Below are 144,179 nucleotides of genomic sequence, written 5' to 3'. Positions count from 1 at the left end.
CTCTTGCAAACTCAAACAACGCCCTGTAGTATTTCAATGGCAGATCGGCGATATGTCATTCATTTTTTCACCTGATGGTATATTCCCCTATTAAAAAATTAAAGGTGTATGTGAAAGATGTTTTAGAACAATAACTAGAAACACTCAAACAACGCCCTGTAGTATTTCAATGGCAGATCGGTGATATGTCATATTTTTCACACACCTCAAATACACACTAACAATTTTTTTTAAATTATAAAACTATCACTATTACTTGCAAACACCTTTAACGTGATGGTAAATTCCCCTATTAAAAATTGAAGGTGTATGTGAAAGATGTTTTTGAACACTAACTAGAAACACTCAAACAACGCCCTGCAGTATTTCAATGGCAGATCGGCGATATGTCATATTTTTCACACACCTCAAATACACCCTAACAATTTTTTTAAAATTATAAAACTATTACTATTACTTGCAAACACCTTTCACCTGATGGTATATTCCCCTCATAAAAATTGAAGGTGTATGTGAAAGATGTTTTAGAACAATAACTAGAAACACTCAAACAACGCCCTGTAGTATTTCAATGGCAGATCGGCGATATGTCATATTTTTCACACACCTCAAATACACACTAACAATTTTTTTTAAATTATAAAACTATCACTATTACTTGCAAACACCTTTAACGTGATGGTATATTCCCCTCATAAAAATTAAATGTGTATGTGAAAGATGTTTTTGAACACTAACTAGAAACACTCAAACAACGCCCTGTATTATTTCAATGGCAGATCGGCGATATGTCATATTTTTCACACACCTCAAATACACACTAACAATTTTTTTTAAATTATAAAACTATCACTATTACTTGCAAACACCTTTAACGTGATGGTATATTCCCCTCATAAAAATTAAATGTGTATGTGAAAGATGTTTTTGAACACTAACTAGAAACACTCAAACAACGCCCTGTATTATTTCAATGGCAGATCGGCGATATGTCATATTTTTCACACACCTCAAATACACACTAACAATTTTTTTTAAATTATAAAACTATCACTATTACTTGCAAACACCTTTAACGTGATGGTAAATTCCCCTATTAAAAATTGAAGGTGTATGTGAAAGATGTTTTTGAACACTAACTAGAAACACTCAAACAACGCGCCCTGCAGTATTTCAATGGCAGATCGGCGATATGTCATATTTTCACACACCTCAAATACACCCTAACAATTTTTTAAAATTATAAAACTATTACTATTACTTGCAAACACCTTTCACCTGATGGTATATTCCCTCATAAAAATTGAAGGTGTATGTGAAAGATGTTTTTGAACACTAACTAGAAACACTCAAACAACGCCCTGTAGTATTTCAATGGCAGATCGGCGATAAGTCATATTTTCACACACCTCAAATACACCCTAACAAATTTTTTAGTTATAAAACTATCACTATTACTTGCAAACACCTTTCAACTAAAGGTATATTCCCTTCTAAAAATTAAAGCGAATATGTGAAAGAAGTTTTTAGCGATATAATTTAGTCTTTCTTCGGTGTGTTCTGAGAATTGAAGCCAGTGAGCTACAACATGCCCACTTGAAACTTTACTACAAAGCTACTGTACTTATACTGACACTAATAACAATTATTTGACTTGAAATGAAGTGACAGAATAGGTAACTTATCTTCTACATGTAGGTTTTCAGTTGTCACAACACTCGCGTATGTAATCAGCTGTTGAAAATAAACCGGGCTCAATCTTAAAAACCACGCTGCCGCCATATTGGCTACACTGGTCACGTGACGAGCCGAGGCATAGCTTAGGAGCTTTCCGAGGAGTGACCACTCCCCCTTATAGAGTCTCCCTGGTTCTAACGAGTCCAAAATTGTACTCGAGATGTCAGACCTGACTCGGATCGTCTACCCGACAATTTGATAGCACGACATTGTGTGATACTTGTTTCTAATTGACTGAGAGCTCATCAAAACCGTACTTAAACGGAAGTTTAAGACCGCTAATTAAAGCAGGGATACTCTACAACAGGGATAGGTCACTCGCTTGCTTTCTTTACTAACTAACGGGTGCCTCGTCATGCTCCAACGCACACAGTGACTTGGTTCGTTCCCAGCGCAACTTCGGCTGCGTTTAAGTCTAAGTTTGGTCTTATATATGCCAGAAACTTTTGGATTTTAATCTGCTCACTTTGTAATTTAATTTTGTCAATTTCATCCACTCACATGTTGGTTTCACTGAAGTCAACATCTGAAACCTGGATCACATCAGGTGTTCCCCCCCCCCCCCCCCCCCCCCATATCATATGACACACCATGATGTAACTGAAATTCTGAGTCTTCAACCATTAAAGATCAAGAAGAAATACTAAAAGAAACCCAAAGCTTTTATAAAAAAACTATATAAAAATGAAAACTGCACACAAATTAATCTTGATTAATTGTTAAACAAATACAATATACCAAAACTAAATGAAGACAGTGCGGCAACTTTAGAGGGAGAACTAACATATGAGGAAACTCTAGAAGCATTGAAAAAAATGAAAAATGAAAAAAGTCCCAGACCAGACAGGTTTAACAGAATTTCTAAAATTCTTCTGGATAGACTTGAACAAAATTTTAATAAACTCGTTAAATTATGCATATCAAAACGAAAATCTATCAGTTACCCAGAAACAAGGATTAATTACATGCTTACCAAAAGAAAACAAACCAAAACTATTTTTTAAAAATTGGCGGCCAATTTCTCTTCTTAACACATCATATAAAAGCGGTTATAGCTAATAGAATGAAGAAAGTGTTACCACTAATAATAAATGATGATCAAAAAGGCTTTGTACCAGGAAGATATATTGGTGAGGTCACAAGGCTGATATACGATCTAATGGAGTACACAAAATCTTACCAAATACCAGGACTTTTAGTCTAATAGATTTTGAAAAGGCTTTTGATTCAGTTGACAGAAACTTTATACTAAATGTATTAAGATTCTTTAATTTTGGACCTAGTTTTCAGAAGTGGATCAGAACTTTTTTTAAAGATATGCAATCAAGTGTACTTGTAAATGGATTTGCTAGCACCTTTTTTCCTATAGCCAGAGGTTGTCGCCAAGGAGATCCGGTATCGCCATATATTTTTGTTTTATGCGCAGAAATTTTAGCTATACTTATCAGAAATAATAAAAATATAAAAGGTATTAAAAAGGGAAGTATTGAATATGTTCTTGCACAATTTGCTGACGATACCTCTTTATCTTTAGACAGCACTGAGAGTAGTCTATATGCCTTGTTGAACATTTTATCCTTTTTTGCAAGGTTTTCTGGCTTGAAAATTAATGCTGACAAGACAGACTGATCTGGATAGGTTCAAAGAAAAGATGTAGATACAAACTCTGTAAAGACTGGAACTTAGATTGGACTCAAAGTGACTTCAAGGTACTGGGTATTATGTTTGATGTAGACCTTGACAAAATGGTGAAACTGAACTACGATGATAAGTTCAAAAAGATAGAGAAGGAAATGAAATTATGGTTAATAAGAACACTTACTCCAATCGGTAGAAATGTTGTTTTGAAATCACTACTGCTTGCAAAATTAAACCATTTATTTTCCTCAATTCCATCACCCCCAGATGAAATAATAAATCAATTTCAACAAGCCTGCTTCAAATTTGTATGGAAAAACAAACCGGACAAAATTAAAAGAGACGTTTTAGCTATGCCACCTGATTACGGAGGAATTAGTGTCCCACTCATTAAGAATAATATTTATGCACATAAAATAGCATGGATAAAAAAATTATATTCCAGTAACTGCAAATGGAAAGCATTAGTGGATAACTGTATACCTAACTACGGAAGACTTTGGTTAGCTGATCCTGAATATTTGGAAAAACATATACATGTAAAACCATACATAAGAAATCCATTTTGGAGAGATGTAATTTCTGCATGGGGATCATATTTACAAAAGCATTATAAGATAATAAACCCAAATGACATGTTAAACCAATGTATTTGGTTTAATTATATGTTTAGCATAGGTAACGAAACAAATTTTATAAACAATTGGTACAATGCAGGAATACACTTTATATATGATCTAATGAACCCAACCACAGGGGAATTCTGTACTTATGAAGAACTACAAAAAATATATCAAGTTAAAACAAATATCTTAAGATACCACAGTATTAAATCTTCCATAATTGCTTGCTAAAAGAGAAGACAAATCACTCTACCTAAAACACTCCCATTCTCACCAATACTACCATTTAATATATCCAAGCTTAATCTAAAGGTCAAAGGCACCAAAACCTTCTACCTTTCTTTACTGGACTCCAATTACAATAAGTCTTATGCACATAAAAAGTGGGAAAGAGTCTTTGAAACACAGTATGATAACACATTGCTATGAAACATATATATGATGGCAAAACGATCCACAAAATGTAGCAATTTGAAATGGTTACAGATGAAGATATTGTATGATATTATACACACAAATATTTTCTTAAATAGGATCGGTCTAAAGGACACACCTTTGTGTACATTCTGTTCAAAGGAACTAGAAACAATTGTCCACCTACTCTGTAATTGTTGTCATGTTAAAAAGATTTGGGAGAGTTTGACCAGATGGTTAATGACTGTAACTGAAGGTAACATTGACTTTACACCAGAAAACATCTTACTTGGATTTAAAGGGAAAAACAATAATTCTTTAAATGCAATATGTCTTGTTGTGAAACAGGTAATATACACACAAAATATAAAAGAACAAGTTCCAAGTTTCAAACATGTAGTAAGCGAGGTATCAAAATACTATGAAATTACAAAATATAATGCGTACTCCACATGCAGCAACAGTGAGTTTTTTACCTTCTGGTCATCTTTCCACTATCTATTTACAGAAAATACTAGGTCAGAAAACATATAATAAATGTATTTAATTACTATTATTAGTATTGGAATCACTGAGATAAGATATTCAAAGACGTTTATTCATTGTATGAAGGGGATTTGTGAGGGTGTATCGAATATACTTGATATATTGTATATGAATATCTGTATGAATATACTTATGTGAATGCATTCTTCATGTACAATGTAAAATGTGGAAATAAAGATGTTAAAAAAAACAAAACAAAAAAAACAGCGATATTTCAAAAAAAGAATTATGTCTCACCTCAGTACTTGGTCAAGTTCCCCTTGGAGCGTATGAAGGCCATTATCCGTCGTGGAATTGATTCATATAAGTTTCTAACATAGTGTAGAGTGATATTTGTCCAGACATCGTAGATGGCATCATACAGTTCGTCAGTGGTCAGGATAGTTTGTGATCGTCGCTGTAGTGTTCTTTTGATGTGTAGCCATACATTTTCAATAATATTGATATCGGGAGACTGTGCAGGCCAAGTCATGCAATTTACAGCATTGTCACGCTTGTATCCCTGAATAATTGGGTGCCCGATGCACGGAGCATTGTCATCTTGAAACCCGATATGGTTTGTTGTTGAAGTGCCGAGCTATAACGGGCCAGAGGTTGTCTTCAAGTATTTCACGATACTTGACAGCATTAATATTACCATTAACACGACACAAGGTGCCAACACCGTACCAAGTTAAAGAACCCCAGATCATAACTGATAACCTTGCCTGTTTCGAGTGAATCATGCATTCGGGATGATAGGCTTCATGCGCACTTCTCCAAACGAAAACTCTACCATTCTGACCAATAACTACCTGCGATTCATCACTGAATATCACCTCTTTCCACTGATTTTGTACTGTCCAAATTCTCCTTTCCAAACACCAGTGAAGTCGTTTCCTTCTGTTCACTTCCTTCAAAACAAGGCGCTTTCTAATAACCCGACGAAAAACACCATTCGATGCAAAACTCTTTGAATTGTTCTACTGTTTACTTGTTGATGTTGACCAACATTATAATCATGGGTAATGTCTCTTAGAATGTTGAATCTATTCTTGCGCACACTCCTCAACAACAAAACATGTTCACTACGAATACTCACTTTTTTCGACCTACCAATTAAATCGGGCTGTTTTCAACATTACCACGATTCAAATATTTTTCCAAACATACCTAATTGTTGATTCAGGTACACCTAATAATTTCACAATGTCAGAAGTTTTCTTTCCATTCCGTTTCAAATCCACAATTAGTTCTTTCGTACTGATGTTGAGTTCCTTTGATTTTCAGCCCATTGTTTACAGCAGACGATTTCTGCATTCCAAGCAGACGACATATGACGTCATTGCACATGCGCACTAATCGTATATCAAGCTCACAAGCGACGTATCAAACATGAAAATCTGTTCAGTATTTGCGAAGCAAGAGACAAAATACGAGACGTTTCAATCAAAGCCAAACGGTTATATTTGCCAAATCGCGAATACTTTTGTCACGACGCTGTACATCCTTGATAATATTAACATTTTTACTCTGTAATATTGATATAAAATTAATAATTGATGGACATTTACTAAAATATTTTGATATGTACTTATTTCTGATATGAGAATATGCATCACAGATATAAAACACATGCCATTCATCTTCAACAACGAAGATACCATTTAATTTACAAAACAGGCAATGCCTTTCATTATATGCAACATCAGTGTATCTGCCCGTTTCAACTGCTAGTTTAAGATTACAGCACCGAAATCGGGCATATATAGTTTTTAAATATTGAGGGATATCATTATTTATCAAGTAGCTCTCAACATTTAACGAAGATTTGAATTGCTTATAGTAAAGACATTTACAGTTACTGTCCAAAGATGAATGCCAAGATTGAAATAAATTATCATGTAGTCTCTGTTTAAATGATTCCATAAATATTTTGTGATCACCAATTTCCTGACTTATCCAAAGAAATCCAAAACCAAATTGAAAAAGAATATTTTTAATTCTAGTTGCCCATGAATTTCGTCCTACCCTGTCTAAAGATAATAGCATAAAATAACATTGTTTTGGTAATCTATAGTCAGGCATGTTTAGAAGTCTGCACCAGTATTTCACTGCATTGGTTGTATAAGTAAACTGTAAAGGCACTCTTCCACATTCACCCAAGACCATATTGTTACAGGTGGATTTTCCAAGTTTCAAGACAATAAAAATCTGAGGGCTCAAAACACAGCCTTGGCAAGTACCGATTTTACAATAAAAACTATTTGATACACCCTTAGATGTCCTGACTGAAGCTGATAAAGAACTATACATAGAAGTTAACAGCATAAGAAATTTACCTCGTATACCAGCTTCATAAAGTGACTTTAGGAGAACATCATGCCTTAGAGTATCAAAAGCCTTGGCAAAATCTACAAAGAGACAATAAAATCTACTTCTTTTTTTGCTAATATATTTTTTAATTAACGACTGCAATGAAAAAATTTGGTCAATTGATGAATAATCAGCCCTGAAACCAGACTGTGATTCACTGATAATATCATGAACTTCACACCATCGGCTGCGTTTAAAGGTCACATGCAACCAAAAAATCAAACATAATTAAAACACAATTATCCAATTATCACTTATTCATGACATATAATATACATTGCTGGTTATGAAAAAACATATAAACAAAATTATAAGCGTACAATCGCAAATCAAAAGTGCAATATTGTGTACTAGCGGATTCTTAATATTTATGCATGTGACCTTTGACCGATTCCAAAACGAGGTCATACCCGCAAATATGGCAGCTGATCACTGCTCTGTACCTCAGTCTACATCTGATGCGAGATAAAACAATTCACTTTCGTTTCACACATTTCCGAAGGCTGAAGATGTGCGAAGGAGATGGATAATTGCCATTTGTCGGGACGAAGGACCCTTCTTTACAGTAGGTTACAATTAAAATTCAGGATTTTAGAAATTAAAATCTCGAGAATTTGAGTCGTCCAAACAGCAACGAATATATTATCGGAGCTGCAGTTGTCAAACAGATTATAAGACAAAAAAAATATTTTGTCTCAAACAACAAGATGATAGCATTTTGCATGTCAAATTTGTTTTCAACTATACTTTCGTGTTACTAAATTACCAGGACGATTGCATACATTAGCCTTACGTGGTCCTATTTGAAACAATGGCAGATGGACCGAGGAAGAATTATTATAGAATCACTTATACACACCTATTTATTGTAACAATTCGAAAAAAGAGATATTTTTTAAATCTTGGAGCTCAAAATCTATAATGACAGTAGACTTATTTTAATTTCACTTGTATTTAGATCACCAGGAAGAGTATTGTTTGCTCGAAGCATTTCCGGCCTGAGGACTACAAGTACACACCGGTAAGGAGGACCCTCAAGCAAGGATCTGTGCCATCCATATTCCTTGGAACTTGGAAAATATTAAGTCCAGAAAAGCACCAGCCATCCGTCATCCACTGATGCCAAAACAAGTAATTTCATGGGAAAGGTCAGTTTAAGAGTTAGAAACAAATTGGTAGATGTGTAAGTGTAATAGTCTCCATATAAAACAGATAGAGCGTGGTCCATACTTTTAATCCTTCAACTTCTTCACATTGACAATATGGCGATACCACTAAAGCGAGAGCGAAACATTCCCCAAATCATAATTCACAATAAAACGAAACATAACCACTGATAACTTTAAAACGAAATGGGATCATATTACATCCCCCTTCTTTTGAAGAAAAGGAATTTGTGAAAGTAAGCTTTACTTAATAACACATCTTGTACATTCTGGTGTTCAATTATCAAACTATAATGAGACTGAATGGTCTTGAATCAGTAAATATCCACTACAACAATATCACTTTCTAATTTCACCACTGTTTCACAATACTAGTTATTCTGACATAAAAATCACAATAAATAAAGCTTCTGGAATTAAACTGCAAATTCTTGCATTACTCACACACTAACTCTTTCACACTAGCAATACTCCACAACTGAGCTTAACCTTAAGCACAATGATTAACACTTCAGCTGAATATCCTGAACTGTTAAAAGATTGAAATCAGTTATCATATTTCAATATTGCTCAATGAATCTATCTGGTTTCTTGACCATTCTACCACCCCTAGTGCAATATTGTCCACTATCAATGTTCCTAGTGGTCAGTACACTGTCTCCAGTGCATCCATCAGCATGTTGATTGTCCTCATCAGACCTGACTGACTGAGAAGTCTCACTGGAGTGTTCATCTAGTGCATTATCACAGCACCAAGACCTTTCATCGATGCGTCCACTTGAACAACCGTTGACTTCTCTGGATCGAAGTACTTTAATGTACCATCAAGACAGACCATAGTCTTCAGGTTGTCAAATGTAGCTTGATGCGATTCTGTCGATTGCCATACATTGTCTTTGTGAGTCAACATCCTCAACGATTCTGTGAAGTCAGCCAAGTTGGGTATGAATGACGACATATACTGTATCATACCAAGAAACCGCTGTAGCTCAACAGTGTTTGCAGGTGGAGGTAAGTTGCGAATCTCCTGTACCTTCATTGGATCAGGATGTACACCCTGGGCATCATAGTAATTTCCGAAAAACTTGATTTTCTCTTTTCTGATCTCACATTTCTCAATGTTGAAAATCAGGCCATATTTTGCTGCAACTTTCATAAGCTGATGAAGATTTTGGTCATGTTCCTCAACAGTCTTTCCATACACTGCTGTATCATCACTGATGCCAATTGTTCCTGGACACTGTTCAAGAATCATATCCATCTTCTCTTGGAAGATGTCCTGAGAAATCCGTAACCCAAAAGGAAGTCGGCCGAAACCGGTACCTCCCAAACGGTGTATCGAAAGTTGTAAGTACACTAGAGTTGTCATCAAGAGTGACACTTCAATAGCCATGCCTAGCATCTAGCTTGCTAAACACAGTTGCTCCACAAAACTTGTGTGTTATTTCTTCCAGGGTCGGTGTCTTGTGATATGTTCTCTTAATAGGCGGTTTAAGTCACTAGGGTCAAGACACACTCTGAGTTTTCCATTGTCCTTCCTACTGAATGCAAGTGATGAAACCCAGTCTGTAGGCTCAGTTACCTTGGCAATCACACCCAAAGACTCCATTCTGTCCAACTCAGCCTTCAACTCATCTTTCAGTTGAATTGGATACTTTCTTGCTGGATGTATCTGGTTTAGCATCTTCTTTGAGGGTTATACGACACTTACCACGGAACTGACCAATGCCTTCCGAATCATCTATCAGGGTATAAATTCTGCAGGGTTTCCTTGTTAGGGATAGGTACTGATTTATCCACACTGTGCACTGAAGTGGTGGAGCAATTTGGTGTAATTATATTCAGAGCAAGGGTTGAAGGGAGACCAAGTAGAATAGGACCTGGCGCATCAGCAACAAAGAATTCAGTGTCCAACCAGTTACCGTTAAATCCACATGCTAAAGTGACACTACCATACTGCGGTATGTCAGTACCATTATACGCACTCAGTTTGACATGTTGAGCCTTTGTGGTACCATTTTTGATAAAACCTGATGCATCAAGGTACTCTGGAAACATCCTTCTGTATACACGAAGTGGGAGTAGATTTCCTTGTGCGCGCCTGTGTCTACTTTGACCTTCATGGTGTGATTACCTTGACAGTTATCCAGCTTCACATCCAAGTTTACTTTCAGCTCATTTACATCGTGCTTGGCGACCCCATCAATAAAAGTTACAGTTTCAAAATGGAAGTGTTCAAAATCCTCTCTCACACAGTCTATATCATGCTGTTTTTGTGTCTGTTGATGGGTCTGTTTCCTGTAGCTATATTGTGATATGTGTTCATCACCCCTTTGTGACTGTCGTCCACTACTCTTCGACCTCGACTGTTGTCTGCGCCTTGACTTACTACGTCTATGCTGCTGTCTGCCTCTAGCCTGTTGACACATTTCCTTCCAATGCCCACATTTACCACACATCTTGCATCTACTGTTACTTGCTGGACACTTGTTTCTAGATACAAAAGAGTGTTTTGTTCCACAATACCTGCAAATACGTTGAATCTCGTCTGTTTGCAAAATCTTGCCATCTAGATTCTTGTCTTGAACTGTGACATGTGATTAACGCTTGCCTCATGTCGCCTTCCAATATCAATGGCCTCTTGGAGGGTTAACTTTTCATCACGTCCTAATAGTGTTTTCTGCACCTCTGGGTATGGCACACCAGCAATGAGAACCTCAATCATTCTCTCCTCCATTGCATCATTGTCTTTAAACAGACACTTCATAGCTTTAGCCTTACACCTTGTGATAAAGTCATCAATAGTCTCACTTACATTTTGTTTGTAACGAAGAAATTCCAGTCTGTGAATTCTGAAATTTTCAGAAGGCTCGATTTGGGAAGAGAATTTATCCCACAAATTCTTAGGATTTTTTAAGTTTTCTTCAGAGAGATTCCAAGTGTTAAACATCCTAAGACCTTCCTTGCCAGACCATAAGATGATGTAGCTATGCTGATCTTCTGGCTTGGTACCTTTAATTTTGAACGAAAGTTCACTCCTTTGTTTAAATTCTTTAAATGCCTGACCCCTGTCTGGGTGTGACCAGTCCATGCAAGGTGATGGCACTGACTCCGCCATAGTGATTTTATGTGCGCTTCAATATTACACTGCACAAAGTACGTTGTCAGACCTCATGGCGCGTAGTCGAAACAGATAGAGCGTGGTCCATACTTTTAATCCTTCAGCTTCTTCACATTGACAATATGGCGATACCACTAGAGCGAGAGCGAAACATTCCCCAAATCATAATTCACAATAAAACGAAACATAACCACTGATAACTTTAAAACGAAATGGGATCATATTACAGTAAGCACTACTTCAGTTCAATAACTAATGATGTCTTTCTTTTTTGTGGTATCTATTAATTTAAAGTATTTCAATCTAATTAAATTTGAGATGAAGGATTCATAATCACTGATGACCCTCATACCTCATCTTAATATTTAGATATGAATAATGTTGAAGTATACAAACATTTGATTTCCACTGAAAGTAAATTGTTTATTTGTTCAGTCCTGAAAATGCAAACTCCATGTCAGATTGTGACCCTCATGCAGAAGGCGAGCACCAGTTGTCAGCTCAGACCAAGACAGATATCAGTCTGTTTGATTCACAGGTGCTTCTAAAAAGAATTCAAGAGCTTGAGGAGGAGAAAGATTTGTTAAGACAACAGCTCATCCTTGAGAGATTTGGACTGGAAAGATTTGCTGGAAATGATGATATGATCCAGTACTACGCATCTTTTCGTAGCTATAAATTGTTCAAACAGTTCTTTGACTTTGTAAAACCAAGTGCCTCCAATATGTGCAGTATGTATTATACATGCTCAAATGCCCGTTCTCTTGCAGGTAGACCAAGAAATAGGGCCCTTATTGATGAAATGTTCATGTTTTTTGTACGCCTTAGGCTTGGTTTACCAGAACAGGATCTTGCTGTTCGTTTTAACTGCCATATTTCGACTGTTAGTCGAAAAATTATCACCTGGGCAGATTTTCTCTATTTTGTTCTTGGATCAGTTCCTATCTGGCCTTCCAGAGTGACAGTAGACAGACACATGCCTCCTGAGTTTCAGATAACTTACTTATCTACAAGAGTCATTTTAGATTGTACTGAGCGCAGGATCTAAATTCCCTCAGCTTTGGTGTTAAATTCCATGTTTTACTCCCATTACAAGAGCTCTTGCACTCTGAAAGGTCCGATTGGCATTGCCCCAAATGGTGCTATTACCTTTGTATCTAATTTGTACACAGGTGTCATGTCAGATGTTGAAATTACTAAACTGTCTGGCATTCTAGATTTGCTGGAACCTGGGGACAGTGTTATGACTGACAAGTGTTTACTATTGCCAGTATACTGAGTGAGAAAGGTGTTGGTCTGAACATTCCTCCATTTCTGTATTCCTCTGGACAGTTCACGCCTAGTGAAGTATGGGAGACACAGTCCATTGCATCCCTTAGGATTCATGTAGAAAGATTGATCAGAAGGGTTAAAGAGAATCACCTGTTTGATTCTACAGTCTCTCTTGCTGAACTGGGCAGCATTAATCAGTTGTGGACTGTAGCATGCATTACATCAAGTTTTAAGGACCTTTGATAAAAAAGAAATGAAAGAAAACTGATTGAGGTTTAATGTTGATTAGCATGAAATTTGTATTGCATTTTTATGAGAACATAATATATACATCATATTGACACTAATGGTATAACAGAGTATTTATTTACAGTGTTTGTTAGTTTTCATCAGAGGTTATAATAGATTCAGGACCTAATATGAAACTATGATCATAGTAAAAACTCAAATCAAATCAATTTCTGAAAACTTCAAAATACAAATTTGTATTACATGTTCAGATCACCAGATAGCTTAGGCTATAATACCTGGGTAACCAAAGTTAGACACATCTTGTTTCAATATGGATTTGGTTATGCTTGGCTAAGCCAAGAAATTGGAAATGTGGAATATTCCGTGTATCTATTCAAGCTAAGGCTAGGTGATAACTTAAAACAGTCTTGGTTCTCATCAATTAGTGAATCGCCTAAATGTATATTTTACAAGGAGTTCAAAGGTCAGTATATTTTTTAAATACACAGATCTTTTACATTTTTATAGATATCAATGTTTTGAAATATACACAGGTAGTAAAAATGCTCAGAATTATGATATGCTGAAATTGTGAGTATCTCCCTTTAAACAATGTCAGAATTTCTAATAAGCAGTGAACTAGATCAATATTGCATGGTTTTGTTTCTGAATGATTAATAACAATACACAAAGTGTTATGAACACTGAGATTGTCCCTATGGAAGAGAGAGGTCTCTATGATGAGCTGCCACTCATCATCCCGACGGTACATCACCCAAAGAAGAAGCAGGCCTCAGCAACGGTGACTTCAGCACAGTTATCAACGCAGTCTGAGGTATCTTCACTGAGGGCAGATGAGAGATCCCTGGACCAGATCACCACCAACGCAGAGAGGGCAGCGCATCTATCACCGCAGACTTTCTACCCTTGGGCCTTTATGCAGCAATTTTCTCAACAGATAAAGGAGATGATGGAGAGACGCTTCGAGCAGGAAAGAGATCGACACCCACCCCTGGACGCCACCCACAGAGAGGACCGTGACCTGCTCAGAGGACCCTCTGCGACGACACATCTGAGAGGCCTTCTACTGACAACGCAGATGAACAGCCTTCGCGAAGGCACTCACGGAGGTCTTCAGAGGCAACCTCAAGGACGTCATCAACATCCTCATCGAGGCATTCACGGACCAAGGCACGCTCGCCTTCACGCAGGTCTCCACGGCAGTTGTCCTACAGACGCAGCTCACCTGGCTCATCTCCACGCAGGTCTCCACGAAGGTCTCCACGCAGGTCTCCGCGCAGGTCTCCGCACAGGTCTCCACCCCCGATCCCCAGTGGAGGATGATCAACAATCCCACATCAGCATCCCTGACACAGAGGAGGAAGGCGGTATCATTTTCTCAGATGCAGAGATAAGATATTGGATGGCCAACGGTCTGGAATTAGCGTCACCTTCCAAGGAAGTGAACTCAGCCCTCACGTATCTCATGAAGGACGAGGACGTCGACACGATCACTCTACCGCCAATTGATCCCATCTCGGAAGTTCCAGAGAACTTGGACACAGCCTTCAAGAAGGCAACGAGATCCCAGGCACCGAATCCACCACAATTCAACGCTAAGAAGTTCTCCCTACACAATATGGACCCCTTCATGAAGGCTCAAGAGATAGCCGGCAACCTTAGAGGACGACCGTGGCGAGGCAGGGCACCCAGAGGCGCCAAGGATCAGAAACGATGAAGGAGGGGTTCGGAACGACTGGAGTCTTCCACCCCCAGCCGTTCCTGTACAACCTTCACAAGTGGGTGAACATCTACAGCTCTACTGGGAAAACTGGGGAATCCTGCAAGATCCATTTCTATCCATCATCCTACGAGACGGATATCGCATACAACTTCAAGCCCCGCCACCGTTGATAGCCGAACTGCACAAGTTCAACTTCACGGCCCACTCCACAGAAAGGTTAAGAGAAGCGGTCACATCTCTACTAGAGAAGGAAGCCATAGAAGTGGTGGACCAGGACCAGCTCTCACCAGGATTCTACTCCCCAGTTTTCCTAGTACCCAAGAAAAACTCCAAGGAGAAGTTTCGTCTCATCTACAACATGAGGGCCTTCAACAGAGATTATCTACGCAGACCTCCAAAGTTCAGCATGATACATCTACCTCAACTCCTACATCTCGTTCGTCCGATGGACTACATGGCCAGCATAGATCTACAGGACGCCTATCTGCATATTCCTGTACATCCCGACTCAAGGAAGTACCTGAGGTTTATACTGGACGGACGACACTACCAATGGAAGGTCCTGCCATTTGGAATATCATCGGCCCCCTGGTTGTTTACAAGGGTAACGAAGCCCATAGTCACGTACCTACATCATCGAGGTTTACGCAGTGCTTTCTACCTAGACGACAGGATTCAAGTACATCAAGATCCCAAGCATCTCAGACTACAACTGGACTTCACCATCAGACTGCTTACACAACTGGGGTGGCTAGTGAATCTCCTCAAGTCAGACCTAGAACCTACACAGAACCTGCAGTACCTGAGGTTTATACTGGACGGACGACACTACCAATGGAAGGTCCTGCCATTTGGAATATCATCGGCCCCCTGGTTGTTTACAAGGGTAACGAAGCCCATAGTCACGTACCTACATCATCGAGGTTTACGCAGTGCTTTCTACCTAGACGACAGGATTCAAGTACATCAAGATCCCAAGCATCTCAGACTACAACTGGACTTCACCATCAGACTGCTTACACAACTGGGGTGGCTAGTGAATCTCCTCAAGTCGGACCTAGAACCTACACAGGACCTGCAGTTCCTAGGAATCCGGTTCATCACAACGCAGAACCTCATAATGGTACCGTAGGGACTGATGGCTCAAGATACAACAGACGATCTCGCAAGCTCTACTCTCTCCGTGGCCACTACGACAATGGCAGAGTCTGTTGGGTCTCCTCACGTCAGCACAAGGCATGACAGCCAGAGGGAGACTACAACTACGCCCACTACAGGTCTTCGTCAATGCTCATCTGGACGATCCGGAACCCTTCGGACTACCGGATGCCCTGCGCCCATATCTCCTATGGTGGACCCAGAGATCGAATGTTTGCGGAGGCACCTATTTAGCAGAGCCGGAGAGTACGACGCATCTCTACGTGGACGCATCACTCCAAGGTTGGGGAGCATACCTTGACGACGAAGTGTTCGCTGGGAGATGGACCAAGGAGGAGACGAATCTGCACATCAACATGCTGGAAATGAAAGCAGTACTCAACGCCATACTCCACTGGACAAACATTCTGGAGAATGCTCATCTGATGGTGCATACAGACAACTCCACGGTGGCGTTCTACATCAACAAGCAAGGATCGACGAGATCGACGAACCTCCTGGACCTCTGCTTTCAACTGTTCAGCGTAACAGACAACCTGATCATCCACTTAAGAGCCTGACACATTCCAGGGGCCAAGAACGTGATAGCAGATGCACTCTCTCATTCAAAGCAGCCATCCCCAACCGAATGGATGTTACATCCGGAGCTCTTCAAGCAGATCATACAAGAAATGGGAGCACCACTCATAGACCTCTTCGCCACAAGGTTCAACAATCAACTGATAACATTCGTCTCACCGATACCAGATCCACAAGCATGGGCAACGGACGCTCTCAGCATATCCTGGGAAGGCCTCAACGCTTACGTGTTTCCACCGCCAGCACTAATACCGAGGGTGTTGCAGAAAATCAGCCAGACGAAGGACCTACAACTGATTTTGGTCGCGCCTTACTGGCCAGCGAGAGTGTGGTTCCCCATTCTCATACAAGAATTAGGACAACCCCAACTGCAACTACCAGAGTGGACGAATCTACTAGTACATCCTCACACAAAGCAGGCGCACGGCAACCCAGAGGTGTTCCGGCTACACGTGTGGACTGTATCAAGGCGTGCTTGAACAAGAGAGGGTATTCCGCCGGGGCAGCGAAGGCAGTCACACTAGCCCTACGCAAGTCTACACGCACATTGTACGACGACAAGTGGCTCCGGTTTGAGGCCTATGCTGCGAGGAATGGCTTTACAGCCATTAAGGCGACACACCCTCAAGTGGCGGACTACCTTTGTCATCTACGACAGACGAGGCGGTTAAAAGGGTCTACGCTCTCAACATACCTGGCGGCATTGAGCTCAGTCATCACTATGAGGACGGGTGCAAAACTGACGAAAGTACCAGAGTTACTGGCCCTACTTCGTTCTTTTAAATTGGAGGACCAACAGCAGAGATTTAAAGCTCCGGCGTGGGACCTCAACGTAGTGCTCCGACATCTCACCAGTGACGTCTACAAACCATTGGACAGGACATCCTTCGAGTTCTTGACGCAGCACGGATGTCGGAAATACATGCTCTGGACTTCGAGAGAACACGATTTGATGAGAATCAAAACTCCGTGCATATGAGACTCAGATGGGACTTCATCGCAAAGAAACAACTGCCATCTCAACCGGACAGACTATTCCACGTCCCAGCTCTATCGACAGTCCTTGGACCACAGGATACGCAGGACCTCTCCTTGTGCCCAGTCAGAGCATTGAAAATCTACCTACAACGATCCAGGACCAGGAGACAGAAATTCAAGTGTCTTTTCGTCCCGATATCGACAGCGACGCAGACGGAGGTCTCGCGCACTACGATATCGATCTGGATCAGAACTGTCATCCTACGGGCCTACAAAGCAGCAGGACTGGAACCTCCAAGAGCATCCAACCCACACGAAGTTAGAGCTCTGGCGTCAACACTCGCTCTACATGGGAACTGCTCTATCAGGACGATAATGGAGGGCTGCTTTTGGAAATCGAACATGGTGTTTGCCAACCACTACCTGAGGGACATCGCCACTGAGGGCGGTGTTTCGCCTGGTATTCACCATTTTGGCCCGCAGGTTGTTGCACAACAGTTGACAGTCCCTCAAAGGCGCTGAGACGAAGTCTAGCCCTTTTATCACATGACTTGCAAAAGCCTACACTTGGAAGAGTTCAGCTTTCGAGTCTATATGCAGGTCTAAGGACAGACAAGCATAAGTGATATGACCCAGTACTTGTAAGGATACTTGTACAGAAAAGGGTCGCTTCTCCACTTGATGCTTGCATCAAGAGATGGAGTCGCAAAATCCACATAAAATGTAAACAGAAGACTGGACCAAACGTTAACAATTGTGGTCCCCCCGTCAGAGACAGCTGGAAGGGCAGGGTAGCAGCAGCAGCAGAGCCTAGCAGTACCTTTAGAAGTGCCAACAGAAGTTCCCATAGGGGGGTATACCAGACGTAATCACTACATGAATCCAGAAGTAGCTTGTCCCGCCTCCAATCCGACGGATTCTACAAGCAATAAGCATGAGTCAGGATAAGGAAAAATATGTAATTTTCTGAATAAAATTGATATTTTATACTTATCCTGACTCATGCTTATTGCTTGTCTCCTTCCTCTTGCGAACGTTAGTGGAACACTTGTATCTTCTATTGAAGCTCCCTTCAATAAAAACAGACGTAAAATCACTACTCACCACGAGTTATCTTCCAAGCCGTTTTGGCGGGAAAGCGGCGCCACTACTCCCCACATGCTTCACTCTCTTCGATTAATGAGCCCTACACTTGAATTTACTGGGAAATCCAAAGTGCTTAGTGGGGCGGTTGGGAGGGCTTACCTCATGAGTCAGGATAAGTATAAAATATCAATTTTATTCAGAAAATTACATTTTTTTGGTAATTGAAATAATCAGAGAAATGACTTCTAACATAGTAGTACAGAAACTATGAAAGAAGGTAATCAAAGAAGAATTTATCTCCCTTGTCTTTCACCCTTTGCCAGCTCTCAGGACAAAAGTCAATTCTCTCGAGATGGTGTTGCCTTTCAGACCAGACAAAGAAATCACACCATTTCAAACCGGTCATTGCCAGTTGCATCTGGATCTGATGATAGTAGTTACATGTTGCCTTAAGAGCAAGCTGGCCATTGTCCTTCAAGCTGAGGTACTGCAGATCACGGAGGTCCTTATTCCGCAGACACTTCACCTCCAGTAGACCAAAAGGAGGGTTGGAGCTGGGGTCTAGCACCTTCCGGTCTGGAGAAGCAGCCATCCATGCTGCTCCGGGACTTATTACAATCCCACAGGGATATATATTCACATTGCCATCCTTTAGCTGAAATATCAACATACAATTTTAAATATAGGCACATGTGTACACTTCTTTATATTTATTATCTATGTTGAGATTACTCTCCTTAATCCAAAATATTAACATTCAATTTTAATTACATATACACATGTACATTTATTCAGTTGATCCATTTACACATATGATTTAATCAATCTGAAATGTTTACCTTCCCATATGCCTCTACTGCAAAAGGCTCATTGGCAATGCCCACTCTCATTGCCTCTGAGGACGGTCCTAGAAGAAGATCTCAGTCTTTCTGCAAACTTCTCTGGTTCTGAAATTTTATTATATTTTTCGTTATCCTGACTCATGCTCTTTTGCTTGTCTTCTTCTTCTTGCGAACATAGTGGAACACTTGTATCTCCCTAATTGAAGCTCCCTTCAATGTAAAATCACTAATTAGTACTCACCACGAGTTGCCTCCCTCTTCCATTTACGCGGGAAAGGAGGCGCCTACCTCTGGCCTCATGCTTCACTCTCTCCTTCTTCGCTCAGTGAGCAGGATGTGAGAGCGCCTGTGTCTCCCTACACACTATATCCTTTGATTATTCTTAGTTAGTTACCTCTTATAGTCTTCTATAGAGGTGTAGCTAGTATCCACAATTATGTATTGATAATTAATCATATTTCTGCTGTTTATTCACGGGACGCCGTGATTGTTCAGCAAGTTTTTTACGTTGATCAAAATCTGTACTATTTGTAGATTACGTTTTTCTGCTGCTGATCCGCATTTAATATGCCCTAGCTGTACTACGCCATGTGCGTTTTCTTCACGTTGCAGTTACTGTATTAATTTGTCTAATTCTGCATTTAACAAATATTATCTTTGCGTCTTGAGACGTGCAGCAGATAGGTCATGCAAACAAGGTTTAGCCATGGCCGATACATCGGAACCCCTCGCCAGTCAACTGCTGTCGGACGACCCCCTCCCGTCTGGTGTTCCGCTAGAGTTACCCTCGGAGGAGAGGGGTGGGACGCAGTCCGCTGTCTCCAAGAAGCGTCCTGCATCCCCAGACATCCCGTCGTTGCAGCCAAAGACTAAGAGGGCTTCGGCATCATCTCAACGCAGACTCCGTACCCCCAGGGCAGCGTCTACCTCCAAGGGGAAATCGACGAAGTCTTCTAGAACCTTCTCAGCCGAGATTGTTCCCGCCGCAGAACTGGGCCTGTATGATGATCAGCCGATCATCATACCTGATCTACGCCACAAGAAACGACCAGTGTCGGCAACAGTGACGTCAGCGCAGATCTCCATGCAGCCTGATGTACCAACGCTGATGTCTGACGATCTTCCTGAGGGCCCCGTCGCTACCATCGCAGAGAGGGCACCGACTACATCTTCACAGACCGTCCCGGACGACCTGATGCGGCAGATCATGAAGATGATGGAGGACCGATACAGACTGGAGAGACAACCAGCCCAGAGCCTGAGCCTTTGCGAAGGCTCCAACGTAGACGACACCCCAGAGGGACCCCCCGTCAACGTAGCCGCCACTACAAAGCCACCTCCGCGAAGGAAGTCACAGACCACCTCAGCGAAGGACCCAGATGTACAGCCTGCGCGAAGGCCTTCTCGAAGGACTTCTAGATCGTCACCTACCTCGGACTCTGATGATCAACACTCACGAAGAGGCAGAGAAGGAAGATCATCTCATCCCCTGACTCTGACTCGGACCCCCAGCCTTTGCGAAAGCCTTCGCGAAGGTCAAGTCGTCGCTCCCCAGGACCGGACTCAGATGAAGCTTCGCGAAGGGCACCAGTTACAGGCTCCAAGTCATCTTCGTCTAGAAGGTCATCGAGGGATTCCCCAAGAGCCCGCGAAGCTATCAACGTTCACCACATAGATCTCCGCGAAGGTCACCATATAGACGCAGTTCGTCAGGCTGTTCACCAAGACGATCTCCTTGCCGTTCTCCACGCCCGATCACCTCGTCGTTCACCTCGCGATCTCCTCGCAGGTCACAACGTCGATCTCCTCACAGGTCACCACACCGTTCGCCGCACAAGTCTTCACGCGGAAGTCCCCAGTCAGGTCTCCGTTGACGTCACCCTGCACAGCGGTAGAAGCATACAGGTCACCATCGGAAGAGCATCAACCTCTTATCAGCGATCCCGTTATAGAAGATGATGGAGGCATCATTTTCTCCAACGCTGAAATACGCTATTGGATGGTTTACAACCTGGACCTATCTTCACCTTCCAAGAACGGTAATCCGGACCACACTTACCTTATGAGGGAGGACGATGCAGACACCATCACCCTACCTCCGATCGACCCGATTGCTACGGTCCCACAGAACCTGGACACAGCCTTCCATAAAGCCACTAAAGTCCAAGCGCCACACTTACCACAGTTCAACGCTAAAAAGTTCTCAACCCATAATATGGACCCCTTTTTCAAGGCACAAGAGATCGATGATAACTACAAAGTAATCAACGATGTCAAGAATAAGAACTATAAGATTGACGACCGCAAGCTGGTTCAGATCAAAACCATGACAAGGCGAATGTTCTTCGGCCTTAATAGATCTAGAACGATCAATAAGACTCTTATCACCAGATTTCGAGATTCAACATCTGAGGATGACAGAATGATCTACTCGGCCCTACTTATGCAGAAGAAGGACCAGCAGTTTCTAACAGATCATCTCACATCAGTCTCTGCAGCGCTAACTCTGGCTCGTCGTCAAGGCCTCCTCGCTTCCTGCAGTTGGGGTTAGCAGTTTACAGCTCCACTCTACACAGCCCCCGTGGTCTACGCCATCAATCTTTGACGGAGGAATAGATAAAGTCTCTAAGGAAGTCACCAAGGATTCTAGAGAAGTCCTTATGATAAACTCGATGGACACGCTAGCCAGCGTCATCAGGCAGACTTCACAGAGATATTCAGGGAAATCTAAATTCACTGGCTTACAGAAAGCACGGGATAGGAAGATGGCCAGCTCCAGAGGAAAAGATTCTTTTCGTCGCCCATATGGCAACTACAGAGAAGGATCAGGAAGAGGCAGGGCACCCAGAGGTTCCCGCAACTATAAACGATGAAAGACAGGTTCGGAATGACTGGAGTCTTCCACCCCCAGCCGTTCCAGTACAACCGTCACAAGTGGGTGGACGCCTTCAACTGCACTGGGAGAACTGGGGAATGCTACAAGACCCATATGTCTCCAACATTCTTCAACACGGATATCGAATCCAACTACAGGCCACGCCTCCGCTGACAGTCAACCCTTCAAGTTCGACTTCCAGGCACAACAACTACCAAAGTTAAGAGAGGCTGTTACATCTCTCCTAACCAAGCAGGCCATAGGAGTACTAGATCAAGTAAACATCGAACCAGGCTTCTACTCCCCAGTTTTCCTAGTGCCCAAGAAAAACTCCAAGGAGAAGTACAGACTTATTAACAACATGAGCACATTCAACAGAGATTATCTCGCGAAGCCATAGCGTTTGCATGATACATCTACCTCAACTCTGACACCTAATTAGTCCCATGGACTACATGGCCAGTATAGATCTGCAGGATGCTTATCTACACATCCCGATACATCCCGAATCCAGGAAATACCTACGGTTTACACTAGACGGGCTGCATTATCAATGGAAAGTACTCCCATTTGGAATATCATTGGCCCCTGGTTATTCACAAGAGTAACGAAACCTATCATCACCTACCTACATCGTCTAGGGCTACGCAGTGCGTTCTACCTCGACGACGGGATACAAGTAGATCAAGATCCACAGCGTCTCAAACTACAGTTAAACTTCATCATCAAGCTACTAACACAGCTAGGATGGTTAGTAAATCTACTCAAGTCGGGACCTAGAACCCTCGCCAAGATCTGCAATTTCTAGGCATTCGATTTATCCACGACACTGAACCGTATCGTCGTACCAGAAGACCGATGGCTCAAGATCCAACAGACCATCCCACAAGCCTTACTCTCTCCGCTACCACTACAACAATGGCAGAGTCTGTTGGGTCTCCTCACGTCAGCCCAAGACATGACAGTCAGAGGCAGACTACAGTTACTTCCGTTACAGGTCTTCATCAACGCTCATCTCGACGACCTACAGCTATTCAGTCTACCGAAACACATCAGACCTCATCTACTATGGTGGACCAGGAGGTCGAATGTCTGCGAAGGCATTTATTTAACAGAGCCGGAATTCCAAAACCCATCTCTATGTAGACGGCGTGCTCCAAGGTTGGGGAGCTCATCTCGCCAACCGGACGGCATCAGGGTTATGGAATCAGCACGAAAGCAAGCTCCACATAAACATGCTAGAGATGAAAGCAGTAATCAACGCCATACTACATTGGAGCACCATTCTACAGAAGGCGCATCTGATGATTCACACCGACAACTCAACAGTGGCGTTTTATGTAAACAAACAAGTTTTATGTAAACAACTGTTCGATCTTATCGACGATCTCAACTTACATGTCAGAGCATGTCACATTCCCGGAGCCAAGAATGTACTAGCAGACGCTCTCTCTCGGCCACACCTACTGTCACCGACAGAATGGATTCTCCATACAGAAATCTTTGCACAGATTATCAAGAAAATAGTAGCTCCGCTAGTAGATCTATTCGCCACTCGCTTCAACAATCAGCTAACAACATTCGTATCACCAGTCCCGGATCCAGAAGCGTGGGCAACGGACGCTCTAAGCATATCCTGCGAAGGCCTCAACGCGTACGCGTTTCCGCCGCCAGCGCTAATCCCACAAGTGTTACAGAAAATCAGACAAACAGAGCCTCCAACTGATTTTGGTCGCGCCCTACTGGCCAGCGAGAACGTGGTTTCCCATTCTAATTCAAGAAATCGGACAACCAACACTAGAGCTACCAAAGCGCTCGAATCTACTAATACATCCTCACACCAAACAAGCGCACGGAAACCCAGAAGCATTCCAACTTCACGTATGGACTGTATTAAAGTGTGTCTAAACAAGAGAGGTTATTCAGCCAGAGTGGCGAAAGCAGTCAGGCTTGCTTTACGCTGTTCTACACGCAACTTGTATGACGACAAGTGGCACAGTTTTGAAACTTACGCAGCAAAAAAGGAATTTACATCGAGAAATGCTACACATCCACAAGTGACTGACTATCTGTGTTACCTACGACAAAATAAACATTTAAAAGGCTCGACATTGTCAACATATCTTGCTGCGCTTAGTTCTGTGATAACTATGAGAACGGGTGTCAAGTTAACCAAGACGCCAGAGTTACTGGCCTTACTACGTGCATTCCGTTTGGAAGATCAGAAACAGAAATTCTGCGCTCCAGCATGGGATCTAAATATAGTGCTCCAACACCTCACAAGTGAGTCTTATGAACCACTGGAATCAACAACCTTTGAATTTCTCTCACAGAAAACATTGTTCCTGTTATCCCTAGCAACGGCAGCCAGGATGTCAGAAATTCACGCACTAAATTATGAGAGAATACGTTTTGACGACAATCAAAACATAGTGCACATGGGACTACGATGGGATTTCATCGCCAAGAATCAATTGCCAGGTCAACCAGACAGATTATTCCATGTTCCTGCACTTTCCTCAATTCTCGGATCTCAAGATACACTTGACCTATCTCTATGTCCAGTCAGAGCTCTCAAAATCTATCTACTACGATCCAAAACGAGGCGACAACTCAAGCGATTATTCATTCCTCTATCGACAGTGACTCAGACCGAAGTCTCTCGTACCACCATATCGATATGGATAAGAACTGTCATACTACGCGCCTACAAGGCTGCAGGACTCGACCCTCCAAGAGCATCTAATCCACATGAGATCAGAGCACTGGCTTCCACACTCGCTCTACACGGTAACTGCTCATTGAATACAATTATGGAGGGCTGCTTTTGGAAATCCGACATGGTATTTGCTAATCACTATCTGAGAGATATCACCACCGAGGACGTCTCAGGTATTCACCATTTCGGTCCCATGGTCCTCGCACAGCAGTTGACAGTCCCTCGTAGACGATGAGACATAGTCTCACGAGATTATAATGTATATATCATACCAGTATCATCTAGCTTATAACTCTACGGAGTTTTAGGGCTATTTATATACATAGCTTAAGTCTACTTAGTCTTAAGCCCAGTACGGATGTTTATGTACAGTTGGGTAGCTTCTCCATTTTGGAGTCGCTTTTATACCATTATGACTATTATCATAGTATATAAATTTTGTAGTACCCCATCTATGGCAGCTGGTAAACTTATGGTTTATAGTAGCAGGAATTATTCTAATTCAGTGCCATTATGAAGTTCCCGTAGGGGGTTATTACATATATATATATATAAATCACTAATTATTAAATCCAAAGTATTCTGTTTTTTTCCCACCTCCGTTTCCGTAGGATTCTACAAGCAAAAGAGCATGAGTCAGGATAAGGAAAAATATGTAATTTTCTGAATAAAATTGATATTTTATACTTATCCTGACTCATGAGGTAAGCCCTCCCATCCTCCCCACATAACACTTTGGATTTCCCTGTAAATTCAAGTGTTGGGCTTGCTAAATCAGGAGAGAGTGAAGCATGAGGCCAGAGGGTGGCGCCTCCTTTCCCGCACAAATGGAAGAGGGAGGCAACTCGTGGTGAGTACTAATTAGTGATTTTACATTGAAGGGAGCTTCAATTAGGGAGATACAAGTGTTCCACTATGTTCGCAAGAAGAAGAAGACAAGCAAAAGAGCATGAGTCGGGATAAGTATAAAATATAAATTTTATTCAGAAAATTACATTATTTTTTTTAATGTAATGGGTTTGGGTGCAACATTTTCTTTTAATGAAATTAATGACATAAAACTTAATGTTAATTAGGTTTATTTTCTGTTTACCTTTTTCACGCTTTGAAATTTCTCCGATTTTGGAAGCTGTGACCCTGTGACGTCTCAGACGAACCCACTTCTTGTCCTGCGCCTGGAGTCTGGTAGCCTTCTCTATCTCCACAGCCTCATCCTGACTGACACTGAGTGAGTCTAGCAGGGTTGTCTGACTCTCTGTCAGCACACTGCTGTAGTTGTTCTCTCCTGTCTGCTCAGCACTAATGGGTAAATCAGGATAAAATCCATCCACAATGTTTGTCAGATAATTTCCAGATAATTTCTGTTGATGGCTGATGGTACTACCCTTATAGTCCAAGAGATAAGGTCCATTTATTTACGCCGAGAGGTCCAAAAGGTTTGAACATTGGTTCCTATGGGAAAATGTCTGAATTTTCAGAATATGTAAGTCTTACGACTCAAAACTTGACCAATTTTTCGCTAGAGGGCTCTGAAGTCATGACTCAGCATTTTTTTCACCCACTACCACACTCCTGGAAATATTGATTTTTTTGCGTATGAAATGAAATGAGTGAAGTAAAACACACAACAATAATTTTATATACTAATGAATTGAATAAAACCAAAATAACGTCAATACTATGAATAAACTTTATCAAATACTGTAGTGATAAATGATAATAAATGTTTAAAAAAAACAACAATGCTTCGAACCATATAATTATACCATCAAGTAAGCTCCGGGCTGAGTGAATGAAAGGAAACGGGTTTCCAACAGGTCAGCGCTGGCAAGCCGTAGGTAGAACGTCCTCCCAACGTTATACAATCGTTGCATCTAGGTCTGAAATACACGTTGCCGGGACATCCTGGTTACGTAATGTGTAACGTTGTGACAACATATGCAAATGACATTCTCATAACCTTCAAACATTAAGCTCTATACTTATTTCAATTGAATGAAATAACAAAACAAACATGACAGATTTATTCAAAAGTCGTTCTAGATTCAATATATTTTTTTATAACTAATTAGATGGTCAACTGCAAATACAAACATCTTCAAATATGTCAAGGAAACAAAATATATAAAACGAACGTCCTCACAACGTTATGAGAACGACGGACCGTCGACTCACCTGGCATGAAATGCACGTGCTGCCTACAGGCACAAGGGGTCATCACAAAGATATTTTGTGCTTTTTCATGTGTGTTGACTATATCTCATCTACTGATTAACATCTTACGTGTCTTTCTTTCATAAAAGTTACGTTGAGATATGTAAGAGAGTATGATACCCGTAAACCATAGAAACGCATCATAGTATATAGGTGGCATGACCACCCGAAGATCAACAGGACTGGATATTGTTTGTAAATTGTTATGACGTGCCGCGTACCTTCCCAGTATAATTGCCCTAAAGGATTATCTTATCTTAGCTGATATCTCTATCCCCAAGCCCGATCCCAGGTTTTGCTTTTGAGGCGACCCCTCCTATCTGTTTGTTTTTATAGTGACAGTGAGACTGCATGGTAGCTACATCCTTAATAGTTTCGGCATAAAAGTTATTATTTTTTACGTCAGCTATCATTTATAATGAATCTACGTCTAATTTCAAATTGGGCATTTAAAAAGTGTCCTTTGTACTATAATATCGTCGCACACTAATTTGCATAAAGCCATGGTCTGTTCCAAATAAGTCTTTTTGGACTTAGAAAAAACCCGCATTGCTCATTTCTGCACTGCTCATTTCTGCACTAATTTCCCCTCAGTAAAGTCCTTTTTCTCCGTTTCATATCTCTCTACCACTGAGACTGTAGTTAGGCCGAACTTAGTTTAACAGATATTTCACACTTTCACATATCAACTACATCAATTGTAGAGATAAATAAGAAAATACAGTTTTTTTCTATTTCCGACAGTACTATAGTTACATCATTTCCTGTCGTGACCAAACCACGACATAAAAAGTAACGTTATGGGAACGTTGCATTTTAGCTGGGATCCATGTACTGTGTAGTGAACAAATATACTTTCATTGATAATCTGTATTTGAAATATGTTTTTGGCATTCATTGACTACAATTACTCTAACATTTAATTATCATCAGACACTTTCATCATATGTAATGAGTCGAAGGGAAAATAGTATCAGTAGAAATGCATTGGTAGCTTATACAGAGGTTCCATTTATTTTTTATGCCCCCGCCATATATGGCTGGGGGCATATAGGGTTACCCTCGGTGTCCGTCCATCCGTCCGTCCGTCCGTACGAAACAGGGAATGTATTCTATCCACTTCTCCACCATAACCTCTCTCACAGTGGAATTCAATGAACCCATACATGGGCTTTCTTGGGACTCTAATGGTGTGCATCTCATATCTTGTTTTTTTATTTATTGTTTTTTTTTTTGTATGTTTAGAGACATTTGAACTTAGGTACATTTTGCTGAATTTCTCTATGATGATAGTGTAATAGGGGATGAAGTCTATCCACTTCTCCACAAAAACTGCTCAACAGAATTGAATGATTTTCTACATGTCTTTTTGTAGGGACTCTAAAGGTGTGCATTTCATAATTTTGTATGCAATTTCTTAATTTTGTCACTTTTACAGATGTTTGAACTTAGTTAAATTTGGTTCTATTCAGCCTGTTCGTTCCATCCAACAGGTGGTGTACGTTATCCACTTAGGAGATAACCCTAGTGTGTTTGAAAATCAGAGACATGCTTTACTGAATTGATGGTGACTAAATTTCAATTGGAAACGAACGCGTAGAGGCGTTCGGTTCCAATTGAAATTTAGTCGCCATCAATTCAGTAAAGCATGTCTCTGATTTTCAAACACACTAGGGTTATCTCCTAATTCTACCATGAATCAAGAAAATACTAGATTCTGATTGGTTGTTCAGAAAAATCAGACGGCATCAATTGTGGATTGACGCTCATCTGATTGTAAGGCCGCTTCACCGCGCATTAACAAATCTTATTGTGAGAACTACTTTCCGTTTGACCACAATGATGGCGGATCATAACAACAACTCCATGGATTTTGACGCTGACTTTCAAATTTTCCATATAGGCAATTGGACATTTTTGGATTAAAAATGCGTTTGATTTCATTGCGCTTCACTCCACACATATAGAACACTGCCGCACTACTTCAGCTTGACCACCAACATGACTAACATCAACACAACAGACGTGATGGAAATGCTGATAAAACATTTATTCAAACTCGAAAAATACAGTTATATGATTCAGCCCCCCCACCCACACACACACACAATTATGAGGGAACCTCACTATCATATTACCTTCTATTATAAAAATATTCAAACTCAATGTTACAATACACAGCCCCAAACATAAACAAAACAATATCTAACATATAAATCAGAAAACCTTGTAAAAATAAATCCCTATCTATATAAAATATGCAGCAAAACATTAGTAAACATTTACCTGTCTGGTAAATGGTATATTTAATTCCGTTTAGAATGGGAAATTTGCAAGATAGATCTAACGGTCTGGCGAAACACCACATTTATGCCACTCATAGTCATACTCCATCATATCCCGTTGCATCGTTCACAAAATAATTCTGCTCTCTGCCAGCTTTCCCGCAAGGTTGTCACTGTTATGTTCATCTACTTTGAAAAACGCTTGGACACAGTCCAGTCTCAAACGATGAAAACAACGGTACGTTCCAAGGAATCACAAGTTAGTCGCATACATACACTAAGCAGCAACACTGTCACTCTTTTGTCACATGCCGGGGTGGAGGCAGTACGTGAAATCATGATCGGCCGGTCATAAAAACAACAGTCTTTGATGAGTTACAGGTCGTAGGTTGATCAGGAAAGGGTCTATTCTTCGATTCTGCAGGGTTCGGATTCGACAGTCAGTCAAGTATTGTCCACTGTCACTTCAAATTTCAACCTTTCGCAAAATGTAAACACTGGCTCGTCCGCCATTACGTAACTGTAACTGTTACGTAACTGTCTACTTCGAAGAAAATAAGTAGGTCAGGCGATTCCATTGTAGTGTGGCCAGGGGGGTACAGTTTCACGGCACACAAAACAATAGGCTGGTTTTAGTCGTGTGGAGTTGGGATGAGAAAAAAAACCAAGATCTCGGGTATTACATAATTGCATTGAATAAACAGTAGTTTGATTTCTTTGGACAGAATATTGTTATGTTGTAATGTTAAAAATACTGAACGGCACCTACCGCTCCCTTCACAGACGAGTTCAATTCGCCTCTCGTCCCATGCCGGATTACGCAGTGTCTTCCGCAGAGCGAGGAAGTTCGATTTTAAATGGGTCATGGTAGAATGGAGATAACCCTAGTGTGTTTGAAAATCAGAGACATGCTTTACTGAATTGATGGCGACTAAATTTCAATTGGAACCGAACGCGTAGCTAACCGAACGTGTATTCGTCACATCTTGCAATGTCCATTCAATATAATGTACAGATTTCTTTTACTCTTTTATTTTTGACGAGTCTACACATCTAACTAAACATCTTTAATAGAATGGTTTAGTTTCACTGAGAAAATATCCAAAAACATGTAACACTATTTCGATTTGCGTAGCGATCCTTTGTTTACATAGGTTGTACGTGCTGTCATCGAAGCTGATGGAGAGTAAACGATGCACCCAGTTTGATATCTAAATATGTACTGTCATAGACCTTACTGTCGCAGTAGTGGAAGAATATATATGTAACAATGTAAAACATTATGAAAAGTGCGCAGAAAAGCTTTCGTGAGTCCAGTCTCTTCTTATTATGAATATGCGCGTTTGATTACAAACAAGAGAAAAGTCCGTCCGGATATCACGCCTGTGGCATGATGTTATGTTAAGTCAGCCTGTGGCAGTGATGTTAATGTTAAGTCATCGCTGTGCAATCAGATGGCGTCAATCCACAACCAATCAGAATGTAGTATTTTCTTGATTCATGGTAGAATTCTCCTCAAAAACTTCTTTATGGAATTCATTTAGATTACACATGTACTTTATAGGGACTCTAAAGGCGTGCTTCTCATATTTTGATTTTGTATTTTATTTATTTTTCCAATTTTAATGCCGTTTGAACTTAGATAAATTTTGTTGAATTTTTTCTCTGAATATAGTGTTGTAGGGGTGAAGTCTATCCACTTCTCCACAAAAGCTGCTCAACAGAATTGATTGAGCTTCTACGTGCGTTTCATTGGAACTCTAAAGGTGTGCATCTCATACCTTGTTCATTCTTAATTTTGTCACTTCTACAGTTGTTTGAACTTAGTTGAATTTGGGTGTGCATCTCATATTTTGTTTTTGTATTTACAGTTTTGTGTATGTTTAGAGACATTTGAACTTAGATACATTTTGTTGAATTTCTCTTTGATGATAGTGAATAGGGGATTAAGTCTATCCGCTTCTCCACAAAAGCTGCTCAACAGAATTGATTGAGCTTCTACATGTTTCATTGGAACTCTAAAGGTGTGCATCTCATACCTTGTTCATCCAATTTCTTAATTTTGTCACTTCTACAGATGTTTGAACTTAGTTGAATTTGGTTCTATTCATCCTGTTCGTCCCATACAACAGGGGGTGTACTTTATCCACTTCTCCTCAAAAACCACTACACAAAACTCATTTAGCTTACATATGTCTTTTATAAAGACTCTAAAGGTGTGCATCTCATATTTTGTTTTTGTATTTTATAGTTTTGTGTATGTTTAGAGTCATTTGAACTTAGATAAATTTTGTTGAATTTCTCTCTGATGACAGTGAAATAAGGGATTAAGTCTATCCACTTCTCCACAAAAACTGCTCAACAGAGTTGATTAAGCTTATACATGTGTTTCATTGGGACTCGAAAAGTGTGCATCTCATAGTTGCATAGATGTTTATTGAACTTGTTCGTGAATTTTGTTCAATTATTGATCTTTATATGTCTTATGAATATCAGCGGGGGCATCCGTGACCCTGGACACAATTTTTTCTTGTTTAAAAGTTTTCAAGGTAAAATTTCACTTTAGATTTGATTGCATTTATCCCCTAGAACATCCTAAACATTTAATCCATCACCATACGACAAGAAAAAACAGTAGGAAAAGCATAATATTGAATAGACTTGGAGACTATAATTTCAATATCAATTCTATCTAACCTGTTAAGAATTTCATAGATCAAAAGTGACTATTTGAAGTTATTTCTCAATGCCTTATGTTTTTAACAATTGTCAAAACTTATTTCCTATGGAAAAAATTCTTAAAACTCACAGCATTTACCTTGTATGTCATATTTCACCGCTTTCAAACTTCTGTTGTCATAACAATGTCAGGACCGCCTCCGTGGTGTAGTGGTTAGAGCGTCCGCCCGGAGAGCGGAAGGTCGCGGGTTCGATCCCCGACCGCGTCAAACCAAACGATGTTAAAATATGGTACTTGTTGGTCCCTGCCTGGCGCTCGGCATTAATGGGTACAACAAGGACTGGTTGGCTCGGAGTCAGTATAATGTGTCTGAGTGGGGTATTCATTCTTCACTGCGGCATGGTATCTCAGTGGGCTAGCACTACAAAACCAGCTTAAGTCTGTGCTAGTACAAGCAGCCATACATACACATACACACGCATGCACGTCGTCATATGAGCGAAATATTCTCAAGCACGACGTAAAACCCAATTTTACCTCACCTCACCTCACATAACAATGTCAGCCATTTTGGCTGTTGATAAGAAGGGAGATAACTCAGATAATCTTAGTCATACAACTGATGTTATACTGTAATCATAGTTATTTTTGCGTGGGATTAATTTTCACGCTTTTGGCACAAAAAGATTGTGCGTCAGTAATCATATCAAGCGAAATATTCATGGTCAAGCCACCCGGGCACGTGTCGCTGTCACGAAGGGGTCAACGACTGAATGATGTACCTCATTGTTCCAATGTGTGTCTCTATGTGTAACATCCCAGTCCTCGGGGAAAAAGTTCACTGATGGGTAACATCGATCGGTCTGTTTTACCACCATAAATCAGTTGGGGTGGCAGGAATTCTCCCGACTTCGTGATGGCAAGAATCAGTCTCGTCTTTACAGCAGTTTGGAACAGGTAATCCAGGTGTCTGAGATTTAGGAGCCTTTGCTAACAACATTCGTTGTTGCAATCAATAAACACAATCAAACCTCTCAGTGACAAACCTGTTTTTATGTTCGATAGCAATTGATAGTAAAACAATTTTGAGAAGAGAAGACAGATTATCATTTGATCACAACAAAGTTCTATTTACACATAATCAAACTTCTCAGTAACGAACCTGTTTCAGGCTCACCCTGCTCTACTCACTAAACAGAGGACTGTTCCATTATACCCGTAGGTGTTACCCTAATTAACCTTCTACTTCAGTGTCTTTCAATTGGGTGTCTGTCAAATGGGAGATAACCTTGTAAAGATGTATCGACTTGGAACTTAAAGAATAAAATATGTAAAACAGCATTGATGTTTATTTGATACTTCTTATAGTGTAAACGTTTTGGTTTCAAACTAAAGACTAAGCATTTATTGAGTAACACACTGAATTTCTTCTTCCGATAACTCTGCTGAACGGAGATCACGTCAATGGTATTTATTGTGATTAAAACTTTAACTATTTCAGGATTTAGGTCTCCAAGTGTGAATGTTATTTTGAATGTGTATGTATGTGTTGATTGTTGAATATGCAACACTGAAATACGCTGCAAACGAACGACCGAATATCTATGTAGAAAACAAGTTGAACTACAAGAGTGAAGACTACGTAATTATATCAGATTGTTTGTTTTATGAAATTAAGGCAAGAACACAAAGTCAAGTTTTAAAGAACATAGCTTATTATCGAAACATGATAGATATCATACCACCATTTCTTTCATTTTTGCTTTTAGAAATTGCCATTAAAAGTGACATAACTTTATCATGAAACAACAAGTCAATAACACAACTTCTTGAAACAGCATGAATTGATACTTATACTGAAAATGAAACATTAACTTTAACGGTTTTGCCGACACTGTTGTTGTACATATGTACAGTCCATCAGTTTGTAATGTCGGGGGAGAGCGGATAACGTAGGCAAAGGAGTTTGGAGAGGGGTCTCTGTAGGAGCGGCAAGGGGGATCTCTGTTCTATTGAGACTAAAGGGGGTTCTTCTTCTTTTAATGCATCTCGTAGATTCTTGTTTAGGAATATGATTGCATCTGCAGTCTCCGGACTCAAAGCAGCCCGTTGTTTAGTAATGGTGAGTCCGGCAGCAGAGAACGCCCGTTCAGATGGAACACTGGTTCCAGGTATAGAGAGATACCTCTTGGCAAGTGGTGCTTTACGTGGGAACAGGTTCTCTTTCTCCTGCAACCAAGATGGCAATAGACACTTCAAAGTAGACCTTTCTCTCACTCGTGTTTGTGCATTCAGGAACTCAGGGTATTGTGTTCTGATGTCTAGTTTGTCTTCGATGTCATCGGATATTTCGATGATGTCACTGAGCAGGAACGATATCGCATCTTCTGATTCACAGAATTTGAATTTCTTCACACTTGGTTGAGCTGTCTCAAAAGGAGATCCTGGCTCTTCTTTCACACTTACAGCCGTAGGTAGGTCAACGTCGGTCCGCGGCTGGTCAACTGCTGCCAGAGTGATGAGGTCTATAACTGCATTCCGGACTTCAGTTCTCTGTTCAGGCTTAAGACACCTCAGGTTTTTTGTAGCATGGGTCAACTGCTGACGCTATCAGTGTAGGGGATTGTAGGAATCCATCCTGAAAGAGGCGTGAGGAAAGACCGGCGGAGATCCTCATCTTCATATCACCGATGATGTTGGAGTCAAGATCGTACACTACAAGGTGATTGTCAATAAGTGCAGTGGCTAAAGGGTAGATGCCAGATACCGTAAAAATTCCTCACTACACAGAACTTCTGTTGCTGAAACAACAGGTTTCAGTGCTATGACAAGTTGGTCCACCAACGGCCAGTGGTTGTCCTTTAGGTCTAGGTGTTTGTGTTTCTTGAGAAGGGGGATCACAAAGCACTGCAACAATGTCACCATGTTTTGGGATTTTTCCTATTGTTTTCTGATGACTTTCGAGAAAATGTGTTGCCATTGTCGACTTTGCAAAGAAGGCCACAAGTTTGCGTGCATGCATTAGCATGTTTTCAATGCCAGGTACCTTGAGCCCATCATTAACAGAAAGTTGGTGTGTGTGGGCAAAATAGCGGACATGGGGATAGCCAGCCATTTTTGCTGCAACTGACATAATTGAAGCATTTTCAGTTGTACTTCCAGACACTGTTTTGATACCAAATTCCTGAATTGATTGACCCGTGAAGGTCCGGGTTAGAATGTACCTTCAGTAACCCATGCTTGTCGTAAGAGGCGACTAACGGGAACGGGTGGTCAGGCTCGCTGGCTTGGTTGACACATGTCATCGGTTCCCAATTGTGCAGATTGATGCTCATGCTGTTGATCACTGGATTGTTTGGTCCAGACTCGATTATTAACAGACCGCCGCCATATAGCTGAAATATTGCTGAGTGCAGCGTAAAACTAAACTCACTCACTCGCTCACTCACTCCTGAATTGATTTCAGATTTGTGGCAATAACAACAAACAAACTCACCTAAATAGCATTATCCTCAGACTGGCGGATGTTTGCGACAGGGCACCACCATTTTTGAAAATCGTAAAATCACGGGCTAAAGTCTGTTAGAATTAATGAGATTGTGGTTGGTTTTCATCAAGTTAGAAAATCAAAACTACTTTCTACTCATAGTTAAATATGTATTTGAATTATGACCAAAAGGATTTTGCATGACACAACTTATAACATGACGATTTCTTCCACGGAAGCGAGGTGGGGGTCGAAGTGACAATACTGCGCGATAAATTTCTTGCTACATTCACGTGGTTAATGTCCACTCACCAGTATGTAGATACTAGTCAATGTACGTCTTTATATTTGGTCTTATATCATACTTGTATGCATTTTGAAACTAAATAAAAAGCAGACGATCTGCTGATACTTATAGTGAATTTATAACAGGACTGTAATATCTAGATATTTTATAGTTTGCCAATGTGAATCATAATTCGCACACACGCCCTAGTGTATGTTGTCTGTCTCATTACACTTCACGGGGAAAACAATGATTCTGTTGAATGCTACGACAAATGAATAAAAACAAAATGCAAATATTAAAATTAAAACAGATTAAAGTTATAGGAACAATGTCAGGCTATTACCTTGTTCGAGGAATGTATCCATCAATATCCACAAAAACGAGTGATATGCTATTCATCTGCAGCTGTTCCAAGTGATGTGTCTTTTACAGTCTACTATACGAAAAAGTGATATATTGTTTCAGGTATTTCACATTGGTGTATAGTCTCATTGGTCACCCAAGATAGTACACCTGGCAACTAATTGCATAATGTCCGCCATTCTTTAAAAACGGTAATTTACTTAGCCAATAATGAGCAATCAATCCATGTATTGGTGGTTAATCCTTTGATAGAAGGACGTTGTTTTTACGCAGACACAGACACGACAGAGTGTATTCAGTATAGATTAGTAAATCTACATACATAAACACTACCTTTTGACAAATCCGCTGTGTAAAATAAAAGTAATTAATCAATCAGCGTGTTATCGGTTGATCCTTTGATCGATGTTTATAATGTTGAGTATTTACTCCAGACACAAGAAATGCCAAATGGGAACCTTTGTCGGGTAATCTAAGTGGTGTTACCACTAATTGTATCTGTTATAAATTCATTAACTGACCATCAAGTGAATGATGACAAATAACATGTGTAGGATTATACCACCTAACACGGGTTACAACAAGGGAGTATTCATTGCTGCATTGCATACAATTTTAATTGTATGTGAAAACTTATGGGCCGACACTGTTTTGAGAATACGAACAGAACTTCATTGTTGCATAAGAAATACATATAAGCATTTGCTGTATGCTAAAACTGTATGTACCTATTTACCTAAGTAAATTTTCAGATTCTTCTAGCAATGGCAAAGTAGGGTTGTTTAGTTTACAGATTCAAATAAATCAATTGTCAATTTTTACGCAGTAGACGTCATTTTTACATGACATGATTAAATATCAAGTTTAAAAAAACCCACAGAAATGAGATAAATTTGGATCAGTCATTTTACCATCCAGGCATCAGAAAACCTGAAAAAGCCCACACTGCTTTGATGCTTTATTACAATCAGACAAGAACTACCAAGGATATTTTCAAATAACTGCATCTGATTGGCATCCACCCTTCTTAATGTCGCACTGTTTTGGTTGAAGAAATTAACGGTAACCGTGATGAGCGAGGCTGATCATTGTTTTCACTATCACTAGCGTCTGGCTCAAACAAATAAAGCCTAGCGACACCAAGCGATTTTGACAGAATCGTCTATGAAAACTAGTTGTAACTCGGAAACTAGGCAAAGCAGGAGACAAAATTAAATGACAGTAGATTGTGAGAACATATAGCTCTCATTTTTCACAACAGTTGTCACAATTTCAGGTTTATACAAACCTGTAAACAAGATAATTTACCCCCTGAAATGTACATGAATTCTGCATCGGCCCTCATATCTCTTCCTCATATGACGTCACAGAGACGCGCTGCTCTGATTGGTTGAAATGTCGTTCAAGGGTGAGAATTGTGCACTGTTGTCAAAAAGGTCGATTTAAGTTAATTAAAGATCGGAATGAGTAGTTTTAATGACTGGGTTTCATTTATAACGATGCCAATTAGTGATTGATGTATTTGTACCCCTGTAGAGTATATGTGATCTTTAACGCACATAAGCATTGCTTTCGCGTAATACCTTCATACCATTTCCTGTCAACAGGGTTGTGACTTTTGCTAACAGAATTACCAAACTGCCCCACCGTTGCTTGCTGAGCTGGTTTTCTGTCTACAGTGCTTCTTTGCGGGTGCTTCCAGGACAATGCGAGTCCTCAAGTCCATTCAATTGGACTCTAGTCCTGCTTTACCCGACTCGGACCCGAGTACTCATGCGAGCCCTAGCTAATTGACAAGAATGTGCCATTTCTTCCTGAAAATACTTTTAAAGTACTTTCGGAAATAGAAAAAATAATGTTTTTAGGCTGTTTCTTTGTATCCCTAAAATGTATATAATTGCAAATAGCATATGTCGAAATAACCCACATTGGCCTAACTGAGAGTTCAGTAGGATGCGTAATAGGGTATCCAGAAAAGCAAGTTTACTCGTAAAATCAGGCAAAACTTTCGAATAGCTGCTGAAAACAATAGATCAGACTATAAATGGCAATTAGGTCGCTCAGCCAGGTATGATGATGGACTGTCGACTCACCGGGCATGAAATGCATGTGCTGCATACAGGCACAAGGGGTCATCTCAAAGATATTTTATACTTTTTCATGTGCGTTGTATACGTCTCATCTATTGATTAACATCTTACGTGTCTTCCTTTCATAAAGTTTATGTTGAGATATGTAAAAGAGAACTATACCCATAGAAAAGCTAAAATTAGCCATTGTATTAAATGTCTCAAAATGTATAGGTGACATGACCACCCGAAGATCGACAAGACTGGATATTATTTGTAAATTGTTATGAATTGTTACTTCACCAGTTTCATTCCTCTAATATAAAGGATTATCTTATATAAGCTGATATCTGTATCCCCCAGCCCGACCCCAACCACTGTCTGCGACACCCGTCCTGGTTTTGCTTTTGAGATGACCCCTCCTACCTGTTTCTTTTTATGATGATAGTGAGACTGCGTCCTTAATAGTTTCAGTATTAAAGTTATTAGTTTTTACGTCAGCTATCATTTATTATGAAGCTAATTTTAATTTCAAAATGGACATTTAAAAAGTTTCCTTTATAATACAATATCATCGCACACTAATTTACATAAAGCCATGGTCTGTTCCAAATAAGTCGCTTTCGACTTAAAGAAAAACTGCATTGCTCATTTCTGCACTAATCTCTCCTCAGTAAAGTCCTTTTTCTACGTTTCCTATCTCCCTACCACTGAGACTGTAGTTAGGCCGAACTTAGTTTAAGAGATATTTCACACTTTCACATATTAACTACCTAAATTGTAGATATAAATCCGAATTTTTCTATTTCCAACAGTACTTTAACACCCCACATGATTGCTATGACTAACAACTAACCTACAGTTAAGTCGACCAGAAAGCATTTCAATTAGTTAGATTTCCTATTTTCACGGCATAACAGAAATCAATATCACCTTTTAGTTTTCATTGAAAGTTTCACAAAAATGAAATTTAATTGTAAGGTTAACTTGAAAAATACATTTCAGGGCAAATACTAGGTAACAAAATGAATGGCGATAAAGGTCACGAGTTTGCTTGCTCTAGGTATGTTGATGATTGAAAACCAGACACAACGGGGCGCAAAATGCCACTTCACTAGACTTATACACATACAACTTGCCCTTGATAGCCTCATTATCTTTTGTATCCAACATCAAATCAGATGGTACAAACTCTGTGAGGTTTCCTGCACAACAATATACCTAATGTCTTCTGATATAAACCTAAGCACACAGGGTTGTCTCCCAGTTGACAGACACTGAACTGGAAGGCTAATTACTAATTAGCGTAACACCTACGGGTATAATGGAACAGTCCACTGTCTACTGAGAAGTTTGATTGTTTGTAAATTGAACTTTGTTGTGATTAAATGATAATCTGTCTTATCTTCTCAAAATTGTTTTTACTATTAAATACTATCAAATATAAAAACAGGTTTGTCACTGAGAGAGTGTGTTTATTGATTGAAACATTTAATTCATTCAAGAAAAGGATTGGGCACAAGTTATCAAACTTAGGAAAGCTCTCTCCCAATAATTACACAATTCATCTTACAACAATGTACACAAGTGACAGACATAGGCTAGGATATGTACAACAGAAGTTAACTGAGAAAATTTTTCGTTTGAAAGATATAGATATGTACATATTTGAAAACATTCTGATTTTCAGTAATTGAGAGACCTGCATTGCCATGTAAGATAAGATTAATACCAATCAGTTTTCTATGTTTAACAATATTGTCTAAAGATTTTATAACAGTTAATGTTCTTGAATAGTGTACAATTGACATTCAAGAAAGAATGAAAAACATTTTCACATCCATGGCTACATTGACATGATGTGTCATTTTATACATTTATTCTAAATATATATCATAATTAAGTGTGTTCGTCATATATCTTAACCTTTTCTGCAAAACATTTAACTTCTTTATTCCATATGAATAATATTTAGGTACCCACTTTTCTTTCAAAGGGAGTATCATTCCACATTTTTTTAATTTTATTATATAATGTTAATTTGCATCTTCTCCTTCTCACAGTTAAGTAGATCCATCCTGTTTCATAATACAACGAACTGGAAGACCAGTAACTATGCGAGCTGCTTCAAGTTGGAGTTTTCCAATCTATTGGTTTGCTTGCAAGGGTACGCACCCCCATGTTGTCCTGAATTTTTATTAAATGACCATTGAAACTCTCGTGAAAATGAAGAGTGCGCGCGCGCGCACGCACGCACGCACCCCTCCCTTTCTCAAAAAGCTGTATCCGCCCCTGCATACCGCACGAGCGTACTCAAAATGTGGCCATATATATTTTTGCAGTATATATTTTTGCTAATGTTATTCTAATTAGTAGGACCTTTAATTTCTGAAATGCTCCTATCATTTTAGATTTTTTGACAATCTTTTCTATATGATGATGCCAACTCCCTGGCTTGTTCACTGATCCCCATTTTTTTGTAATTCGAAATAAAATATGTTTAAACTAACTCCCATTAGACGCGAAAGTTAAACCAAAATGTTTATGAAAATCAAAATTCAAAATAATGTCTTTTGGGGTATCTTTCAAAGTAAATGATATAGCTTCAGTTTTCTTTCTTGTGTTTTTATTTGGACTATTCCATTATAATATCTAGGTAAAAGATAGTACCTTATCTCTTCATTGAACGGTAACTGTTGTTTTTTTCCTTATCCTGACTCATGCTATATTCTTATTTCATGCTTTATTGCTTATCTCCCTTCTCCTTCGACGGTTAAGTGGAAGCTTGATTCCCTTCCAGTTCACTGAAGCGAATGTACAATCACTCACCCTGGAGTTACCTCCCTTGCCTTTCCCGCCAAAAGCGCACCCACGTGACCAAAGGCATGCTGTCCTCACTCTCTCCGTATATTCCCCCACACAGGCTTACTGAGAAGCCCGTAGTAGTGAGAGGGGACGGTTGGGAGGGCTACTTCTCATGAGTAACTAGCTAGGTGCCGGAAGATACAAGAATCTTTCTCGCATGGACAATTGTCCACCAATTTGTCGAGGAGGCGTTGGTATCGCAAGCACCACAAGAGGCAGTCATTGTCGTACAGTTTCTCTATGTTCGAGAAACAGCAGTGGATCGCGATTTCTTCCGGAACCTTGAGTGGGAGTCGCTCCTGGGGTGTGTATTCTATCACTTTCTTTTCCAGAGAACCCATTTCTTGCTGCCGACGCAGTGGTCGATGGCGCCACACTTGCATGTAGAGCTGTCTGGTTCGAAGAGAGTGGGAAGTTTCAATATAGCGATGAGGCAGTCGGTGCATCGGTTGTGTCTGCCCTTGGGTTCTGGGCAGTAGTCACTGGCGAGAACGATTCCGAGTTTGCCTGCTGTGGGTAGAAATCGGTTGGGTGGGTAGATGTAGACAAGATTTGCCGTCTTCTTCAAATTGGCGAAAGCACAGCAAATAGAGTTCGAGAAACTGGCGAGGGATCTGGTATCGCTTGTAGAAAGTGTGTCCCGATTGCTCCAGGATTTGTTTCTCTCGGTCGGAAAGCAAGAGATGGGGACACTTCTCCAGTAGGGTCTCAAACACTTCTGCCATATTGGTATCTAACAAAATAAAAAATATGTAAATACTGGTCGTTGTGTGTTCAAGGACCCGTGAAGATCCAGGTTAGAATTGATCTTATGTAACCCATGCTTGTCATAAGAATGGACTAACGGGATCGGGTGGTCAGACTCGCTGACTTGGTTTACACATGTCAACGGCTCCCAATTGCGCAGATCGATGCTCATGCTGTTGATCACTGGATTATCTGGTCCAGACTTGATTATTTACAGACCGCCGCCATAAAAATGGAATATTGCTGAGTGTGACATAAAGCTAAACTCACTCACTCACTCGTATGTTCAAAACTTGCACCAGTGACTATGTTCCTCAAATATTCACAGAGCTCCAGATAAGATTTAGCTCATGTGGGTACTGTACCATGTGCCCTTAAAAGCTCTGCCACAATTGACATTTTTAAGTCCAGACTTAAAACGCACCTTTTCTCAGTATATTATGTATAACTTCATCTGTAAACACTCCATGCAGTGTAAATATTCTGTAGCGCTTTGAGCATGCCTTAGGGTGTGGAAGGGGCGCATTATAAATATGCATTTATTATTATTTATTATTATTTTTTTGGAGTGAGTATTATGAATGTTGAGTGGGTATTTCTTTTTCCGTTACCCACTGCTTTCAAATATGTGCGTATTTCAGTCATTTTACTTACTTATGTCATTGAGTAAGTTTACTAAGCAGGTATGTTCTGCCTTATGTCATACCTAATCAAAACCAACTTAAATATAATGGAAATGATTTCATAAAAAATCACTCATCCTGTACTGACAGTGCAACACTAGTGCCATACTAACAGTACAACTTGATAGCAATCGATGTCTTTTACATTACGCAAGCGATTTTTATAAATATATTCCGTACGCATTTGTTTTCAACTTTTTGCGTATCTAACATTTTCAATGCGTAATTGGAAATTTTCTATGCGTATTTTACCCGGATACGCAGCTTATCTGGACCTCTGTATTCACATGTTATTTATGTGTTAAGGCTTATAGGATGTTTAGTTTTGTAATGTAACGTAATGTGAATTCTCCCTTGCAGTACCGCCAGAAAGGGATAACTGGGTCCCTCTTCAGTGGAGGCAGACAGGCTGTGTGATAGTCAGACACCAAACCACCCATCTCCTACAAGGATCATACCAGTGTCGCAGGCATGAAGAAGCATGTGTTCTTCTTCGCCAGTGTGTGTCTGGCTATTTTATTCCTTTTCGTCACTGTCCAGGAACAAGCCAATCCACTTTCCATGTTTTTGCCCAAACTAAGTAACGAGTGCAAAAATGTTTTGGAGGAAATGGTGCAAGGATTTTGGACACGGAAGACAGTATCATTTGAAGCAAGAGAGAAAGTTGAAAGATTCTTGATTGCATCAAGAGGAAAATATTTTGTACCAACGACCTTGGCACGCCCGGATGGTATTTGTGGAAATGCAACCTTTGAGTTTCTGAAGGGCCTCCAACATCAGGCTCTGTGGTTCCGACCCCTGTGTGATCCGTTTGGTCCAACACCATGTTGCTATAACAACAAGTGTGTGTACAAGACTGTGGAGGAATGTATGTGTGACAATTGTTTTGACATGCGCAGACCTATTAATGCAGAACTGGCAGAATGGAAACCATCCAGTCCACAATGTCAGATCTCAATGTTCGACAAAAACACTGCGTGTGAACTAATTAAAGGAGCTACAATCTACTACGTCGGGGACTCTTTCTTAAGGCAGATGTACACAGTCACTGTCAACCTCCTCGCTGACAACTACAAAGATTCCATGTTAAAAAATTCTACACCAAAAGGTTTGTTTCTCTATTTCTTTGTCTGTTACACCATACTCAGGCTGTTTGATGTCAGTCTGTGGAAAGTAGACTGGACCAGACTGAACCAGACTGAACCAGACAATGCAGAGCTTGACATCATGAGCATCAATCTATGCATTTGAGGTACAATGACATGCACCAAGAACATCAGCAAGTCTGACCACCTGATCCCGTCACTCACCTGCCCAAATGGTACGTGATACAGCTTTGGGGCACATATAATCCAGGTGTTTTACTTCTGCATCAAACAGAGCACTTCAGTTGAATGTACTTGTCGTGCTACATTCTATTCCTTTGATTGACATACAAAGTCGAGGAGATGAAGAATGAGGTCAAGGTTTTATAGATTTATGGATATACTTTACTCAGTATAGGCAGGGTTTCCACATAGATTCTAATGTCGTTGTCAAGCAAGTGATACTTGAGAAGTAATTTTGGGTGATATATACATGAGATGTTTGGACAATGGATCAGGGATGAGGCGAAAATGAGTTGTTTGTACAATAGAAGAGGTCGATAACACAGATGGTATACAAGAGTAAGTAGGTTGATTGGAAGCCAGTTCATGGTTGTAAACATAGGGGATTAAGGAGGCTGTATGAGATTATCCCTCTCTTGACTTTGATAGGGTGACATTCAATTTACCCTTTTTTTTGTTCTGTCTAAGAAGTAATACAAATGTGACCAATGCAGTCGCGTATCATCATTTACAAACCATTGGTTTCAGGGTCTACCTTTGGTTACATGTATTTGCTATACCCCCAATCTAAAAAGGTCTGGGTTTATAGTTATACCAAGGAATTCTGTCCATCCGTCTGTCCAAAGACATGTTTTTGATGTTTTATTCTTTTGTAGAATTACAGTAATTTAAACATTTGAACTTTGAATACTTTGTTGAATGAATAGCTTAAAAAGAAACTCCAAATGTTTTCAAAGTTGGAAAGTAGATTTTCTGTCTAGAGGAGAGCTGCATCACAGCGTTTGTTTCCGATTTTCTAATTTTTGAAGGAGTTGTATCAATTTATATATTGTTAACGTTAAAAAATCAAGGGAAGATTTGCTATGACATTGGTACATTCTGACGTGGATACACTATGACATTGGACATTGGTACATTCTCACATAGATACACTATGACATTGATACATTCTGACATGGATACACTATGACATTGGTACATACTCACATAGATACACTATGACATTGGTACATACTCACATAGATACACTATGACATTGGTACATTCTGACATGGATACACTATGACATTGGTACACTATGACATTGGTACACTCTGACATTGGTACACTATGACATTGGTACACTGTGGCAGGGATACACTATGACATTGGTACACTGTGACAGTGATACACTATGACATTGGTACATACTCACATAGATACACTATGACATTGGTACACTGTGACAGGGATACACTATGACATTGGTACGTACTCACATAGATACACTATGAGATTGGTACATTCTGACATGGATACACTGACATTGGTACATACTCACATAGATACACTATGACATTGGTACATTCTGACATGGATACACTATGACATTGGTACATACTCACATAGATACACTATGACATAGGTACATACTCAGATAGATACACTATGACATTGGTACGCTGTGACAGGGATACACTATGACATTGGTACACTGTGACAGGGATACACTAGGACATTGGTACACTATGACAGGGATACACTATGACATTGGTAAACTAAGACAGAGATACACTATGACATGGATACACTATGACAGAGATACACTATGACATGGATACACTATGACATTGGTAAACTAAGACAGAGATACACTATGACATGGATACACTATGACATTGGTAAACTAAGACAGAGATACACTATGACATTGGTACACTATGACATGGATACACTATGACAGAGATACACTATGACATGGATACACTATGACATGGATACACTATGACATGGATACACTATGACATGGATACACTATGACATGGATACACTATGACATGGATACACTATGACATGGATACACTATGACATTGGTACACTATGACATGGATACACTATGACATGGATACACTATGACATGGATACACTATGACATGGATACACTATGACATGGATACACTATGACATGGATACACTATGACATGGATACACTATGACATGACACTGACAGATACACTATGACATGGATACACTATGACATGGATACACTATGACATGGATACACTATGACATTGGTACACTATGACTTGGATACACTATGACATTGGTACACTATGACATGGATACACTATGACATTGGTACACTATTACAGGGATACACTATGACAGAGATACACTATGACATGGATACATTATGACATTGGTACACTAAGACAGAGATACACTATGACATGGATACACTATGACATGGATACACTATGACATGGATACACTATGACAGAGATACACTATGACATGGATACACTATGACATGGATACACTATGACATTGGTAGACTATGACATGGATACACTATGACATTGGTACACTCTGACAGGGATACACTATGACATTGGTACACTATGCCATTGGTACACTGTGACATGGATACACTATGACATTGGTACACTATGACATTGGTACATTATGACATTGGTACACTACGACAGGATACACTATGACATTGGTACACTCTGACAGGGATACACTATGACATTGGTACACTATGCCATTGGTACACTATGACATTGGTACACTGTGACAGGGATACACTATGACATGGATACACTATGACATGGATACACTATACTAAGATCGTATTACAATTGGGGCATTTATACACCAAGGTGTTTGGTATACTAGGATATTACTACACTGGGAGCATTGATACACCAAGGTGTTTGGTTTACTAGGATATTACTACTCTGGGGGCAATGATACACCAAGGTGTTTGGTACACTAGGATCGTACTACACTGGGGGCATTGATACACCAAGGTGTTTGGTACACTAGGATCGTACTACACTGGGGGCAATGATACACCAAGGTGTTTGGTACACTAGGATCGTACTACACTGGGGGCATTGATACACCAAGGTGTTTGGTACACTAGGATTGTACTACAATGTGGGCATTGATACACCAAGGTGTTTGGTACACTAGGATCATACTACACTGGGGTACACTAGGATCGTACTACGCTGGGGGCATTGATACACCAAGGTGTTTGGTACACTAGGATCGTACTACACTAGGGGCATTGATACACCAAGGTGTTTGGTACACTAGGATCGTACTACAATGTGGGCATTGATACACCAAGGTGTTTGGTACACTAGGATCGTACTACACTTGGGCATTGATACACCAAGGTGTTTGGTATACTAGTATCGTACTACACTGGGGGCATTTATACACCAAGGTGTTTGGTACACTAGGATCGTATTACAATGGGGGCATTGATACACCAAGGTGTTTGGTACACTAGGATCGTACTACACTGGGGGCAATGATACACCAAGGTGTTTGGTACACTAGGATATTACTACACTGGGGTCATTGATACACCAAGCTGTATGGTACACTAGGATCGTACTACACTGGGGGCATTGATACACCAAGGTGTTTGGTACACTAGGATCGTACTACACTGGGGGCATTGATACACCAAGGTGTTTGGTACACTAGGATCGTACTACACTGGGGCATTGATACACCAAGGTGTTTGGTACACTTGGATATTACTGCACTGGGGCATTGATACACCAAGGTGTTTGGTACACTAGGATATTACTACACTGGGGGCATTGATACTCCAAGGTGTTTGGTATACTAGGATATTACTACACTGAGGGCATTGATACACCACGGTGTTTGGTATCCTAGGATATTACTACACTGGGGGCAATGATACACCAACCAAGGTGTTTGGTACACTAGGATCGTACTACACTGGGGGCATTGATACACCAAGGTGTTTGGTACGCTAGAATCGTACTACACTGGGGGCATTTATACACCAAGGTGTTTGGTACACTAGGATCGTACTACACTGGGGTACACTAGGATCGTACTACACTGGGGGCATTTATACACCAAGGTGCTTTGTATACTAGGATATTACTACACTGGGGGCATTGATACACCTAGGTGTTTGGTACACTAGGATATCACTACACTTGGGGCATTGATACACCAAGGTGTTTGGTATACTAGGATATTACTACACTGGGGGCATTGATACACCAAGGTGTTTGGTACACAAGTACCGTACTACACTGGGGGCAATGATACACCAAGGTGTTTGGTACACTAGGATCGTACTACACTGGGGGCATTGATACACCAAGGTGTTTGGTACACTAGAATCGTACTACACTGGGGGCAAGATACACCACGGTGTTTGGTACACTAGGATCGTACTACACTGGGGCATTTATACACCAAGATGCTTTGTATACTAGGATCGTACTACACTGGGGGCATTGATACACCAAGGTGTTTGGTACACTAGGATACACTGGGACAATTGTACTCTGAGATACTGAAGACATGACCACTGCAACATTTACGCATTAGGGGACCAGGTCATGTGTAGAAAGATTTCACCGCTGTGGTATGTTTGCAGGTTGGAAGGAATACTGTTCTGGGTGGATGCAACTGCTGTGCTACAAATACCTGAACTTCAGAGCCCCCGTGTGTGACGGAAAGAACAACGTCATCCATGTAGAACTCCTCACACATAATCATGGTCCCAATCTTCTAAACTTACTCAAAAGTCAAAAGAACAAGAAGTCTATTTTCTTCGTGGGTATTGGTATCCACGGAACATATAATGAGCAACTGGTCTGGAAGAACTTTCTTTCCCCATCAATCAACTTTCTACATGAAAACGCAAAAGGTAAGATTCCATGGCCAAAAATGGTGTGGTTGTCTCCACATGCTCCTGGGATACTGAAGACTCCCCGTGTGCCAGGCCAGAGTTACAGTAGTGTGGTCAGATATAACGCCTTCATCAACAGTAATCTGAGAGCAGCTGGAGTACCTATATTGGACACCTTTAACATGACAGACGGCATCATGAGCTACGATGGGGCACACTACGGGTTTGGAATTAACATGATCAAGTCTCAAATTGCCTTCAACTACCTGAAGCATCTGCAGGCAAATGGCAAATGGTGACTCACCAGACGAGAGTGTAATTCTGATTCTGTATATCTTCATGGACAACAGACTGTGATACAATTAAAACTGGTACTCGTAAATACAAATAATGTGTACTTTAATATACATTGAAGCTCAAATCTGCTAGGTATAAGTGAAAGGTTTTTTTTACCAAAAGCTCAAATGGTAAAATGTGGTTATTAGTACAAAAAATAGAGAGTGTGTAGTAAACAAATTTAGGTCGGTAGAAATAGTTTTCAATAAATGGTATTTCTTTCAAATGTTTAAAACAGAAATCTTTAGAACTGTAAGTATATAATTGCACAAGGACTGTTAGATTTGATGGGTCAGTATCGTTTCTACAGAGGAGACTGGCCATAATTGTTGCATGCACATATGCTGGAGAAGTCTTAAGACAAATTTAAACCAAACTGTAAGGTAGTAACAGAGATACACACTTTTACCTATACAGCATTTGTGTGTTTCTCATGCACTGTGCAGTTACTATATAACTGTTATATTGGCTAGGCTGTAAACGTTTGGTTTTTCTACCGACCAAAACCAGGTCAGTATTTGATGGATAACTTGTCAGACAAGTCTGGCAAGCAGTGCAAATAATGTTTCTTTATACTAGCATATTTTGTATGCATTTAGTCTTCTGTCATAATATACTGAGAATGTTAAGAATGTGTGAAACATAGTAAGAAAGAAATTGACTGACTAGAGTTTCTTGTACTATATTTTCTTAGTACTGTGAAAAGGAATCTGTAAGTTACACTGGGAGACAGGAATAATACACTATGAAAAGTGTTTTGAACTGAGATTTGTAACAATGCTCACAGTATGAAAATGAGGTCACTTGGAAGTTCATGAAAAAAGTTAAATATTTAAGTTTTATTTTTAGCTATTATGTGTTTATTTAGTCATTTGCCATGAACAATACACTGTAAAAAATTGTATCTTAAGAATTTGTGAAACATTACCAGTAAGATTTTCCAAGGCATGTGAATTTTTTAGATGATATCTACGACTTGATGTAACATACTCTGAAGCAAGTTTTCAAATGACAGAATTTAACTGTAAGAATTATGAGCTGTATGCATAAACTGGCCAAACCACTTTGTTGGAGAGATCTCCAAATTTAATACACCATGATCTTTTAGGTGATATTGCTGGAATATTGCTAAAAGCTGCATAAAACCGTCCACTCACTGACTTTTACAAGCTACATGAAGATTGGCTGGAATGGATACACAAATTGTCAAACAAGGCTAACAAGACTCAACCATCATAAAAATATGAGGTTATGTGAAAACTTGAGGTCATATTTGCTTATTTTATGATTATTATCTACCTGTCATGAATAATAGTCTGCGAACAATACGTCAAAGGTGGTAGTAATCAACGGATGACACAGACACCCAAAAGTAAGGGAGATAACTCCCAACAGGTCTGACAACATAGCCCTGCAGGTGGAATGTTCAGAACCTCTTTGCAATATCATCGTCTTAAAGTTGCCCTTAAGTATCGTCAAGTCACACAAATTCGATCGTCATGTAACTTCGATCGCCCATTTTGAATTGTAATTGTCACAATACGTAGTGATAACTTACGATATCTGCAGCTTTGATCTTCTAGTGACACCACTCTCATTCGTTTGGACCGGAAATTGTTTCGTGTCAAGTTACCAAATGTAAGTTATAGCTCATTCTCAGCAAACGACTCCTTTTTAACCCTAGATCAATAATGTAACTTTATCAGCTCAAATAAAATGTAAACAGTATAAATTTCACACGTTGTAAATTGACAGCACCCCTGTCTTCTGTTTGTTTACATTGCTCGTCTAATTGTGACATGTCCAGACACGTGATATCCTTGTCAAAATTTAAAACTTTGGAAACAAGTAAGGGACATTTCTTGTAGAAAACTTAATGCTTTTTGAGAATTTCCGTGAATTTGTACCTGATGAAGTTTGAGCTATTGCCTCATTGATAAATACAACCTTGGCACAATGTACCCACCCTACATGTTAGCACAGAACACATTTACGTTTCTGCAAGCCAGTTCGTGGTGTTTGTCTACATTCTGAGGTTTGATGCCCGTCACGATGAGCTTGAAGAATAATTCCCTGCATAATACTTGTATATAAGCTGAATATTTGTGACTTTTCATCGTTTTTAGAAGTATTGAAACATAAAATGAACGTTTCATGGACATAAATACCATAAAATTACTTGGGACTGCTCTAGCTCTGAATTTGACACAAGAGATCGTCCTTACAATCTCATCCTGTTTACGCGACAAGCCAGCCAATCATATGATCGAACTTATGTGGCGTACACTCGTTCTCAATAAAATGGGCGCATTTGACCATATCAAAAGCCGAAAAATAAAGTTCATTTATGTTGATTAACTATAAGATTATTTCAGAGTGGAGTATTAAGTATATAAAATACAACAAGAGTTGTCAAGTAATCTTTGTTTTACACATACTATTTTGAGACTCAAAGTAATGCTTCGAGTTTCCAAAAATTTAGCTAAGTAATGTACGTTATGGTGAAAGCAATACTCCATTACATTGATTAGTATTAAACAGAGGTAGTCAAGATATATATTCTTCTTCCTTGCTATAGTGGAGCATTTTCTGGTGATAAAATACACAAATAACTGTCATGAATATCAAGAAAGAGTTCCAGTTGAGATCTTCAAAGGTCACTTATATTTTCGGCCCTAATCCACGTCCATGAAATTTCAAACTACATCATTTGGTTCGTGTGATGTTCACTAAATACATATGTTTAGAGACAAGAACACTTCTAGAAGTCAACATTTGAACTATAATCTACGCAATTATTTCAGAATGAAGTATTTGAATGTGTTCGTTTCTGAAATGTGTTCCATTAACATATACAAATGAAATGTAACGTACATTACTGCCTTTGTGGCACAGTTCTGAAACTATGAATTCTCACACAAATACCACGTATTTCACTTCAACAGACAGAAAAAATTAAGATGAGGTAAAAAACAACATAAATCGTTTGTTTCAAGCAACCTTTATTTTAAAAATGGTAAATTTGTAACGTACATTTCTCAAATTCATGTTTATATGGCTTTATGAATACTTCAAACAAACAGTAAGGTTTGACTGCGAAAAAGCAAACACACTTTCACTCAATTGAAATTTGTAACTGCAAACAAATCCAACACTCGCTGCTTCTCAGCGGCATCCATTTTCAGCATTCTTTGAGATTTGCTGATTGGAACGGGTTCACCTATCTTACACAGGATATCAGAATGACATCAGCACGTTTAAGCCACTGGAAAAGCTGCTTTTTTCTTCTCCATAAAAGATATTTCCATGTCATTATCTTCTCCATTTCTTGAAGCACTTTCCCTAGATACCAGCTCGTAGACAGCTGCTACGTAGTCACCCTCTGCGTATTCTTCAGTGTGTCCAGGAACACTTCGATCTGCAGCCTGCTGATTCAAATCCTGTGAACTATCCTGAAACAGGCCTTCTGGATCCGTTGTCTTTCTGTGCTTTCGGTCCAGAGATTGTCATGACCAGTCGTCACACATTTATTGAGCAATGCATACATCACAGTAACAGCTAGTGTCCCTGAAAGCAATCGTGGAATCACCTAACCAGACTACAGCATGCAACTTGAATGTTTCTTTTGAGGGCAGTCACGTTCCTTGTCATAAGCCGTTCAGCTGTTGCCTTACATTCATCAGAGGACACAAACAGGAATTTCACTCCCTGCATGTTTGAGCTCAGTGCCCATTTGTAAAAATCTTGGACATCTTGGATTAACACCTTACCACTACGTACGGCCTTGTCCGCCATTCTTTTAGTAGTTCCTCCAAGGCCATCGCAAGGGCCCTTGTCATGGCCTACCTCGAAGCAGTTCCAGCGAGCGTTTGAATTGAAAATCTTCTTGTGGTTGGCCACTGTAAAGAACACCTGTTTGTTTCTGTATTGGCTCGTTGGGCCATCTGTCCAATAATGAACCATTTCAAGATATGGATCAAGTAACTTTACTTCAGGCATGAGCTTGTCCAGAAATGCGTGGACAGTGGATGATGAATGTGAAAGTTTATCAGAAACAACAACGAAACTCTTGTGCAAGAGCTGTTGATCTGTGCTTCGGTAATATACCACGACAGGATGAATAGTTACACATGTCTGATTCCAATAAGCTGATTGAATTTCTTCAACAGATTTGCAGTTGAAGTTTTCGGCAAAGTCCATCTGAATCAAGATGTGATACTGTGGCAGATGTTCCTTTAGCCTCTGTATTTCCCTGAACTGCTTTTTCACTCGAAACACATGTTCCTTGAAATCAGAAATTTGAGTGTGCATGGTTTCCACAAAGATTTTCTTCTCTACTTCAGCCTCAACAATTCTCATTACCTTACCTAGGTCAGGGATAACACTTTGAACTCGATTCTAGCTTGTACTGGGAGCCAGTGGAGATTCATCAATATTGGTTTTACATTGGATGTTTTCTTGCAGCGATGAATAAGCCGAGCTGAGGCATTTTGTACTCTCTGAAGCTTCACGAGTAGATCTTGCCTTATGTTGATAAGCAAACTGTTGCCATAGTCAATCCTGGACAGAATCAGAGACCTGACTAACTGGCTAGTGGCTTCCTGAGTCAACAAATGTCTAATCTGGCCAATACTTCTCAGGTGGTAGAAGCAGATTCTACAGGTGTGCTGTATATGGTTGTCCATTGTCATATTAGAGTCTGGAAAGACACCAAGATCTTTCGCTGCATCAGAAAATGGTATTGATGAATCACCAATACGAAGCGAAGATTCAGAGATAGATTTTCGTTTAGTGTCTGTACCCACAAGAAGAACCTCTGTCTTGCTGTCGTTTAACTTAAGTTTGTTAGTCACCATCCAGGATTTTATCGCAGATGTGCAGTGTTCAAGGTCACTAAGTGCTGTAGAGGTATCTTGTTCGGGAAATGATTTGTGTAGCTGTGTGTCATCAGCGTACGAGTGATGAGCAACGTCATGGGCATCGATGACATCACAAAGAGAAGCTGTATATAGAGTGAATAGGATCGGTCCAAGGACCGAACCCTGAGGTATGCCGCAGTTAAGGGGAACTGGATCTGATGAGGCTTTATCGATGATCACTGATTGGCATCTATGATGAAGATAGGATTCAAACCACTTGTGAGCAGTTCCTGACAATCCAATTCGTGTCTTGAGGCAGTGAAATAGCTTGTCATGATCGATTGTGTCGAATGCCGCTGTTAGGTCTAATAGCACTAGCAGATTTAGGTTCCGCTTATCTGTAGAACGCAGAAGATCGTTTGTAATTCTTAACAGACATGTTTCCGTGCTATGACAGGCTCTATATGCCTACTGATATCTATCATTAAGACCAAATGCTTCAAGATGGGATGTCGGTCGTATTTTCACTGCTTTCTCGAGGATTTTTGACAGGAAAGATAAATTTGAAAAATGTGGAATGTCACGCCAGATTCTCTCAAGTTCTGTTGCAAGGTCAAGGACGTTATCTGGCGGATGAGGAAGACGGCGTAGACGTCGATCCATCTCGTCCCAAACATGCTCTATCGGGGAGAGATCCGGTGAATTTGCAGGCCAAAGCAGTAAGTCAACCCTTGCCATATGAGGGCGGGCATTGTCCTGTTGGAATGTTAACCCAGGGCCATGACGTTGCAGAAAAGGAATTGCCACAGGTCGGAGAATCTGATCCCTGTAGCCCACACCAGTTAAGTTGCCCTGAACAATCACCAAAGGAGTTCTTTGGCGTGCTGTTATTCCACCCCAAATCATCACGGAACCACCACCAAAGCGATTCCTCTCCAAGACACAGGCCTGTGCATAACGTTCTCCCATGCGTCTATAGGCACGTTGACGTCCATCACTATGGGAAATGTTAAACCTGGACTCATCTGTAAAAACAACATTTCTCCACCAAAACAAGGGTATGTGGACATGATTTCGGCACAACATTCAGCGAGCTTGTCGATGACGTTGTGTCAGGATAGGCCGTATGGCGGGACGTCGTGGTCTGATCCCGTGATGACGTAAACGGCGAAGTCCTGGGATGGTTCGGGCAGTCATCACTGCAGTCTGAAACCTGTGGCGATGATGGGTCACCCTTATCCATCTGTCCTGTCTTGGCGTTGTTACACGTGGACGTCATTTGTGTTCTGGTAGCGTCTCACCAGTGCAGAAATGGTGTTCCGCTGGCAGTGGAAATGTGCAGCCACTGGCCTCATGACGTTGTGCAGACGTGAGCCTTGGCATGCTATGCCTTTCAATAGCCGTTTAATTTTTTGAACAATCATAGGGGCAGGGGTTGTGACAGTATTGTGTGGCATTCATTTGCTCTGTTTCTCTTTCCCGGAATGCACGTGCAACAACGTATTGCACGTCTCAAGGACAAACCAACTGACGTCACGGAACGTGGCACGTGCATCCATGTTCGATACATGTCACTAATCTCTGAGTTTTTAATCCTTATGTGTCTACACAGGTTTGATAAATTTAGATTTTAAATTTTTGTATGCACAGTTTCTTTATGTGCCTAGTATATAAAAAATATTTAATTTTACTCTACACATATGCTTCAAAGGATCACAGAACTCCTGGCTTTCTTTGTTAAGTGCCCACCATTGACATCTTATCACTGTTGCTGTTTCACATGTACCTGTGAAGCTATCGGCTTCCTAGATTTCTTCATTTCCCACCTAATGAGGAGTAAGAATAGGTAGTAACTCATAAACGTCATGTCCCTCATATTACACAGGTTGGCATTCACGTCATGTCCCTCATACTACACAGGTTGGCATTCACGTCATGTCCCTCATATTACACAGGTTGGCATTCACGTCATGTCCCTCATATTACACAGGTTGGCATTCACGTCATGTCCCTCATATTACACAGGTTGGCATTCACGTCATGTCCCTCATACTACAGAGGTTGGCATTCACGTCATGTCCCTCATATTACACAGGTTGGCATTCACGTCATGTCCCTCATACTACAGAGGTTGGCATTCACGTCATGTCCCTCATACTACAGAGGTTGGCATTCATATATGTTTATCCCGTGAAAAGTATTGGCTGTATATGCATATTGATAGAGACACTTGCCATGAATCTATCTGAACTATAGCTTTTTTCTATTTTTTTTAGACTAGTGTTTATCTTATCTATTGCAATCTATGAAACAAATGTTGACCATCATATAGGGCTGAGTATTTTCAAATAAATTGTATAGCAATATATTGATATACTGGTATCCATACTGCTATATACAGGGAGCTAAATAGGCTAAATAGGCACTGATTGTATATGCAGATTCTACTTTTTTACATATTAAGGCCTAACAACAATTGGCTGTGGTAACATCCATCTATAACATAGGTTGAATATGGGGAGATACTTTCCTTTTTATACAATTCTTAGCACAAAACGTATGTTGGTTTGTCAATGAATAACAATGGGAAACAACAGGTGAATGAAAGCCTGTGTAGATTTGAACTTTAACCGTAGAGATTATGACAAAACTTCTTGTAATGTTTTACCCAATATACCAGTTCTGAGAAAAGATATTGCAACATGTATCGTTTTACAAGCACATTGCAGTATCATAAACCAGCAATACCATGCAGTCCTACCATCGACATGATCTAGTATATAATTCAGGCATAAAAATTACCAGTAACAATGCACCAAGTTTATGTGGATATTGGACCACCTGATGCCTGGTCATGATACCTATTTTCATGGCATTATTGCGTAAATTTAGTTGCATTTTGAACATTAATAGTTCATATTTTATAATTGTTCATGAAAAGATCAACATTTTTTATTCTCAGAGATTAAAAAGCTCTAATTTCCCATCTTTGTGCATGAAAAATAATCATTTATAACTCTCATAACATCAAAAAACATGATACAATTGCAAAATGTAAACGATACATAAACATATTTAAACCGATACTTTTAAAACTAAATATCGATACAGTTTTGAATGTATCAATAATCATATCATCTAAAAAAAAAGTATTGATGTATCATGGCATCCCTATAATTAAACATGTATAAATATCTTGTTTGAGTGGCATTTTAGAAGTTGAGACGTACAATATATAACAAGTTTTATGGATAACAACTTCTTTATTTTCGTGAGTGCGACGTTTCGATACAGATTCTTGTACCGTTGTCAAGCAAGAGTGATACATGAAGTGTAGGAGCTGCATATATATACTGTATATAACAATGAAACAACATAATAGACAAAGGAAACAACATAATTGCCATGATTGGCTAAGCAGTAAGCTGATGAAGCCAGTAAGTACATAAAGGATAGTGAATGGAAGCCAGAGATGTAGTTACAATGAGATGTTTATACAATGGATGCGAAGTTTATACAATAGACTGGGCTTGGTGGAGGAGTGGATCATAAGCAGATGGAATGAAGTATCCTTGGTCACGGTTGATGGTAGGCTTGTGGCGTTTGATGTGAATGGCTTCTGTGAGCTTCGTTTAGTGAAGTCCGTTTGGTTGTTGGCGAGAATGGTGTATAAATATGTATAAATATGTAAATTAATGTTATATTTAAACACATTTAAGAGAGCCACAGTAGATGCTGATCTCTGGTTACAGCAAATGTCCATTCAGGTTTGTTGATGTGTAAATATTTATGATGGACTGAAATCAATAATGGAATCGTGCTGAGTTATTGTATATTATCATTCACCATTATAGGACCAGTGTGAAACATGGTTTTGCTGGAGCAACTGACTACATATGAATCTCACAGTGCATAGGGTAGCTTATATCAGTGCCTTCATCTTCATATGAATGGAACTTGGGTATGGTTGTGGTGTATATGGGGTTTCTGTGTCTTTTCTTAAGTAGGCCAATTTTATTTCTTGTTTTACAGATCAGCCAGTATTCAAAAGGAATATTACTTTGACTGATGATTTTTTTCTTATTTTCTCCTTGCTACCTTTTGGTTTTCTGAGGACAGAAATCCGTAAAACAAGAAATAAAGTTTGTCACTCTTACCAGAGTTCTAAAAGTGTAACATCATACTAGCATTCTGTGATACTCTCTAAATAAACCAGATCTCTGAACAGACTATGAATATTTGAAAATATGGAGATGTTTGAAAAGATATTATGTGGAGACTGACCCTGAAGCAGAATGTAAATGTTGTATATTTTAAGTATGTATAAAGATTCAGAGTGACAAGAAAACTCTCCACAAGACGTATGACAAAAGGGATGATTTCAACTTTCCAATAGTCAACTTCCCTTTCATGTCGAGCAATATTTCAACAGCTCCAGCCTTTGGTGTTTACATTTCACAACTTTTGAGGTACAATCCAGCGTGCTCTTTTATAAGGATTTCAAAGAGCGTCATTCTACTCTTGCCCAGAAGTTGTTTGATCAACGTTAGAACATTCAAAGCCTCAGTAAAGTTTTCAAGAGGTTTTATGGTAGACAGACCCCCTCTGTGGTGTAGTGGTTAGAGCGTCCACCCGGAGAGCGGAAGGTCGCGGGTTCGATCCCCGACCGCATCATACCAAAAGATGTTAAAATATGGTACTTGTTGGTCCCTGCCTGGCTCTCGGCATTAATGGTTACAAGGACTGGTCGGCTCGGAGTCAGTATCATGTGTCTGAGTGGGGTATTCATGCTTCACTGCGGCATGGTATCTCAGTGGGCTAGGACTATAAAATCAGCATACGTCTGGGCTAGTACAAGCAGCCGCACATACACATACACACGCATGCACGTCGTCATATGAGCGAAATACATGTATTCTCAAGCACGACGTTAAACCCAATTTCACCTCACCTCACCTTTTTTGGTAGACAGGTGGATGAAATTTCGTAAATTTGATGCATCAGTGACAAAACTTATGTCTGATGCAATTCCCTATTTTGACTTATACCATACCTTCCCGAATTATTTCAGGTGAACAATTGACTAGACTAAGCATATGTTTATGAGAGGTGTCACCGGAGGGGCAGGATACGCTCACCTATTCGCGAACACCTGGTATCATCACTATTCCAAAGTGATTCATAAACACATGATTTGTCATCGTACCGCATGGTGACAATCGCTGGACAAACAACATCGTACAGCGGTAATACTGCTGAAACAACTGTACAATCGACTCTGCTTTTAGCAGAATATTTTGGGGACATGGAAAGGGTTTTGTTCCTTCTATTTTAAACTTAGGTAGATAATTTACTTTGGTATTGTAACAACTTTTTTAAACTGACCCTAACACACTGTTTGTATCCCTCGGTAGAGTACTTATCCGAGTTAGTGTGGACTTCTCTTTGTCTTCGGGGCGGTGGGGTAGCCTAGTGGTTAAAGCGTTGGCTCGTCACGCCGAGGATCCGGGTTCGATTCCCCACATGGGCACAATGTGTTAAGCCCATTTCTGGTGTCCCCCGCCGTGATATTGCTGGAATGTTGCTAAAAGCGGCGTAAAACTAAACTCAGTCAGTCAGTCTCTTTGTCTTCCGCAGCTTGGTCCAGCCATGGACTTCTATTGTTTCTGTAGCATTGAGTTCATAAACAGTATACCCTGGTTATAATGCCACCATTTGTCCAGGAGAAAATGTGGCATTATATCCAGGGTGGCATTATAACCAGATAGGACAGTTAGTGGCCTTTTGGCTTTAAAGAAAACAAGTCATTACTTTGTTGATCCAGCAGTTAGCCATTGTAACAGGTGTTACTTGCTCCATGTTTTCTTCACATGGTGTATACTGTCACTCAACGGGATGGTTGGTGGTACGGCATTGTCTATGCAATCAACAAGGTGATTGGGCACATGTCTCCTGTAATGGTTGTGATAGCACTGCACTTACCGGGGGAAATTTATTTAAATGGCTTTTGCATTTATATTGATCATAAGGGGGTAAGATGTGGTGTTTTAGTCTTGTTGATTATTCATTTATCATTTTAATTGTATGTTTGTTATATTGTTTTTTGTTAAATAATATTATATTTTAAAAGCTCAATTATGAAGGATTACAATTCCACCCGGTAATTCCGCGCACCTAAGCACATTGTCTGCAACACGGCAACTAACGTCTCTTATTTTTTGTGGTTTAAGTAACTAAACATGCTGGTATGCATCATATTTACCTAGAAATATAACTTTTATTGATGACTATAAGATTCTAACAATGCATTATGCAACTTGCCATGAATCTATCTGAACTATAGCTTTTTTCTATTTTTTTTAGACTAGTGTTTATCTTATCTATTGCAATCTATGAAACAAATGTTGACCATCATATAGGGCTGAGTATTTTCAAATAAATTGTATAGCAATATATTGATATACTGGTATCCATACTGCTATATACAGGGAGCTAAATAGGCACTGATTGTATATGCAGATTCTACATGCAGATTCTACTTTTTTACATATTAAGGCCTAACAACAATTGGCTGTGGTAACATCCATCTATAACATAGGTTGAATATGGGGAGATACTTTCCTTTTTATACAATTCTTAGCACAAAACGTATGTTGGTTTGTCAATGAATAACAATGGGAAACAACAGGTGAATGAAAGCCTGTGTAGATTTGAACTTTAACCGTAGAGATTATGACAAAACTTCTTGTAATGTTTTACCCAATATACCAGTTCTGAGAAAAGATATTGCAACATGTATCGTTTTACAAGCACATTGCAGTATCATAAACCAGCAATACCATGCAGTCCTACCATCGACATGATCTAGTATATAATTCAGGCATAAAAATTACCAGTAACAATGCACCAAGTTTATGTGGATATTGGACCACCTGATGCCTGGTCATGATACCTATTTTCATGGCATTATTGCGTAAATTTAGTTGCATTTTGAACATTAATAGTTCATATTTTATAATTGTTCATGAAAAGATCAACATTTTTTATTCTCAGAGATTAAAAAGCTCTAATTTCCCATCTTTGTGCATGAAAAATAATCATTTATAACTCTCATAACATCAAAAAACATGATACAATTGCAAAATGTAAACGATACATAAACATATTTAAACCGATACTTTCAAAACTAAATATCACTACAGTTTTGAATGTATCGATAATTGTATCATCTTAAAAAAAGTATTAATGTATCATGGCATCCCTATAATTAATCATGTATAAATATGTAGATTAATGTTATATTTAAACCCATTTAAGAGAGCCACTGTAGAGTTATTGTATATTATCATTCACCATTATAGGACCAGTGTGAAACATGGTTTTGCTGGAGCAACTGACTACATATGAATCTCACAGTGCATGTGGTAGCTTATATCAGTGCCTTCATCATCTTTATATGAATGGAACTTGGGTATGGTTGTGGTGTATATGGGGTTTCTGTGTCTTTTCTTAAGTAGGCCAATTTTATTTCTTGTTTTACAGATCAGCCAGTATTCAAAAGGAATATTACTTTGACTGATGATTTTTTTCTTATTTTCTCCTTGCTACCTTTTGGTTTTCTGAGGACAGAAATCCGTAAAACAAGAAATAAAGTTTGTCACTCTTACCAGAGTTCTAAAAGTGTAACATCGTACTAGCATTCTGTGATACTCTCCAAATAAACCAGATCTCTGAACAGACTATGAATATTTGAAAATATGGAGATGTTTGAAAAGATATTATGTGGAGACTGACCCTGACGCAGCTTGGTCCAGCCATGGACTTCTATTGTTTCTGTAGCGTTGAGTTCATATAGAGTATACCCTGGTTATAATGCCACCATTTGTCCAGGAGAAAATGTGGCATTATATCCAGGGTGGCATTATAACCAGATAGGACAGTTAGTGGCCTTTTGGCTTTAAAGAAAACAAGTCATTACTTTGTTGATCCAGCAGTTAGCCATTGTAACAGGTGTTACTTGCTCCATGTTTTCTTCACATGGTGTATACTGTCACTCAACGGGATGGTTGGTGGTACGGCATTGTCTATGCAATCAACAAGGTGATTGGGCACATGTCTCCCTGTAATGGTTGTGATAGCACTGCACTTACCGGGGAAATTTATTTAAATGGCTTTTGCATTTATATTGATCATAAGGGGGTAAGATGTGGTGTTTTAGTCTTGTTGATTATTCATTTATCATTTTAATTGTATGTTTGTTATATTGTTTTTTGTTAAATAATATTACATTTTAAAAGCACAATTATGAAGGATTACAATTCCACCCGGTAATTCCGCGCACCTAAGCACATTGTCCGCAACACGGCAACTAACGTCTCTTATTTTTTGAAGAAAACGAATTTTCATAAAACTGTCAATTTATCTGTCAATTACTGTTCGTGATTAAAAGCCAGACCCTTGTACAAATGTCCCGATTTCAAATCAAACCTAAATGTTGTAGCAGATGATGTTTACCTTTGATACGGGAAGTACGCTATTGCAGCGGAATTACCGGACTTGCTTGTATTATTTCAGCTGACAATAATTTGTAAGGTAAAAGAATGCATAGAAAAATGAATATGTACTCTTCGTTGTTCTTTCAAAACAGGATTCCACTAACTACTTCTGTATAACTGGTGTATAACTGGTGCATAACTGGTGTATAACTGGTGTGTTACTGTATAACTATCTGAACTAAATTAACGCAATATAGATTATGTATTATATGCCAGTAATGTGCCTTACGATCTTCACAAAGGTGAATAATGTGATGTTTACATGCTGTAACATATACTGCTGGAATAAAGTAATTATTTGATGTCATGTCATTATTTATGCTAAAAGAGATAACATCATGATTTGTGGTGTTTTCCTTAATCACTGTTTAACTGTTGACAGGATAATATCAAAATCTGTATGATTTTGACACTTGGCATCGTGACACGCCCTTGAAAGAATGTATTGTCAAAAGGCAGTTCAGAAATTCAGCATGGTGTGTGTCTACCATTGGTGTTAATGCATGCTTGACAACAACGACGCATAGACGACAATAAGCGATTGACGGAAGCTTGGGGAATGTTGTTCCATGTCTGAACCAACGCTTGTCCCAAAGGCCCAATGATCTCCTGTATAGCAGACCTGTCCCATTGCCAGTGACAATGACAAGCTGTGTCCCACCATGAGATGTGATGCCAAAATGGTGTCACCACTAAACTGCCCGCGTTGAACAACACACACATCAGCATACCGTTCAGCTTACCTTTCTGTACACCCTTGCCCTGCCATCTGAGCTGTCTAGATGAAATCACGACTCGTCAGTGAACAAAACATCATCTCAGTCTTGTTTCTTGTACCGTAGATGCTATCTGTACCAGGCAAGACGTAGGGGCAGAAAGTTGTGCTCCCTCAGTCAGTTATGTACAGCCCTGGAACTGGACGGCCATGAACAGTCCCAGCAGTCAAACTTGCCATCTGGAATCAATTCCTCAGATAGGTCAGCAGAATGTGGTTGTCTTGCTGATGCGAAGTCATGGGTGGACGGCCAGCCGACCCGAAGCAAATCCTCCCCAGTATGTTTACATGTCTCCATAGACACCATTCAATAGACACCAAAATGTCTGGCCAATTCATTCTGGGCCATTCCAGTCTCAAGCATACCCACGTCGCGGAGATGCTGATTTTCTGTAAGCCGTGGCATGATGTACGCGCAGTTTGAAATTAACGTGTTTTTCACAACATTCAGAGGCTATAGAATAATCAACTATTCTTAAACTGTCAGTATCAGGTGTGTGAACTTCATGTGCCAAAAAGCATGCAAAAAGTAAGTTTATTGTGCACAAAGTGCATATGCCACACGCAATACGTGACATCAAATTTCATGCAAAGGGTTATTTATATAACTTTTCAAGTAACATTTATTTTATTTTATTTTATGTTATGTGCAGTTATGCACAGTTACTCTGCACTCCGTTAGTATATGAACCAAATGTGTTTTAATGAAAATGTGATTGTAACATATACTACTCGAAACAAGTTAAGGGTCAAAACTTTTAATGGCCATAACTACAAATCTAGATAACAGTGAAATGTAGCGATCATATAGCAACTCGAGCCAACCTTTCATGATAACCATAACGGGAGACAAAACCAGCAGGAATGTCAGTTATTGCTGATCAATAAGACCAAAGTGACCTGTCAGAAGTGAAAACTGAAACGCCACACTGGACTAATAACGGATGTAACCAACTCGAGCATTACGACAAGCAGTACACCTCTCATACTGTTCACCAGACGTTGGAAGAAGGCTTGGGGTATTGCCTGCCATTCTGCAATGAGATACTGGGCCAGTTCTGCACGGTTGTTTGGAGGAGCGTGGTTGTTACCAAGCCGACGTCCCAACTCCTCCCAAGCATGTTCCATAGGGGCTAAATCTGCTGAATATGCCGGGTATTCCATGTGCTGAACATAGTTCTGTTTAAGAAAGCCCGTCACAGCACAGGCACTGTGTTGTCGGGCATTGTCATGTGGAATATGGATCCGACGGTAACACGTTGTAAACATGGCAAAACAAGGGGTCTGATAATCTCCCGTAGACAGCGATATCCGGTCAAGTTATCATGAATGACATGGAGAGGTGTCCTTTGAAAGGAAAACGCACCCCAAACCATGACACCCCCGCCTCCATATGGCAAACGTTGGTTGACGTTAACGTCAGGCAAACTTCCCTCCTGGATGCCGATACACACAAGTTCTACCATCATTGAACTGTAGAGTAAACCTAGAATCGACGGGAAAAGAACTGACGCCCACTGATCACGATGCCAACGAACATTGCGTCTACACCAGTCATATCTTGCCATCAAGTGTCGCTGAAGGAGTGGTGGTCGTACTGCTGGTCGCCGTGCCCGAAGATAATTCCTCCTCAGTCGGTTCCTGACAGTCAGGGTACCTGTGGCAGCTCTCAGTTGGGCACGAAGTGGTCTGGCAGTTACTCTGCATTGTCGAAGGACCATGTTTGTCAGGTATCGGTCTTCTCTAGGAGTTGTTGATGGAGGCCTGCCAGAACGTGGTCGATTATTCAGCGTTCCAGTGACACGAAACCGTTGCTATAACCTTCCAATGACACTCTGACTCACATTAAGTCTCTGAGCCACACTGCGTTGAGTTTTACCATCTTGAAGCCAAGCAAGAGCTCTTCCTCTGTATATCATGCTCAGTTGACGTCCTGCCATTGTTTGAATTTCAAGTGACAATAGCAATGTGGCAATTGCAAGTTTTATGGGGAAAATAAGCACGCGCAACACTAATCCAAACAACAACGTGCAAATGCTGTTCATGATGAAACATCATCTCCCACAAGCACAGTGGTGGCGCTTCTGTAAAGCACTCAATGTTTCAATTTGTTCATTCTTTAAAACCCTACCACGTGATGACTATTGGCAACACGGTTATCTGCAGCCTTTATCCAGGTTCTGCAATGGTTTTGGGGCGGTGGGGTAGCCTAATGGTTAAAGCGTTGGCTCGTCACGCCGAAGACCCCGGGTTCGAATCCCCACATGGGCACAATGTGTGAAGCCCATTTCTGGTGTCCCCCGCCGTGATGTTGCTGGAATATTGCTAAAAGCGGCGTAAAACCAAACTCAGTCAGTCAGTCAGTCTGCAATGGTTTTGAATAAACTACCATACATGGAATGTAAAATTTCATTCATATATAATGCAACCAGCCACATCAATAACATTGCATGATGACACCGCATGACCCGTAACTTGTTTTGAGTAGTATATATCAGCACAGTATTTGTGACTACAGTTGGTCCAGTAAGGACTTCTTCAGAGCGTACACCTTGATCTCAATCCGTTTTATTGCTTGAACATTATATTTCTTGGTTTTAGGTCACCTTAATGTGGAAGAAATATTTAACTGAAAATTTCACATTCAGCATTTCACTGAAACACAGTAGAACTAACTAAAATCTTGAAACTATGCAGCACACTCACTGAAACTATGCACCACATCACTGAAACTATGCATCACTTCACTGAAACTATGCATCACTTCACTAATAGCACACAGCACCCTCACTGAAACTATGCACCACTTCACTGAAACTATGCACCACTTCACTGAAACTATACACCACTTCACTAAAACTATGCACCACTTCACAGAAACTATGCACCACTTCACTGAAACTTTGCTGCACCCTCACTGAAACTATGCAGCACCCTCACTGAAACTTTGCACCACCCTCACTGAAACTATGCACCTCTTCACTGAAACTATGCAGCACCCACACTGAAACTATGCAGCAGCCTCACTGAAACTATGCACCACTTCACTGAAAGTATACACCACTTCACTGAAACTTTGCACCACCCTCACTGAAACTATGCACCACTTCACTGAAACTATGCAGCACCCTCAATGAAACTCTGCACCACTTCACTGAAACTATGCAGCACCCACACTGAAACTATGCAGCACCCTCACTGAAACTATGCACCACTTCACTGAAGCTATGCAGCACCCTCACTGATACTATGCACCATCCTCACTGAAACTATGCACCACTTCACTGAAACTATGCAGCACCCACACTGAAACTATGCAGCACCCACACTGAAACTATGCAGCACCCACACTGAAACTATGCACCACTTCACTGAAACTATGCAGCACCCACACTGAAACTATGCAGCACCCACACTGAAACTATGCTCCACTTCACTGAAACTATGCACCACTTCACTGAAACTATGCTGCACCCTCACTGAAACTATGCAGCACCCACACTAAAACTATGCACCACTTCACTGAAGCTATGCAGCACTTCACTGAAACTATACACCACTTCACTAAAACTATGCACCACTTCACAGAAACTATGCACCACTTCACTGAAACTATGCATGCACCCTTCACTGAAACTATGAGCACTCACTGAGCTGCACTTCACTGAAACTATGCAGCACCCTCACTGAAACTATGCAGCACTTCACCACTTCACTGAGCTATGCAGCACCCTCACTGAAACTATGCAGCACCCACACTGAAACTATGCACCACTTCACTGAAACTATGCACCACTTCACTGAAACTATGCAGCACCCTCACTGAAACTATGCACCACTTCACTGAAACTATGCACCACTTCACTGAAACTATGCACCACTTCACTGAAACTATGCTGCACCCTCACTGAAACTATGCAGCACCCACACTGAAACTATGCACCACTTCACTGAAGCTATGCAGCACCCTCACTGACTGCAGCACCCACACTGAAACTATGCACCACTTCACTGAAACTATGCACCACTTCACTGAAACTATGCAGCACCCTCACTGAAACTATGCACCACCCTCACTGAAACTATGCACCACTTCACTGAAACTATGCACCACTTCACTGAAACTATGCAGCACCCACACTGAAACTATGCACCACTTCACTGAAACTATGCACCACTTCACTGAAACTATGCACCACTTCACAGAAACTATGCACCACTTCACTGAAACTCTGCTGCACCCTCACTGAAACTATGCAGCACCCACACTGAAACTATGCACCACTTCACTGAAACTATACACCACTTCACTGAAACTATGCACCACTTCACTGAAACTATGCAGCACCCACACTGAAACTATGCACCACTTCACTGAAACTATGCACCACTTCACTGAAACTATGCAGCACCCACACTGAAACTATGCACCACTTCACTGAAACTATGCACCACTTCACTGAAACTATGCAGCACCCTCACTGAAACTATGCAGCACCCACACTGAAACTATGCAGCACCCTCACTGAAGCACTATGCACCACCCACTGAAACTATGCAGCACTTCACTGAAACTATGCAGCACCCTGAAACTATGCACTGAAACTATGCAGCACCACACTGAAACTCTGCACTGGCTATGCCACTTCACTGAAACTATGCAGCACTTCACTGAAACTATGCAGCACCCTCACACTGAAACTATGCAGCACCCTCACTGACCTATGCTCACCCTCACTGAAACTATGCAGCACCCTCACTGAAACTATGCAGCACCTCACTGAAACTATGCAGCACCCTCACTGAAACTATGCACCACCCTCACCATGAAACTATGCAGCACCCTCACTGAAACTATGCAGCACCCTCACTGAAACTATGCAGCACCCTCACTATGCAGCACCCTTTGCACTAAACTGCAGCCACTTCACTGAAACTATGCAGCACCCTCACTGAAACTATGCAGCACCCATCAATGAAACTATGCAGCACCACTTCACTGAAACTATGCAGCACCCCTCACTGCTATGCACCCTTCACTGAAACTATGCACCTCTGAAGCTATGCACCACTTCACTGAAACTATGCAGCACCCACTTCACTGAAACTATGCACCACTTCACTGAAACTATGCACCACTTCACTGAAACTATGCACCCTTCACATCTATGCAGCACCCTCACTGAAACTATGCACCACCACACTGAAACTATGCACCACCCACACTGAAACTATGCACCACCACTCACTGAAACTATGCACCACTTCACTGAAACTATGCACCACTTCACTGAAACTATGCAGCACCCACACTGAAACTATGCACCACTTCACTGAAACTATGCACCACTTCACAGAAACTATGCACTGCAACTACACTGAAACTATGCACCACTTCACTGAAACTATGCACCACCCTTCACTGAAACTATGCAGCACCCTCACTGAAACTATGCAGCACACTCCTCACTGAAACTCTGCAGCACCTCACTGAAACGGTATGCAGCACCCACACTGAAACTATGCTGCAGCACCCTCACTGAAACTATGCAGCACTTCAATGAAAACTCTGCAGCACCCTCACTGAAACTATGCAGCACCCTCAATGAAACTATGCAGCACCCTCACTGAAACTATGCAGCACCCTCACTGAAACTATGCAGCACCCTCACTGAAACTATGCAGCACCCTCACTGAAACTATGCAGCACCCTCACTGAAACTATGCTGAAACTATGCAGCACCCTCACTGAAACTATGCAGCACCCTCACTGAAACTATGCAGCACCCTCAATGAAACTCTGCAGCACCTCACTGAAACTATGCAGCACCCTCAATGAAACTCTGCAGCACCCTCACTGAAACTATGCAGCACCCTCACTGAAACTATGCAGCACCCTCACTGAAACTCTGCAGCACCCTCACTGAAACTATGCAGCACCCTCAATGAAACTCTGCAGCACCCTCACTGAAACTCTGCAGCACCCTCACTGATACTATGCACCATCCTCACTGAAGCTATGCACCACTTCACTGAAACTATGCACCACTTCACTGAAACTATGCAGCACCCACACTGAAACTATGCAGCACCCTCACTGAAACTATGCAGCACCCTCACTGAAACTATGCACCACTTCACTGAAACTATGCAGCACCCACACTAAAACTATGCAGCACCCACACTGAAACTATGCTCCACTTCACTGAAACTATGCACCACTTCACTGAAACTATGCTGCACCCTCACTGAAACTATGCACCACTTCACTGAAACTCTGCTGCACCCTCACTGAAACTATGCAGCACCCTCACTGAAACTATGCAACACTTCACTGAAACTATGCACCACTTCACTGAAACTACTGCTACACCCTCTAAAACTATGCACCACCTCACTGAAAACTATGCACCACTTCACTGAAACTATACACCACTTCACTGAAACTATGCAGCACCCACACTGAAACTATGCAGCACCCACACTGAAACTATGCACCACTTCACTGAAACTATGCACCACTTCACTGAAACTATACACCACTTCACTGAAACTATGCACCACTTCACTGAAACTATGCACCACTTCACTGAAACTATGCACCACTTCACTGAAACTATGCACCACTTCACTGAAACTCTGCAGCACCCTCACTGAAACTATGCAGCACCCACACTGAAACTATGCACCACTTCACTGAAACTATGCATCACTTCACTGAAACTATGCACCACTTCACTGAAACTATGCACCACTTCACTGAAACTATGCAGCACCCACACTGAAACTATGCAGCACCCACACTGAAACTATGCAGCACCCTCACTGAAACTATGCAGCACCCTCACTGAAACTATGCAGCACCCTCACTGAAACTATGCAGCACCCTCACTAAAACTATGCAGCACCCTCACTGAAACTATGCAGCACCCTCACTGAAACTATGCAGCACCCTCACTGAAACTATGCAGCACCCTCACTGAAACTATGCAGCACCCTCACTGAAACTGTGCTGCACCCTCACTGAAACTATGCAGCACCCTCACTGAAACTATGCAGCACCCACACTGAAACTATTCAGCACCCTCACTGAAACTATGCAGCACCCTCACTGAAACTATGTTGCACCCTCACTGAAACTATGCAGCACCCTCACTGAAACTATGCTGCACCCTCACTGAAACCCGGCAGCACTGAAACCATGCAACATCTATTTTTAATCGCTTACACCAGCTTTGGTCTGTTTCTTTGGTCTTTTGTTAATTATCACATTTATCTGTGCGAGTTCATGTTAAACATCAGACATACGGGTTTTCCATTACATCTGGGGTGATGTTTGTGTGGCTTTTCTTGTTCAACCAGCTGAACCATAATGGATAGGACCGGATAAACGTGCAATCATGTTTATATCTAATGTTCAACAATATCATTTCCATGATCATAATGTATGTACTCAAGGTCAAAAGTTAATGTGTTAATAAATGAGAACATTTTTATAACGCATTTTAATATTCTTTATAATACAATTAATACATAACCCAAATAGGGCCCTGGCGGTTGTTTTTAGTTTTGCTTGTGTTTTTCGTGCTTTCAAGAAGTCCGTTGAAAAAAAGCATAAAACGTGCCCTTTAAAAAGTGTGGCTCTTAACCTCGAATCGTTGTGACCCAAATCACTGTTCAGATGTCGACGGGTCCGAAAAACACAAATTAGGAATAATCTGCTTGTATTTCTCTATGCAACGGCTAACCGAAAATGAAAGATTGCGAGCCATTGGAATGCTTGAAACCGGAACACGTACCGTACGTCGTACAGCAGTTAAACGTCCACAGGACCACCATATACCTATTGTGGAGACGTTATCAACTAAATGCCGTCGTTGCAGTTCCTGATGTCGACAAAATATCGCCAAGGACCATTCGCTGGCGTCTGGCTGCACACGGGATACGTGCTAGACGTCCTGCCAGACGACGAATTTTGACATTACGTCACCAGCGTCTACGACTCTAGTGGTGCAAACAACATCTGCGGTCTAGAGCACGTGAGTGTAAACATGCTCTCTTCACCAGGTTCAGGACACCCCTAGAAACAAGGATAATGGGTCATTCCGGTGATTATCCCTAAAAATAGGGATGGAACAAGCCCACCTTGGGCATAAAAACGTGCGTTGAGCTCGCTCGCGGTCTTCCACAACACTGGCGAGCAATGGTATGTTGACATTTTGCACCACGTGCGTGCACGTGAACACCGAGTTATCCAGAGAAACTGGGAATTTACCGCACCTTGGTCGACTGGTCCGAAACAAATATGACCTGCCTCGCCATTTTGCACATTAATGCCCGTCTACAGTCATATTAAATGCTTTTATGCACATTCATGTCACTCACCGAGTGGAACGATGTCTCCCCTCTGCACACGTGTAACCCGGAAGTTGCACTTGACTCGCACACGAACGTCCCCAAAGGGACGTAATGATGAGTCACCCCTCGATGTCAGTAGAATCTACGGAAGCCCAAATTGACCATAAAACCCCTGACATAATGCTCAAAAATTGAACTACAAATGTCGGCAATCCGGTGTCAGAGGGTGTGGAAATAGCATTGGTGTGAGAAAAAAAATGATAAATGTGAACATTGAAGAGTGAGTGAGTGAGAATGGTGGTACGCCGCTTGGAACAATAGTCCAGCAATATCACGGCGGGAGACACCACAAATGGCCATCACACATTGTACCCATGTGGGGATGCGAACCGGGGCCATGGGCGTGACGAGCGAACGCTTGAACCACGGGGCTACCCCACCGCCCCGACCATTGAAGATGTTATTTAATATAATCCAGTTGTTGCATAGGATCCAAGGGAAAAAAAAACAAGGATGAAATGGACGGGGCAGGTCATATTTGTTTCGGACCAGTCGACCAAGGTGCGGTAAATTCCCAGTTTCTCTGGATAACTCGGTGTTCACGTGCACGCACATGGTGCAAAATGTCAACATACCATTGCTCGCCAGTGTTGTGGAAGACCGCGAGCGAGCTCAACGCACGTTTTTATGCCCAAGGTGGGCTTGTTCCATCCCTATTTTTAGGGATAATCACCGGAATGACCCATTATCCTTGTTTCTAGGGGTGTCCTGAACCTGTTCACTGACGAGTCCAGATTCCTCTTGCACCCCACTAATGGCCGAAGCCGAGTATATCGGCGACGTGGTGAGCGTTTTGGCGGCGGTGGAATGGTGATTTGGGGTGGGATAACGAGTGCTGGATGCACGCCTTTGCTTGTCATCAATGAAAATTTTAACGGCTCTAAGATTTTTAATCGAGTCGCCATACCGTTTCTCCAGCAGAATGGTCCAGGAATGATCTTCTAGCAGGACAACGCCAGACCTCATGTCGCCAGGGAGGTTCAGCAGTTCTTGGCGCAGCACAATGTTAACAATACCCGCCGGTTGGGCACGAAACAAATCTAAAATCATCGAATGACAATTCGATTGTGTTCCCGAAAACAACTCAGATCGGGGAATTGCATGGGACTACAAATCACGTGAAAAACAAAGCCCGAATACTCACAACTCCACAAAACAAACCGACCAAGTAATGGACGCTTCCCGAAATCCGAAGTCCTAATAATTACAGACATTTTACCCTAACCACAAATTGAGATGATCCAATCCATACTAGTTGTGGAATAAATCGTACATATCCGTATGAATCGTCTTAAGACGTCCATTGCAAGTTACAGAAGCTCCCGATAAAAATAGCATACTTTCATAAAGTTACGTGTGATAAGACACGAACCAAACCAATACCGTTTATGTCCAAGGACATTTGATAGCCACATACGTCACATTCTAAACAAAGCAGTAGTTAATTTAAAGCTTCAATACCCTAAAATCACCACCATTGCACTCTCTTGCCGTTCTGGCGTACAACTTGCGTAATGAGAAATTCAGGTCACACTGTACACAAACACTGTCAATAATATTAAGTATGTCCAAAATGTTTGAAACGTCCAGAAACTCAAGAGATAAGTTGTTTGACAGACAGTCCCAGTCCTATTTCGTCATGTTTGAAATATTTGTCATTTGCATCACTTACAAACCTTCTTCCACTCATTCCAGATCTGTATCAAACTGTAAACATACAATGCATCAAATATGAATACATGGAAATATTTTGTTATGGCCACTCATTCCAACCATTGGTTACTCTTAAAGACAGTCATTATGGGCTATATTTCCCTATGTTCATATAGAATATAGGTTTACAAGGAAATATGTCGACACGCAGCATCTCCACTCAGCCACAACAGTCTTATTACAGTTCTTTGTAAGTGAGTGAGTGAGTTGGGTTTTACACCGCAATATTCCAGCAATATCACGGCGGGGAAACCAGAAATGGGCTTCACAACAGTTTTTGTAATGCTTGTCACTTTTTCTTTTCCTTTTTCTTTTCATTCTCGACCGACGTTTGCTGAACTTAACACGGATGTGACAAATGTGGTCCACTGGTTGGATAAGTTTATACCCTGGGGTGTACGCCCAGGCATACGCGACTCAGTGGAATAAGACTGTGGCGTGAGCATGTTATTTTCATAAAGAGTCAGTCATCTTTCTGGAAGAGTATTGATTTATCATTTCTTGATATATCAGTCAAATTTACAATACAAGGATGATTGAGACAAAGGAGGGGAAGAGTACCATGCCTAACCTCATACCCCCTGACATATCATTCCAATGAACGGTATGCTTGTAGTGTGTACAGTGTGAAGCATCATGTCTGGTAATGGATATGTGAACATACGGAAAACATTCTCTATTCAATACAGAAAAAAGAGGTTCTGTTATGTGTTTTTTTTAATCCCAGTTGTCCGTAGGGAGTGTACCGGATTGAAACTAACTGACTTCTGGTAGGAGGAAGTCGGGGTAGGCAAGAGTGAGTGAGTGAGTTGGGTTTTCCGCCGCTGTTAGCAATATTTCAGCAATATCACGGCGGGGAAACCAGAAATGGGCTTCACAACACACTTTTCTTTTCCTTTTTCTTTTCATTCTCGACCGACGTTTGCTGAACTTAACACGGATGTGACAAATGTGGTCCACTGGTTGGATAAGTTTATACCCTGGGGTGTACGCCCAGGCATACGCGACTCAGTGGAATAAGACTGTGGCGTGAGCATGTTATTTTCATATAAAGAGTCAGTCATCTTTCTGGAAGAGTATTGATTTATCATTTCTTGATATATCAGTCAAATTCTACAATACAAGGATGATTGAGACAAAGGAGGAAGAGTACCATGCCTAACCTCATACCCCCTGACATATCATTCCAATGAACGGTATGCTTGTAGTGTGTACAGTGTGAAGCATCATGTCATCTTAATGGATAAGATATGTGAACATACGGAAAACATTCTCTATTCAATACACAGAAAGAGGTTCTGTTATGTGTTTTTAATCCCAGTTGTCCGTAGGGAGTGTACCAGATTGAAACTAACTGACTTCTGGTAGGAGGAAGTCGAGTAGGCAAGAGTGAGTGAGTGAGTTGGGTTTACCACCGCTGTTAGCAATATTCCAGCAATATCACAGCAGGGAAACCAGAAATGGGCTTCACAACAGTTTTCGTAATGCTTGTCACTTTTCTTTTCCTTTTTTCTTTCATTCCTCGACCGACGTTTGCTGAACTTAACACGGATGTGACAAATGTAGTACTGGTTGGATAAGTTTATACCCCGGTGTACGCCCAGGCATACGCGACTCCAGTGGAATAAGACTGTGGCGTGAGCATGTTATTTTCATAAAGAGTCAGTCATCTTCTGGAAGAGTATTGATTTATTATTTCTGATATATCAGTCAAATTTCTTACAATACAAGGATGATTGAGACAAAGGAGGGAAGAGTACCATGCCTAACCTCATACCCCTGACATATCATTCCAATGAACGGTATGCTTGTAGTGTGTGTACAGCGTGAAGCATCATGTCTGGTAATGGATATGTGAACATACGGAAAACATTCTCTATTCAATACAGAAAAAAGAGGTTCTGTTATGTGTTTTTTAAGAGTGAGTGAGTGAGTTGGGTTTTACGCCGCAGCAATATTTCAGCAATATCACGGCGGGGAAACCAGAAATGGGCTTCACAACAGTTTTTGTAATGCTTGTCACTTTTCTTTTCCTTTTTCTTTTCATTCTCGACCGACGTTTGCTGAACTTAACACGGATGTGACAAATGTGGTCCACTGGTTGGATAAGTTTATACCCTGGGGTGTACGCCCAGGCATACGCGACTCAGTGGAATAAGACTGTGGCGTGAGCATGTTATTTTCATAAAGAGTCAGTCATCTTTCTGGAAGAGTATTGATTTATCATTTCTTGATATATCAGTCAAATTTACAATACAAGGATGATTGAGACAAAGGAGGGGAAGAGTACCATGCCTAACCTCATACCCCCTGACATATCATTCCAATGAACGGTATGCTTGTAGTGTGTACAGTGTGAAGCATCATGTCTGGTAATGGATATGTGAACATACGGAAAACATTCTCTATTCAATACAGAAAAAAGAGGTTCTGTTATGTGTTTTTTTTAATCCCAGTTGTCCGTAGGGAGTGTACCAGATTGAAACTAACTGACTTCTGGTAGGAGGAAGTCGGGGTAGGCAAGAGTGAGTGAGTGAGTTGGGTTTTCCGCCGCTGTTAGCAATATTCCAGCAATATCACAGCAGGGGACACCAGAAATGGGCTTCAAACATTGAACCCATGTGGGGAATAGAACCCGGGTGATTGGCGTGATGGGCGAACGCTTTAACCACTAGGCTACCCCACCGCCCCCGGGGTAGGCAAGAGATAACAAGTCTAAACGAAACCCGCCTTCCATAAAGGTGCCAGTTCGTTAAATGGTCAAAACAACTGCACTATTCCGACAGAGAATAGAAGTCACCATCTGTCACACCAGCCTATGTTCGATGGAGGAAAACTGCTGCTGGCCTCGTTAAATGCCTGTTATTCATGTAGCTGTTGTAAACACTGACATTTCTACATAGATTTGGTTATTGACTAAAAGAAGGAACAATGTATTCAAGAACTCTACTGTAAATAATACACGGATGCAAACCGTTCGCTTGTTGTGATGTCGTCAGTCAATAATACAAGAGTAATAATATATTGCATAACCTAAACAACAACAAAACCCAGTGTGAATGACAACATACAGGCAAACGCTTAACGACTCAAACTCTGTTCTCAAGCCCTTTTCTCCTACTCACATTTGTCAAAAGAACAGGTTGAAGGGAAGCAATTAAGCTGGTGGCCCAATGGGAACAAATATGTTTGCCTAACAATGTACTGCTTATCCAGGCCTTGATCGGTTAAAGCTTAATGAGGTCTTAGAAGCCTTAATGTCAACGACTTGTGAAAATAAAACAGTGTGAACCCAGTATTTCACACAGAATAGCTTTGGTTTTAGTAGTGGTAATATGATCATGTAAAACTGTTGAAATACACACCCTTGATATCCAGAATGATAAGTTCCCAAAAGTAGTATACTTAGAACAGATTCGGTAATTTCAGCACGGATTACAATTGAAAGGAATGAATTGGAAATACTCCATGATCAAGCATTCACTGCGGTGTCAACTTTTGAATTCATGTTTGGTTTTACGCCGCTTTTAGCAATATTCCAGCAACATCACGGCGGGGACATGGGCTTCACATATTGTACCCATGTGGGGAATCGAACCCGGATGTTCGGCGTGACGGGCGAACGCCTTAACCACGTCGCACTCACGAAATATATAATTTTGTTTTTATCCGTCAGGTTTGTGGGCATTTATCTATTTTAATGGAAGACTTTCATCACATCACATGAAACATAAGAAGAGATTTTAAACATGATTTATTCTACATGCCAGATAATTTTGTCTTGGTACATACAGGCTGTAGTTAATAACATTTACACGCTTCAGCTGAATGTCGCAGAAAGTGTCCAGACCTATTAACCTTTTAGAAGCACTTCCTGTGCACAATGGATGGGCCGGACTCATCGTACTCCTGCTTGCTGATCCACATCTGCTGGAAGGTGGACAGAGAGGCAAGGATGGAGCCACCGATCCAGACGGAGTATTTCCTCTCTGGGGGAGCGATGATCTTGATCTTCATTGTGCTTGGGGCAAGAGATGTGATCTCCTTCTGCATTCTGTCGGCGATACCAGGGAACATGGTGGTACCTCCTGAGAGAACAGTGTTGGCGTACAAGTCCTTACGGATATCAACATCGCACCTCATAATGGAGTTGAATGTGGTTTCGTGAATACCTACAGTTTCCATACCCAAGAAGGCTGGCTGGAAGAGGGCCTCTGGACAACGGAACCTCTCGTTACCAATGGTGATGACTTGACCGTCGGGCAACTCGTAGCTCTTCTCCAGGGAGGAAGAAGATGAAGCAGTAGCCATTTCCTGCTCGAAATCAAGGGCGATGTAACAGAGCTTCTCCTTGATGTCTCTGACGATTTCTCTCTCAGCGGTGGTGGTGAAGGAGTAACCACGCTCAGTGAGGATCTTCATGAGGTAATCAGTCAGGTCACGACCGGCAAGATCCAACCTCATGATGGCGTGGGGAAGGGCGTAACCTTCATAGATGGGTACAGTGTGGGTGACACCATCACCAGAGTCCAAAACAATACCCGTGGTACGACCAGAGGCGTACAGAGACAGAACAGCCTGGATGGCCACATACATAGCTGGAGAGTTGAAGGTCTCGAACATGATCTGGGTCATCTTTTCACGGTTGGCCTTGGGGTTAAGGGGAGCCTCTGTCAGGAGGACGGGGTGTTCCTCGGGTGCAACACGGAGCTCGTTGTAGAAGGTGTGATGCCAGATCTTCTCCATGTCGTCCCAGTTGGTGACGATACCGTGCTCGATGGGGTACTTGAGTGTGAGGATACCTCTCTTGGACTGCGCCTCGTCTCCAACATAGCTGTCTTTCTGACCCATACCGACCATCACGCCCTGAAACACGAATTCATTTGGTCATTATTCCAATTGTTACGGTATGATTCAAATAAGTCACAATGCAGTTTGAAATTGTCTGACATCTTCTGATACTGAAAAGGCTGATACTTCCATAGCTATACATTGTTATATGTGAGTTGAGGTTGTTGTTCAGCAACCATGTCAGCAAGTGTGAGTGAGTTTAGTTTTACGCCGCACTCAGCAATATTCCAGCTATATGACGGTGGTCTGTAAATGTTCGAGTCTGGACCAGATAATCCAGTCATCAACAGCATTAGCATCGATCTACGCTTTACCACCCGATCCCGTTAGTCGCCACTTACGACAAGCATGGTTTACTGAAGGTCAAGTCTAATCCGGATGTTCACGGGTCCAGCAAGTCTGGCCACATGAGTCATGATAATCACGAATTATGAAAGAACAACTGGAGTGAATCTGATCATCTGTGACAGGGAGACAGGCACAGACAGAGAGAAATAAAAACTTGTAAACATATGCCAAAAAAGGTTTTACCAGCAGTAGTGTATTATGAAATAAAAACTTTAAGTGTTCTAAATCAAATTATGTTTTTGAAGGTAAAACCACGTAGACTTATTCTTTGAGTTTGTCATTTCAGTTCGGGTTTTGGATATAACAGAGATATACTTAGATATGTTCAATACATTACAATAGTATTATTAAACATAACAGTAGTACCTGATGTCTTGGGCGGCCGACGATGGAGGGGAAGACAGCTCTGGGAGCGTCGTCACCGGCGAAACCGGCCTTGCACATGCCGGAGCCGTTGTCACAGACCAAAGCAGCAACATCATCATCCATGGCTGTTAGTAGTTGTGTGAAAACAGTAAACACGGTGCAAGTTTATGGGGGCTGAAAGCGGACACTGAAACCGTCCATGTCCCTGTCATATATATACGTCGTCCATTACCTTCGGACCAGTCATATTTCACTAGGAAATAACCACATAGACATAATGCACAATAATGATCTACGCCAGACATGTGGTTGCATGTGTTATTATGTAACCACTTTTCATCTTCCCGGGGCGAAGTATCATCTCCTAGAAGGGTGTGCATTAACCCCTGCTTTCACTGAATGCTGCTATCAGCATGGGGGCCATCACAAAACCTACTTAGATAGTCAGTGATAATTGCTACAGGACCAGCGGAATGATGTACCTCCATGTGATGTTTCAGATGCTGAGATCTCACTTGCTCTGTTAAAAACTAATCTTGACTGAATCCCGAACACTAGCTTTGCCCTAACCGTTTACATAGTCTTTCCCCGTACATATTACATTGTTTATGCTGCAGTATAACAGTCCCTTGCCGCATGTGCGATTGTGCTAGTAACATGCTTGTGAAGTAGATTATTCTTATATTCGGATGTGTTAATATAGAGTTTTTACAGTAGATTATTGTGATGTCTGTTCTACTTGTGTGTTAATATAGGGTTTGTGCAGTAGATTATTCTCCTGATTTATATACGGGTGTGTTAATATAAGGTTTGTGCAGTAGATTATTCTCCTGATTTATATACGGGTGTGTTAATATAGGGTTTGTGCAGTAGATTATTCTCCTGATTTATATACGGGTGTGTTAATATAGGGTTTGTGCAGTAGATTATTCTCCTGATTTATATACGGGTGTGTTAATATAGGGTTTGTGCAGTAGATTATTCTCCTGATTTATATACGGGTGTGTTAATATAAGGTTTGTGTGCAGTTTATTCTCCTGATTTATATACGGGTGTGTTAATATAGGGTTTGTGCAGTAGATTATTCTCCTGATTTATATACGGGTGTGTTAATATAGGGTTTGTGCAGTAGATTATTCTCCTGATTTATATACGGGTGTGTTAATATAGGGTTTGTGCAGTAGATTATTCTCCTGATTTATATACGGGTGTGTTAATATAAGGTTTGTGCAGTAGATTATTCTCCTGATTTATATACGGGTGTGTTAATATAGGGTTTGTGCAGTAGATTATTCTCCTGATTTATATACGGGTGTGTTAATATAGGGTTTGTGCAGTAGATTTATTCTCCTGATTTATATACGGGTGTGTTAATATAGGGTTTGTGCAGTAGATTATTCTCCTGATTTATATACGGGTGTGTTAATATAGGGTTTGTGCAGTAGATTATTCTCCTGATTTATATACGGGTGTGTTAATATAGGGTTTGTGCAGTAGATTATTCTCCTGATTTATATACGGGTGTGTTAATATAGGGTTTGTGCAGTAGATTATTCTCCTGATTTTCTGTATTTACGGGGAACTGTAGGATATGGTAGTATATATGGTAGTACACCATCTGTATTTACGGGGAACTCTAGGATATGGCGGGATATATGGTAGTACACCATCTGTATTTACGGGGAACTCTAGGATATGGCGGGATATATGGTAGTACACCATCTGTATTTACGGGGAACTCTAGGATATGGCGGGATATATGGTAGTACACCATCTGTATTTACGGGGAACTCTAGGATATGGCGGGATATATGGTAGTACACCATCTGTATTTACGGGGAACTGTAGGATATGACGGTATACATTGTAATGCACATCTGTATTTACGGGAGAACTGTAGGATATGGCGGGATATATGGTATTACACCATCTGTATTTACGGGGAACTGTAGGATATGGCGCTATACATTGTAATGCACATCTGTATTTACGGGGAACTGTAGGATATGGCGGGATATATGGTAATACACCATCTGTATTTACGGGGAACTGTAGGATATGGCGGTATATATGGTAGTACACCATCTGTATTTACGGGGAACTGTAGGATATGGCGGTATATATGGTAGTACACCATCTGTATTTACAGGGAACTGTAGGATATGGCTCGATATATGGTAGTACACCATCTGTATTTACGGGGAACTGTAGGATATGGCGGGATATATGGTAGTACACCATCTGTATTTACGGGGAACTGTAGGATATGGCGGTATATATGGTAGTACACCATCTGTATTTACGGGGAACTGTAGGATATGGCGGGATATATGGTAGTACACCATCTGTATTTACGGGGAACTGTAGGATATGGCGGGATATATGGTAGTACACCATCTGTATTTACGGGGAACAGTAGGATATGGTGGTATATATGGTAATGCACCATCTGTATTTACGGGGAACTGTAGGATATGGTGGGATATGGTACATATAATGCACCATCTGTATTTACGGGGAACTGTAGGATATGGTGGGTATATATGGTAATGCACCATCTGTATTTACGGGGAACTGTAGGATATGGTGGTATATATGGTAATGCACCATCTGTATTTACGGGGAACTGTAGGATATGGCGGGATATATGGTAATGCACCATCTGTATTTACGGGGAACTGTAGGATATGGCTCGATATATGGTAGTACACCATCTGTATTTACGGGGAACTGTAGGATATGGTGGTATATATGGTAATACACCATCTGTATTTACGGGGAACTGTAGGATATGGTGGGTATATATGGTAGTACACCATCTGTATTTACGGGGAACTGTAGGATATGGCGGTATATATGGTAATACACCATCTGTATTTACGGGGAACTGTAGGATATGGCTCGATATATGGTAGTACACCATCTGTATTTACAGGGGAACTGTAGGATATGGCGGGATATATGGTAGTACACCATCTGTATTGACGGGAACTGTAGGATATGGTGGGCATATATGGTAGTACACCATCTGTATTTACGGGGAACTGTAGGATATGGTGGTATATATGATAATGCACCATCTGTATTTACGGGGAACTGTAGGATATGGCGGTATATATGGTATGAATGCACCATCTGTATTACACGGGGAACTGTAGGATATGGTGGTATATGGGTAATGCACCATCTGTATTTACAGGGAACTGTAGGATATGGCGAGGATATATGGTAATGCACCACCTGTATTTACGGGGAACTGTAGGATATGGTGGTATATATGATGGTAATGCACCACCTGTATTTACGGGGAACTAGTAGGATATGGGTGGTATATACGGGGAACTGTATATGTTTATGCACCATCTGCATTTACATGGAACTGTAGGATATGGCGGGATATATGGTAATGCACCACCTGTATTGACGGAGAACTGTAGGATATGGTGGTATATGTGGTAATGCACCACCTGTATTTACGGGGAACTGTAGGATATGGTGGTATATATGGTAATGCACCACCTGTATTTAAGGGGAACTGTAGGATGTGGCGGGATATATGTTAATGCACCACCTGTATTTACGGGGAACTGTAGGATATGGTGGTATATGTGGTAATGGACACCTGTATTTACGGGGAACTGTAGGATATGGTGGTATATGTGGTAATGCACCACCTGTATTTACGGGGAACTGTAGGATATGGTGGTATATATGGTAATGCACCACCTGTATTTAAGGGGAACTGTAGGATATTGCGGAATATATGATAATGCACCACCTGTATTGACGGGGAACTGTAGGATATGGTGATATATATGGTAATGCACCACCTGTGTTTACGGGGAACTGTAGGATATGGTGGTATATGTGGTAATGTACCACCTGTATTTAAGGGGAACTGTAGGATATTGCGGAATATATATGATAATGAACCACCTGTATTGACGGGGAACTGTAGGATATGGTGATATATATGGTAATGCACCACCTGTATTTACGGGGAACTGTAAGATGGCGGGATATATGGTAATGCACCACCTGTATTTACGGGGAACTGTAGGATATGGTGGTATATATGGTAATGCACCACCTGTATTTACGGGGAACTGTAGGATATGGTGGTATATGTGGTAATGTACCACCTGTATTTAAGGGGAACTGAAGGATATGGTGGTATATATGATAATGCACCACCTGTATTTACGGGGAACTGTAGGATATGGTGGCATATATGGTAATGCACCACCTGTATTTACGGGGAACTGTAGGATATGGTGGTATATGTGGTAATGTACCACCTGTATTTAAGGGGAACTGTAGGATATGGTGGTATATGTGGTAATGCACCATCTGTATTTATAGGGAGCAGTAGGATATGGTGGTATATTATAAGTTGTTCACGGGTCTCGAAGGGGACATGGGCTGATGAACCCTCGATGTTTGTTTATTATCCCTGTGCCCGAGGGGCGAGGGGAATATAAACAAACATTGAGTGTACATCAACCCATTGGCCCCGAGAGACCAGTGAACAACGTATTTATCTTACCGAACACCTTAATGTTAATTTTGAATTGTTTTAAGCACGGTTACAAATCTTTTTGTATCCATCGCCGACAAAAAAAACAGATTTAGAGTTATCTCCCTTCCATCGATTTGCATTCGCAAACATCGGTAATTTCCGTTCATCATACGTGATTCAATATTATTCGAGATAAAGAATTACTACCACGAAGTACCAAATGAGTTGCCATTGACGGCGGGGTTCATTGAAATGTTACTCGCTTGAAAATAATAGAAGAGCGCTCAGCCAATCAGAAAGCAACATTTATGGTAATGCACCATCTGTATTTATAGGGAGCAAAAGGATATGACGGGATACATGGTAGTACGCTGTCTGTGTTTTCAGGGAGCATTAAGATACAAAGGTTAACCATAAAAGATATATGTCGTGTCCTTTTATCCAAAACTACACCCACAAAGTCAGATAGCAAAGACACAAAGAGTATTCAGTACCAATAAGTTTATTACCATGAGACCAAAGAATCGATGTTAACAAACACTTTTTCATTGGAGAAAATAAAATAAATATTTAGTGTGCCGTAGTCAGTCTTTGATATTTTTTCTTGTCAATAATGCACCTAGAAGCACTTCCTGTGCACAATGGATGGGCCGGACTCATCGTACTCCTGCTTGCTGATCCACATCTGCTGGAAAGTGGACAGAGAGGCAAGGATGGAGCCACCGATCCAGACGGAGTATTTCCTCTCTGGGGGAGCGATGATCTTGATCTTCATTGTGCTTGGGGCAAGAGATGTGATCTCCTTCTGCATTCTGTCGGCGATACCAGGGAACATGGTGGTACCTCCTGAGAGAACAGTGTTGGCGTACAAGTCCTTACGGATATCAACATCGCACCTCATAATGGAGTTGAATGTGGTTTCGTGAATACCTACAGTTTCCATACCCAAGAAGGCTGGCTGGAAGAGGGCCTCTGGACAACGGAACCTCTCGTTACCAATGGTGATGACTTGACCGTCGGGCAATTCGTAGCTCTTCTCCAGGGAGGAAGAAGATGAAGCAGTAGCCATTTCCTGCTCGAAATCAAGGGCGATGTAACAGAGCTTTTCCTTGATGTCTCTGACGATTTCTCTCTCAGCGGTGGTGGTGAAGGAGTAACCACGCTCAGTGAGAATCTTCATGAGGTAATCAGTCAGGTCACGACCGGCAAGATCCAACCTCATGATGGCGTGGGGAAGGGCGTAACCCTCATAGATGGGCACAGTGTGGGTGACACCATCACCAGAGTCCAAAACAATACCCGTGGTACGACCAGAGGCGTACAGAGACAGAACAGCCTGGATGGCCACATACATAGCTGGAGAGTTGAAGGTCTCGAACATGATCTGGGTCATCTTTTCACGGTTGGCTTTGGGGTTGAGGGGGAGCCTCTGTCAGGAGGACGGGGTGCTCCTCGGGTGCAACACGGAGCTCGTTGTAGAAGGTGTGATGCCAGATCTTCTCCATGTCGTCCCAGTTGGTGACGATACCATGCTCGATGGGGTACTTGAGTGTGAGGATACCTCTCTTGGACTGCGCCTCATCTCCAACATAGCTGTCTTTCTGACCCATACCGACCATCACGCCCTGAAACACGAATTCATTTGGTCATTTTCACGAATTTTATCAGGTATGATTCAAATAAGGCAAAATACAGTTTGAATAGAATTGGCTGAGATGTTCTGATCTGTTGGTGTGAGTTGGTTTGTAGTGATAGTCGGTGTCAGCAAATGATTGTAAAGCTCGTAAAATATCGAGTAATGACCAGACTGAAGCTCCAGTTTTATTGGAGCTACTTCCCTTTGGTGTTTGTTAGCATTATACTTTTTGTCTGGTTGTCCTTATGTGACATCCCATATTGATAACTTCAGGACATTCGTCAGTGCCCTGACAAATGGTAAAGGGCGAGTTGCCTTCAGCAGCTGCCGAGTGTAACCCCTTGTATTGCCTCTTTGTGATTGTAGAACTATAGTTGGGTTTCATTATATTTTGATAGCTTCATAATTTATGTGCAATATTTCTGCTGAGGCAAGCAAGCGATTCGACCGTGATCTGGCCACAACCGTTCTGAGAATTGAATTTACTACGTCGTTATATGAAATACAGTTCTTACTAGATCATGATGTCTGATCAAGTACTACTGTCACAAATAAGTTCCTGAACCTCTGTTTCCATAGCAACACCAAACTATATTACCTGATGTCTGGGACGGCCGACGATGGAGGGGAAGACAGCTCGGGGAGCATCGTCACCGGCGAAACCGGCCTTGCACATGCCGGAGCCGTTGTCACAGACCAAAGCAGCAACATCATCATCCATGGCTGTAGGTAGTTGTGTGAGAAACAATAAACACGATGCGAGTCAAGTGAAGACTGAAAGTGAATGCACTGTCGATGCTAAAATCCAGGCATCTTTTATACTTCTCCCATCCATCAGTAGAAGACCAATCAGATTGTGTTTAGGAGAAAGGTAATCAATGTAATATTATCCAATGGTAAATAGACCTCTCTGATGCATTATGTTGCATAACAACCTTTCACGTGTACATGTGCGGACTCGTGTCACAGGTGGGGGTTCATCTGCACCCAGCTCCCCAACGCTCACTGATCTCCCTTCACCCCCATGAAGCCTGCACCCCCTTCCAATCGCACACAGGAGCCACGAGACGCCAGAGAACGGGGATCGCTCGCCATGTTAACATGCATGTATGTAAGCATGTGATGCTGGGGTGATTACAACAATATGCTAAATGCGTATTTCTGTATGTGGAAATGTACACCTTCGTAAAAGCCATACAACGTTTATTACCCATTAGTTCTATACGACTGTAGGTTTGTGTCCGGAACTAAGAACAGAAACACAGTTTGTAATAAACATCGAGAAGTCAAATATCAAAGGAATCTCTGAGAGATATATGTTTTAGCTCTATCAGTGTACGAGCAAACGGGATGTTCACATCTTGGTTTGCGGTTCATCGGGGCTTCAAGCAAGGCTGTTTATTGTCCCCGATATTGTTCAAACATTATTCATGATTTGCTGCATGTTTTAAATGGCTGAGTATGTTTTAGCTGAAATGAATTTATTGAAAACGAATAGCATATTTGATTACAGTGTCCCTTATATCATATTATATTAGATGTAACTACGAGTGAGACATAAATAAAATTGTCTGTCTGTCTGTCTGTCTGTCTGTCTGTCTGTCCGTTTTCTTCCCAACTCCGACTGATAGCCTCCTGTTGCAACACGGGTCAAAAGAGAGATAGGGGAAGAACTGACTACGGCGTATGTACGAGTGATTCTGTTCCCTTATGATGGGTTTAACGTCTTTGGATATAACTGTATGACCTTGAAAGTTTTGTGACCTTGAAAGTTTTGTGAATCATTCGTTCGGTAGTTTGATTTCTTCATACCATTCTAGAATAGTTATGATGTGAAGTTACATCAGCTATAGTCCCTCTAAGGCCAAGGCCCATCACGTGTATGATGTTACTGGCGCATCACGTGTACGTGGCGCTTCACGTGTATGATGTTACGTGGCATACAAACGATGAATCACGTGTATGATGTTACGTGGCGCATCGTGTGTACGTGGCACGTGGCACATCACGTGTATGATGTTACGTGGCGCATCACGTGTATGATGTTACGTGGCGCATCACGTGTATGATGTTATGGCGCATCACGTATGATGTTACGTGGCACATCACGTGTATGATGTTACGTGGCGCTTCACGTGTATGATGTATGTTACGTGGCGCATCACGTATGTTATGGCGCATCACGTGTATGGTGGCGCATCACGTGTATGATGTTGCGTAACATCACGTGTATGATGTATGTTACGGCGCATCACGTGTATGATGTATGTTACGTGGCGCATCACGTGTATGATGTTACGTGGCGCTTCACGTGTATGATGTATGTTACGTGGCGCATCACGTCGCATCACGTGTATGATGTTACGTGGCGCATCACGCGCAACTGCTGCATCCTTCATGTAGTTCATGTAGCTAAATATACTTGAGTAGCCAGATTTCAGATCAGATTTGTAATTAATAAATACTCCATATAACAACAGAAAGATAAATAACACACACAAAACCCTCGACTTTGAAATGTGGATCGGTTGTTTCTTTGCGAAAAACACATTTGCTTATTATGGACTATAATTTCGACAGATTTAACTTGTGCTCAGTCTCTGTGCTGCGGAAGCGCGTGTATCAGAGGGTCGAAGAAATTAGAAGCTATTTATCATAGCAGGGGAATGCGGAGGCATAATCAAACTGTCATGTGTTTTGTTGTTGATTAACGTATACAAGACTCAAAGCCTGAAGCTATCAGTGAACATCTGGGCACAGTAAAAGGTACACAGTATCCCTTCAGAGATGTCAGGTAAACAAACACTTGACAAACACATCGGTCAATACAATGTCATTCACTTGATGCTCTCATTTAATGACTTTATTACAGGTATAATTAGTGGTGGCACCATTGCATTGCTCGTTGCCCAGGATACCATACCGTCTCATATATCCAGGAGGAGTCGACTGAAGTTACTGTGCAGTATCACCAGACATGACCCTGTACCATGTGTATGTGTTGTTTGTTCTGCTGGGCATAGTTGTAGACGCAGATATAAACTATATATGTGAATGTTCTCGTAAATTAAGATACTAGCAATCATATGTAATCACAAAGCTAAATGCGATTTGGTTACAAAATACAAAACATAACTTTAAAGAATTGGGGTACAATGATCAAATGAAAGTGTTATTTGATAGGAAAATCTAATATCGAGTTATTTCTGTTGTAGCTCTTACTAAAATGAGTTTAATAAAATTTTAGCACTTTTGAATAACTGATTGCAATTGTCGGATAAGTTCAGATATGGGACAGTTTGAGAAGTATCCACTGAGGCCTCACGCGTCCAGCAAATGCATGAAAACAAAATCCAAATGTAATAAGTATAATATCAGCCAAGAACCTTGTTCGAGGAATACATTCGTTAATATCGACACATAGGAACAACATCCGTTAATATCCACACATAGGAACAACATCCGTTAATATCCACACATAGGAACAACATCCGTCATAGGAACAACATCCGTTAATATCCACATCCAACATCCGTTAATATCGACACATACGAACAACATCCGTTAATATCCACACATAGGAACAACATCCGTTAATATCCACACATAGGAACAACATCCGTTAATATCCACACATAGGAACAACATCCGTTAATATCCACACATACAACATCCGAATATCCGACAACATCCGTTAATATCCACACATAGGAACAACATCCGTTAATATCCACACATAGGAACAACATCCGTTAATATCCACACATAGGAACAACATCCGTTAATATCCACACATAGGAACAACATCCGTTAATATCCACACATAGGAACAACATCCGTTAATATCCACACATAGGAACAACATCCGTTAATATCCACACATAGGAACAACATCCGTTAATATCCACACATAGGAACAACATCCGTTAATATCCACACATAGGAACAACATCCGTTAATATCCACACATAGGAACAACATCCGTTAATATCCACACATAGGAACAACATCCGTTATCCACACATATAACAACAACATCCGTTAATATCCGTTAATATCCACACATAGGAACAACATCCGTTAATATCCACACATAGGAACAACATCCGTTAATATCCACACATAGGAACAACATCCGTTAATATCCACACATAGGAACAACATCCGTTAATATCCACACATAGGAACAACATCCGTTAATATCCACACATAGGAACGACATCCGTTAATATCCACACGTAGGAACAACATCCGTTAATATCGACACATAGGAACAACATCCGTTAATATCGGCTCCGTAATAACAACAACATCCGAAAACACATCCAACACATAGGATATCGGCACATCCGTTAATATCGACACATAGGAACAACATCCGTTAATATCGACACATAGGAACAACATCCCATACATCTAATGTTCTACAGGGAAACTTAGTTCAATGTCAGTTGTCTTTGTTACAACAAAATATTTGAAAATATCTAAAACGACATTATAACCCGTGGTCGCGTCCCACTCTTTTGTTTGCTTCAGCTGTTTTACGTCAGTGTCATGCCCCCTTGGTCAGCTGACACGGCACACATTTCATCGAAGTTCATGCTATCCACGGTTCTTTGTAAACATCGATAATGAACAATCAATCAACATATTATCAGCTGATCATTTGGACAAAGTATGCTGCTTTTTACAAAGGCGACAAGGTGTGGGTGTTTTCCCGCCTGCTATAGTAAACATACCTATATAAACACTTTTGACCAGATAACAATGATCAATCAATCAATGTGTTAAAGGTTAATCCTTTATGTTTTTGTGGCTAAACTGGCCATTCCTCTCTTGCCGCGATACCAGGTGCATGTTACATAACCTATTAACATGTAATGCATTCACGACATCCAACATTTTCTAACCCAGTCTTTGGTTGAATAACTACACCAGACATCGGTTACAGCCCGGGAAAGCCACATTTAAGAAAAACAGAGTTGAAATTGGTGTGGCTTAACCGGCAATGGACATGGTTGGGTGATCGTTTGAATGTGGCTCTCCCGGCAATGCGCTATTAGCTAATCCATGTTACCGTAAATAATGTGAAATATTCATTATGAAAAATCTAGAAATCCTGTTGAATTGTTCGAGGAGAAATGCCCAGATCACGCAAACTAGCTGCCTCACGTAGGTACCGAAACCCCTTTTACGAATTAATTATGGTTATACAACTAATTATTTCTTTGAAGCATTCTTACTTATGGGAGGGTCAATTCAATGTATTATCCTTTTCGTATAACTGTTTGAGATAAGAGTTTTGGTTGCCTCAGTTATTACGTTTACATTCATGCTAAAAACTCAACAACAAAAAATAAAATGAAAACAAAGTTAGACTTAAGAATGACCATTTATTGCACAAATATATCAACAGTCACATATGTGACGGCAAATTCTTTCCATTTCATAGCTGTTTTTAAGAAACATTATTGTCCAAACTTCTCTGCTGACACGATATACCAATCGTACCAACCATTAGCATGTATCATTTTATCTCAGAACATATGTTATCAACTATAAATTTCAACGAGAATAAAGAAGCCGCCTATCATATGTTAACTAAACAAACAAAGGACAAGTCACTAAAACAATTTTAATCCGTTCTGATCAATGGGTGGCGCTTACTTGAAGAAAACGGTATTGATTCCCATACTCGCGGCGGTTCGCGGCACCGAGGTTTGTACTTGAAATGTGTCTTTAGCGGCAATTGTATTTTCTAAATGTGGCTTTCCCGGGCAGACACCCATAAAACATACCATGGAAGAAAATCAAATATGTTATTCTGTACCTTACACTAAACACAAAGGTGGACGTATAAATTTGGCAACAACAAAATAACAAGACCCTTACTTTTCAGACAAATTGCATATAATATAATAGTTACTGTGTTCCGTGGTGTAACCCTGTCATTTACTTGATGCTCTCATTTAATGACTTTATTACAGGTATAATTAGTGGTGGCACCATTGCATTGCTCGTTGCTAGGGAAACCATACAGTCTCCTATATCCAGGTCGGAGTTGGCTGTTGAATAATGCTCATTACCGGCTATGTATAATCGTTCTCTCCTAGGCCGGATATTTTCTTCAACTGGTCGACGAAATGTATATGTATATCTGGAAAATATGTGACACGATAATAAACTAATTTTCTTCCTCTTTCTTCTGTAATTATGACAGCGCAGCTAGAGAAGAATGAACAGCGGTTCATGGCCGGGAAGGCTAAAATCGCCACGTTTCTCGGTTGATTGAGCGTAGCCATGGCGGTACTTGCAATGCAATATTATGGCTGATTTTTCTTTAATTCAATATTAAATAACACACTACTGTCAATGTACTTCAGGTTTAGTGTACAAGGGTTCGGTGTCAGTTTATGACTTGAATAGATGCTCTTGCGTTTTTCTAATTGAATACATCTTCTCACGCCACTTAAATATAGTTCTATATATCCTTGTATTCACCAGTATTAACACAAACATTAAATTGATACCTTCCGACTTCAAACATTCAGCAGGAATATCATCTATACCAGGCGCTTTCTCACAATGGCTTCTATTTATAGCACTTATAATTTCAAACATTGTAATATTAGAACAAAAATGTATACGCACATCTTCGTGAGTCCTCACTCATCTCACTAAACATTGTAAATCGGGCAGACTGGTCATGGCAATGAACCAACAGAAGCCAGGGATATTGACAAACTTTATGGATAACAACTTATTGTATTTCGTGAGGGCGACGTTTCGATACAGATTTTGTCAGTCAACAACGGTACAAGAATCTGAATCGAAAAGTCGCACTCACGAAATAAAATAAGTTGTTATCCATAAAGTTTTCCAGAATTGTGCTTTCCAACTTCTAAAATGCCAAGGCGTTAAAATATGGTACTTGTTGGTCCCCTGCCTGGCGCCCGGCATTAATGGGTAAAACAAGGACTGGTCGCCTCGGAGTCAGTATGTGTCTTAGTGGGGTATGCATGCTTAACTGCGGCATGGTATCTCAGTGAGCCATCGATATAAAACCAGCTTCAGTGTGGGCTAGTAGAAGCAGCCACACATACACATGCATGCACGTCGTCATATGAGCGAAATATTCTTAAGAAAGACGTTAAACTTGTAAACCTCACCTCTAAAATGTCACTGAAAGAAGTTAGATGTCCGGAATTTGTCCTGGATTTATCCAGGATTAATACCTTTCTTCTATATGTTTATTACCATTGACAGTTAGTGTCTGCTGTGGGCCATTAGCACATGTTGCCATCAAAACAGTATCATCAGCGTACAATTAGACATGACAACTACAACATCGAGCAACAGGGTAAAGGTAATGGAGTCTAGGTGTACATATTTGCAGCTATGGCCAGCTAAACATAATTCAATATCATTGAGGTAGAGCGAAAAAAACGGCGGCAGAATTTCACCTCGTCTAATTCCAACAGGAGAAATAGCTGGAATAGTCGTCATCTGTGCGAACAAAAGATCTTATCCCACTGTACATGGATCTGATAATCCGAATACATTTACCATCTATACCTTGGACATAATAGTTTATGCTACATTCCTACTTTCCATATACTGTCAAACGCCTTTTTATGATTTCTTCTTTCTCGATTTCAGTCTGTGATGGTTGAAAATATAATCGATGGTTGAATATTGTTTTCAGAAACCAGCTTGAGATTCAGATAAGATATTGTTCAGATCTAAAATTCGTAGATGCTATTGTTTATAATGCTGCTGAATATTTTCCTAAGACAACTTATTAGACGGATATGCATATGGCTTTCTGGCTCTTTGTTGTTACCTCTGCCCTTGTAGATTGGTGTTATGAAGCTATCTAGGCATGCTTAGGATAGGTGAGGTGAGGTGAAATTGGGTTTAATGTCATGCCTGAGAATATTTCGCTCATATGTCGACGTGCATGCGTGTGTATGTGTATGTGCGGCTGCTTGTACTAGCCTAGACTGAAGCTGGTTATATAGAGCTAGCCCACTGAGATACCATGCCACAGTGAAGTATGAATACCCCACTGAAACACATTATTCTGACTCCGAGCCGACCAGTCCTTGTTGTACCCATTAATACCGAGCGCCAGGTAGGGACCAACAAGTATCATATTTTAACGTCTTTTGGTATGACGCGGTCGGGGATCGAACCCCCGACCTTCCGCTCTCCGGACGTGCTTAGGATAAATACCCCGAGTTAACACTATATTAAATTATGTTTCATACGTATACACAGGCAACTATGCATTTGATGAATGGTGTATGTTTTCGTTTATGATGTGATCTGGTCCGGGTGCTCTTCTATATATATTGGACTTAACAACAGTATTTAAGTGACAACTCGTGCTGAGTGATTACTGTTTTCAACATCAATAAACACATAATCAGTGGGATCATCAGACAGTACTAGTACTTCCGGTGTTCCTTGGTTTAAACTAAGCTTGCAAGCCCCCTGTTCCTTACCAGTAATTTCAAAATATATTTTTGATGATTAGTTTTCAAAGAGGACAGTTTATTTTGGTGGGTACTGGTATCTACATTTGGATATTTTAACAAGGTTTTGTTTACCCCTGTTTTTATTTGTCGATTGCCACACCAACCAGCGCAATAACTACAGGCTTCCCTTGTACAATTCCCACGTGAAATGTAAACAGATATAGAGTGTGTCAGTGATCTCACAACGTTAATGTAAACAGATATAAAGTGTGTCAGTGATCTCACAACGTTAATGTCAACAGATATAAAGTGTGTCAGTGATCTCACAACGTTAATGTCAACAGATATAAAGTGTGTCAGTGATCTCACAACGTTAATGTCAACAGATATAAAGTGTGTCAGTGATCTCACAACGTTAATGTCAACAGATATAAAGTGTGTCAGTGATCTCACAACGTTAATGTCAACAGATATAAAGTGTGTCAACAGTGTCAACGTTAATGTGATCTCACAACGTTAATGTCAACAGATATAAAGTGTGTCAGTGATCACACAACGTTAATAACGCTTCAACTCCTTCAATGATCACGTCACATTGTGAGCATCTAAGAAACAAATAAAGTTGCATTCGGGTCAAACTGATTTATTGTTTCTATCAAATCCTCAAATTGTTTGTTCAAATCATTGGACTAAAAAACAAAAATGATTCATGAAGTAGATTGAGATAAATACATTACATCGCCATTAAGAACATCAAACATCAACAGATAAACACAGAAAAGTGATTTTAGAAGCACTTCCTGTGCACAATGGATGGGCCGGACTCATCGTACTCCTGCTTACTGATCCACATCTGCTGGAAGGTGGACAGAGAGGCAAGGATGGAGCCACCGATCCAGACGGAGTATTTCCTCTCTGGGGGAGCGATGATCTTGATCTTCATTGTGCTTGGGGCAAGGGATGTGATCTCCTTCTGCATTCTGTCGGCGATACCAGGGAACATGGTGGTACCTCCTGAGAGAACAGTGTTGGCGTACAAGTCCTTACGGATATCAACATCGCACCTCATAATGGAGTTGAATGTGGTTTCGTGAATACCTACAGTTTCCATACCCAAGAAGGATGGCTGGAAGAGGGCCTCTGGACAACGGAACCTCTCGTTACCAATGGTGATGACTTGACCGTCGGGCAACTCGTAGCTCTTCTCCAGGGAGGAAGAAGATGAAGCAGTAGCCATTTCCTGCTCGAAATCAAGGGCGATGTAACAGAGCTTCTCCTTGATGTCTCTGACGATTTCTCTTTCAGCGGTGGTCGTGAAGGAGTAACCACGCTCAGTGAGGATCTTCATGAGGTAATCAGTCAGGTCACGGCCGGCAAGATCCAACCTCATGATGGCGTGGGGAAGGGCGTAACCCTCATAGATGGGTACAGTGTGGGTGACACCATCACCAGAATCCAAAACAATACCCGTGGTACGACCAGAAGCGTACAGAGACAGAACAGCCTGGATGGCCACATACGTAGCTGGAGAGTTGAAGGTCTCGAACATGATCTGGGTCATCTTTTCCCGGTTGGCCTTGGGGTTGAGGGGAGCCTCTGTCAGGAGGACGGGGTGCTCCTCGGGTGCAACACGGAGCTCGTTGTAGAAGGTGTGATGCCAGATCTTCTCCATGTCGTCCCAGTTGGTGACGATACCGTGCTCGATGGGGTACTTGAGTGTGAGGATACCTCTCTTGGACTGAGCCTCATCTCCAACATAGCTGTCTTTCTGACCCATACCAACCATCACGCCCTGAAACAAGAAATAATGTTTATAATTATGGACGTGTATTATTCTTCAGAGACGAAACGACTGCGATCTGCTTCAACGTTTATACTCTTTCAGTTATCGCGTCACCATGTCACAAGATTTGTGGGCATCAAAATGTCCTCTTATACACCCGTTGAACATGTTCTATCAAATCTTGTTTCCAAAGTAACAATACACGACAGTACCTGATGTCTGGGTCGGCCGACGATGGAGGGGAAGACAGCTCGGGGAGCGTCGTCACCGGCGAAACCGGCCTTACACATGCCGGAGCCGTTGTCACAGACCAATGCAGCAACATCATCATCCATGGCTGTAGGTAGTTGTGTGAAAACAGTAAACACGATGCGAGTCAAGTGAAGACTGAAAGTGAATGCACTGTCGATGTTAATACCCGTACATCATTTATACTTTCCCCACCAGTAGAAGACCAATCAGACTGGGTATAAGAATAGCGGAAACGTGAGAAACGATGTTGTATAACAGCCTCCCTCGTGCATGTGGAAGAATGTTTCACGGGGCAGGGGGTCGGGATCATTTGCAGCCAGCGTTCTAGCGTTCAGGGACCTCTCTTTCCCCCTCAATTTCCACTTAGCCCCTCCATGAGTAATTGTCTCACCATATGATGCAATATGTTTCGTAAATTGATTTTTTTTCGACAAAGTGTGATGTAACTCGTTAGAAGAATTGATGTGAAGATGTGTATTACAATTATTTGTTTTATACGTTTGATATATCAGGTTGTTAGTTGTTGTCAAGTACCCTGACAGGCAGATACATTGATGAATGTATCACACAGGTTTTCATGTCTTTTGACAGCAGATTCCTTGATATTACAGTGGTGAACTAATCAGTGTGACATGCTGACTTCAAACACTAAAGTTTCGTTTATCCAATGATGCCAAGGATCGTATATAATGTATTTGAATCAACTGAATTCTTTCGGCAACAGTATGTAACAGCATGCATATAAATGAGCACTAGGAGTTTACCGTCTTTTGTAACGCCGCACTCAACAGCAACATTCCACCAACATTTGGGCGTTCTGTAATGATTCGATCTTGGACCAGATAAGTCAATGATTGACAGCATTAGCATCCATGTGGGCTACTGCTATACGAGGATCATATTGGGCTACTGCTATACGAGGATCATATTGTCAAACCCTTTCGGAAGTGTGACATTGTAGTCTCAATTTGTAGCCATTCGGAGCCAAGAGGATCGTTAACAGATCTCAGGGACCAACACTGATCAGGCATGTTAGAGGGAGGGTCGGGAACACGGTCTCATGAACAACATCAAACACACATGTTGGAAAAAGTAAACAGTCTTGCTAGAACTGCACTGGACAATTGTGTCGGAGAGAAGGTCGTGTATAGACAAGCTAGAACTGCACTAAACAATTATATTGGACAGAAAGTCGTGAATAGGAATGCTAGAACTGCACTGAACAATTATGTTGGAGAGAGGGTCGTGAATAGACATGGTAGAACTGCAATGAACAATTATGATGGACAGAGGGTCGTGACTAGACATGGTAGAACTGCAATGAACAATTATGTTGGAGAGAGGGTCGTGAATAGACACGCTAGAACTGCAATGAACTATTATGTTGGAGAGAAAGCCGTGAATAGACAAGCTAGAACTGCAATGAACACTTATGTTGGAGAGAAAGTCGTGAATAGACATGCTAGAACTGCAATGAACAATTATGCTGGAGGGAAGGTCGTGACTAGACATGCTAGAACTGCACTGAACAATTATGTCTGAGAGAGGGTCGTGAATAGACACGCTAGAACTGCAATGAAGAAGCATGTTGGAGAGAAAGTCGTGCCTAGACATGCTAAAACTGCACTGAACAATTATGATGGAGAGAGGGCAGTGAGGCAAGAAATATCTAAAATGATTATATATCTAAATAGTGAAAGTAAAGTATCTTTAGTGTATCTGTTGATCATGCCGGTCGAATACTGCCTATTGAACATATGCTGAAACCTGAGATAGTTTTACAACATTATAGATCTGGCGAATATATCCGTGTAACACGGACTTTCACATTAAGTCATCTTTCGGAGAAATGCAAAATATTGACGTTTCTTTATCTCCGGCACAACAGCACGTGGCGGGTGGATGTCTGGCGGGTGGCTCCTTCTAATGAGCGAAAGGAGAACCCAGAGCGTTCTCTAGCATGCACTTGAACCCCGACTGTGACACAGGCTCGCACGTGTACACATGGAAGGGTCTTATGCAACGAGATACATTCGATTAGCAATATTACTCATCATTAACGACCGTTGCATTAGTTACGTTTCTGTAAGTTGAAACACAATCTGATTAGTCTTTGAATGATGGGGGAAGTATATAAGATGCCTGAATGTTGACATCGACAGTACATTCACTTTCAGTCTTCACTTGACTCGCATCGTGTTCGTTGTTTCTCACACAACTACCTACAGCCATGGATGATGATGTTGCTGCTTTGGTCTGTGACAACGGCTCCGGCATGTGCAAGGCCGGTTTCGCCGGTGACGACGCTCCCCGAGCTGTCTTCCCCTCCATCGTCGGCAGGCCCAGACATCAGGTAATATAGTTTGGTGGTGCTATGGAAACACAGAGGTACGAGGGAGGACTACATATAAAATAGCAAATTTCACCTAGGGTATTTGAGCCGACGTTATGATCCCCTGAAGTAATATATTATTACAACGTGCAGGTCCACTTCTTAAAACGATGTAAAAGCAGAAATAAAAAAACGTGAATAATTTCGAAAATAACAAATGACTTCGTGTTTCAGGGCGTGATGGTTGGTATGGGTCAGAAAGACAGCTACGTCGGTGACGAGGCTCAGTCTAAGAGAGGTATCCTCACACTCAAGTACCCCATCGAGCACGGTATCGTCACCAACTGGGACGACATGGAGAAGATCTGGCATCACACCTTCTACAACGAGCTCCGTGTTGCACCCGAGGAACACCCCGTCCTCCTGACAGAGGCTCCCCTCAATCCCAAGGCCAACCGGGAAAAGATGACCCAGATCATGTTCGAGACCTTCAACTCTCCAGCTATGTATGTGGCCATCCAGGCTGTTCTGTCTCTGTACGCTTCTGGTCGTACCACGGGTATTGTTTTGGACTCTGGTGATGGTGTCACCCACACTGTACCCATCTATGAGGGTTACGCCCTTCCCCACGCCATCATGAGGTTGGATCTTGCCGGTCGTGACCTGACTGATTACCTCATGAAGATCCTCACTGAGCGTGGTTACTCCTTCACCACCACCGCTGAGAGAGAAATCGTCCGAGACATCAAGGAGAAGCTCTGCTACATCGCCCTTGATTTCGAACAGGAAATGGCTACTGCTTCATCTTCTTCCTCCCTGGAGAAGAGCTACGAGTTGCCCGACGGTCAAGTCATCACCATTGGTAACGAGAGGTTCCGTTGTCCAGAGGCCCTCTTCCAGCCATCTTTCTTGGGTATGGAAACTGTAGGTATTCACGAAACCACATTCAACTCCATCATGAAGTGCGATGTTGATATCCGTAAGGACTTGTACGCCAACACTGTTCTCTCAGGAGGTACCACCATGTTCCCTGGTATCGCCGACAGAATGCAGAAGGAGATCACATCTCTTGCCCCAAGCACAATGAAGATCAAGATCATCGCTCCCCCAGAGAGGAAATACTCCGTCTGGATCGGTGGCTCCATCCTTGCCTCTCTGTCCACCTTCCAGCAGATGTGGATCAGTAAGCAGGAGTACGATGAGTCCGGCCCATCCATTGTGCACAGGAAGTGTTTCTAGATGCTTTATAGACAAAACCTAGTAAATATTCAGCTTACCTGAAGACTGTTTGGCATTCGGCTGAATTAGAGCGCAGTAGTAAGTTAATATGGTTTTACGCCGCGGAGATCATCAGAAATGGACTTCCCACATTATACCCATGTGGGCAATCGAACCCTAAATATCAGTGTGACGAGCGGAAGCTTTAACAGAGCGCACTAAATACCTTGTAACTAACTGATGTAATTTAAATGTATTGTCTTCTATCCGAGAAATGGTTATGTTAGAGACAGGATTCTTTGGATCCACGAGGGTAATAAACCAGTTTGAATTGAATACTTTTCGGTGTGTTTGTTATCTGACAGTGTGAGTGTTCTTGATTTTAAAAGTCCTTCAAGCCATCTGACCAATAGGTCCTGGTTGTTTTCACGTCAGGTGAGGATCTTACCAGCCGTTAAATCGTTAACGAGACATTTACTACCAACTTTGTGTGTGTGCCCGCGCGCGCGTGCGTGCGTACGTGTGTGTGTGTATGTGTGTGTGCATGTGTGCGTGTGTGAGATATGATGATTTTTAAGGACAGGCCTGTTCAATGTGATTGACCCCACCCCTAAAATTTATACACAAAGTAAGTGACCCTCACTTGCAAGTCGTGTACAAAATCAATATCATATATCACACACCTCCACATACCTATGTATGTTTCAGTCAATGTGTAAAATCAGGCAATTTATAGATTGCCTCAAAGTTTCAGTCAATTTGTAAATTGCCTTATTCACTCAGTTAATTTGTAAATTACCATGCGCAGACGGTTTGGTTTGTTGTTAACACCGCACCGCAATATCCCTGCTTCCTCCAGCCATATTGAAGTCGTCTGTAAATAATCGACTCTGGATCAGACAATCAAGTGATCGACAGCTTGAGCATCGATCTATATAAAATCACCCAATCCTGTCGTCTAGCCCGAATCTTAATGGGTCATAAATTTGACATCAGCCTCCCACATTCTATGGGTTGCACAAACGAGCCTTCACACAAATACCTTTGACAAGCCTACAGTAGAATGTTAACTCAACATAAGGAAACGTGCTGTATTCGCTGTATGAGGGTGTGTATTGCTGTGGACTGCTTGGAGAATGTCAGCGAGGATGACCACCCGATCTCATTAGTCTCCTCTTACGACAAGCATGGATCCCAGAAGACCAGTTCAAACTGAATAGTACTTTGCCTTTGCTCGCTACTGTTTTAGCTTTGGAAAGGCCATCACTGCATTACAGGGACATTTTGACCAAAATGATAATTACCCACATATTCTGGTTTAATGTGTAGAGAGTCCAGTGTATTTAAGTGAGGACTGTTTGCAGTTGCATATGTTGTTACACCCCTTTCTGCAGCCACAAGAGACCAGAGTTAAGGCTGTGGAAGAAGTAATTTACCCCATATGTTCTGCCTCATGAGCTGCACGCGTTGGTTGGATGGCACACTTTGAGTGTTACTGCAAGCACTACAACATCTGCAGTTATTGTTCGTAACATAAGCTTTTCATGGCCATGTTTTGCAGCATGAGCAACATATGACGTGAATATCGGTTTCTTGATGACTGCAAGGGACAAGACATAGTCATCAAATGTTGGACAGTACCAGGTTTCAGCTTTTGAACAGTGACAGCACCGTCAATAATTAAAGTGGTAACCACCGTCAATGATTAAAGTGGTAACAGTTTCTTATATTGATGTAACATATTCTTCTATATGTTCCAACAGGTCACGTTTGTACCAGCGCAAAAGCATTCGTTTTTTTATAGGGATGGTGTCTGTTTTCGTGCTGATCAGAATCATCTCATTTTCCCCACGTGACGCCTAATGTACACTCTGATAAGAGTTCTACGCCACTCTTCATTGTTTCCAGTTCTTTACCCGTTTCCCATACTGTGTTGCTCGGCTTTGTCTGCCCACAAACTGACCTTTATAGAAGTCTCAAACTGTTCCATTCCTATGGGTTCCACTATCAAACGATGGTCCCGGAGGTCTCGCTACAGTTTCCTGTTTCGAAAGACGGCAGTAGTAAAAAGTAACTTTTTTGACAAGGCAAGACGTAGACGTTCAGAAAATGCAATGACGTTGGCTTGTAGATGCAGGGACCTCCTGTCGCAACATTGGTGCTAGCTTGTACAGTAACCACATGGCCATTAGTCCACATAAGAGGAACCACGTGGCCACCAGTGAAGTAAAGTGTCGTCCAAGTGCTGGCAGACGGAGGAACACCAATGACCATGATGATTGGGTACATTGTAAATGTAAATTCGTCTGGCAAGACATTAGTATGATAAACCATGCCGAAGAACTGCAATGAAGAGTCTCTCAGACTCTCCATCATTACTATCAGAGGGAGGCTGCAACGTCTGAGGTGCGTCGTCCGATCAGACGCCTCTTCCTCACAGATAAGAACAGGCAGAAACGTCCGGTGTGGTGCAAACTCCAAGAACTGCAACTTGAGAAAATGGCGCAGGGTTCGTTGGCCTCATGAAAGTTGCTTTCTTCAATACGTTGCCCACGGCCATCGAAATATTACCATGGCCCAAAAGGAGCACTGATATAAACCTCATTGAACATATTTCGGGAAAAATTAATGTTAGATGCCAAGTTCGAAATGGGCCTTATCCTGTTCAAAGTGAAGAATGTAGGCATACACTGTATCGGGAATGGTAGAGGAACCAGATGCTGATAATACGATGCTTGGTAGCTTGAGGAGACTTGCAGATGTTATAAGTCCAAGAGATGGCTACACATGATACTGGTGTGGTCGCCTGTGGTGGTTCATACACTCACAACAACCATTGTTTAAAACAGATTTGTGGGCGTGCCATGGCGACCATACTTTCCAGCATTGTTGATGTTTACGTTTTTGTGTATTCTTCTCAGATTGCAGTAATATGTTACCATGTTTCAATTTCAGTTTTGTTTTTGTTGAAATCAGAGTAAAATATGTTACAGTTACCATTTTAATCTGTGTAATTTTGGTTTTCTAAGCATATGCACTAACATGTGTTTTCGTACTCATCTTAAAAAGTGGGTTATTGCATGATTTATGCTCATGGATATATTTCGTCATGGCGTTGAGCATGAAGTCCAGATTGAATATCGTAACTTGTCATTTGTAGTATAACTGCCACGGGGTCTGTAAGCGAAGACGATTAAAGTGTCACCATTAGTTTTCAATTTCTAGTGAACTATTTTATGAACTTATCAACCTGGAAACCAAAAACCTCCCAAGTTAATTGTGCTGAAATGGTATTTTCTAAAAGAAATGTATAGAAAATATTTCATCAGATATCTGTAAAATCGAATTAGGCAAAATTGCCACTGAATTGAAATCATTTAATTGGTTTTTAAAAATATTAAACAATAAAGACATTTGCGAAAGACAAATCGTATTATCTGCCACACTTTTCTTGGAGTCTAATAACTTAAAGATGTCATTGTTAAAGTATCAGTCAGTCTCGATCAGATGAAATCATAGTACATGTACACTTATCTTCTGTCAAGGAGCTCCATATTCGAAAAGCTATCTGCTACCTACCATTTTGGATGGAGGGAGCATTTATATTTTGGAGATGTTTAATCTTAATGTAAATTAACTATTTCTTCTCTTTTCCTGTACCTGTAAATCATTAAATGTGAAATTATTGGTTTGTAATGATTGGCTGTGCTGACTATGTCAGAGGAAACATTGAAAATAGTATCGAAGTTTTTGTCTACTGCACATGCGCATACGGACAAAAAGATATTACGTGCCTCCATGTCTGAAATTATTTCAGAAATGTTCTTGAAAAATGATGACCATTCTTTCGTCCTTGTATAATTAAATACACATGTTTAATGGAATCTTGATCTTAACCGCTTCGCTACTACCTCTCTCAAAGAACTGAGACAATATTTATTGCGCTAATTCGTTTCGACTTCTGATCAAACCGCCTTTGAGAATGGGCGATCATTTTTACCCAAAGAGCGATAATTCTCCTTTCGAAATGATCTAAGCGAAGGCACAACTACTCGCTACCTGTCTGGTTCCCGACTCAATGTGCGTTGCGACAACTTGCAACATGTAAAGACAGAGCCAAACCCCCGCCTTGCCCTGTTGCACCTTCGTTGAAAAACGGAAATACCTGACACATGTGTTTGTTAGCTAGTTTAGAACACTATCATTTGTTTAATCTCTAAATGCAATACGATTTGACAAGATAGGAGATAACGGGGAAAACGCCATGAAGAATTGATGTATTGTCCCGGCATTGTCCTCAACTATTGCCGCATTCAAATCTAACAAATATTACTCCTACTACCACTGACGTTTATGTAATAAAATCAGAAATACATCTGCATCTCCCTCTGGAAGGCCTTTATCGCCGATCTACAATTAGAAAACATCACCGACTTTATTCATAATTGAAGAAATACCGTCCAGAATGTAAGAGTTGGTTATAAATATAATAGAGATATAGAGATGTATCGGCCTCATAGCCGAGAATACAATTGTATTTCGATAGAACACATGTCACATGGTGTACAATACAGTAATATTTCTATTTCCAGTTACACCTCAGAAGAAATACATTTTAATAAAAATGGCGCGTACTGATAAAGTATCCACGTTGTTTTCATTTAATATATCACACAAGAGCTTCACAGAAGAATGATTAGCATTGGATAGGCTTTGAAGATATTTTAATCTCATGCCATGATACTTCTTACAAATAACAGGACGTGGAACTCGTCTTCCTTGACTTTAAGATGGCATTGCAGACAGAGTGATTTATGCACATGTTCATTTTTGTTTCTACGTACATAGTTGAAATTAAAATCATGAAGATATATTTTAAATTAACATAAAGCTGTTTGCAAAGCATGGGTACAATGTGTGAAGACCATGTGTTCCCCGACGTGATGTTGCTGGAAAATTGCTAAAAGCGGCACAAAGCTAAACTCGCTCTTAGCAAGGACCTATCCGAGAGACACATTAAATATTTTTCAGGCTGTAACAAAGACTTAATGTTACTATAATTACTTAAATACTGCGGAGATATAAACTATGCCAATAAACTATATATGCCAATTTTGCAAATCAATATCTTTGAACCGTTGTTTGAATATAGTTGTAAACATGACAGAATAACACACATTTTGTGATAGCCATACGGTGGGTAAAACCTGAGCAAAATGGTAAATTTCTGAGATCTGACACCCAGTTTTGCATTGGGCATACCGTTCACGACGTCATCTAATTTTATTTAACATGATATAGCATCGGTATGGATATCTAAAACAATTCATTTTCAGTATTTATATCCAGTATTTTACAACCATTAACAAGCAAGCATCATGTGGCGCCCTGTTATTTTAGGCCCATGCAGTAGTATTGGGGAAACTTTGCTATCAAATATTTTACAAGCAGCTGGAAAAGATATGCAACCATGTTTTCGAAATAAAGTGAACAGAGGTACCATTGCAGGCGAAGTTTAAGCTTCTAGCGTTTGACATGCTTTCTCCCAATGTAACGTTGATGAAAACAGGATAACTAAATACTTATAACATGGCATGGTGTTGAGATTTATGTTGTTTAGATCCCTGTTTTCACGTTTAGCAACACCGCCTCAAATTTCTGAATACAATACCATTGGCTGTATTAAATTTGACTACAATTTCCCTTGTTTCACAGAAAGACTGGTGCACATGTAATTGTTTTTGAAACCCTGAGAGAGTATAAGAGAACATTGTAACGTCATCGGCAGACAAAAGTAACATTATATCATAAATATTTTGTGTAACAAATATACCGTGATCACATTTATCATACATTCAGTCACAAGTTTATGTATGAAGAAGGTGAATAAGTATAGGACTTAGAATGCATCCTTGTCGAGCACCTGCTGATGTGATAAAGTTACTCGTTCTTTTTTAGTTTGATTTCATTCATGATTTAACTGATGAATACATTATTCTTAAGTACATTAAACACTTTCCCATGACAACCCTTCAGTGCTAATTTAAATAATAATTTGTTTCTGTCAACATAGTCAAAGGCCTTCTTAAAGTCAATGAATACACAAACCCTACCACGTGGTTCGAACAAATATTAAGAGATCAATGCTTGTAGAGTGAATATATTGTCGGTGGTAGACTAACTAGCCCTAGAGCCAACTTGTGATTCGGATATTAAGACGTTCAGTTCTACCTCAATTTCCTAAAAGAGTTGTAAAAAATGTTCAAAATAGAAATCCTAGGTAATTGTTAGGTCTACCATATTTCCTGACTTGTGGAGTGAAACAATCATACCTATATTCCAAACTGAAGGAAAGTTTCCAGGTTCAAATATTTTACTAAATAAAACATGTAGATAATATATGAGCACGTCACTGGAACACTTCAGGGATTCCGGTATTATTCCATCTTCTCTTGAAGCTTTTCCGCTCTTTAGCTACTTTATAACATCATGCTGCAGTCGTAATTTCCCCTGAAAGAAGCCCTTCAGTTACAGGACAACCTGAACAAGTATAACACGCATGAGAATCAATAAATTCTAACACTGTCCTATCAAAGTCGGACTCAGCAGTTGTATCTGGGTTAAGAAGTTAATTAAGGGAACCAAGTTTGTGGCGTAACTGGAGAATCACCAACATTAGAATTTGCAGAAAGAGCAGTTTTCCAGAAGCTTTTACAGTCACCAAGTATTGTTTGATTTGAAATATCCTCTGCTATTTTCTGATCATATTATTTCTTTTAGAACTACAAAAATGTTTGAATTCAGCCTTGGCCTTTACGTACTGAAGTAAATTATTATCGCACTGATATCTTCTGTGTCTGTTTAAAACTATTAGCCTATACTTCTCTGACTTTAACCAACACCAGTCTTTATCAAACCAGGAGGGTTGTCTGGAGCATGGTTGGGGATGTTCTTGTTTGTCAGATGCCCGCCGGACAGACCTGCATATAGCCTCATCAATCATAATACGAAAGCAATTTGAGTACGCATACAATGAAAACACGCTTCAGGTTTACAATGTGATCTTCAGACATCTGGTGGATGGCTTAAATTACCGATTTCAAAACGTCAAAAGCATGACCTGAAATGAAAGATGAGCTAGTACACCGCCTCGCTTCGAACGGCCATCTGGTGAATAATTATTGCAATGTAAGCAATGATGGTCATCCCCGATGTAGCATGGAATCATAAACCAAATATTTCAGAACATTACACTTGATATGCCATCATTTGAGAAATTAGATACACTGCCCATGCACCAGCTTGAGAGTTACCGGCGAGGGTGAAGGCTCTATTGGTTAACTGTTTCCAAATAATAGTGATATGTACAGCTCGCATTGCGCATACGACATGCGCTGTCAGTTTAAGGTTGGACCGTTCGGATCACCGCTATTAGTGAAGGTAAGATAATTTGAAAAAGGTCCCCATTGTGCTTCCGAAAAATCTGGGTTCCGAGAAACACGGACCTAATGGGAAAACATTTAAAATTTAAAAACAAATGTTACAGTTGCCTACTTGAGACGATGCAGCTCCACCAAACATGCATGTTGGAGAGATTATGTGAACACGTGGTCTGACCCTACATCAGGTAGGCAGGCTTGAGGTTAGGCAATCGCAGATATGTTTAAAAGCTGAGATCATTAAGGGTAATGGGTAGCCGGCGGGTAGTTTCTTTCAAGGAGGCAAAAAGAGATCACACAGCGTTCAGTAGCTTGCAGAGGAACCCCGACTGTGACGCAGGCTGCCACGTGTACACAGAGAAGGATCTTATGCAACAAGATACATTCGATTAGCAATATTACTTATCATTAACGACCGTTGCATTAGTTACGTTTCTGTAAGTTTAAACACAATCTGATTGGTCTTTGAATGATGGAGGAAGTATATAAGACGCCTGAATGTTGACATCGACAGTGCATTCACTTTCAGTCTTCACTTGACTCACATCGTGTTCGTTGTTTCTCACACAACTACCTACAGCCATGGATGATGATGTTGCTGCTTTGGTCTGTGACAACGGCTCCGGCATGTGCAAGGCCGGTTTCGCCGGTGACGACGCTCCCCGAGCTGTCTTCCCCCTCCATCGTCGGCAGGCCCAGACACCAGGTAATATAGTTTGGTGTTGCTTTGGAAACACAGAGGTACGAGGGTGAATTTTACATATAATAGCAACTTTCACCCAGGGTATTTGAGCCGACGTTATGATCCCTTGAAGTAATGTATTATTACAACGTGCAGGTCCACTTCTCAGATGGCCTGATGTAAAAGCAGAAATAATGTAGGTGAATAATTTCGAAAAAAACATATGACTTCGTGTTTCAGGGCGTGATGGTTGGTGGCAGGTTCAGATCTCAAAAATGTTGTTGCTTGGTCGCATTACGTCAAAGCAAAAATAATAAACGTGAATGAATTTGAAAACGAAAACAAAAATTGTTTCAGGGCGTGATGGTCGGTATGGGTCAGAAGGACAGCTATGTTGGAGATGAGGCTCAGTCCAAGAGAGGTATCCTCACACTCAAGTACCCCATCGAGCACGGTATCGTCACCAACTGGGACGACATGGAGAAGATCTGGCATCACACCTTCTACAACGAGCTCCGTGTTGCACCCGAGGAGCACCCCGTCCTCCTGACAGAGGCTCCCCTCAACCCCAAGGCCAACCGTGAAAAGATGACCCAGATCATGTTCGAGACCTTCAACTCTCCAGCTATGTATGTGGCCATCCAGGCTGTTCTGTCTCTGTACGCTTCTGGTCGTACCACGGGTATTGTTTTGGACTCTGGTGATGGTGTCACCCACACTGTACCCATCTATGAAGGTTACGCCCTTCCCCACGCCATCATGAGGTTGGATCTTGCCGGTCGTGACCTGACTGATTACCTCATGAAGATCCTCACTGAGCGTGGTTACTCCTTCACCACCACCGCTGAGAGAGAAATCGTCAGAGACATCAAGGAGAAGCTCTGTTACATCGCCCTTGATTTCGAACAGGAATTGGCTACTGCTTCATCTTCTTCCTCCCTGGAGAAGAGCTACGAGTTGCCCGACGGTCAAGTCATCACCATTGGTAACGAGAGGTTCCGTTGTCCAGAGGCCCTCTTCCAGCCATCTTTCTTGGGTATGGAAACTGTAGGTATTCACGAAACCACATTCAACTCCATCATGAAGTGCGATGTTGATATCCGTAAGGACTTGTACGCCAACACTGTTCTCTCAGGAGGTACCACCATGTTCCCTGGTATCGCCGACAGAATGCAGAAGGAGATCACATCTCTTGCCCCAAGCACAATGAAGATCAAGATCATCGCTCCCCCAGAGAGGAAATACTCCGTCTGGATCGGTGGCTCCATCCTTGCCTCTCTGTCCACCTTCCAGCAGATGTGGATCAGCAAGCAGGAGTACGATGAGTCCGGCCCATCCATTGTGCACAGGAAGTGTTTCTAGATGCTTTATAGACAAAACCTAGTGAATATTCAGCTAACCTGAAGACTGTTTGGCATTCGGCTGAATTAGAGCGCACTAGTAAGTTAATATGGTTTTACGCCGCTTTTAGCAATATTCCAGCAATATCACGGCGGGGAACATCAGAAATGGACTTCCCACATTATACCCATGTTGGGAATCGAACCCAGGACTTCAGCGTGACGAGCGGAAGCTTTAACCATTAGGCTACCCCACCGCCTAGAGCGGTACCCTAGAGCGGTACCCTAGAGCGCACTAAATACCTGGTAACTAACTAATGTAATGTAAATGTATTGTCTTCTATCCGAGGAATGGTTATGTTATAGGCGGGATTCTTTGGATCCACGAGGGTAATAAACCAGTTTGAATTGAATACCTTTCGGTGTATTTGTTATCTGACAGTGTGAGTAATCTTGATTTTAAGTCCTTCAAGCCATCTGACCAATAGGTCCTGGTTGTTTTCACGTCAGGTGAGGATCTTACCAGCCGTTAAATCGTTAACAAGACATTTACTACCATTAGCTTAGCTAGACCTACGTTTAAAGGCTGGCATCGTGGTTAAAAAGATATTTTATGTCAGCATTCATCCCACAATTCCCTGTGTCCATACTTGCTGTTGAGCAAAAGTGACTTCCTATGAACACACCCGAACACTATAATTTGTGAATATAAAGTAAAATTATTCTGGCAATAGTTGTGATTGCGTTTCAGGATGTTATAAACAAACATAGCAACACATTGCCTCCGGATCCAATAAAAGAAAACATGTTTGCCTCCGGATCCAATGAAAGAAAACAACTTGTTTCTGTGTGTCCTCTTCTTGATAACTTTGTGTGTTTGTTTGTGTTTGTGTGTGTGTTTATATTTTAAAAGCTGAGATCTTATTCAAGAAAAGTTACACATTATGTTTTTCATCCATCTTGATGCATTTGTATGTCGCACAATAACAGCCCGTGTTATACATCTAGACCACACACAACATGATACACCAGGGACCATTTCTGTTCACACGAGATAAAGTAGTTTGGTTCCTAAAAGCTCCACACCCACCTGTTTTAATCATGGTTTTCTCTAAACTAGCCACTAATCTTACACATGCCTATATTATATACTATTTACACTTTGCTCAGGATCAAATCATTGATTCATAGAAAACTATGATGTGGGGTCAAATTTGGTTTAAATATCTAAGCCTATTGTAAGCATGGATCCAAATTTTCAATATGTCATTTCATCTGGTGGATCCCATACCTGCTATTGAGAGGTGTGGTGTACTTAGAAAAGTATAATACTTCATGGATAACAACTTCTTATTTGTTATGATGCGACGTTTCGGTATAGCTTCCTATACCATTGTCAAGCAAGAGCAAAGTAATACAGCACAGATCCGACCGAAGTTGTTGCCCATAAAGTATTATACTTTCTTATTATCCATCAACTTCTAAAATGCCAATCAAACAGATGTGGTGTACTTATGAATGACCCGTGCCATGATTTGCAAAATGGTTGATTGGTGCCATGAAAACAATTTTTATGGTTACTCATGTATCAAGTGCATACGGTTAGCTTAAAGTGGCTGTTTTCCTTAAGATGTGTTACCATATCATTATTTATCCAGTTTTAAATGGATACAATTTCAAATTATAAATCTACGTTTTAGTAAGTTTGCGAATTTTTGTGATCCTTAGCAAAGTGTGAGTAGTATATTACTGAAAGCGCTGTGCACATGATTGGTTCACTTGCATCCGGATAACAGGGTTGGCACAAACAGGCCCAGTTAACGTCATGTTAACGTCATGTTAATGTCATGTTAACGTCACGTTAATGTCATGTTAACGTCATGTTAACGTCAGACATTACGCATCGCTCCACGTACTTATATCTACCAGATGTCACGCATCTCACACCTCCACTTGCCTATATGTATATGAACCATATCACACATCACTCACCTCCTTACTCACTTTAACATTCCTATATAAACTGTATATCACAAACCACACACTTCCACACTCACTTCAACATTCCTATATAAACTGTATATCACAAACCACACACTTCCACACTCACTTCAACATTCCTATATAAACTGTATATCACAAAGGACACACCAACAAACACCTTATAAATTACATACAACATTACATTTACAACTGAATTTACACATTCATACATACCTATTTCCATACACACCAACATTTATGCAACAACATACATGTGTATACAACAACCAAAAAAGAAAATAATAAAACATACAAATATTTAGACATTAAGCATGTACATTATCATACATTGTTATAGAGAGGAGATTGACTTGGTGGCAACGCTATATTATGCCTAGAAACCGATACCTTTTCTAACTAGTATTTATATTACAGAGACTGATACTTCCTTCCATAACCTATATCTCAACTCTGATTAGAACGAGTTTCAGTTCGATTTCGCTGCTACTACAATTTATACTATCTCTGTCAAGTTGACGGGGTTTTAGGGCGAGACCCTATACCCGTTTCTGCTTCCAGAGGTAATGTGCCATAGTAAAATCAACTAATATTAATTCGTTGAGAGCTAAGTCATATATTTATAAACAGATGGTATGTAGGGAGCTTGTTGTGAATATTCTATCATTACAAGTTCAAAGACCAGTGATTGTAATTAACGGGCTTCAGCTGGGTTACATGACTGTATATGCAGCTGTTCACCAGAGAACGAGACGACATAATACGGTAGTTTCGACTTTTGATTAAACCGTCCAGGCGAATTGTGGTAACAATAAGTGCGGGTTTCGAGAAACAGGGACATAGTGTAACAATATGGACGTAAACAGGTGCTGTAAACAAAACCAAACATGCTTGTTGGAGAGAGGAACGTAAACACGTGCTCTAGCACAACACTAAACATGATTGTTGGAGAGAGGAACGTAAACAGGTGCTCTAGCACAACACTAAACATGATTGTTGGAGGGAGGAACGTAAACAGGTGCTCTAGCACAACACTTAACGTGATTGTTGGAGAGAGGGACGTAAACAGGTGCTCTAGCACAACACTAAACATGCTTGTTGAAGAGAGGGACGTGAACAGGTGCTCTAGCACAACACTAAACATGATTGTTGGAGAGGGACGTAAACAGGTGCTCTAGCACAACACTAAACATGATTGTTGGAGAGAGGGACGTAAACAGGTGCTCTAGCACAACACTAAACATGATTGTTGGAGGAGGAACGTAATCAGGTGCTCTAGCACAACACTAAACATGATTGTTGGAGGAGGAACGTAATCAGGTGCTCTAGCACAACACTAAACATGCATGTTGGAGAGAGGAACGTAAACAGGTGTTTAGGATTGTACCAGAGCACCTCTTCAACATGCATGTTTAGTGTTGTGCTAGAGCACCTGTTCACGTCCCTCTTGCAAAAATGCATGTTTTGTGTTGTGCTAGAGCACCATTTTACGTCCCACTCTTCAACATGCATGTTTAGTGTTGTTCTAGAGCACCTGTTTACGCCCCTCTCTTCAACTATCATGTTTAGTGTTGTGCTAGAGCACCTGTTTACGTCCCTCTCTTCAACATGCATGTTTAGTGTTGTGCTAGAGCACCTGTTTACGTCCCTCTCTTCAACAATGCATGTTTAGTGTTGTGCTAGAGCACCTGTTTACGTCCCTCTCTTCAACATGCATGTTTAGTGTTGTGCTAGAGCACGTTTTTACGTCCCTCTTGCCAACAATGCATGTTTTGTGTTGTGCTAAAGGCCCTATCTTCAACATGTTTTTACGTCCCTATTTTCAACATGCATGTTTAGTGTTGTGCTAGAGCACCCTGTTTACGTCCCTCTCTTCAACATGCATGTTTAGTGTTGTGCTAGAGCACCTGTTTACGTCCCTCTCTTCAACATGCATGTTTAGTGTTGTGCTAGAGCACCTGTTTACGTCCCTCTTGCCAAAATGCATGTTTTGTGTTGTGCTAGAGCACTATTTGACGTCCCTATTTTCAACATGCATGTTTAGTGTTGTACTAGAGCACCTGTTCACGTTCCTCTTGCCAAATGCATGTTTAGTGTTGTGCTAGAGCACCTGTTTACGTCCCTCTCTTCAACATGCATGTTTAGTGTTGTGCTAGAGCACCTGTTTACGTCCCTCTCTTCAACATGCATGTTTAGTGTTGTGCTAGAGCACCTGTTTACGTCCCTCTCTTCAACATGCATGTTTAGTGTTGTGCTAGAGCACCTGTTCACGTCCCTCTCTTCAACAATCATGTTTAGTGTTGTGCTAGAGCAAATGCTTAGGCTATTCTCTTCAACATTCATGTTGAAGAGAGGGACGTAAACAGGTGCCCTAGCTCTTTAGTGTATCTGTTGATGCTGACTGTTGGATACCATCGAACATATGGTTAAAAGCTGAAACCTGAGATAGTTGTACAACATGACAGATCTGGAGAATATATATCCGTGTAAGACGGACTTTTATAAATATCCATATCAAAGCAGCTTCACGTTGTTAACAGATGTCCCTCCCTCTCTCTCAGGGACCATACCACGTGACGTTCCCTGCGTTAGGGTTGGTGGGGGGTTGGTGGGGGGGTGGGGGGGGTGGTCTTGGGGGTGGGGTTTTTTTTTTTGATGGGTTAGCAGGTGGGTGGTTCCTTCTAAACAGCTAAAGGAGATCCCAGCGCGTTCGGTAGCATGCACTTGAACCCCGACTGTGACACAGGCTGCCACGTGTACACAGGGAAGGATCTTATGCAACAAGATACATTCGATTAGCAATATTACTTATCATTAACGACCGTTGCATTAGTTACGTTTCTGTAAGTTTAAACACAATCTGATTGGTCTTTGAATGATGGGGGAAGTATATAAGACGCCTGAATGTTGACATCGACAGTGCATTCACTTTCAGTCTTTAGTTGACTCGCATCGTGTTCGTTGTTTCTCACACAACTACCTACAGCCATGGATGATGATGTTGCTGCTTTGGTCTGTGACAACGGCTCCGGCATGTGCAAGGCCGGTTTCGCTGGTGACGACGCTCCCAGAGCTGTCTTCCCCTCCATCGTCGGCCGCCCCAGACATCAGGTAATATAATTTCAAACACATTCAATAGCCAAAATACTGTCGAGGAATTGTGATGTTTTGCGTGCATTCAACCGAATATTATATGTGTGACTTGTTATAGAATGTAATATAGTTTGGTGGTACTATGGAAACATACAGGTTCAAGGATTGATGTCAGTTAAAATATACTGAACAACATTAGAAACGCACCACCCATATATTACGAAATATCCCCGTCAGACTGAAATGTACCCATGATATTTGAGCATCGTTGCTGCATTTTAGTGGTGTGCGTTTCTGACGTTGCTCAGTATAGCGAGGTATTTGAGCTCACATAATGATCCCCTGAAGTAATATTACGACGTGGCAGGTTCAGTTCTCAAAAACCCTTGTCACCTGGTCGTATTTCGTGAAAGCAGAAACAATGTTCGTGAATAATTTTGAAAATAACAAATCATTTCGTGTTTCAGGGCGTGATGGTCGGTATGGGACAGAAAGACAGCTATGTTGGAGATGAGGCTCAGTCCAAGAGAGGTATCCTCACACTCAAGTACCCCATCGAGCACGGTATCGTCACCAACTGGGACGACATGGAGAAGATCTGGCATCACACCTTCTACAACGAGCTCCGTGTTGCACCCGAGGAGCACCCCGTCCTCCTGACAGAGGCTCCCCTCAACCCCAAGGCCAACCGTGAAAAGATGACCCAGATCATGTTCGAGACCTTCAACTCTCCAGCTATGTATGTGGCCATCCAGGCTGTTCTGTCTCTGTACGCTTCTGGTCGTACCACGGGTATTGTTTTGGGACTCTGGTGATGGTGTCACCCACACTGTACCCATCTATGAAGGTTACGCCCTTCCCCACGCCATCATGAGGTTGGATCTTGCCGGTCGTGACCTGACTGATTACCTCATGAAGATCCTCACTGAGCGTGGTTACTCCTTCACCACCACCGCTGAGAGAGAAATCGTCAGAGACATCAAGGAGAAGCTCTGTTACATCGCCCTTGATTTCGAACAGGAAATGGCTACTGCTTCATCTTCTTCCTCCCTGGAGAAGAGCTACGAGTTGCCCGACGGTCAAGTCATCACCATTGGTAACGAGAGGTTCCGTTGTCCAGAGGCCCTCTTCCAGCCATCTTTCTTGGGTATGGAGACTGTAGGTATTCACGAAACCACATTCAACTCCATCATGAGGTGCGATGTTGATATCCGTAAGGACTTGTACGCCAACACTGTTCTCTCAGGAGGTACCACCATGTTCCCTGGTATCGCCGATAGAATGCAGAAGGAGATCACATCTCTTGCCCCAAGCACAATGAAGATCAAGATCATCGCTCCCCCAGAGAGGAAATACTCCGTCTGGATCGGTGGCTCCATCCTTGCCTCTCTGTCCACCTTCCAGCAGATGTGGATCAGTAAGCAGGAGTACGATGAGTCCGGCCCATCCATTGTGCACAGGAAGTGCTTCTAAATGCTTTATAGACAAAACCTAATGAAGATTCAAGGAACTGCTTGGCTTTCAGCCGAATCAAAGCACACTAAATACCTGGTATTATAACTAATGTAAATGTATTGTCTTCTATCCGAGAAATGGATATGTTATGGACGGGATTTTTTGATCCACAAGGGTAATAAACCAGTTTGATTTGAATACTTTTTGGTGTATTTTTTATCTGGCAGTGGGAGGATTTTAAGTCCTTTAAGCCATCTGAGCAATAGATGTTCGTTCCACATCAGGTGTGGATCTTCTTAACCTTTAAACCGTTAACAAGACATTTATAACCATCAGCTTAGCTAATCCTACGTTTAAAAGCTGACACTATATTGTAATGTCAACATCCGTCCGACTTTCTGTTGAGCGAAAGTTCCTATGAACACGTCCGAACAGTTAAGTTTCTGAAATATAGAAATGCGTAAAAATAAATGATCAAACATATGTTTGAAATAGAAATATTAAAACATTAAAGGTATACAGTATCACAAAGTGTTGGCGAGAGAAGACTGACAATATCATGTTTAGAAGAGAACATGTATTATTGACTAGAACTTACATCACAGAGACAACAATGGCTAAACATTGTTTACATCAGTACGTCCAGGGGCTATAAAACAAAATAAGGCATGCATGGTTTAGTGCTCGAGCCAACATGATACGGTAGCCAATATATTGTCCTATTTCGACTTTTGATTAAACAGCCTTTACGAATTGTGGTTCCGAAAAATGGGGGTTCCGAGAAACAGGGACGTCATGTAAACATTTAAACGTGATATATGTTGCTTGCTTGTCACCATGCACGCCCATTAGTTGGAGAGTAAGATGGTGAAACACCACACTACCGGCTAGAGAAGTGGCAGTTGTTTTGTTCTGTTTTCTTTATATAAAACTCAGGACGGAAAGTTACAAGCAGGACATTTTTTAATTTACACAGATTATTTACGTTGAACGGGTGTGACCTAAAGATTGAAATTTCCCATCTCATTATAATAAAAAGTTGATATTTTTGGAGAAGATACTATAGGAAAGGCAGAAGCATCTTAGTGGTTTTCCATCATGTGATAATTAATTGCTATGAATTCCACTACTAGCGTATATTACATTGCGATTTCTTGAATGACAGACCCACTGTTCAAATATGTAAATATTTCCATAACTGGCTGAAATTTCATAAAATCAAAACACATAGAAGACCTTGAAAACAAGAACAGTTTATAAAGCGGTAGTCCGCTAGGATCGCAATCCAACTCGCGTGCAGAACGTCTTTATTATTTTTCATTATCTTCACTTAAGATACAGAAGTCGTCGCAAACATTCATCTTGTCAGTACGCATTCTCCAATTGTCAACTTCGTGAACCTCTACAAAACACATCGCAAAGGTTCATATCCCAACTCACATCGTTCCATATGCTTTCAGCCACTTTTTCGCAAGGAGAGTAGTGTGCGGGGTGGTCGTTGGTGGGGGGGGGGGGAGGGCGAACCAAGAGGTACAGTCGTACAACGGACTCGGCTCTAACGCAGATTTCTCATGCTTATGTTAATGATTTTATCCCTATTCTCTGTGATATATATTCAGTGATATCACCATGTAAACCACCAGCATCACATATATCACATCCTTACTGCATATATCACATATATCACATCCTTACTGTCATTCTTCCGTGTCTGTATCATTGCTTCTTAACATCAGCCGGTGTTTGTAAAATTCACTCTTCGCCTCTATTTTCGATTTGATCATATAATAACTGCCCCTGATGCATAGAAGGTTGTTTTATTTGACTTCTATACTGGATTTAGTTGTGTTGGTTACGAAATTAAAATCTCTATTGTTTGCTATTGCTATTTCTAACTTCATTGTGGGCTTGATTTTCCATTTTCGACAGCTATGTACTGTTAACGAGAACCACCACCTTCACCACAAGTTAAAGTATCGCCCCTGTGAGAGAACCACCACCTTCACCACAAGTTAAAATATCGCCCCTGTGAGAAAATCCGAGCCTGGAGAAACCACTCCCACATTGGAGTATGTGTGACGTCACGCTGGTCTACAGGACAGCGTCGTGGACGGAGGAGTAAGTCAACAACCATTACATGAAGCGTGTACAATAAATAGACGGCATTATGGGTGTATTTGGGGTTTATATACAAACAGTATACCCTGGTTATAATGCCACCGTTTGTCGAGAAGAAAATTATGGCATTATATCCAGGCTGGCATTATAACCAGATAGGACAGTTAGGACAATCAACAAGGTGATTAGCCTAATGAGCTTTAAATGACAATACTCCCAGCATCTAGGGGCTGCAGGTGACTTCTTGTTGTAGGTGGCGGGAAATGTATTGTAACATGTGTTGATCCATCTGGAAACATGACTACTTAAAGCGTTTGTGTCCCCCCGTGAAAGCCACATTTGAAAAGTACCAACTGCCAAGCATTGATGGTCAGTTAATTTGAGTCATGTCAAGTAACCAATTAAGGTATGTATACTGCATGCAGCCAGTGTAATTGGCATTTTAACCAGGGGGAAATGACTTTTGTTCCCAAAAGTATTGGCAAATGGCAGTATATCCAGGGTGTCATTATAACCAGGGCATTATAAGGGCAGGGAATCCGTTTGGCCAAAAACATGGCATTATATCCATGGTGGCATTGCAACCAGGGTGCACTGTTTATGTTCCGCATGTTATGTCTCGGACCACTGATGCCATTGCTGAACCTCATTCCAAACTAGTGCTGCCTCCCTCCAGACGGTGAATGTCAGCTGTGAAGAACATGAAACGTTGGGACTCGACACGATATAACATTACCAGCAGCAAGTCGATGAGAGCCTGCAATATACACTGCAGGGAGTCAATATTTGTACAATCTCTTACAATCGCTGTACAATTATCACACTATAAAGTCATGAAATGCAAACCTAACTTAAGGGTGTCAGCGAACAACGTTGATAACGCTTCAGCTCCTAGAATAATTTTGTCACATTGTGAACATCTAAGAAACAAACAAAGTGGTATTCGGGTCAAACTGATTTATTGTTTCTATCAAATCCTCAGAATTGTCTGATCAAATCATTGGACTAAATCCTAAATATACTTAAATAGGAAAACTGAAATAAATACATTGTAGCGTCATATAACATATTAAACGTCAACAGGTGAACATAGATAAGTGGTTTAGAAGCACTTCCTGTGCACAATGGATGGGCCGGACTCATCGTACTCCTGCTTGCTGATCCACATCTGCTGGAAGGTGGACAGAGAGGCAAGGATGGAGCCACCGATCCAGACGGAGTATTTCCTCTCTGGGGGAGCGATGATCTTGATCTTCATTGTGCTTGGGGCAAGAGATGTGATCTCCTTCTGCATTCTATCGGCGATACCAGGGAACATGGTGGTACCTCCTGAGAGAACAGTGTTGGCGTACAGGTCCTTACGGATATCAACATCGCACCTCATAATGGAGTTGAATGTGGTTTCGTGAATACCTACAGTCTCCATACCCAAGAAGGATGGCTGAAAGAGGGCCTCTGGACAACGGAACCTCTCGTTACCAATAGTGATGACTTGACCGTCGGGCAACTCGTAGCTCTTCTCCATGGAGGAAGAAGATGAAGCAGTAGCCATTTCCTGTTCGAAATCAAGGGCGATGTAACAGAGCTTTTCCTTGATGTCTCGGACGATTTCTCTCTCAGCGGTGGTGGTGAAGGAGTAACCACGCTCAGTGAGGATCTTCATGAGGTAATCAGTCAGGTCACGACCGGCAAGATCCAACCTCATGATGGCGTGGGGAAGGGCGTAACCTTCATAGATGGGTACAGTGTGGGTGACACCATCACCAGAGTCCAACACAATACCCGTGGTACGACCAGAAGCGTACAGAGACAGAACAGCCTGGATGGCCACATACATAGCTGGAGAGTTGAAGGTCTCGAACATGATCTGGGTCATCTTTTCACGGTTGGCCTTGGGGTTGAGGGGAGCCTCTGTCAGGAGGACGGGGTGCTCCTCGGGTGCAACACGGAGCTCGTTGTAGAAGGTGTGATGCCAGATCTTCTCCATGTCGTCCCAGTTGGTGACGATACCGTGCTCGATGGGATACTTGAGTGTGAGGATACCTCTCTTGGACTGAGCCTCATCACCAACATAGCTGTCTTTCTGTCCCATACCAACCATCACGCCCTGAAACACGAAATGATTTGTTATTAATAAAATTATTTACATGCATTATTTCACATGTTATGTGACGTCAAAGGTTTTGAGAATTGAATTTACCACGTCGTAATATTACATTATCTCAGAAGATCATAACTTCGGCTCAAATACCCGGGTGTGAAACTTACTATTTTATATGAAATCAATCTCTATATTTGTGTAGCATCAACAAACTACATGTATAGTACCTGGTGTCTGGGGCGGCCGACGATGGAGGGGAAGACAGCTCTGGGAGCGTCGTCACCGGCGAAACCGGCCTTGCACATGCCGGAGCCGTTGTCACAGACCAAAGCAGCAACATCATCATCCATGGCTGTAGGTAGTTGTGTGAGAAACAACGAACACGATGCGAGTCAAGTGAAGACTGAAAGTGAATGTACTGTCGATGTTAACATTCAGGCGTCTTATATACTTCCCCTATCATTCAAAGACCAATCAGATTGTATTTAAGAATAATGGAAATATGATACCAGGTTAATGAGTTACAGATACTCAAACTACATTAAAGGAGCCCCACCTTGTGTAACCGGCCGTCATTTGGACATGTAGAAGAGTGTTTCACAGTCTGGGGTCTCCTCAAGTCTCTCTGTATCCAGCAGGGAACTGAATGTGTTTGGAGGTCTGGTCTATCAGAGAATGTTCCTTGGCGCATGGATGGTAATGGCGCACTTTCGCTTATTATTACGATATTGCAAGCCATCTGAGCCCAGCTTAATATTTTTGCATAGTCAAAAAGCCCTGACTGTAAATTTCTTGTAAAGCAGACACAAATATATAGTTTCAAAGTTTCAAATAAATACTATTAACAAGGGGACTATGACGACTTTTAAAGGATACATTTCTAGAACAAGAGATTGTCTCAGTAGTATGTTAAGATTCTATTGATATTCCTGACTGATGTAGATGTACATGCCACACAATGTCTCAAGGCACAAACCTTCTTGAAGGTAGGAACTAATGCCCCAATGTGGTAAGCATTTATAACCCCGGTACCAACCCAGGTGAACATCATGCAATCAAACAGTTGGAACTGAACCCACGTTGTTTACAGCAAGCAGATGTATAGTATAAACTGATAGTTTTTAACAATCCGGCCGTTTGTCACTTGGTTTGAACACGCGTGGTATCTGGAGAAAGAAAATGATTTCAAACTTCAAAATGAACTGGAACAGAAACATTATTATTTGCAGCTTCAAGATATTGAATGAGATATATGCCCTATGATGAAATGGGTCGGAGAACATTATAAGAGGCATTAAACGTGTAATTGTGGGAAATATGTGCTCCGGGATCTGTCCCGGAGTGGACACCGCAATTAACGACTGCGTAATCTAGAGAGCGGCCACTGAGGGAATACACCAACTTGGTGAGACACTCAACTGACGAGGCTAATTAATCAGTTAATCTTTTATCACTGCAGACAGGAACTGCCCAGGATTGATTGTTTGGTCGGCATTCTAGAAGTTGGAGAGTCAACTTTATGGATGACAACTTCTTGTAAATTGCATAAAGCGACGCATCCAAGTATGTGCCACTTGTTATTCAATTATATGCTGTTAAAGTTAACGTGCTGTTTGTCATAACATGTAACATATGTTATATTTGGGATTACACTTTCTTAGTAAAGTACAAAGTGGAAGCCGCGGTGGCTGAGCGGGCTAGGCGGTCGACTTTGTGTGTTGGCGATAAGGTGCCTGACTCTGAGGGTGTGGGTTCGAATCCCGGATGGGACTCCCGGGTGGGACTCAGCCCAACAAAAGTACTAGAATTTGTACTTTACTAAGTAATCCCAAATATAGCCTGTTACATTTGACCACTTTCTAAATTCATTTCTGTATTCATTGTCATAACATGTTAATCTGTTGTTGTCAAAACATGCCATGAATATACTTCTTATCATTTGCTTGCAGTCACTGTTAGCGTGATAACGGTGTAAGACTCTACAACAAACCGTCGCTCTATGCAATAAACAAGAAGTTGTATGCTTCATTTGTTCCCATGATTGATTACTCTCGGAAGTATTTCACTGATGTCAGAGGCACGCTTTTACCTGTGATTGTACGTTAAGAAAATCTTAAAGAACAACCGTTATGTGACCAAATTGCCTGAGTATGTCACATCGATGTCATGATCTATTAGACGGCAGACACGCACTACATCGAAATACGTAGTTTTTTTAAAAAATATGTTTTCTATTGGTTGCAGTTATATACAGACATCAGCTTCTTTGACACGTATTTCTCCACACATATGTAAACACAAATTAAACCAACCGTGATGGTTCCGGAGTATTCATCCAATGTCATAGAATAAAGAATTCACCAATATATTAGTTTCCATGTAAATATTTAGTATATATATCTGTAACTGTTAGAGATAAATCTTGAGAAGCTTTTTGGAAGGTAACACTTCACTAAAGTTGTGTAAATAGCCGAACTTAACCCGAGTCAAGTTGTGAAACCTGATTATGTACATCAATAAATATATAGATAAAGGAAAGATCTACACGATGATACAATTTTAAAAGATTTCACTTCTTGCCGTTTATGGCATGCAATAAACACTTAGGTGATATATGACGAAGTATATGACGTTAGGGAGAGAGAAAATTGTTTATTAAAGTGTCACATGTTGTACATCATAAAGGTCATCATGAAATTACACAAAATTGAGTACAACATCCGGCCAATACGGCCTATGAGACACTTTATTCCATATTTAGAGGCAAAAGTTAAAATTAAATAAAAAATTAATAACATTTATTAAAATAGTGTAATATAACTGGGAATGTGCAATTAAACCACAAAGTTAAAACTGAGACAACAAGGTGAGGTTAGATAGTAAAGAGGTGGATTAATTTGTAAACTGACGACGCCTAAACAGGCATATTAGTAAAGCGGCTACTTGTTTAACAAACTGGCTATCTTGCATAATGAGAGTGACCTGGTCAACAGGGGTGTACTGGGTAAAGGAAGGGTATACTGCCGTGACAGCGTTCCATAAGTTATATCTGATATCCGAACAAAAACTACAGCGTGCCAAGAAATGAATTGCGTCCTCTTCATTACTGTTACATTGGTGACCCTGACCCTAACCCTGACCCTAACCCTGACCCTGACCCTGACCCTAACCCTGACCCTGACCCTGACCCTGACCCTGACCCTGACCCTAACCCTGACCCTGAACCCTAACCCTAACCCTAACCCTAACCCTAACCCTGACCCTGAACCCTACTGCAAATCCGCTCTTCCAAGGCGTCTTAGGTCGTGTATATCTGCCAAGAATTTTTTCAAATATACTCCGTTGTGATGTGTCTAAAATAGTGCTGATGTAGCTCTCTGTGCAAGGATAGCAACGTCTTGTTTATTGCATAGAGCGACGTTTCCATGTACGTCCTTTAAGGATTGAACTTTTAAACAAGCTGAATGGATGAAAACTGAAAAGTTGATTGACAGAGTCCATCGCATATCTGTAAGTTCTACTTTGTGAATGTCGATCAAACAAGCATGGGGATAGGATTGGCGGTCGTGACCTCAATGCAGGTTATAACATTTTCTGAACATATACAATTTCCTTTAATTCTGATGTCACTACAGTGACAGTGACGTATTGTATTGTATATCATTAAATACAAAGATTAACATGCAGACTTCGCCTCCTGGTCCACAGTAAACATGGACTGGCGGCTTCTTTACAATGCAGATTTAATATTCAACTCAGAGTATTGTGATATATTAATTCCTGGGCGACAGAGTTTTGACTGGCTTACTTATTCTGAATTTATTGCGTTTCCTAACCAAGAATCTTTCAGGACTATTTTTCCCTGGCATCCTCTGTGATATCCAACTTCTGTGCTGATTTCTCTCAACAATACCTTTCCTGATCTAAAATGAGAACGTATTAAAACATTCACTCACTTTCCTTCTTGTAAATGATCAAATTGATTAGTCACACTAAGCTGTATTTAAGAAGGAATTACTTGTTTGTTTGCCTCAACCCACACCGGCCTTTGGACAGCGTAGCCCATTAAGAAATTCATGAACGGGAAAGAACACGAACATCACCGGACTAAACTGATAGTTTGTTTAATGATATTTCGTGAATAGACCAATGACGTAACGCCGTCAATGAGCAAATACCCAAACGTCCCAATTAGAGAATGTGTTCCACTACAATATACCTATTTCGTCCCGGCAAGAGTTCATTTATTGATATGCATTACACCCTGTTCGGCCAGTCAGTAGTCAAAAGGTCTGATACAAGTTTTATTAATTCGTGTAAAGTTAGCTTTTCATAATGTGTATTCATACAAAAAGTGACAGGGAAAAACTGAACATTGTTGGAAAGTGCTGCCATACAATGTTTTAGAGTTGTACTGATTCACAGAACTAGTTGATCACAAAGGAACAGAGATAAAAAATAACTTCCATTAAATATTATCCAAACTTATAAAAACTCATTTGTAGGGATAACATTTATGTTATTTCTTAATGCGTCAGATGCAGTTGCATTAAGAAAGGCGTAAATGGATTATATAAAAAATACCGCTTGTTCCTGTAGATTCTATCACTGTTCCTTCTAATGTATGAATTGCTCATGCAAGAAGCAATATGTATTTTACAATATGATATAAACTCGAGTGTTTGTGGTCACTCTAATAAAACAAGAGATGCTGTAGTCATCACACTGTTCCTGATATTAACATCGGAGATATACTGAAGTATTGTATTGTATTGTATCCGCGGGAAAAGGAGAATCTGAAGGAAGCAGTGGTAAAATTCTTCTAAATATACGCGAATATACAGGCTGCTTATGGGCAGCCTGAACACAATGTGTATATATATCTTTGTGTTTATGAACAAAATCGTTTGTTTTTTATATTTGCTGTCTGTCCATGTTATTTGTCCCTGTCACCCCGTTAAACAATAATTTCCAATAAATATATATACACTATCAATAATTGTTGCGCCTTTTCATTAAACATCATGTACTTTTGTTTAATAACATATATACGAGCGGGGTTGAACATAGTGCACAATAAACGGGTATAAATGAATGTTCTGTTAATGAGACGGCACAGGTCGCCCGACCGTCTCAGCCGTCGCAGTATGTGTGCCCCATGGGCACACCAGAACCCTGCACTCGTGGGTACGAAGGACGGGCCACCTCGCTGATGTTTGTAGGTTCCATGCTCGTGGATTTATGTATGTATGTATGTATGTATGTATGTATGTATTGTATGTATGTATGTATTGTATGTTTGTATATATGTATTGTATGTATGTATGTATGTATGTATGTATGTATGTATGTATGTATGTATGTATGTATGTATGTATGTATGTATGTATGTATGTATGTATGTATGTATGTATGTATGTATGTATGTATGTATGTATGTATGTATGTATGTATGTATGTATGTATGTATGTATGTATGTATGTATGTATGTATGTATGTATGTATGTATGTATGTATGTATGTATGTATGTATGTATGTATGTATGTATGTATGTATGTATGTATTGTATGTATTGTATGTATGTATGTATGTATGTATGTATGTATGTATGTATGTATGTATGTATGTATGTATGTATGTATGTATGTATGTATGTATGTATGTACGTATGTATATATGTATTTAACGTGTCAGTGATTTAATAACGATAACGCTTCAACTCCTTGAATCTTGTTCTTGAAAGGGAGTGAATGAGTTTAGTTTTACGCCGCACTCAGCAATATTCCAGCTATATGGCGGCGGTCTGTAAATAATCGAGTCTGGACCAGACAAGCCAGTGATCAACAGCATGAGCATCGATCTGTGCAAATGGGAACCGATGACATGTGTCAACCAAGTCAGCGAGCCTGACCACCTGATCCCGTTAGGCGCCTCTTACGACAAACATGGGTTACTGTATATCAACATTCTAACCCGGACCTTCACGGGTCTCTTGAAAGGCATTTAGAAGTTAGACGGACGAACATGAATCAATGACACGTTTTTATGGGTTACTACTTATTATTGTACATTAATCCTGTCTAATTAACTTCGTGATTACATTGTTGTCTTTGTACATTCTCCCACCTTGCGTTGTGTGAACATCTTGTATCTAAATACATTCACTCTGTGCACTGACTCAGCATGCACGTGATAAAGGAGCAAGAATTAGCTCTGAAACGTCGTGTAAAGAATAAAAAGTTGTTATCCATAAAAAAGGTGTCACTCATCTTACAAACGTATTCATCTTGTCATATCTTTTAAATCTAAGAAACAAACAAAGTGGTATTCAGGTCAAACTGATTTATTGTTTCTATCAAATCCTCAGAATTGTCTGATCAAATCATTGGACTAAATCCTAAATATACTTAAATAGGAAAACTGAAATAAATACATTGTATCGAAATTTAAAACATCAACGAGTGAACATAGAAATGTAATGTTAGAAGCACTTCCTGTGCACAATGGATGGGCCGGACTCATCGTACTCCTGCTTGCTGATCCACATCTGCTGGAAGGTGGACAGAGAGGCAAGGATGGAGCCACCGATCCAGACGGAGTATTTCCTCTCTGGGGGAGCGATGATCTTGATCTTCATTGTGCTTGGGGCAAGGGATGTGATCTCCTTCTGCATTCTGTCGGCGATACCAGGGAACATGGTGGTACCTCCTGAGAGAACAGTGTTGGCGTACAAGTCCTTACGGATATCAACATCGCACCTCATAATGGAGTTGAATGTGGTTTCGTGGATACCTACAGTTTCCATACCCAAGAAGGATGGCTGGAAGAGGGCCTCTGGACAACGGAACCTCTCGTTTCCAATGGTGATGACTTGACCGTCGGGCAACTCGTAGCTCTTCTCCAGGGAGGAAGAAGATGAAGCAGTAGCCATTTCCTGTTCGAAATCAAGGGCGATGTAACACAGCTTTTCCTTGATGTCTCTGACGATTTCTCTCTCAGCGGTGGTGGTGAAGGAGTAACCACGCTCAGTGAGGATCTTCATGAGGTAATCAGTCAGGTCACGACCGGCAAGATCCAACCTCATGATGGCGTGGGGAAGGGCGTAACCTTCATAGATGGGTACAGTGTGGGTGACACCATCACCAGAGTCCAAAACAATACCCGTGGTACGACCAGAAGCGTACAGAGACAGAACAGCCTGGATGGCCACATACATAGCTGGAGAGTTGAAGGTCTCGAACATGATCTGGGTCATCTTTTCACGGTTGGCCTTGGGGTTGAGGGGAGCCTCTGTCAGGAGGACGGGGTGCTCCTCGGGTGCAACACGGAGCTCGTTGTAGAAGGTGTGATGCCAGATCTTCTCCATGTCGTCCCAGTTGGTGACGATACCGTGCTCGATGGGGTACTTGAGTGTGAGGATACCTCTCTTGGACTGAGCCTCGTCACCGACGTAGCTGTCTTTCTGTCCCATACCGACCATCACGCCCTACAATCAATATATTTTAAGTTACTTAAATGCCTTGGACAAAATGTTTGCAATGAACTTTTAAATGAATAGAGGATAAGAATGTACACCAAATCATCGTCTTTTTTTTAGTTGTGTGAAGAAGTGGTCTGTTCATATGAAATTTTCTTTATTCAGTAATCTGTAAGCTGTATTATGTAATGCTGCATTGAAGTTGGTGTCTAAATGAACGTGTTACCTGATGACATCACTTCTTAAGCTCATTCCTTACCTGATGTCGTGGGCGTCCAACGATGGAGGGGAAGACAGCTCGGGGAGCGTCGTCACCGGCGAAGCCGGCCTTACACATGCCGGAGCCGTTGTCACAGACCAAAGCAGCAACATCATCATCCATGGCTGTAGGTAGTTGTGTGAGAAACAATAAACACGATGCGAGTCAACTGAAGACTGAAAGCGAATGCACTGTCGATGTTAATATCCAGGGGTCTTTTATACTCCACTATCAGTAGAAGACCAATCAGATTGTATATCTGCAATCATAGAAACGTAACCAGTAATTGTAGTTGATTATGCATATACCTTTCTAATATATTACGTTGCATAACATTCTTTTATGTGGAAGAGCGTGGCCCAGGCGGGGCACCATGTGCTCCTTGACTTAGTGCTGGGTGTGTTACCAAATACACTTTATTGAATACAGTCCGCAACGACGAACCGAAATGATTCCAGACATAACAGAGAATCGGTTCTTCTTGCTGACATAAATATAGAAATCAGTTCTATTAGTGATTTATAGGGTTACATTTGATTGCGTATGTAAAGGTCTGGGCGGTATCGGTGTTTGAAGCTGAGATGAAAAACTTACATGACACACGTTTATTTCCTTCACTCTGGTCTACATTTTCAAACACACGTGTCCTTCTGATAGATTCATAGAAAAGCCCCCTCTAAATGAGGTATGCATCAATTACATTATTTTTAAAATAACTCTATTCTTGAATGCTATTTCATTATAGCAAGACAAGAGAACCAGTTAGTAAAGCGCAGTTATATGCTATAATGATTTATTCATGAAGAGTACATAATTGCAATTCTTTATACACGTTATAGATTTGAAAACTATGTGTTGTTTTGACTTATGATTTATAATGAATATAACTTTCCGAAAAGCCAATGACGTGGCTTTACCCACTATTTGTCAGTGTGTGATAATACAGACTGTGGGGGATTTGAGGTCAAACTGTTATGCCGGGCTACGCTGTGTAAACCATATCGGGTGATATGTACGGCCGACACCTGTAATGTTACATAAGATGGCTACATGTACCCTTGCTGGACAGCGGGACAGCAGTAGTCGATCTGTTTTTTGTGGCCTATAATGTGTCATCACAGTTACAGGTTTGCTTCAACTCCTAACATCTTCACAGACATGTGGACACCAAGGAAAGAGATATGGTTAACTGTCGGACAGTTCATCCTTCCTCATCCTTCATGTCTCTTGACATTTTGGTGTCAACCTGAATCTTAATGGAAAGAATTCAGTATGAATCAGATGTTGTCTCACAGGCATCGGACAGTAAACGCCTGCCCAGTGGGTGGCACTGGCATAGGACCAGTCAGCAATAATAAATCAAACTTTGCCCTTGTATATATTGTTCTGACCGGGCCTGAATAACACTCTTCTCACATGCTGCTGACGTTCATGTTCTGACCGGGCCTGAATAACACTCTTCTCACATGCTGCTGACGTTCATGTTCTGACTGGGCCTGAATAACACTCTTCTCACATGCTGCTGACGTTCATGTTCTGACTGGGCCTGAATAACACTCTTCTCACATGCTGCTGACGTTCATGTTTTGACCGGGCCTGAATAACACTCTTCTCACATGCTGCTGACAGTCATGTTTTGACCGGGCAGGAATAACACTCTTCTCACATGCTGCTGACGTTCATGTTTTTCTGTAGTGTGTACTGTAAGTTATTTCGTGGTCTGTATTTTGCATAACGCCGTGATAACGTTTCAGTTGTTGGTTACTGCTAACATTAGCATGCGAGAAGACGTATTTCTGTGTCTTTACTCCCGTGATGTAAATTAATAACGATAGCTCGGATTTCCGTATACATACATACGTATGTATATATTGTATGTATGTATGTATGTATGTATGTATGTATGTATGTATGTATGTATGTATGTATGTATGTATGTATGTATGTATGTATGTATGTATGTATGTATGTATGTATGTATGTATGTATGTATGTATGTATGTATGTATGTATGTATGTATGTATGTATGTATGTATGTATGTATGTATGTATGTATGTATGTATGTATGTATGTATGTATGTATGTGTATGTATGTATGTATGTATGTATGTATGTATGTATGTATGTATGTATGTATGTATGTATGTATGTATGTATGTATGTATGTATGTATGTATGTATGTATGTATGTATGTATGTATGTATGTATGTATGTATGTATGTATGTATGTATGTATGTATGTATGTATGTATGTATGTATTGTATGTATGTATGTATGTATGTATTGTATGTATGTATGTATGTATGTATGTATGTATGTATGTATGTATGTATGTATGTATGTATGTATGTATGTATGTATTGTATGTATGTATGTGTATGTATGTATGTATGTATGTATGTATGTATGTATGTATGTATGTATGTATGTATGTATGTATGTATGTATGTATGTGTATGTATGTATGTATGTATGTATTGTATGTATGTATGTATGTGTATGTATGTATGTATGTATGTATGTATGTATGTATGTATGTATGTATGTATGTATGTATGTATGTATGTATGTATGTATGTATGTATGTATGTATGTATGTATGTATGTATGTATGTATGTATGTATGTATGTATGTATGTATGTATGTATATATGTATTTAACGTGTCAGTGATTTAATAACGATAACGCTTCAACTCCTTGAATCTTGTTCTTGAAAGGGAGTGAATGAGTTTAGTTTTACGCCGCACTCAGCAATATTCCAGCTATATGGCGGCGGTCTGTAAATAATCGAGTCTGGACCAGACAAGCCAGTGATCAACAGCATGAGCATCGATCTGTGCAAATGGGAACCGATGACATGTGTCAACCAAGTCAGCGAGCCTGACCACCTGATCCCGTTAGGCGCCTCTTACGACAAACATGGGTTACTGTATATCAACATTCTAACCCGGACCTTCACGGGTCTCTTGAAAGGCATTTAGAAGTTAGACGGACGAACATGAATCAATGACACGTTTTTATGGGTTACTACTTATTATTGTACATTAATCCTGTCTAATTAACTTCGTGATTACATTGTTGTCTTTGTACATTCTCCCACCTTGCGTTGTGTGAACATCTTGTATCTAAATACATTCACTCTGTGCACTGACTCAGCATGCACGTGATAAAGGAGCAAGAATTAGCTCTGAAACGTCGTGTAAAGAATAAAAAGTTGTTATCCATAAAAAAGGTGTCACTCATCTTACAAACGTATTCATCTTGTCATATCTTTTAAATCTAAGAAACAATCAAAGTGGTATTCAGGTCAAACTGATTTATTGTTTCTATCAAATCCTCAGAATTGTCTGATCAAATCATTGGACTAAATCCTAAATATACTTAAATAGGAAAACTGAAATAAATACATTGTATCGAAATTTAAAACATCAACGAGTGAACATAGAAATGTAATGTTAGAAGCACTTCCTGTGCACAATGGATGGGCCGGACTCATCGTACTCCTGCTTGCTGATCCACATCTGCTGGAAGGTGGACAGAGAGGCAAGGATGGAGCCACCGATCCAGACGGAGTATTTCCTCTCTGGGGGAGCGATGATCTTGATCTTCATTGTGCTTGGGGCAAGGGATGTGATCTCCTTCTGCATTCTGTCGGCGATACCAGGGAACATGGTGGTACCTCCTGAGAGAACAGTGTTGGCGTACAAGTCCTTACGGATATCAACATCGCACCTCATAATGGAGTTGAATGTGGTTTCGTGGATACCTACAGTTTCCATACCCAAGAAGGATGGCTGGAAGAGGGCCTCTGGACAACGGAACCTCTCGTTTCCAATGGTGATGACTTGACCGTCGGGCAACTCGTAGCTCTTCTCCAGGGAGGAAGAAGATGAAGCAGTAGCCATTTCCTGTTCGAAATCAAGGGCGATGTAACACAGCTTTTCCTTGATGTCTCTGACGATTTCTCTCTCAGCGGTGGTGGTGAAGGAGTAACCACGCTCAGTGAGGATCTTCATGAGGTAATCAGTCAGGTCACGACCGGCAAGATCCAACCTCATGATGGCGTGGGGAAGGGCGTAACCTTCATAGATGGGTACAGTGTGGGTGACACCATCACCAGAGTCCAAAACAATACCCGTGGTACGACCAGAAGCGTACAGAGACAGAACAGCCTGGATGGCCACATACATAGCTGGAGAGTTGAAGGTCTCGAACATGATCTGGGTCATCTTTTCACGGTTGGCCTTGGGGTTGAGGGGAGCCTCTGTCAGGAGGACGGGGTGCTCCTCGGGTGCAACACGGAGCTCGTTGTAGAAGGTGTGATGCCAGATCTTCTCCATGTCGTCCCAGTTGGTGACGATACCGTGCTCGATGGGGTACTTGAGTGTGAGGATACCTCTCTTGGACTGAGCCTCGTCACCGACGTAGCTGTCTTTCTGTCCCATACCGACCATCACGCCCTACAATCAATATATTTTAAGTTACTTAAATGCCTTGGACAAAATGTTTGCAATGAACTTTTAAATGAATAGAGGATAAGAATGTACACCAAATCATCGTCTTTTTAGTTGTGTGAAGAAGTGGTCTGTTCATATGAAATTTTCTTTATTCAGTAATCTGTAAGCTGTATTATGTAATGCTGCATTGAAGTTGGTGTCTAAAATGAACGTGTTACCTGATGACATCACTTCTTAAGCTCATTCCTTACCTGATGTCGTGGGCGTCCAACGATGGAGGGGAAGACAGCTCGGGGAGCGTCGTCACCGGCGAAGCCGGCCTTACACATGCCGGAGCCGTTGTCACAGACCAAAGCAGCAACATCATCATCCATGGCTGTAGGTAGTTGTGTGAGAAACAATAAACACGATGCGAGTCAACTGAAGACTGAAAGCGAATGCACTGTCGATGTTAATATCCAGGGGTCTTTTATACTCCACTATCAGTAGAAGACCAATCAGATTGTATATCTGCAATCATAGAAACGTAACCAGTAATTGTAGTTGATTATGCATATACCTTTCTAATATATTACGTTGCATAACATTCTTTTATGTGGAAGAGCGTGGCCCAGGCGGGGGGCACCATGTGCTCCTTGACTTAGTGCTGGGTGTGTTACCAAATACACTTTATTGAATACAGTCCGCAACGACGAACCGAAATGATTCCAGACATAACAGAGAATCGGTTCTTCTTGCTGACATAAATATAGAAATCAGTTCTATTAGTGATTTATAGGGTTACATTTGATTGCGTATGTAAAGGTCTGGGCGGTATCGGTGTTTGAAGCTGAGATGAAAAACTTACATGACACACGTTTATTTCCTTCACTCTGGTCTACATTTTCAAACACACGTGTCCTTCTGATAGATTCATAGAAAAGCCCCCTCTAAATGAGGTATGCATCACATTATTTTAAAATAACTCTATTCTTGAATGCTATTTCATTATAGCAAGACAAGAGAACCAGTTAGTAAAGCGCAGTTATATGCTATAATGATTTATTCATGAAGAGTACATAATTGCAATTCTTTATACACGTTATAGATTTGAAAACTATGTGTTGTTTTGACTTATGATTTATAATGAATATAACTTTCCGGAAAAGCCAATGACGTGGCTTTACCCACTATTTGTCAGTGTGTGATAATACAGACTGTGGGGGATTTGAGGTCAAACTGTTATGCCGGGCTACGCTGTGTAAACCATATCGGGTGATATGTACGGCCGACACCTGTAATGTTACATAAGATGGCTACATGTACCCTTGCTGGACAGCGGGACAGCAGTAGTCGATCTGTTTTTTGTGGCCTATAATGTGTCATCACAGTTACAGGTTTGCTTCAACTCCTAACATCTTCACAGACATGTGGACACCAAGGAAAGAGATATGGTTAACTGTCGGACAGTTCATCCTTCCTCATCCTTCATGTCTCTTGGACATTTTGGTGTCAACCTGAATCTTAATGGAAAGAATTCAGTATGAATCAGATGTTGTCTCACAGGCATCGGACAGTAAACGCCTGCCCAGTGGGTGGCACTGGCATAGGACCAGTCAGCAATAATAAATCAAACTTTGCCCTTGTATATATTGTTCTGACCGGGCCTGAATAACACTCTTCTCACATGCTGCTGACGTTCATGTTCTGACCGGGCCTGAATAACACTCTTCTCACATGCTGCTGACGTTCATGTTCTGACTGGGCCTGAATAACACTCTTCTCACATGCTGCTGACGTTCATGTTCTGACTGGGCCTGAATAACACTCTTCTCACATGCTGCTGACGTTCATGTTTTGACCGGGCCTGAATAACACTCTTCTCACATGCTGCTGACAGTCATGTTTTGACCGGGCAGGAATAACACTCTTCTCACATGCTGCTGACGTTCATGTTTTTCTGTAGTGTGTACTGTAAGTTATTTCGTGGTCTGTATTTTGCATAACGCCGTGATAACGTTTCAGTTGTTGGTTACTGCTAACATTAGCATGCGAGAAGACGTATTTCTGTGTCTTTACTCCCGTGATGTAAATTAATAACGATAGCTCGGAATTATCCTCATTAAATGGTTGATATGATCATAATACGCTTGAAGCAGACATAAAATACTTCGGGATCAATGGTCCCCTTGGGTGATCTGTGTCAGTAGAAGAGAACACCACGGTGGCTGTGAACAATCAGCTCGGGGCAACTTTCTGTCCCTTCACTCACCTGATGAAGCGGTAAGAAACAGCCCTGAAACATCTTTCAAATAATGTACTCATATTAGCAGTTTCCGTTATACATTATGTTTTCATGTTAACAGTGTCCGTTATACATAGTGTGATCATATTAGCAGTGTCCGCTATACATGATATTATCATGTAAGCAGTGTTCGTTATACATGATGCTACCATGTTAACAGTGTCATTATACAAAGTGTGACCATGTTAGCAGTGTCCGTTATACATGATGCTACCATGTTAACAGTGTCCATTATACATGGTGTGACCATGTTAGCAGTGTCCGTTACACATGATGCTACCATGTTAACAGTGTCCATTATACAAAGTGTGACCATGTTAACAGCGTCCGTTATACATGATGCTACCATGTTAACAGTGTCCATTATACATGGTGTGACCATGTAAGCAGTGTCCGTTATACATGATGCTACCATGTTAACAGTGTCCATTATACAAAGTGTGACCATGTAAGCAGTGTCCGTTATACATGATGCTACCATGTTAACAGTGTCCATTATACATGGTGTGACCATGTAAGCAGTGTCCGTTATACGTAATGTTCTCATCTTATCATTGTCCGTTATACATGGTGTGACCATGTTAGCAGTGTCCGTTATACATGTGTACAATTGAGAATCCACGCAGTATTGAAGGCGCTATTACTAAAGAGGAACTTTTAACTGCATTAAAAAAATCTGAGTCCAGGCTCAGACGGTTTCACTTATGAATTCTTTTACATTTTTCTGGTTTGACCTTAGTGATTTCCTTTTGAGATCAATGAATTACAGTCTTGAAACTGGCCATCTGTCTATAACTCAAAAACAGGAAATTATAACATGCATCCCAAAAGGAGATAAACCAAACCTATTTCTCAAAAACTGGCGTCCAATTACCCTATTAAACCCATCATACAAACTTCTATCTTCAGTCACTGCAGACAGATTGAAAAGATGCTCCCCAATATCGTTAATGAAGATCAAACAGGATTTATGTCAGGCAGATATATTGGGGATAATATTTGTATGATTTATGATCTTCTAGTACATACAGAATCCAAGCAAATACCCGGTATGTTGTTACTTGTAGATTGTGAAAAGGCATTTTTTTATTTTTAAAACATTGAAATTCTTTGGATTTGGTTACAGCAGCATCAAATGGGTTTCTATACTTTATGAAGATACTAAGTCAAGTTTGATTATAAAAGGCAAAATGTCTCCCTGGATACCCATCCACCGGGGTTGTAAACAAGGTGACCCTCTGTCACCATATATCTTCTTATTATGTGCAGAAATATTATCAGTCATATTAGCAGTGTATGTTATACGTAATGTTTCCGTGTCAGCAGTGTCCGCTATACATAATGTTATCATCTTATCAGTGTCCGTTATATATAGTATGGACATATTAGCACTGTCCGTTATACATAGTGTGACCATGTTAGGACATAGTGTGGCCAAGTTAGCAGTGTCCGTTATATATAGTATGGACATATTAGCACTGTATGGCCATGTCAGCAGTGTCCGCTATACATAATGTTATCATCTTATCAGTGTCCGTTATATATAGTATGGACATATTAGCACTGTCCGTTATACATAGTGTGACCATGTTAGGACATAGTGTGGCCATGTTAGCAGTGTCCGTTATATATAGTATGGACATATTAGCACTGTGTGGCCATGTCAGCAGTGTCCGCTATACATAATGTTATCATCTTATCAGTGTCCGTTATATATAGTATGGACATATTAGCACTGTCCGTTATACATAGTGTGACCATGTTAGGACATAGTGTGGCCAAGTTAGCAGTGTCCGTTATATATAGTATGGACATATTAGCACTGTGTGGCCATGTCAGCAGTGTCCGCTATACATAATGTTATCATCTTATCAGTGTCCGTTATATATAGTATGGACATATTAAGTGTGACCATGTTAGGACATAGCGTGGTCATGTTAGCAGTGTCCGTTATGCATAGTCTGACCATTTTAGCAGTGTCCGTTATACATAGTGTGACCACATTAGGAGTGTCCGTTATACATAGTGTGACCATGTTAGCAGTGTCCGTTATTCACAACGTAGTCATGTAACCAGTGTCCGTTAGACATAACGTTATCATCTTAGCAGTGTTCGTTATACGTAATGTAGACATATTAGCAATGTCCGTTATACACATTCCCGTGCTAGCAGCGTCCGTTATATAAATGTAGATATTTAAGAAGTGTCCTTAATACAAAAAGGAGTCATGTCAGCGGAGTGTTCGTTATACATAGTGTGACCATGTTAGCAGTGTCCTTTATACATAGTGTGACCACATTAGGAGTGTCCGTTATACAAAGTGTGACCACATTAGGAGTGTCCGTTATACATAGTGTGACCATGTTAGGACATAGTGTGGCCATGTTAGCAGTGTCCGTTATACAGTCTGACCATTTTAGCAGTGTCCGTTATACATAGTGACCACATTAGGAGTGTCCGTTATACATAGTTTGACCATGTTAGCAGTGTCCTTTATACATAGTGTGACCACATTAGGAGTGTCCGTTATACAAAGTGTGACCACATTAGGAGTGTCCGTTATACATAGTGTGACCATGTTAGGACATAGTGTGGCCATGTTAGCAGTGTCCGTTATACAGTCTGACCATTTTAGCAGTGTCCGTTATACATAGTGACCACATTAGGAGTGTCCGTTATACATAGTTTGACCATGTTAGCAGTGTCCGTTATTCACAACGTAGTCATGTAACCAGTGTCGGTTATACATAGTGTGACCATGTTAGCAGTGTCCGTTATACATAGTGTGACCACATTAGGAGTGTCCGTTATACAAAGTGTGACCATATTAGGAGTGTCCGTTATACATAGTTTGACCATGTTAGCAGTGTCCGTTATACACAACGTAGTCATGTAACCAGTGTCCGTTAGACACAACGTTATCATCTTAGCAGTGTTCGTTATACGTAACGTAGACATATTAGCAATGTCCGTTATACACATTCCCGTGCTAGCAGTGTCCGTTATATAAATGTAGATATTTAAGAAGTGTCCTTAATACATAAAGTAGTCATGTCAGCGGTGTCCGTTAAACATAATGGTCTCATGTAAGCAGTGTCCGTTATACATAATGTTCTCATGTTAGCAGTGTCCGTTATACATAATGTTCTCATAGCAGTGTCCGTTTTACATAATGTTCTCATATTAGCAGTGTCCGTTTCACACATAATGCAGATGTGTTAGCGCTTTTACCCTTTATACAACATTTAAACATATTACAGGTATCCGTCTAAAGAAAGGGTTTCGTTGCGATCACTTACATTTCTTAGCATATTATTTTAGTACACCCTGATTGTGGAACTGCTAAATTCCCTGTTCAAAGCAAGAAGTGGCGCCGATGTTACGTCATAACGGGGCATCATCACAGGTGTCATGTACATAGGGTATAGGAAATGCACGTTCTTTATAGCATAATGCATCCCTTACCACATTCAAGACAACCCCTGTAAAAATCGGATCAAGAGGGGAAAGTGTCAATAGACTGTAACCACTGTTATTGACATTGCTACGTCTATGGTTGTCATATCATCTTGCACTGTGAATGTTTTATGTCGGACAGAGATCATCTTTCTCCTGGATGATTGGTGATAACGTTGATGTCGATGTGAAAATAAATAAGCTAGACGACGATTATACGCTGTCATTGTTTCTGACAAATTGATTATGGGAATACATCATACTGTAATTCTCTCACTTCGTGTGAGATCTAAAGAAACATCTGTATACATCTACTGAACACATAAACTCCCTACTGCTCACGCATTGTACATTGTAATGACTTATTAAAGAGCAGTGCAGCATATCACATGCTTTCAATTTATACACTGAAGAAATGCAAGTAATGTATTTGTAAATAATGCAATTGCCTATGCATGATCTCCGGATTCAACTCTGGAGGAAATAAAGACATGCTTTCATTGATAAACTGAACAACCATCTGTTGGATGCGTGTTTGCAGGGAGTGAGTTCTGACGTTATTAAATTCAGTAAACTACTTTGAAATAAGATCTAGCAATCTATAGACGAAGGCTTGTAGGAAGGTTCTTTTTCTTCCACTAATGTAATAAATATCCTAGGTGTAGACCGTAGTCTCCCACGTGAGGCAGGTATACACACATTGTTCTCGACATACACAACCTTCCAACAGGTTGATCGGAGACTGCTGGCGGGTACCGCTGTATGTAATGTGCAGGTGGTAATACATCATGCGGAATTTAAACACAATCTCTATATAAGTGGAGTGATTTATGTGTGTCTGGGTATCGAGTGCCGTGCAGGTTTCACGTTCAGCAAACAACGTGTAATGACTGTTGTAACTTCAAAAACCGTAGGGACAATAAGTATCATTACTTCAAGCAGCCTCACAACAACCAGCTGCATAGTGAGAACGTTTTATTACAACGATCCCGGATTGAAGGTTCGGTGGTAGAATATTTTCATGTATGTTGAAGTATGATTCATTTGGTATGACGTTACATATTAATTATAATTAAGAAATTATCAGAATAATATATTATTAGTGAGGACCCACAGAGTTACTTCCCTTCCCCTACCAGCTCACTTGGTAATTTTCTGAAATACGACTTGAAGGTGAAAGATTCTGAAATCCTCATATAAGACATTTTGACCTCACATTTCATAAACGCCTGCCTAGCGATATTTTAAATCAGTTAAAATCTAAATCAATTTATCATTCCAGTGCTTACATTGCTTTGAACGTTTACTCAGGTGAGTTGTTACCTGAGAGATAGCGAATTCCCTTCCGAGCTAACTATGGAGGAGTCTGTCTCGGCTCTAACTAACAGGAGACATGTCACATCAATGAAGGATGAAACAGTTGAGTGGTTTTCAAGCTATTAATTTATTCAACACATGAATATGATTACAGCGTGTTACTTACAATTTGTAACATTTATTCACTTCAGCCGAATGTCTCATAATTTTCCGGTCCGTTGAATGTTCTCTAGGTTTTATTTATAAAGCATTTAGAAGCACTTCCTGTGCACAATGGATGGGCCGGACTCATCGTACTCCTGCTTGCTGATCCACATCTGCTGGAAGGTGGACAGAGAGGCAAGGATGGAGCCACCGATCCAGACGGAGTATTTCCTCTCTGGGGGAGCGATGATCTTGATCTTCATTGTGCTTGGGGCAAGGGATGTGATCTCCTTCTGCATTCTGTCGGCGATACCAGGGAACATGGTGGTACCTCCTGAGAGAACAGTGTTGGCGTACAAGTCCTTACGGATATCAACATCGCACTTCATGATGGAGTTGAATGTGGTTTCGTGGATACCAGCAGATTCCATACCCAAGAAGGATGGCTGGAAGAGAGACTCTGGGCAACGGAACCTCTCGTTTCCGATGGTGATGACTTGACCGTCGGGCAACTCGTAGCTCTTCTCCAGGGAGGAAGAAGATGAAGCAGTAGCCATTTCCTGTTCGAAATCAAGGGCGATGTAGCAGAGCTTTTCCTTGATGTCTCTGACGATTTCTCTCTCAGCGGTGGTGGTGAAGGAGTAACCACGCTCAGTGAGGATCTTCATGAGGTAATCAGTCAGGTCACGACCGGCAAGATCCAACCTCATGATGGCGTGGGGAAGGGCGTAACCTTCATAGATGGGTACAGTGTGGGTGACACCATCACCAGAGTCCAAAACAATACCCGTGGTACGACCAGAGGCGTACAGAGACAGAACAGCCTGGATGGCCACATACATAGCTGGAGAGTTGAAGGTCTCGAACATGATCTGGGTCATCTTTTCACGGTTGGCCTTGGGGTTGAGGGGAGCCTCTGTCAGGAGGACGGGGTGCTCCTCGGGTGCAACACGGAGCTCGTTGTAGAAGGTGTGATGCCAGATCTTCTCCATGTCGTCCCAGTTGGTGACGATTCCGTGCTCGATGGGGTACTTAAGTGTGAGGATACCTCTCTTGGACTGAGCCTCATCACCGACGTAGCTGTCTTTCTGACCCATACCGACCATCACGCCCTGAAAACAGACACAGCATATGTTAATATTTACGGAGACGTTACTCATATCGACACGTATATAGAGAGTGTATGAAGTGTCTGTCTTATATCGCAATAAATAATAAATGCAGCGTTGAGAGCTAGACCAACACTGGGACCCAGTGTTAATCCCAGTCAGTGGTAGTGAGGGCGATGGAATGTCATTTGGCAGACCCTTCAGTAGCAGCCGCTTCGTTCATAGTTACATGGCAAAGATGTCTGCCCAAATAAGGACATTAGTACCATCTCGTCATAAATGTATTTAGTGATTTTTAAAACTGAGAGAAAATTGTTCAGAATCACGGATGTGTTTCCATAACTGACCATTCTATGTGGAACTACTCTGAGAGTCGATAACAGTTTACAGGAATAGTCTAAATTTTGGTATGAGATTATCTCAGGGTAAATGCATTATGGGTAGGGACATTGCCCCATTAAGGTATTCATAGACGTCTACAGCAGCAATGGTTGTTGAGAAATTGTATTTATTTTGTGAAATGTGAACTCAAGCGTTATGATATTAGGAAGAGTAAATATGTATTGGTTTGTATGTCTGAGGACTTTCGCAAAAATGGTAAGACATAATCTTTAGTCTCGGTTTGGAGAAGATCCGAATTGCTTTAAAGGAGAATAATGTCTCCTACTATACACTGACTTGCGTTTGGGAAAAAGTCACATCTCTAGTCTAATCATTGAAATAAATAAACTGAACATGCAAAATATAATTATAAAAAAGAAATTAAATCTTGAAACGATAAACCCCCCCCACTGCCCAACTTGACACGGTCTGTGACTGCCCCGGGAAGAAATGTAAGTTTGATGAAGCGGCCCACAAATCCCATTACCATAAATGTACATGTGTGTGTGAGAGTTATTTATAGATTGACCGCGAAAAGGAATGAGAGAAAGAGAACAGAATGATGGGATTTCAGAGGGAAAATGGAAGGAAAAGAGAAGCAAAAGAAATAGAGAGACTCAAACAGAATATATGAATGTGGGATTGTGCTTTGTTTTACTAGATTTAGAATATCCACACTTGATGGATACTTTTACTTAGACAAAGAGCTGTGTCTGCAGATATACTAACTGGCAATATGAATCACATTAATCCGTGAAATATATTAAGAATTGTTTATTTCATATGCAATATAACTAACTATCTTCATAAAATCAGTCGATAGTGCCATGTGAAGGTCAAGGTCACAATGGAGCTAATTTCATCAAACATTCTATGCCCATCCTTGGTAAAAGTGCTTACTTTCATAAAACCCTGGAATTTCCTACCTTACTCAGTAATCCTGATACATTTAACAAAAGGACAGTACAGGAGAACAGTAAGCATGAATCAGAAGGATTGCTAATTTATCTTATCTCGTTTATCATCTAAATTCTTTAAATTCTTATTTCATTATTTCTTAAGTTTATTTCTTACCTGATGTCTGGGACGTCCGACGATGGAGGGAAAGACAGCTCTGGGAGCATCATCTCCGGCGAAACCGGCCTTGCACATGCCGGAGCCATTGTCACAGACCAAAGCAGCAACATCATCATCCATGGCTGAAGGAAGTTTGTGAGAGCAACGGAACACGAGAGTCAAGCGGCTAGATCCTAGAGAGTGAACGCTCCGTCTGGGTGCCGTTCTCTTTTATAGAACGCCCGGCTGCCGGCTTACGGAGACCGCACTGCCATGTTTGGTATGCCTTGATGGGGGGGCCTGCACGTGGTGCGGGATTCCAGATGGGCAGCGCCCCTCTGCTCTGTTCAGCCAAGTCACTATCACCACAGGGTGTTCAATGACATAACTACAGCCGTTAACAGGGATATTACAACATGGTCAGATTATGCCAAATCAGCAGGTTTTTATTTCAAACTGGGTTCGAATTACTTTGCTCTAACCATTCTTAACCTTTGATATTTCGTGGCATGCTCAAAACGAGGCTCCCTGTAGAAATCACACAAATGCATTAATGTTGGAGCGTTTCTTTACTAGAATACGGTTTTCTGGTGCTAGATATGTAGCGTTGGACCAGAATAGCTCAAACAATGTTTTGATTAATCTGCATATATATAAGAAAGCAAACTAAGTACACTTGGGTGTATATTTGTGTACAGGAACTTGGTATAGTGTGCAGTGTACACGGTATTAAAGTCTGTTTAAATTTTAATTTCCACTCATTGCATGGAAGAGATGATTGTACGTGCACATGTGTGTGTTTGTGTATACGTGCTGTGAATGAATGCAAGTACAGTATAACGTATGTGGATGTATAGGGTAAGGTATATTCATGTTTCAGATAGCTGTATTGACGACTAGCATGTTTTCACCTGCACCAACATATCATATCTTATATGATATATATGCTCTGTTTGGCGTAGGTGCTACATATGTTCATCCATAAAGATTATCCTTATCTGATTTACTCTAGACGTATAGTCACAATAATGGTTCAGTTTAAAAAAATAATCGTCACACGATACTCCTTTGATATTCAATAGCCACCTTCACTCAGACAGAAGTACTCGACCGTGGGGGTCGTAATGGTCACATGACACTGACGTTACCCTGGAGATCATAGCACACTGGCCCCTGAAATGCGTGGTGATTACACTTCAATAGAAATTGTTCGCTTTTCAAAATAAGCCCTGCTCCAACTGTATATAGATCTAGAGTTACTTGCTTATGATTCACGGCACATACTAAAAACTTCGCGCTTTAATAGTGTGGCACACTACAAGAAGTTATATGAGAACAACCTGATAGTGATTGTGGGGACGTGTTTGCTCTGTGTGATGTTCTGTTTTCAGTTTTTTTAAATTTATATTATTATTGATATTTCGGGCAAAACAAAGTATAAACCAGTGTTTGATGATCGCTATAATTGTAACAATAAAAATGGTCATCCGCTGATAGTGTATAAGATAGGGGCACAGGTCTGGAGTGTGCAGTGTTTCATTGACCTTTGTGAATCTTGGGTCGAATTCAGTTTTCAAGTGAATAACAAAAGTTACAACTTTATGGATAACAGGTTGTTTGTTATATTGCATAGAGCGGCATTTCGGTAAAGATTCTCACACCCTACCAAGCTAGAAGTGACTGCCTCGCATCATTGGGTTGTATTACCTTCACGGTGATATTAACGGTGTAAGAATCTACCCCGAAACGTCCCTCTATGTAATAAGCAAACAGCTGTGTTCCATAAATTGTAACCTTTCTTCACCAAAAATGAACTTACCAGCACTGGGTCAGCACTCACAGAACACGTGTACATGGTTTTAATTCTTAAAATAAACTTTTATTTTAATCTTTATTAACTTTGAAACTGCTAAAGGGTATTTAATCTTTAAAAACAATAAATTTGGGGGGTTATTGGTACAAATCCGCCAAGTATGACAGGGTCGTTTGATTTCAAATTCATTTCTTACTTCATTAAATCAGTCTTATGTATAATTACTCAATCAAATGTATCTCTTTGCAAACTTGCAGATTTGAGTTATGGTTACATGGATGAAATCAAATGTTATTTCCGTTTTTATTTACATTAAAAACAAACTCGGTACACTTTCTTTGCGCCTCAGTCGATGCTGGTCTCCCTTGTTGACACACACCCTCCAGGAAATGTGTATATATCTTCCATTAGTCAGAAAACCTACATCTGAAATATTCCCATCCTCTTTTCACGTCTGTCACAAGTCCGGCCTCTGCCTATAAGTTGTTTAACCTTCACTCAGTTTCACGACGTTTTGGATGACTGAACAGAGTGGATTAAGGGCTCGTCATTAAGGATGTTCGGCCCTGTGGTCTCTGCACAACCCCTACATAGTTTAGGTCAGTCTCTCGTCAGTATGGCGCGAGGAATATCACCAGTTGTCATAGATATGCTGAAGGATATGCACCCTGACATAGACACATTCTCATGTTTTGATACACATGATCGTGTTACCCGTAGGTTCTGAAAATAGTGTATGTATACGAATATAATGTGTCCGGACGCATGTGAATATAATGTATCTGTATGTATGCGAATATAATGTGTCTGGATGTATGTGAATATAATGTGTCAGGGTGTATTTGACTATAACGTGTCTATATAATGTGTCTGGATGTATGTGAATATAATGTGTCTGGATGTATGTGAATATAATGAGTCAGGGTGTATGTGACTATAATGTGTCTGGATGTATGTGCATATAATGGTCTGTA

General features: G+C 40.9%; 7 protein-coding genes, 1 long non-coding RNA gene and 1 pseudogene across 8 annotated transcripts; 4 read left to right on the top strand and 5 right to left on the bottom strand.

Moving 5' to 3' along the window:
• Nucleotides 1–8,198: 8,198 nt before the first annotated feature.
• LOC124257020 lies at nt 8,199–13,092 on the top strand. Its single transcript, XM_046690986.1, has 2 exons — nt 8,199–8,461; nt 12,036–13,092. The coding sequence occupies exons 1-2, from the start codon at nt 8,433–8,435 to the stop codon at nt 12,646–12,648; spliced, it is 642 nt and encodes a 213-aa protein (XP_046546942.1). The 5' UTR covers nt 8,199–8,432; the 3' UTR covers nt 12,649–13,092.
• A 27,647-nt stretch (nt 13,093–40,739) lies between these two features.
• On the bottom strand, nt 40,740–71,777 carry LOC124257024. Its single transcript, XR_006893163.1, has 3 exons — nt 71,686–71,777; nt 63,269–63,480; nt 40,740–42,069 (listed from the first exon to the last, which is right to left on the bottom strand). It is a non-coding gene; the product is annotated as an uncharacterized LOC124257024 (long non-coding RNA).
• Nucleotides 43,193–50,844, top strand: LOC124257023. The gene is made up of 2 exons (XM_046690989.1): nt 43,193–43,874; nt 48,521–50,844. Exons 1-2 carry the CDS (start codon nt 43,238–43,240, stop codon nt 49,072–49,074), a joined length of 1,191 nt encoding a protein of 396 aa, XP_046546945.1. The 5' UTR covers nt 43,193–43,237; the 3' UTR covers nt 49,075–50,844.
• A 5,505-nt stretch (nt 71,778–77,282) lies between the features above and the next one.
• Nucleotides 77,283–79,122, bottom strand: LOC124257019 (actin, cytoplasmic-like). The gene is made up of 2 exons (XM_046690985.1): nt 78,997–79,122; nt 77,283–78,297 (listed from the first exon to the last, which is right to left on the bottom strand). The coding sequence occupies exons 1-2, from the start codon at nt 79,117–79,119 to the stop codon at nt 77,293–77,295; spliced, it is 1,128 nt and encodes a 375-aa protein (XP_046546941.1). The 5' UTR covers nt 79,120–79,122; the 3' UTR covers nt 77,283–77,292.
• A 5,003-nt stretch (nt 79,123–84,125) lies between these two features.
• LOC124257038 (actin, cytoplasmic-like) lies at nt 84,126–95,749 on the bottom strand. Its single transcript, XM_046691007.1, has 3 exons — nt 95,627–95,749; nt 94,679–95,423; nt 84,126–84,871 (listed from the first exon to the last, which is right to left on the bottom strand). The coding sequence occupies exons 1-3, from the start codon at nt 95,747–95,749 to the stop codon at nt 84,135–84,137; spliced, it is 1,605 nt and encodes a 534-aa protein (XP_046546963.1). The 3' UTR covers nt 84,126–84,134.
• A 2,143-nt stretch (nt 95,750–97,892) lies between these two features.
• LOC124257035 (actin, cytoplasmic-like) lies at nt 97,893–108,719 on the top strand. Its single transcript, XM_046691005.1, has 3 exons — nt 97,893–98,019; nt 98,233–98,977; nt 107,963–108,719. The coding sequence occupies exons 1-3, from the start codon at nt 97,897–97,899 to the stop codon at nt 108,697–108,699; spliced, it is 1,605 nt and encodes a 534-aa protein (XP_046546961.1). The 5' UTR covers nt 97,893–97,896; the 3' UTR covers nt 108,700–108,719.
• A 4,938-nt stretch (nt 108,720–113,657) lies between these two features.
• Nucleotides 113,658–115,265, top strand: LOC124257030 (annotated as a pseudogene).
• A 3,172-nt stretch (nt 115,266–118,437) lies between these two features.
• On the bottom strand, nt 118,438–127,306 carry LOC124257034 (actin, cytoplasmic-like). The gene is made up of 3 exons (XM_046691004.1): nt 127,184–127,306; nt 126,189–126,933; nt 118,438–119,183 (listed from the first exon to the last, which is right to left on the bottom strand). Exons 1-3 carry the CDS (start codon nt 127,304–127,306, stop codon nt 118,447–118,449), a joined length of 1,605 nt encoding a protein of 534 aa, XP_046546960.1. The 3' UTR covers nt 118,438–118,446.
• Nucleotides 127,307–130,622: 3,316 nt separating this feature from the next.
• LOC124257039 (actin, cytoplasmic-like) lies at nt 130,623–141,609 on the bottom strand. The gene is made up of 3 exons (XM_046691008.1): nt 141,411–141,609; nt 139,214–139,958; nt 130,623–131,380 (listed from the first exon to the last, which is right to left on the bottom strand). Exons 1-3 carry the CDS (start codon nt 141,531–141,533, stop codon nt 130,644–130,646), a joined length of 1,605 nt encoding a protein of 534 aa, XP_046546964.1. The 5' UTR covers nt 141,534–141,609; the 3' UTR covers nt 130,623–130,643.
• Between the last annotated feature and the right edge of the window lie 2,570 nt (nt 141,610–144,179).

The sequence above is a fragment of the Haliotis rubra genome, unplaced genomic scaffold (assembly GCF_003918875.1).
Source record: "Haliotis rubra isolate DU_JTF1 unplaced genomic scaffold, ASM391887v1 Scf648, whole genome shotgun sequence".
In the NCBI taxonomy this organism is placed as follows: Eukaryota; Metazoa; Mollusca; class Gastropoda; order Lepetellida; family Haliotidae; genus Haliotis; species Haliotis rubra.
Note: the sequence above shows the minus strand (reverse complement) of the source record. Positions and strands in the feature narration are given on the sequence as shown.

Excerpts from the sequence above, each read along its gene's own strand:
- LOC124257039 (XM_046691008.1), bottom strand. The coding sequence starts at position 141,533 with ATGGATGATGATGTTGCTGCTTTGGTCTGTGACAATGGCTCCGGCATG. Across the intron at positions 139,959-141,410 it reads TCGGACGTCCCAGACATCAG|GGCGTGATGGTCGGTATGGG; the intron begins GTAAGAAATAAA and ends GTCTGTTTTCAG. Across the intron at positions 131,381-139,213 it reads GAAGTGCGATGTTGATATCC|CTATGTATGTGGCCATCCAG; the intron begins GTAAGGACTTGT and ends TCAACTCTCCAG.
- LOC124257023 (XM_046690989.1), top strand. The coding sequence starts at position 43,238 with ATGAAGAAGCATGTGTTCTTCTTCGCCAGTGTGTGTCTGGCTATTTTA. Across the intron at positions 43,875-48,520 it reads AAAAAATTCTACACCAAAAG|GTTGGAAGGAATACTGTTCT; the intron begins GTTTGTTTCTCT and ends GTATGTTTGCAG.
- LOC124257020 (XM_046690986.1), top strand. The coding sequence starts at position 8,433 with ATGCCAAAACAAGTAATTTCATGGGAAAG. Across the intron at positions 8,462-12,035 it reads CAAGTAATTTCATGGGAAAG|TCCTGAAAATGCAAACTCCA; the intron begins GTCAGTTTAAGA and ends TTATTTGTTCAG.
- LOC124257035 (XM_046691005.1), top strand. The coding sequence starts at position 97,897 with ATGGATGATGATGTTGCTGCTTTGGTCTGTGACAACGGCTCCGGCATG. Across the intron at positions 98,020-98,232 it reads TCGGCAGGCCCAGACATCAG|GGCGTGATGGTTGGTATGGG; the intron begins GTAATATAGTTT and ends TTCGTGTTTCAG. Across the intron at positions 98,978-107,962 it reads GAAGTGCGATGTTGATATCC|CTATGTATGTGGCCATCCAG; the intron begins GTAAGGACTTGT and ends TCAACTCTCCAG.
- LOC124257019 (XM_046690985.1), bottom strand. The coding sequence starts at position 79,119 with ATGGATGATGATGTTGCTGCTTTGGTCTGTGACAACGGCTCCGGCATG. Across the intron at positions 78,298-78,996 it reads TCGGCCGCCCAAGACATCAG|GGCGTGATGGTCGGTATGGG; the intron begins GTACTACTGTTA and ends TTCGTGTTTCAG.
- LOC124257038 (XM_046691007.1), bottom strand. The coding sequence starts at position 95,749 with ATGGATGATGATGTTGCTGCATTGGTCTGTGACAACGGCTCCGGCATG. Across the intron at positions 95,424-95,626 it reads TCGGCCGACCCAGACATCAG|GGCGTGATGGTTGGTATGGG; the intron begins GTACTGTCGTGT and ends TTCTTGTTTCAG. Across the intron at positions 84,872-94,678 it reads GAGGTGCGATGTTGATATCC|CTATGTATGTGGCCATCCAG; the intron begins GTAAGGACTTGT and ends TCAACTCTCCAG.
- LOC124257034 (XM_046691004.1), bottom strand. The coding sequence starts at position 127,306 with ATGGATGATGATGTTGCTGCTTTGGTCTGTGACAACGGCTCCGGCATG. Across the intron at positions 126,934-127,183 it reads TTGGACGCCCACGACATCAG|GGCGTGATGGTCGGTATGGG; the intron begins GTAAGGAATGAG and ends TATTGATTGTAG. Across the intron at positions 119,184-126,188 it reads GAGGTGCGATGTTGATATCC|CTATGTATGTGGCCATCCAG; the intron begins GTAAGGACTTGT and ends TCAACTCTCCAG.